This window comes from Galleria mellonella, unplaced genomic scaffold (assembly GCF_026898425.1).
Source record: "Galleria mellonella isolate WM207_F2 unplaced genomic scaffold, CSIRO_AGI_GalMel_v1 utg132, whole genome shotgun sequence".
NCBI lineage: Eukaryota > Metazoa > Arthropoda > Insecta > Lepidoptera > Pyralidae > Galleria > Galleria mellonella.
The window spans coordinates 5,409,649-5,534,700 of NW_026441989.1; the positions used below are offsets into that span (position 1 = coordinate 5,409,649).

At 30.8% G+C, this 125,052-nt stretch overlaps 3 protein-coding genes across 3 annotated transcripts; all 3 read right to left on the reverse strand.

Moving 5' to 3' along the window:
• Window positions 1-492: 492 nt before the first annotated feature.
• Window positions 493-68,844, reverse strand: LOC113518284 (potassium voltage-gated channel subfamily KQT member 1). The gene is made up of 15 exons (XM_052903042.1): window positions 68,377-68,844; window positions 58,028-58,201; window positions 56,804-56,938; window positions 52,307-52,389; window positions 45,748-45,923; window positions 34,878-35,006; window positions 34,494-34,604; window positions 34,218-34,405; window positions 33,441-33,592; window positions 18,604-18,674; window positions 16,295-16,422; window positions 12,608-12,704; window positions 12,219-12,526; window positions 11,771-11,877; window positions 493-9,434 (listed from the first exon to the last, which is right to left on the reverse strand). Exons 1-15 carry the CDS (start codon window positions 68,682-68,684, stop codon window positions 9,190-9,192), a joined length of 2,412 nt encoding a protein of 803 aa, XP_052759002.1. The 5' UTR covers window positions 68,685-68,844; the 3' UTR covers window positions 493-9,189.
• Window positions 68,845-83,546: 14,702 nt separating this feature from the next.
• LOC113518149 (survival of motor neuron-related-splicing factor 30) lies at window positions 83,547-90,684 on the reverse strand. Its single transcript, XM_026902931.3, has 4 exons — window positions 90,491-90,684; window positions 90,144-90,406; window positions 86,255-86,401; window positions 83,547-85,886 (listed from the first exon to the last, which is right to left on the reverse strand). Exons 1-4 carry the CDS (start codon window positions 90,530-90,532, stop codon window positions 85,616-85,618), a joined length of 723 nt encoding a protein of 240 aa, XP_026758732.1. The 5' UTR covers window positions 90,533-90,684; the 3' UTR covers window positions 83,547-85,615.
• A 16,903-nt stretch (window positions 90,685-107,587) lies between these two features.
• On the reverse strand, window positions 107,588-118,307 carry LOC113518104 (solute carrier family 12 member 8). Its single transcript, XM_026902872.3, has 11 exons — window positions 117,974-118,307; window positions 117,396-117,576; window positions 116,948-117,093; window positions 116,571-116,799; window positions 115,915-116,116; window positions 115,240-115,474; window positions 113,548-113,741; window positions 112,902-113,001; window positions 112,653-112,796; window positions 111,630-111,808; window positions 107,588-111,280 (listed from the first exon to the last, which is right to left on the reverse strand). Exons 1-11 carry the CDS (start codon window positions 118,160-118,162, stop codon window positions 111,118-111,120), a joined length of 1,962 nt encoding a protein of 653 aa, XP_026758673.2. The 5' UTR covers window positions 118,163-118,307; the 3' UTR covers window positions 107,588-111,117.
• Between the last annotated feature and the right edge of the window lie 6,745 nt (window positions 118,308-125,052).

Below are 125,052 nucleotides of genomic sequence, written 5' to 3' on the forward strand. Positions count from 1 at the left end.
CTGTGTTTTGGTTTAAAGGTTTTTTTTATGGATGATAATGAAATTGTAACCCCACCCGCGCTATCGGTATACACCGGCGGGGCACCAGTCAAGGATGCATAGGTGAGGATGAAGCAGGTCAGTTAGCCCATCGTGACGAATTCAACAAGAATTGTTCACGATCGTTTCCAGGGGAACCACGTGGAGGTCGACCTGATAGGGCATATAGCTAGCAATGGGGCTATCAAACTCCATTGTTAACAATCTCTTTCCCCCCTGGTTTAAAGGTTAGAATATGATAGGAATAGTACAGTATATGAAAGCATAATACTTTTATTTTCAAGAATGACAACGTATGAGACGTACCACGTGCGTTGCAGTATATTTTATCGTATCTTTGTAACTTTCCATAGGAAATCTATTTTTTTTAATTTGGCAAGAATCCTTAAACCCATTTATGACTAGGCAAATATTATTGAATAACAATTTTAGGTATATAGAAATGAAAATACATTTCAGGCTATTAAATAATGTATTTCTTATTTAAAAACGGTAACAATGTTGATATTGCAATAAAAAAAAACCTCAAAATAATAATATAAAATAATATAAGTACCTAAATTTGGTACAAAGCGTGAACGTTGTCCCAATACCTACAGTTTTAAAAACCAGTAGTGTAATGAGCAATATTAATATTATTTTTTAAATCACTAATAGTAATAGGTAGGTATCTAATATTGGTCAATAATACTATTTTAATGGAGAATTTATCATTTTCAGATATTTTTCAAAATTTACTTATTTTGCCAAAGCTAATGCTTGAAAAAGGTGTTACAATATTATATTATCTACCTCCATTTTTATTACACGTATCTAGATACGTAGATAGGTATCGTGGGTATCTATTGTTCTCACGATAACAAAACGAGTAGAGCATTTGAATATCAAGAAATAGGAATTGAAGAGTGGTTTATTTTGTAGTTATACCCCAAGCCAGCATATGCAAAATATAATGTATTTTATTTTTAAATTAATCAGCCCCGTCCTTGAGATAGGAGAAAGGGAGGGGGATTGGTTGATCGGGCAACATTTTAAAGTATGGGTGATCCATTTCTGCACAGTAAGCTAGTTCGGTAGCTGGTTTGGCTCTTAGCCGCTTCATGTTCCTACCAACACTAACTCTGTATGTGATTGTAAATAAAAAATTGAAAATTTGTTCATAGAGTCGCAAATATCTTTATAATACAATGTTTGCTTTTTTGTATATAGATTAAAAGTAATTTACTTAGGTACATAAATCGATAAAATCAGGGGTCGGAGGCTTTTTCTCTATTCTGCGATAAAATATCAGAAAAGTTACCCACAGGAATATTTACTTATCTATCTATCGAATTTCATGCTAGGTTCAGGTTCAGGTAGCAAGGAAAGGTAGGTTTTTACATCACTTGTTTGTTATTTTTCATCACTCATTTCATACATAGGTATTCGCCAGTTCCGGAGAATTAATAGATAAATAAGGTAACGATATCTACATGAGAATTACCGGAGTACATTTATGTTGTTTATATACATAGGCCTTGTAAATAGGTATGTAAGTATGGGAATGGAGATGAAAATTTTATCGGGGACAATTTGCCCAAATAATTATATTGCTGTAATTCAGTTGCTCTATTAGAAAAACTATTATTAATAACATAATAAATATATAGTATAATGACTAGCAGAAATAGGCATGGGTGTAACAAATATAACAATGTGGCATGGGTTTTAGTGTAGAATTATTATTTCGTCTATGGCTTAAATTTTTAACTGAACTGTCTTTCCACTGTGAGGAACACTTAAGCGGCGAGTAAGGTTAAAATTCATAATTCAAAGTTAAGTTAAAAATTATTTATCTATTTACGTCAAAGCAAATTGATTTATCGGAGCGAGTAACATATGTCACGAAGATATAAGATTTGTACCTGCCTATTAATATAAATATCGGGACGCGTATTAAAGTTAGCTGTTTATTGTATGTATTTCTCGTACCTACATTCATCGTTCAGCATCTTGCTAAAATTTCATCCTTAGTTTGCAACCTTCGCTTCAATGACGAATGAAGGTGTCTTATTCCTAGAATGTGATAAACTTTGTTAAAATCTTTTGCATCATAGCTAGGTTAAGATGCAAAAATTGGTATCATATATAATTCTTGTTAAGCTGTTTAGCATTACATTTGGTAGGAGTTAGTTCGTGTTTATTTGTAATAAGTATTGGTACTTATTTCAGCTTCTTCACGTGTATCTAATTTATATATCTGTATAGGAACTTTTTACACCACGCATACCTAACTTTAAATAAATTCTTCTCATATGTTGCAACAATCCATACAGTAAATAATAAATTATTAATGTAGATATCTATTTAATTAAGGCGAGGTGGCTTGGGAAGTGGATAAACTTTTGTTTTGGCAGGAAAATTTAGTTCTATTTTTCATTAGTGATGACTTATGCTTATGACGTATATAAAATACATAGGTTACCTATTGGTTAGTAATAATGTATTAATTATGAATAACTTTATTGTATAATATATTTTCTTTATTTTTCAGTGAGATTTATTTACTTATTTATGTTAAAAAAAATCTAATACTATTATAATAATGAATGAATTCCATGAATTATGTGTGCTTATTTTTTAAAATTATAACCCTGAAAATGGGTAACTTCATTTTTGTTAAGCAAATCGATCACACTGTGTGTTTTTTATAGTATCTATATACCACAGACATATACTATAGATATTCTGTGGTCAGAAGACGACACAAGTACCTACTTTAAATTTTATGACATCTAATGGTATCATCAGTATTCTACTTGTCTCGATGTTGAACAATTATTTATTCACAGCAAACTTCCTCTTGTCATACACCCTTTTGAAAGTACAATTTGTTATTATGTATTTAACAATTTTTTAAACTATTTTCATCTTTATCATTTATATGAAATAGAATTTAGTCAATTACACTAAATTTACAAGCGACCGATCCTAAAACTATAAGCCAAATCCTTTAGTAATGTGAACAAAACCATATTACACCGACCCCAAATAATAATTGGGATAAGGATAGAAAGATGATGATAATGAATATTTAAAAAAAATATATAAATTGATTATTATTTAAAGCGTGGCATTTACCCAATTCTTATCCTAAGTCGGATGGAGTTGTATGGAACGTGTAGTATTAAAATAATTTAAATTGCTGAACATAATTTTAAGATAAATGAAAAAAAGATACTTATGTTGGGTTCTACTTTATTAGTGTAGCTAATTCGAAATGCTCTAACTGGTTTCAGAGTTTCAATAAAAAAAGAGTAAAGTAAAATTTTGTATTGAGCACCGTAGTAAGTTCTTAGCAAGCAAGATATCGTTAATTTTGAAGGTTGGATGTTATAAAATTATATTATATGTATTATCTACGTATTAAAAATTTAAAAAGGTTAACATAAAAAAATAGGTTTTTGTAGATCTCCACAATTTATTCGACCGATGGTAATACAAAGTTATATATATATTTTGGTCACTGTCCAGATACTAGTTGTTCTTAACAAGTGTGTTTTTACAATGTGGTACGTGGTACTAGACTGTGGGTAGTTGGTAGCCAGTTAATATGCTGAAGGATTTCTTTCTCAATTCTTGTTCATAGAATTTTCCTGTCCTGTCTAAATTGTAACACTATTATGTTGTATTTGATATAACGTCGTTGTTCTTGTACACATTGCAAGTCTGTGTGCGAAAAGCAAAATAATTAATAAAGAAAAATGATCTTAAAACAAATAACTGCATAACAAAGATAAAATATAAATATTTTAACAATGTAATATTTTATGTAATATTTATACATTATATATGATAAAACTTTAAGAATATAATTACCTAAGTAATATTAAAAAAAAGTAACCATGGATTTTTTAGCAGTACGTACAACTAAGAATCTACCCATATATATAACGACAAAAAATTTGTAAACAAAAAATACAAAAGACATGAATGAGGTCGAAAACGACAAAACATTTTGAGTTTCCCATACTAAAACCGCGATCAGCTGTTGAGATAGTATAGGACACTCAAATGTTTTTTGTCGTTTTAGACCTATGTTTTTTTGGTTTGTTGAATGTTTAGTTTCGTTAGCAGAGTACTCCATTGAAAGGATGCTATTTCAATTTTATACTGTAAAGATGTTATATATACGTTATACTTATAAATTTCATGCCACTAGGTAATTTACAAAAGAGATGTTAGAATAAAATTATTTAAATTAAGACGAATTATTGCATGATCGTATATATCATCATTAAAGGATTTACATGGAGTATCTAAGATTCAAATTATGTACCAAATAAGCCATGTATTGAGAGCTTTCAATACTGGAACCGAAACGTAGATAACAGAGTCTGTTTTGCAAATACCTACAATTTTCTGTTTACTAGTTTTTGGGAAAAAGAAGTAAATATAGATGGTTTATTCGTGAATTCGGTTTGGAATATCATGATAGTACTAATGAAGAACATTAGACTTTATATACATACACATGCGCTTCTCGTGTTGAATACTTGTTTAAAGGCTTGTGTGGTAGCATTTTCACGTATTCATATCGTAATGAATATTATATATGGGTAAATGATGATGATTTGTGAAACTAAATATGAGTTTTAGCATTATATAATTTGTATCCACTGGGATCCATCGATAAAAGTTTAGGAATAGGTCTAAACTTAATTGACTAGGTAGGCTTTATATTTATAGTCACTAATATTCTTGACAATAAAAATCTAATAGGCATCAGTAGGTCCCTTTGTAAGGTATTTTATTGAACTGGCTTTAGGAGCCACCTAGTAGTAAAAGTGAGTCTATGCAGTGAGCGGTAATGCAGTTTTTTTATGAGTTTATTCGAAAAATAGATTAATAAGTGGCAGCACATTTATAGCATAGTGTGACATCAAAGTAATGTGGTTTTGGTAATAGTCAGGCCTCGTTATTATAGACATTTAATAAATAATTTAAAAATGTATATTTTTCAATATGACGTAAGTAGGTACTAAGTACGTACAATTATAGACATATTGAAAAATATGCAACAAATCTGATTTTTAATAGCAACATTATTTAGACTTTACATATGTCTGAAGACACATAATTCTCCATACATGAAAACTCATAATTTCTCCTTGGAATTGTAAGTTATTTTTTTAAATATGTTTGCATGTATAAATTGTGTGTAAATAATCGTAATAGTTACAGAACTTAAGGTTACTTAGGTATATACTGCATAAATAAAATATATAAATTGGCAAATGAAGTACAAATAATGTAAATTATATTTATTGTAATAAAATTTCTAAATGACTACGATCTATCTTTTTTCATGATTTTACGATTATCTACACTATCGTGTTAATCTTTAAATGATTGTGAAGGACTTTAAGTATGTCTAACTATAAGAATATTTTTTTTATCCTTATGTCTATATGATTTAGACACATTTGATTAAATAGATAGTCTAGTAGAATAATAGACATATCTATATGTAACAGCTGCGTTTTTATTTTTTTGATCGTTTTGTTTCTAATAAATAAGAGTTTGAGCTAGTTCTGGGGGTTAAAAACCCCAATGTATATGAATCATATAGCATATCTTTCGTATAACCCCCCGATTTAAATGTATAATATTAATTTGTAGGCCCTGAGAGCGAAAACTCTATTAAAATTGGTGGGTTATGCGAAGCAAATCCTATTAAAACTTGTGTAAGGTAGACTTAACGCCTCTGAAGACATGGAATGATAATGCCGTGACATGATTTTATTATTAATTTTAAATTGTAATAAAACTTACATTTATTATATGAACGTCAGGCTAATATTTACCCTGCTTGTATTAAGAAACATGTCCAAAATGTTTAAAATTGGTTCGAGATAAGAATCTTTGTAACTAAAAAGTAAATAAGTATAAGCAATATAAAAAATTAATAAAAAAAAAGTATCACAGAATTCTTTGTGAATAAAATAATTCAGCATTGAGAAATTTAAGGTAAAGTTTCATTGTTAACAGCTTCAGTAATTTAGGTGAGTTAAAATTTGTTGCTTAGACATGTTTAGTTGGCAAATTACTTACCACTTACTAAATTGTTCAATCAGTGTTAACGAGACTTTAACCATAGCTGAATTTTACATAATTATTTCATTGGAATGATATCCATTTATAAAAAAATACACAGCTTTTTAAGATACTACATTTTAAAAAGCTTTGTAATTCTATGAATATAATATAATGTGTATATGTATGAATATACGTTATTTAAAAATGTACATTAAACATGAAACACATTATATGGTATTGTGTACATTTTTGGCAGTACATTTTTAAATATTTATTGCGCAATTTTTGACCTTTTACATTTTTTGGTTATTGCTAGCTGTACCTATAAGCTGTAACTATACTTATTCAAAAAACGTAAAACTTTTATTCTATTGTTTATATTTTGTTGCTGTTCTTAAACGTTTAATTTATGTCACTTTCTTTCAAATAAAATTTAACTCGAAATAAATGATGCACCGCTTAAATACTTAAAATAGACTTATTAGGCTTTTGACGTTTTTACCAATAAGGAGGGTAAGAATATGTTCTATATGCAAGTAAATATGTATCTACAAAGTGAACACGACAGTTCTTATATACTTATTATTATTTCAGGTTTGATTTATTGGACTATTTACAATTTCTTGCTGTAGACGGGCTTAAATTATGTTTTGCCAAGTGATCTGCACGTGCTTAGTGACGCTCAGTACTTGTTATGCTTTTGTGATATAAAGTATGATGCTATATTACATTATCAAATAGATATAGTATTTACTAAGTGAATAACGCACTTTCCTTATCAGAATAATGTTACACGATATTTAAAACTAATCTATTGAGATCACTATTTCTAGCCAGTATTTATGATTGTAAAAAATAGCTACATATGTCCATTGTATTTGATAATGTAATACACTCTCGGTATGTTTATAGCACAAATTGTTAAATCAATAACATTTAGATGAGTCTGTCTCTATTCTTACTTCTTCTTTGTTGGAATACTTCTAGAAAAACGTTATAACTATTTTTTAAACGTCTCATGTTTTGAAAGGTAAAAATTTATAGTAATGTTGTAATTAGTGACTTTTGTAACATAAATTATGATGTTATTAACATTTAATATACTTATTATCGATGACGCATTACCCAATGGTGGGCAGGTTATTTTATGGGACGTTTTTAACACTTGGCAATCCATCTAGATGCATTTGATATAAGAATTCCTGCTTACACGTTTTATTTCCCATAGCAATAAATTGAGAATACTATTGTACCGTTACAACTGTAAATATTTTGTCTTCAGTCATTAATACCACGAGTATATATCTATTTGTAGTACCGAATTCCGTTCGAAATTTTTTAATTAATTGTTATGTATCTGTGAATACAGGTACGTCAGGATTAGAAATTGATATTTATAATATTTTTTGTAATAAAGTAGATGTAAAAAAATTGTTAAGATGTTCTCTGTTGATTTATGGATAAAATATATATATATATATATACATATATATATATATATATATATATATATATATATATATATATATATATATATATATATAAGAAATTTGTCAAATGTAAAATCTGGTGTATATTTTATCAGTAGATAGTTATCTATTGAATGAAAAATATAGAATGTAGAGATCTTTGTTAATTGGAAGATTAGTTTCATAAAAAAGTTATAGATGATAGATCCCCCACTTTTGAAATTCTGAGTGAATTTAACTTAGTCCAACTTAATTTTTTTCTGTTCCCTGGTTACCTGGTACATCATTTATATTTATATGTTTTCTAATTGAAGTAGGTATGAGTTCCAATATCGATGTATTTAGTATGGAACACATATCTGCTACTATCTAGCTTTAATTAGAAAATATTTTTATTATATCGTGTTCACGTAGATAATAAATATTAATACAATATGTACAATATATTAAGTATACTTACAACATTTTAAAAAATCCGAAGCGTCTATGGGTCTATTGATTGTAAAGTTATTTGGTTTTGAATACCTACTTTTATTATATATTGGTAGGTATATTCTACAAAGCAAAAAAATAATTTCTGTAGAGCACAATAGGTATGGTTTTGCTTAAAATAACATTTTGTGCAGAAAATAATTAAGATTTCGATTTATGGATTCCTAATAATTTATTTTATAGGGGACATTTCTAGTTACGTGGTAGAAAAATATCAGTATGTCTATAATAATTCGTTTAGCCTAATTGGATGCTATAAATTCCCCTTACATTTGACAAGCGAGTTTTTAATACTTATTAAGTATAAAGAAGAACTAAAAGTTAAGCGTAATAATTACTCATACTTATAAATTACCTTATCAACCTTCGAGTCTTTGGTCTTTATCTTTTATAAATATAAAACGAGTGGAATTGTTGACACTTAGTATACTAACCACAATAATTACCTACTCGTTGTACGATGGTTTATTGGAGTTGCACAAGACACACTTTAAATTAACCTATCAATCGCACTAGATCTAAGATTGCTCTTTAGATTTTATTGATAAAGCACCTATCTATTCTATGAGAGTGAATAAAATGGCCAAGGATTGTGTCGTATCAAAAGTTTTGTGCTAGGTAACAAACACAATGCTTCGAGAAATAACTCGAATCGCCATTACGAGGCATGAAACGGCATTAGTTTTTGAAATATGCGCTTAACCTATTTCAACTTCAAACTTCCAATATCATTAAGATGCGTGTCTGTATTCATTGATATATTAAAAATGAATATGCGTTTAAATCTTCCTTAGTTCTTCTATTTGTTGGTTATTAGTAGTTATTACGCATTTCATGTGATCATGATTAGTACATAGGTATTATACAGACCATGTGCAGAAAGCAACTGTGCAGATATTACCAAAATATATAATACAACTTGATATTATGTAGGTATTAAAAAAGTACTGAGTTGGTAAATTCAAAACGTCTAAGTATTATTTTGTTGGAAGTTTGAAATTGCATATCTACAAATGTTGTTGGTTTGCTCTAAAGAGCCCTATTCGACTGTGTTCATTGTTGACGCGTTTATGTATAGTTCCACCTAGCAGACACAGGAGTGTATTTCGAATCAGGCATCAGGGTGCAAGAGATGGAGGTCAACGGCGACATCACGCCGCTGTGCGCGCACGAGTCGAGGCGGCGGTTGCGCTGCATCGCCTAGCAGTGCTGCGTCTTCAGCCAGTGAGTCCCCGGAGCCGTAGCGTTCCTCGCCCGCATCTCCCTCGCACCATGATGCGGAACCCGAGCTCGCAGACCGCGAGCCGCCCGCCTCCGCTTCTGTCTCCACGTCCACAGAGCAACTCGCACAAACTTCTGTAAGTAAACGTACGTAATATATACCATACCTAATAAATGGTACGCACTCGTATATGCATATAACGTTTTTTGACATTAGTTAGTGACATTAGTATAAATTATTGTCTGTAAGTATTTGATTAAGTTGACACGAACATAATTATGATTTATTAAAATAATTTGGTTAAATATTTGTTTTATAGAGAATTCATTTACTTCGCTATTCCATCGAGTTAATATTTTCGTGGTACGAGTATTAGGGTATTTGATTACCCACGATAGTCCCGGGAGATAGCATTTATGGCCTTGCCTATTTTACGATGTTGTTTTGTCATAGATACTCTAAGGATTTACCCGAGAAATTACAGTAGATATTACGGAGCATAAAAATAGACTCGTATGTCTACCAACATACGATACGATGTGGTAGGTCTATGTACGTGATTTTGATTTAATATTAGGAAATATTTAAGTATGAATTAAATTATAATTTTGTTATATAATATTATATATTAAAATAGAATGTCCAAATTTAATAAATAAAAAACGAGTATCGTGTTATCAAGAGAAAATTATTATAAGTATTTTGTAGGTAGATGCAGTACTTATTATATTATATAAATTTAACTGATTAAGAAAATCTTTTCAATTAAATATAAACATAAGGAGATTGTAAACAATAAATTTCATGTTTTGTTGTCTACGCTTACAATAGACATAAGTAGTACCTAAATATGCAACAAATGGTGTTAGACATTTTGTCCATTGTAGGACCTATTAAAAATTAATATATGCCATTAAACACTTATATAATTAAAATCTACTATATTTATATCTACGTCACATAAACATGCTGAATTGATGAAAGATGCTGCAAAATAAATAATATGATGTATGTATAAATTATTAAGTATGTACTTATATAAATAACCGATTTTATTCCACATTAAATTCGAAGCACTGAAAATAGATATGTTTAATAAGTATTCTCTGATTTTTGTTATTTTTTGTTACTCTTGTTACATTTCAATACGACAATCTGTCTAGTATAAAAATAAATTTTACTAAAACTTTCATTAATACAGATTCAAAATTTTAAAATAATACTAACTTGTATATGTATACGAAATGACAATTTAATAAAAAAGATAAGAAATACAAATGAGATACAACTAAATTAGAAGAAACTTTCATTAGGTAGGTACATTCATGAAAAAGGATAACAGAGGGGGAGTGGGGAATATAGAGACACTATAATTAAACACATTCCACACATCGAAAGGGGTAGGAGTAGGACTCACTCAGCCGATGGCGGCCAAATACAATGGGGCTCTCCCATGTCGTCGGTCATAGAGAAGTGGACGATGAATAGTCTTCATAAGATGCTGCAATTTTGTAATATTCGCATATTTATACCTATGGCAACGATGTGCAATTGGTTAAATTACAATTTCAATATGAAGCATAATATTGTGATATACACATTAGAAAATAAGTAATAATTGATTAGTAAAAGCATAAAAATGGAGCTAGTACCCAAGTGTAAAAGAATATCTTTAAATAGGATACAGTTTAACAGTTTTATGATTCCTTAAGTTAACCTAGCTATTTGAAGATCAAGACTCGTTCAGTATTATAAAATAAGTACATCGGCTATAAAAAAGATATCTCCATTTGAAAGACTTGAATATCTGATTTCTGTATTTTACGACTGCTAAGAAAAATATAGGAGACGAGGTAATTTAAAACATGGATCCATATATTGCTTGCAATGAAAGTAACTTTAGATTTTATTAAGTTTAATTGTTTTTATTTTTTCGTGACCATTTAAATATACAATAATATATTTTATTAATTAACTAGCTTTGTCCGCAGCTACTTTCATGTGACAGGGATATAATTGATTGACTGAGATAAGAGTCTATTTTTATTTGTTTGTCTTTATTGCAAATATGAAGTATGTGTAGATATTGTATGTAAAACTTCCTTGTACGACAACTCGGTTAACCGTTAAGGCCAAAGGGTAACAAACAAAAAAACAACAAAGGTTTTTTCACACCAATGTATTGGTATACCAAGTTCGCGGAAGGCTATCAAAAAGTAGGGTTCACATATAAGCATCATTCACAACACAGATCTCGCACTATGCAACTTTTAATTCTTTTATACGATTCTTTTTTTTTTCTAGAAATCAAATATTTAGGGATTAGTATCTATATATATTTAACAATAATTTCGTCGTGTGTCGTTTATTCGATACATTATGGAAAACTCAGTATATCCCATGTGATAAATATATGACAGATTGTAACGAGTATTATTAAGAATAGACTTTTTCGTTATTACACACTGACCTGAGCTATCGGTTGCCAAACGTGGAGGCGTATCTTCCCGGTCTGTGGGTACAACTATTACCACTTCATCGTCTCTTGGAGAATCATCGTTTCGACTTGACGACGTTCTGAAAACATGAAATTTTTCCAATAAACCTCTTGAATGTGAGGATAATAATAATTTTTAATTCAAGGTTATATATGGTATTTGCTGATAATAACAATATAAATTATTGTCTGACAATTTAAAATTCAATTTTATATTTAATTAAATAATTATATTTTTTATTACGGAACAGTAAAATAATGATTAGAATAAATAATGTAAAAATACAAAAAAAACTATGTATCAGTTAAGGTTGTTAACCTGAAAGAGATTTGGTAAGATAAAATTTGTAACTTACTTAAATATATAATATATTACAATATATGGACTTACGATATATGGAATTACAATATATGGACTTACTTAACAATAACTTTTTTCCGTATAAATCTAGTTCCTAAATCAGAGTAACCCCTGTTCATAGGCCGTTTATGCGGTAGAGGAGGTGCTGACGCCGGGGCTGGGTGCTCGAATGTCCGGGATACCGGTGAGTTGGGTTCCGAACATTGCTTGTCAGAGAGCGCCGCCGGTCGCACTCGAAGCGCCAGTGCGCCCTCTGCAGACGAACCACCGTTGCCTGCACTAGATCCTCCACATATTTGACGTGTTCCTCGTCTATCTTCTTCATACATTTCTAATAAATGATCCAACTTACTTTCTATGTCATCTACCTAAAAAACACCAAAATAAATTATTACAGACTAGAACAGAATTTCATATAACAATTTTCTATTAAGTAAACTTCAACTCACTTGTCTTTCAATTTTAACTACTCTGGAAGCAAGACTGATTTTAGATGCATATACATCTTTAGCTTTTGATCCTTGTTTCCCAAGTATTTGGTCTAACCTGTAAATTTATAGAACATATATTATGCGTACTTATTTACAATTTGAAATAAAAAAAAATCTAATAACATATTCAAAATGATCATAGTAATATGCTAGTAAATTATAATAAGACATTTCAACAAGTGTTTTACAATCTAAAAAGGTTTTGTCATGTAAATGAAACTAATCTAGGAAAGCACAGTTGCAGTTGCAATATTAATAATGAAGGTGCGTGTTTATTTCTAAAGCACCTAAATAATACAAAAGCATTCTAGAACTTACAAAAACAACACAAGCAATGACTTCCAAAATAAATGCATATTTGTGTTTTAAACAAATATTATTTCAGTTATTACTATTGTGTTAATATTCTGTATTAGTAGGTAATTGTTTGGTTTCTATTATTAATTTTTTATGTCTCTTTACTGGTAGAGATTACTACACCGCATGCTATCATTTAGATCAAATTAAATGTTACTATTTGGATAAGTGAGTATAAAACAATTATAAATTCTACTATTAGGTATAATTTAGTAGTAGAACTTTTTTCAAATAGTACCGTTTAAATTTCTCTACTGTTCTACACAGCAAAAAATACAAAAAAAGGTACTTATTTATAAATCTTATTTTTAAAGGTGTCGTAAGTGTACATTATATTTTAGTATAATAATTATCAATTTAACTTAACCGGAGCGCAGTCAGGCTCGCGTTTGTATCACAGCCGCTCAAGATCAACGGTACCGAATGGTCCCGAAACTAGTTTCGCTTTTTAGACCAATTTACATGTAAGTTAAACCGGTAATTATTACAATAAAATATTAATAAATTGGTTATTTTACAATTAGGTATATTTCTATTTATAATAAGCAGTATGAAATACTGTGTGTTATTTACTTATTACTTAATTATATTATAGTTTTAATGTCTATATTTTATCTGTCTGTCTGTTTGTTACTGTTTCGACATTCTATATAATTTCTTTTAACAAGTAATTAGATTAAGATAAATTCGGGTAGATGCATAGACTATATCTCGTATATAAAAGACTATCTCAGGATATATACCTAATAAATACACATATGCATACATTCTACAATGATAGTTTTAATTATGAAACAATTTAATAAATGGTTCTACACATCAATCTCATTTCTAATATCAATATGAATTTTGTTAAATATTGTAATATTCTATTATTATGTTTAGGTATTAACTATTTCTTGTGGTATATTTAGTATAAAAAAATGTAAGATATAATGTAATATAGATTTTTCAGAGAGTATGTGAGATGAATAAAATGATATAGCAATTTGAAATCCAGAGACACTATACGATACGACGTATGGATTTCGTGAAACTAAACCACTTTCCTCAAAGAAAACAGATCGAAATAAGACAATGATTTTGAATAATTAATTTCATTCGTTTACTAAAATAAGTTTAATTTATTTCAACATTTTCATTGTGGCGTTACAGAAATGTAATGCATTGTTACAAACTTTTCCCTTTACATTTTGTTTATATCTTACAATTTTTTTCGATGAATACTTTGAATAAAAAATGGGGCTTTAAATTTTTTCTTAAGTATTTAAATAAGATTGTCGCTGAATAATTTGAAGTTAAACAGTAAGATTTGAACACAGCTGTTTGTCGTTACTCTTTAGTAATTTAAACTTTCTTAGACTCAAAATTCAGAAGTCACATCTGCTGTGAAAGTGACAAAATGGACAACGATCTTCAAATTGTATTGTATATATATAAATTTTGGACAACAGGATTCTGATAATATTTAATCTTTGATTTGTAGATTTTTGTTGTTTATCTAATCCAGCCTTTCCCAAAGTGGACGATAACGCCCCCTTGTGGGCGCTGCAGGCCTAAAGGGACACCCCGGTAAGAGCCCCAGAAAAAAATGGGGGCATTGTGTAAAGGCTTGGGGGGTGATTTGTAATTTGAAGTAATAGTGGTTTTTAAGTAGATGAAAAAATGGGGGCGCTAAAAATAATTTATTCTCAAAGTGGGCACTAGACAAAATAAGTTTGGGAACCCCTGATTTAATCAATAAAATGTATAATTATTTGACTGTATTTTATTTTGAATAAATACCATAGAATGTATAATGTTCGGGTTGCGTTCCTTAGTGACTATAGGTAAGTATACTCGTACCTAGTTCGTATGCGTCCATGGGGATTGTCAATATTTTTGTTGACATTACGATGTTGGTTAGTTATTATTGATCATACATACAAAGAACATGCGGCTACGGCGCTCATTCTTTTTATGTAAATATTATTACTTAATGTTTGTTATGAACATCGAAATTATTACGTTTAGCGTTTATCAGAAATATTGGCATAATTGATTTTATGATTTTGATTGATTTATTGAGAATATAAGAAATAAATTAGGATTTTGTAATTTATTTCTTATATTCTCGTTTCCTTATTATTTATCATACTTGTTAAATTAGTTTAGAAATAACTTTTCGATGACATAGTATTGCTGATCGAGTTAAGTTTTACCGATAGGTAGTAATAATTGAATTTAACCTATTTAAAATGTACCTATATATAATAAAATTATGACTACAATCTGTAATCATCTTAACATTTAATAACATTATTCGATCTGCTCATATTTCTTTTTGTCGTAATTTGTGTCATAAACTGGACATGTTATATTTTTTGGGTAAGTGGCGTTCTCTCAGTACAATTTGATAATGATTAATTAGTGAATGAAGCTCTAAGTTGTGGCAGAAGGCCTGCGGACGCGGTGCGGGCACAGAGAGCGAGCGCCTTTTTACGAGTACCTCACCTGTATTGCAGGTTCTTGGTTCGGTTTAGCAGATCAGCGTGCCCCGAGGAGTATTGCTCTATCACATCTTTCACGTCGTAAGGTTTCAACGCTTCTCTAAATCTCTTGCGTGCGACAAAATACTTGAGCTACACGGAAATAACAGACAATGGGTGGTTCATCAAAGTGAAGCTATGTATATTAAGTATAAGGTAAAATCTCGATAATTAATTATGGATACTATCGCTTATTTAAGATATTGATTTAGATGACGTCACATGCCAACTGCCAATGAGAATGTCATGAGAAGTTGACGAAAAGGGTTACAATTTTACCTGGCATTACTATAGCTCTTACTACCTAATTCATTATGCACAGGCAATCATGCATATACGATATTATTATTTTACGACACCCAATAACAATAGCTGTACCACCAAGTCCTAAAATGGTTGGGTATAATTAATATTTTTAGAATCACTGTAAATATACATCTGAAATGAAAGTCTATAATTTGTAATTAATAATTCTCTGTAAAGTAATAATTCTCTGAGCGACAATGTCTAGAGTATATGATTAACATTTTGTTTTTCAGTGATATTTGCAGTGAGGTAAATTTTTTTTATTACAAATAGCATTGCACACAAACTAACTACATTAAGGGGATATTAGAACGTTTGCCAAATATTCTACAAATAAGTATTACATTGCAAGACATAGTAGAAACAGTAGACATGAGAAATATAAGAGGTAGATATTAAATTGTAGTGCAAGGTGTAGTTAGGTACAGGAGCGTTCTTGTCAGGCTATCAGTACCTAGTCTGGACGTTTTTCACTCGTCCCAGTAGGTCCACATGGCCCGCGGAATATTGTTCAATAACGTCCTTAACGTCGTATGGCTTTAGAGCTTCCTTAAACTTACGCCGAGCCACAAAATACTTCATCTGTCAGAATTTTACAATATTCTTACTTAAAATTTTCGATATATATATAATTAGGTTATCCTCTAAGGTCATATATAAAAAATTATTAAGTTCGTTCTTAGAATATAGTCTACGTTACAAAAATTAAAATTATTGTAATTTTTGCTAAACGAGTAACGACTTTGAATTTCCTTAGAGAATAACATATAACTGGATATAATTGTGTTGGTAATGTTTATTATTATTTTACAATATATATTTAAAAAATAAATATTATTGCATAGTCTAACTAATAATAAAATTATATATCTATAAAAACACTGAATTTACTATGATTACCTATGAATAAGTACTTGAGTACAACAAATCAGATTATAGCATGCAGTTCTATAAGTACCTACGGGAATAACGGTATGGATTGAATAGGTTTGAACATTGCAAAGAAGCTTAATAATTCAGGGCTCCGCGATGACTACCATTTTTACCTCTCTTATCAATTATGTATCGAAGGGAAGGTATGTATATTACAGGCAAAGATTAAACTAATTTTAAGAATTAATTTTGAGCGAAAATTCTTCTATTAGAAACGTAATGTTCATCTAAATACAAAGGAAATGAATAAATTTTATAAAGAAAAATTTGTTGTAACACATGCAAGTACTAACTAATTAGACACTTTTTAAAATTTCGATGGCGTATTGAAAGGAATCTACGCGCGACGATTCAATTGGTCGAGATGGTTCGAATAAAAAGAAATAGACTCACATATAAAATTTACAATCTCATACAAAATTTAATCTATCCCATTGGTATTTACATGAATTATTTAAATGTTATTTAAAATTATTCTACAGCAAATTAATATAAATATATATATGTATGTATAGCTGATGGCGATTACAATTGTCGGAAACGACAATAACTGTGAATTCATAAAATTCCTGTAGTACAGTACGGTACGATAATTTATTATGGAATAAAATATATAATTATTATTGTTTTTAGTCTTACTTTTTGCAAGGACAAATAAGTTAGTAGTAATAATTATAGGATGTTTAAGATTTTGCTTCGTAAAAAAGCAGCTTCTTTAAAAACCAGGACCAATATGCCCAATATTCGTAAACTCTATCAATTGTAAAATCGATTATTAATATCAGATTTAAGAAAAGTTTCAGTAGAGATATTGTGTAATACACATACACACACAGTCACACAAAAAAATTTAAATAAAGTACATCGTTTTTTGGAAGTCTCTTAAAACGCACAGTCCATTTCTCATGCTTTGACACTTCTGTGGGTCAAGTTATTATGCGATCTTTGTTGACTTTGTCGATTGACAGCTATGTTAAATAATGTGAGCATATTGACTTCGTTACTTTTATAATGTAGATAAGTGTTTTAACAGTTCATCATTTTCCTGTCTTTATCCTATATAATTTTGAATCAAAATTATATGTTTTTCTTTTCCATTAATCTCTATTTGCTCTCGGTTTAATATCACATCCCTTCACGCAGTTCATTTATCTCTTGTAAAGATTTCGTTTATCTTTATAACCACCTACATCCATACATTTCTTAAAATATTCTCTTCGTTTCACGTATCATATGTCTATATGAAGAGAAATGATTACTTTTATACTTTTCTGACATTGATGCTATTTTCAATCGTTGTAGGTGTATTAAGTGGGACTTATTCATTATTGCAATATATACACATACGTGTGTACTTATGTTTTGGTCCTGTAGATTTTGTCATAAATTTTAGCGGTTAGTGGTAGTAATGTAATGTATACTAAAGGAACTGAATATGGTTAATATAGGCTAATATATTATGTAGGTCATTTACTGTTTTGTCAATGATCATAAATGTATGATCATGGATAAAACAATATACGTCCTATAGGACAAGACTAATGGGCCTTGTTCTGTAATGAATATAATGTATTTGGTTATTATGTTTCATATAATTAGAGAAAAAATATTCACAATAGTTTATACAGAGAACATTGAAGTAGGTTTTCATTCATATATATTTTATGAAGCGATGACATAATTTTGTAGATGTTCAATATCAATTGGCCGTTCTCAACGACAGTTGACTCTTGAGTGACTAATGGATTTTTGAAAACAATATATATATTAAAAATTGTAAAAATATTTAATATCAATAAACAGGGTTATTTATTTAAAAAAAAAACATACCTTTCTTATGAATCGAATTGCCGCTTTATGGCGCGGGGTCAGGGTGACACAGCGTGGTTCCTCGTCTTCATCTGCACAAAAAAAATGACATTTCAGAATGCACTGAATAATCTTATTATTTTATATAAAAGTTCTATAGTAGGAATGATTAAGTTTTTGTATGGATTTCCACTATGTGTAATATGATTAAAATACGGATCATCGACATACAATTAATGTACTTGTATTGTATTCATATATAACGAGGTACAACTTTTTTCATCAAAAAAGGTTTAACTATAGTTAAGACAAAAGAATGTTATATTAGTAGTGTGAAATATCGAGAAAATTTATAAACCTAGTCATATTTATAATCAAATTCGGTTAAGCTGTAATGGCTGAACAAAGCCAATAACAGTTAATGCCAAATAAAATCAAAACGTAAATAGATTATACTTGAAAAATTAGATTAGTTATTTTAATGCATAAACTTATAATTCTTAGGCATTTTTAAATGTGCAGTTAAGTGCTAATGCAAAGCATTAAAAATAAGTCTGTTTTTAAAGTAGGTATAATATTTTATTTAAATTTAATTTCCGGTCCCTAAGGTAGGTGTTACAGTACTATCAATCAATGATAATAAAAAACATCAGAATACCACAAACTGACAAAATTATAAATATAAAAGCAAGTACTTCGGTCATGACTATACGTTTCGCGTGCTGCATGTCAGTTCAACCAAATTACAATAATTTTATTGATTTACTGTCACGGTGGCTAATGACGACAAAGGGTGTCAATAGGAGCTTGTTCTATCCTACATTTGAGTAAACGTCAATAATTTCACAGTCTGTAATGGATTTCTTTAATTAAATTATATTTTATATACCTACATTTCTGTTGTTTATTGTTGTTTGGTCATGTTTATTAATTAATACTTTTATACACTATAGATAAAATATTAGTAACTTGTGATTTTTTTGTTTCTTTTTTCAATGTGATTTTTGATTTACACATAATATACCAATAATATACCTAATTGCTATTACATTAGAGCAGATAGGATTTAGTACAGAAATGGAGGTATCTAATAATCGTATTGTATCTAAGTCTAAGAATGATTTGTATCATTAGGACATGCAATGAATACTTCATATGATGAATTAGCTAAATATTCGTTTTTAAAATGAAAATTCACTATTTACAAATAAAGTATATTAAGATATATTTCATTTCCATTTCCATATTATTCCATTTGTATTTCTTTTTGTCTGATTAAAAATGTTGTGCGAAATAGGTCCACTCTTTAAAATTCGTAGTTTATTTGATATAGATGTTATGTCTGAATATCTTATATCTGCCACTAGTTTGAAACACATCAATGGCGATACTGTCAATTTCTAACTGCTTTATTTCTCTTTCGGTGGTTTTTGCCATTTCATACTTTAGCATGTTCGATTTTATTTATGAGTCAGTCTTGTTTATTATAATGTTAGAGGTTGCTGTGTTATCAGAATATCTGACACGTAGTATTCTTTCCAGACTTCAAGAGTTAATTATAAGTACTTGGAAATAGTTACATGCTGTTAGATTTTTCTTTGTGTGTATCGATGACGCGTCATAAGTTTTCTTAAAAGAAAAATTCGACTGCGTTTGCAGTTTTTTACTTTAAATTTTATTGTAATTTTAATACAATTAGAAATTTTGATATCGTCGATACAAAATTTGTAATTGGTCGCATACTGTAAGTTTTCTCCTAATGTTCTTCTTACTTGGCAGTAAAAATAAATTTTATTGTATTATAATATTAATGGTACGAACACGATATTTTCGATTAAAGTTTTACAAGTACTGTAAAGTAAATGGTAACTGTAGTATGTTTATGCCAATTTTAGTTAAAAATCATAATAGGATATTTATTAAGATAAGATACAAGGATACGAGCTGGTGTAGCGACTAGGTAGCACTAATACGAATAGCAATGCAGTGAGCTCAGGGCAATATGTAGTAGACATGTTAAATACAATTTCAAAACTTTCTTCGATTGTTGTTATCTTGAGCTTTTAAAGTAAGCTCATAAATAGTTTATAGTAACATGCTTCAGTATCTATGTATTCTACTTTTAGTTTTTGTTATATTCGTTTTCAGAAGGGTTCATAAACGTATTAGTATACCTATACCTACATTGTATAGTAGGTATTATTAAAAATTTTGACAAATTTCTTAAAGTTTCATAACTTATACCTAAGGTTTACTTTTGGATCGACATTTAATTAATATTAAAAAGATCTGTATCGTTCCTAAAAAAAAAACACCAGAATATGTATCAAGGCTTTCCAATAATACATTTCCACTATAAGTCATTTGCAGATGGTAGTCAAATAAACAATTTCACCTAGCGGATAGTTCATCTAGTATCTATTGTATTTATTCAGCTGTTGCTACACTCAAGTCTTTTTATTTAGTTACAATAATATTTAAATATTCTACTTTTTTTACACTTCTCCTTTGATTATTATCCATTTTCTTTGATAAATGATGTTATTTTTAACAAAAAGGCATTTTAATGATGTTGTTATTAACAATATTTTTAGACTACTTATTTCATTATTTCAATTTATAACAATCCTTTTTTAACTTTAATTTTTGTGAATTAAGAGAAAGCTTTTGTTGTAGTTAAATCGTACTCAAATGTGTTTGCAGTAAAATTTCTACTCGTATGTTTCCGAACACAGAACCAGAGTCCAACCAACAGTAAAAGATATAAGAAAGCAAGATGCGATATCTTCGAATCTCTTCATTGCTGTATTAGAAAATGCTTTCAAATTTATAGACTGAAAATGCTCATCTAATATCATTCATCCTTGAAAAAAATTACGCGCCATAACTGCTACTAGTAATATAGCAAACGGGTATGCTTTAATATATATGGATAAAATAAAAATCATGTCTAACGTCTGACTCACACCTATAGGTTGTGGTTCGGAACACTGCATTAAAAGTTGTTGATAAATTATATATATACTAGAATATATATATATATATATATATATATATATATATATATATATATATATATATATATATATATAGTTCTCTTAGTTCAGGTGTATCAAATTATATTGATAGGTAGCTAAGTACATATTCGTATAAACTTGTCAGGCTGGGTAAGTTTTATTTCGACTGAGAGGTTTGTCAAAGAATCCAACATGGTTGAATGGGGTTTAATAAATTACGCAAAATACGAGTACCTACTTCAAAGTTCGTAAACAAGAGTCTTTAATTAGTGCCTTTTGGTAGTGACGATTTACTTAATTGAAACACTTTTATTTCGAATATTTATAAAGTGTTTTTTCGATGAATGAATTAATTAGTGGCTAATTAATCACGATGATTGCACGAGGACTACACGGAGATCGAGTTGACAGTACTATTGCTAGCAATGCGGAGTGATATCGTTGTTACTAATAATGCCATCTTCTTCTCTAAGAGTTTAATGGGTGAAAATGAAATATTGATCTCGCCTGCGTTTTTGGTACTAGGTGAGGATGAAACAGGTCTGTTGGCCTATCGTGATGAAATTAACAACTTTTTTTTATACCACTGAGGTGGCAAACAAGCATACGGCCCACCTGATGGTAAGTGGTTACCGTAGCCTATGAACGCCTACAATTTTAGAGGTATTGCAGGCGTTAACAACTTATTAACAATGATGATTTCTACAGGGAACCACGAGGAGGTCGACCTCACAGGATATATTGCTAGCAATGGGGGCAGTTAGATCCCATTACTAACAAGCCTTTCCCCATTAGGAGAGTGTTATGTTCGGAAATTTACTGCGTGATAGATTTCAATATAGAAATATCCGCTAAAAATTGACTGACTAATATAGCCCGAAGGATTAATAAGTTGAAGTGGCAATGGGCATATTTTTAATAAATTAAAATACTGTACATGCTTTGAAAGTACCTATACAAATTAAAATAGATTGTTTGACTACGGTGTATGTTGTTTCATAAGAATATCAAAACTTGTCGCTATGTCCTTGTATAATAAGGTAAATAAGGAGCATGTCCCAGTAAACAGTTTTCAAGGCCTCCTTCTCTTGACATAAACGACTATAAATGAAAGGACAACAAACAATGTAACTTGAAGGTCTTTGTTGTTGTTTAATATATAAGAAATTGATAAAAAATCTACTTACCTAATGTTTTGATTGAATGAATTCTATAGTAATAAGTTGTATGTGTTGGAAACAAAACTTAGCAACGCTGTTATTATCAGTGAAAGATTTTTCTTTTTTTTTACACCACTGAGGTGGCAAACAAGCATACGGCTCACCTGATGATAAGCGGTTACCGTAGTGATATGAAAGTGGAGTTCGCATCATCAGATGGTTATCAAGAGATGGAAAATGTGGTGCAGACGCATATGGTATGGATGAGGACTCTGCTTTCATAATGCCAGAACGTAGTGGCTTGGTAATATTTGGTGGCGTAAGGAATCGATTGGATGATAAAAAGAAAATAATTGATAAGTGAGAGTGACTCAGACCAGCAACCTTCACAGTCTAGACAGGCATATGTATGCAGTATCCCAGTCTATGGCTATGTAATCGGAATACTAAAATTCATTAGACCTAGATGGTGGTGGTGGCGCTAAAGAAGAGGCGTTGTCAGAAATTTTTTAAGTATTTAAGAGTGAATGTTTTATTCAACACTAAGTCTAAGAACTGATAAATAGTTCTCAATAGATTTTTTTTTTATATAAATGAGGAATTAACCTATTTCTTTTAAAACATCTAAGATAGGTAATAGATGTTTATTGTAAATATTTTTAAAAATTAAAATTATAAATAGACCATATAATTATAATGGACAACAAAATATTTTGATTTACTAGTTAAGATATAAAGTTATACCTAATTACCGAAGTATAATGTAATTAAGATAAAAAACATTGTCTTCATTCGATATGATGTTGAAGAGGTATTGTAAACTTTAATCGGAAATGAAATCTTATAATCACGAAACATACATACATGTATATGTGTTGGACACGCTCTTGGCTGGTCAGCAAAGAAGGGACAAATGAAACATGAAAATTCACGTTTTTTAAAAAGTATATTTTAATCATATATGACCTAATATTGTATGTACTTGTATTATATAAATAAACTAGAGTATTGAAAAAAAGCACTAGATTTATGTTAAAAAATAATTTTATGTTCTGACATGGGTGTACCCAGTTTGTAGCCCAGGAAACCATGTCAGATTTGTGGTGATTGTAGCGCTTGTTGTACTGCGCGATTTTTTCAAAAATTAATACATAATATATAGTAAGACATACAATTTTCCAGGGAGAGGAGGCAGGTGAGGGCAGCTCCTCCCCCTTCCCACGTTCCGGAATATTGTCCCCTGGGTACCCCTATGAGTTCTGATACGAATTAACATTATTATGTTTTGATTCTGTCTAATTAACTATCTATAGAATAGAAAGCATTTATTGGCTACAAAACAATTTATCAAGAAATACATAACCATAAATACAAAAAAGAAAAAAAACTCCAAAGGATCCTTATTTCAGCATCAAGCCATCAACATCTATAGGTATATTATTAATACATTTTTATTTTTTCAATATCATATCATCAGTATTACATGAGTATTAAGAAAATATTACTTACCTTATTTATATTAAACTTATACATAAGTTTATATTCTGTATATATTGATATATTGTACCTATTAGTTGCCACACTATATCGTAAGTGTGGCAACTAATGTGTTATTAGTGCCCACTATATCGTAAGTGTAGATACTTGAAGTAGGAAAACTAATTAAATAGATACAATGTTTGTTTGCTATCGTAGTATTATAAAAACAATTCTAGATGGTGTGTCAAGATGAAACAGACACCAGTTTTTTCTGAAGGTCTAATATCTTCAAAATGTGGAAACAGCATATATTAACATAGATATTCTCAACTTTATAATTTTATTATATTAATTAGATAAATATACGCCTTTTTACACAATTACAGATTCATACTTTATTTATGGTAATATATTTCATATATGTAAATTAATAGTATAAACTTATTAATACATTATGAAGTCATATTGTTGATTTTAGTATATTTCAAAGCATATTGTTAATTAAAATATTTTGACAAATATATGTAGGGTTGAAAAACACAACACCTTGTTCAATTTAGAAAGTTTTGTATTATAAAGTTTTACATGAGTATAAGCTTCTACCTATCGAGTTTGAAATTAGCTAGGCTAAGTACCCCGTACACCAAGTAGAAACGTGAGTAAATTTAAAAAAGAAAATAAAAGTGATGAAGTTTCAAATATAATTTTGGGATATAGTAATAAGATACATTTGAATTTTAAGATTCTATTTCAGTTTACTTTCGAAGCAAACTTGTCAAGACGTAAACCGGCAATATTACCACAATAAAATATTTTTTGTAATCCTTCAGTCAGAGAATTTTGGAAAAGAATCAGTAGTTAATAATAACTACTAAGATATAAGATTATAACCAAGCTATTTGGCCAGAGCTACAATTATGGTTACATCCACAACAAACAGTAAAATAGTAACATTCTGTTTTATGAATACCTTAAGTCGGTTAATTAGAGTCGGTAATACTTATAAGTAGGAAATACTTATTAGTGTTTATACTGAGAATGGTTACTTACGCTTTAATTTATATCTACAGTATAGATAATGCATAAATTGTATTTGCTACTATCCTAAACACATCAATGATTGCAATACAATTACTCTACCAGCTAAATTAACTACTCATCTATTATACCAATATGAAAATAAATGTATTTATTTGAGAATAATGAGATAGTTGATAAGTAGAATAATCTCGATCTAAAGATATCGAACTAGCTATTAATAAGAGTTATTTTTTACGTACCAATACATTTTGTTTGACGCAAATGCGTTTAAAGTAATATAGTAGTAGGTAGGTACATTATATGGTAGTGGCACTTCTAAATGAAGCAGTAAAAGTATTTAAATGTCGAAATCGACATTTAAAATACTTTAATATTATTTTGTGAAACTAATGTTTATACCTATAGACAGGCAGTGATTGATAGAAATGATTTCTAGTACTTTACAATGACTGAACATTTAGGCACCTTATTTAAAGAGGCTACTCGAAGCGACAGAAAGAGCATTACAACGGACGGACAGGTTTTTTTTTCTAAAACGAAACGACAGCTAATTTTTATAAATTTTGCCTTTTCGAGGCCTCTTCTTACCGTCAGAGATTTTCTTGGAGAGCGCAGTCTCAGCCACCGAGTCCTCGCTGTATGAAGGGTTGATGGGTCGCGATCGCCCTGTGCGCCCGTTCGTCGCGCCTGCCAATCCACACATACGCTAACTTCAACACTGACTCATGCTTTGTCTCACGATTCGTTAAATCCAATACACCTTTAGCATGCTTCTTAAAACTATCTCTGGTCTATTCCGTATATGCGATATTTAGTTATTGATGAATGTGGCATGATAACTTAGGCGTAGATTAAGTATAATGCTATAAACCGATTTTTTAATGAAGCGGAATGGAACTACCTATTAACAATTAATCTTTCAATACTTTGAATTGTAGTATGTATGTAGACATGCTGTCTGATTTAACGTCATAAGTCGTAAAATAAATTCTGGAAATCAATTTGTTTCGGAAGTCACTGTAGTAAGTTATTACATTAATAAAATAGGAAGCTAGATATATGAACTAAATAATCGCTACGTATTGGTATATCAATGATATTATACAAATCTAATAATTATTATTTATAATAGTGACAAATTTCATAGTTATATAAAATATTTGATAATAAACTTTAATCATGAGAATGATTCTACCTATCTGTCAGTGCTTGTCTGCTTGTTGGCAGGTTGTTTTAATGTAAATTCGCGGGTGCGCCAAACTAACTAAAATAATCAATTTTAATTTAAAAATTTTAAAAACTACATTTGATCTATCAAAAATTATATTTTTCACGGAAAATAATATATTTTTACCTTAATAAGCATTTCCTACAGATTTATGTTTCGTAATGTTATTTATAAAGTTAAACGAAATTCATCACTTTATCAGATTAACCTCTTTATAGAATGTCATCTAATGCAAAATGGGTTTGAATTAAGTACTTTGAATAATAAATTTCCAAGATGAAATTTACCGTACCCTACAGCTTATGCTAAGTGAGATTTCTCTTTAATCTTGTTTCATATTACAGGGTTCTTTTATCTACAACACGTAAGAGATTTCTTATATTTTTGCTATTATGCAGGGATGGAAAAAATTACTGACTGATAAATCCTCAATTTGGAGGAGCTTTGTGTATATGTTGTTAATGTTTATTTAATCGGCCAGCGTTTACTTGTTACATTTTATGATTTAGGTAACTGGACTATTTAGTTTAACGTATGTTTTTTAGATTTTTTTTCTTTTGAAAATGATTTTTTTGTGATACTTCAAACAAGCTAATGGCCCACCACATAAGCGTCGCCTATAGACATGAATATTATAGTGAAAACAGAATACACTATGGTATGTGCACTTCATGTGTTGCTATTCCTAATTACGTTAAAACAAATCGTTATGTTATTTAAAAGGTTTTAAATTGCATCAAAGAACCACCTAAATAATGAGGTCAATGCAGCGGTTGCCATTTAATGTCTTAGCAAACTATCGATCGATTTCTTTTCTCTTTCTAGCATACAATGCTTTTCAAGAACATAAGGCTTCATAATTGTATCTATTTATAATAACAGACTCGTTTAATATTTTGCAAACTGAAATAAAAAGTAACAGTTTATAGAAGAAAGTAATGTAGAAAGTTGCGTTGAGATTTTGTTGTAATAGGTATTTATTAAGTTATATTGATAAAAAATAACGTTGTTTTATTATTTATAATATCTCTAGCCTAAAAATTCCGCATGGAAATTTAATAAAACGATCATGCTTTTAATATTTGCAATCTAAGATACTTAATTTTGCTGTTTGTAGTAATGTAAATATATGATATATCTATCTAACTATAGAACAAAAAATATTTATTTCACTGATTGGGAAATTAAAAAAAAATAATGAATAATGTTATGGTGAATAATAATATATTATGATTTGAGAAGATTCGCATGATCTTACTGAAGTGATTGGCAACTGTTTGTCTTCTAATTGCTTTAACTATCAAATCCATTAAATCCTTATCTATTAATTAAAACATTGTATACACAAAAATGTATTTAAACAATTTTTTTTATTTAGACATGCTTCTTAACCCATTTTCCATCTTCACACTCACCATTTAAGCTGTGTGTTATTAAGCGTATTTTGTCAATCAGTCAATGCTATGGAAAATATAGAATTGTCATACCCATAATACTCCTCTATAAAATACCACTCTAAAGAAATAAAGTATTTAGTTTGATTTCTCATCATTTTAACGCCCTAATTTACATTTAACTGCTTACCATCAGGCGGGCCGTATATTTCTTTGCAATGTTAGTGGTATAAAAAATATCGAACAAGATCACTATTTCAAAGGATTGCATTGGTTTCCATTAAAGTTGCTATGGTAATGGTACAGGTAGTTTGTTGTGGTTTATTAACATATTCGTAAAAAAAAATCTTTTTGCCTTTTGGGGAAATGTGAAGTGAAGAAATGGAATTTTAAATTTAAATTTTTAAATTAAATGTTATTTTTAATTTAAAATTCTTCATAGTAGACGCGTTTATTTTTGCAAGCTTTTTTGCTTAATTCTTTGTTAATATGTTTTGATTAGATAAGAGAAAGGTACCTGTTCCAGATAAAATTGTCACGACAAGTATGAATTCATATTTCTTTTTTTTCGACGTGTATTTAAATTCAATTCAATTATTTATTATATTTTAATGTTGTAACAATATAGATCTAAAGAATTAGAGGTGAACCCTGGAAGGGCACAGCAATCATATTAATAAATGTTACATAAAATACATAGCTTCACTTCTATTTATCGTAGTAGCGGATTGGTAGCTTTAGAGTATGTATATTAAAATTAGAAAACATAATTATATTAAAGTCCGTTTCTAAAAATTGTTTTTACCTATCATTTTAACTTATTCTAAACCACCAAGAGCTTGTCGGACATGAAAATAGATAACGTATTTGACAATTTTAAGCATCCAGTATTCTAATACTTATTTCTGATAATTATATACCTATTTTTATTTTTGTAATTCTTAATAGGAGATACAAAATAAAAAATAGGCAAGTGTATTACTTAACGTTTTTCTAATCTAAATTCCCGAAGTTTTAAGGAAAATGAAAGTAATAGAGCTTCTGACCTCTGTTGTGTAGATTTTTGGACGATATATCTCAAGTTCGGTTGCATAATATAAAGTCAAGACATTCAGTTTTATACTTTCTGTGTAACTTTTGGATGTGGTAAAAATCATAATATCCACTAAATATGTTAATCGAAGATTGGTAAGACAATATTTAACAAGTACCTACAAAAACTCGAATTTCAAGTTAATATCAAAACCAGACTTCATATAAACCAGAGTAAGATCAAATTTATATTTACGAATAGAGATGTATAAATATAGATATCCCTAGAGTTTTGTAACCTACATTTGGTATCCAGGACTTGGAATCACTGACAACTACATGAAAGAAGTAACAAAAACATCATAGAACAACATAGTAGATGATAAAATAAGTTTTAAAACATCCAAAAGAAAATATGCTGAAAGAGAAACACCAAAGTTAGTGTATGGGAGATTTATAGGTGTAGACTAATGATGATGATAAACAAAACTTTAAAAAAATGAAATTAAAAATCATAGGGTCTAAAATATTTGATAATAACGCAATTATATTTTTACATGATTTTAGTTAAGTAATAAATCGGTATTATTCGTTTTTCTGATGTGCGAATTACCGCTTTATTCAGAAAATATTTCATGAGGTTATGTTGATTTGGTTTATGAGGTGAGGATTGTCATCAATTTCTTTATAAAAAAAGTTGTATATGTTGTTTTATTATTATAAAATAAAAAATACTTGAATTTAATTTGGAAAAAAGTGGTATTTTAATAATTGTTCTATGACAAAAAGAATAATTAAATTAAGTTCCAATTGACTGAGATATGTATTATATAATATATACCTATCTACATAAAAGAAATATACACACAAATTGAGAATCTACTCTTTTGTGAAGTTAGTTAAAAAGGATCTTGATGGAGAAGTATATGAGTATGGTGTATAACAACTCTATCTATATAGCATTCATATTCATATCTGTCAGCAACATTGGAAACCAGCCAATCCTCGAAAGAGATTTATGTATATTTACGATAGGCTTTACCAATTTTATTTGTATTATAATTGGAGGGCTAAGGGTATCAGAATGATAGAAGAATAAAGACAGAGTCGCAGGGTTATGAACTGATTAGTCGAATGGAAAATGCAGTACTTTGTATTTACTTCTAACTCTTACATTTCTAATCCATTTTAAAACATTCTAAGTGTGAAATTTAAAATGGTCATGTGCTAATATTACTATCATCCTATCCCATGAGGTTATAGTAATAAGCAAATAAAAAGTAGACTGTTCTTAATAGCAAAGAACAATTTCAAATTATATGACAATTGTTCGATTTATTAAGGCATTAAGAAGTAATAAATATTACACTGATGAGACAATGAGAAAAGATGAGAGGTAATAAATATTCATCATCATCACATTAGTCTTTAACTGCCCACTACTGAAAATAAGCCACCCCTTTGGGGGGGGGGGGGGAGGGGAGAGTTGCCAATAGTGCAACTATTTGGCTGGCGGATTGGCAACTTCAGTTAAGGCTTTGGAGATGTTTTAAGAGGGCCGCTGCTGCCTATCCCTCGCTGCTCTACCTAATAAATATTATATATTTTTAAATTGCCCCAATGGAATTTATAGATTTTATAAAACAGTCAAAAAATAATAATAATAAAGTAATATATACGAGGTCTGTCCGGAAAGTTCGTATAAAAGTGTTCTGGAATGCGAGAAAGAGGAGTGGGGAGGCCAGGTAAGCGCAGGACCCCTTCCTTATGTCCCTAACAATGCTTCAGTTCTGGTCTGACCGCCGTGCGGTGCGAACTGGCTTGTCACGCCATCTGTGAAGTTACCTCTTAACGAAACCCCGTCGGCATGGAGCCCGCTTCCGTTGAAGAGCAGCGCGTCGTAATCAAGTTTCTCTCGAAACTCGGCAAGAATGGCCGTGAAATTTTTGCCGATCTCAGAACAGTTTATGGGGATGATGCTGTGAAGGAACCAACCGTCCACAAGTGGCTAAAAAGATTCAGAGAGGGCCGAGAAAGAGTTCGATGTTCGGGGGATTGTCCATCAAGAATTCGTCCCTCCAGGCCAGACAGTTGATGGAAAATTCTACGTCGATGTGCTCAGACGCCTCAAAGCTCGTGTGGCACGAGTTCGTCCAGAATTGGCGCGAGAGGGGCGTTGGATTCTTCACCACGACAATGCCCCTGCCCACACCTCTCTTGTTGTCCGTGAGTTTTTGAGTAAAAATTCCATTACGGTGACCGAACACCCCCTATTCGCCGGATTTGGCCCCGTGTGACTTCTTCTTGTTCCCAAAAACCAAATTGGTACTTCGGGGGCGGCATTTGGGGGACATAAATGAGATAAAAAAAGCTACGACGGGGCAGCTGAGAAACCTACAACCAGAGGACTTTCAAGGAGCCTTCTCACAGTGGAAACGGCGTTGGCACAAGTGCATTATGTCACAGGGGGAGTACTTTGAAGGGGATAAAATTGATTTACCTGAATAATTGTAAAATAAAATTTTTAAAAAACTTTTATACGTACTTTCCGGACAAACCTCGTACATGTAAAAAAAAATTTGCTGAAGGTATATTTTTTATTTTATACAAAATATATATTGTTATTTCGATAAAAAGATACTTCTTAATGTTCAAAACGGTTTAGGAAACTACTACAGTTTAATTTCCTAAATCTTAAAAAGCAACAACAGACAGTTTATTATATTATTTATATTAAAATGATTGTTGTACCTACCTACTATAATAAATAATGATCTAGTCGGCGATTTATATTGCTGTTATTTGAAAAAAACAAATATTTACTTTGTAGTATATGTATAATTTATAACACATTCATAATTAGGACTCTTTAATGTCATTGTCATTATATTTTCTTTCTGGTCTTTTTATTAAATTTAATCGAAGCACGAGGTTCAAGACTTTTGTATACAAAGTTTTCCTGTACTGTGTGCAAGTCATATATTTGAATTGATCTAAAATATGAATTATATTTTACAATATTCCTATTTCATTATAACTATCTGGCATGCATAATAAAAGAATGCAAAGCAGTGTGAAATTATTTATCGTTTGTTTATTAACGTTGTAACTGAAAATAAAATACAAGCTTTATAAAATGAAGCCATTCCAATAATTTGAGTTAGTAGGCAAAGTTATTATTTTTTAATTCACATTGTGAACGGCGCTATTAAACTAAATGAACGTATGTCTTGCAGTCTCTGTAATTTAATATTATATTATTAGGTCTACCTTAGCTGAAATACGCGGAAGCGATCATCGTTAGAAGCCACTTTGTCAATTTTAAGTGAAGCTTCTGATTGCAAAGTTATTATAAATACTTCGCAAGCGAAATGTATTCTACGCGGGTGCACTTTATTTCAAAAAGTGAAAAAATAGAAAGAAGTAGAAGGTAAGTAGGATGTCAGCAATCGTGTCTGGAACTAAGAGACGTAGCTATTATCGCCGGAAGTGGGATATTGTTTCCGGAATCAATGATGCTACGTTCTCAACATACTCGCTTTTCGTGTATTCACATATTTCTGGAAATTTTACTAAAAGAATTAATAAGAAACGCAGCAGAAGTTTATCGACTGTAACTGGTCATGCCATAGTGCCGTCTAAAAGATGAAGAGAATAGAACCTTTAAAGCAGCTTTTCCAACAATGTAGTAGACAACACGCACGGTCCCCGCCTGATGTACGATTATCTACGAAACAGGTTAATAAATGACATCACACTCCATTCTATCAAACGCCTACTTCATTGATATTTGTTTGCACACTGCACAGCATTGTGATAGGAATAGATGTGGAATTTCTTTCTTTTTTTTTAAATATACATTTGTGCTCGTGTCAACGGTCATCGTGTCGAAAATTTTGAATTCGAGTGCATTTAATATTTTGTAATGTTATGTGAATGACATTGATGATATTTCAGTTGATATTTGACCACCAAATTCTGTCGTTTATTTTTGAAAAATTTATCGATCTCGTCTATCGTCTTGATTTTTATTCCTTTCTGTATTCGTAATGTTATTGGAGTGCCATGTTAGCCAAAATATTTCTTAATCGCCTTGGCTCTTCTTTTTTTGTATGATCCGTGTAAAATTTGTTTTATAATTAAATCCAATTCGAATATTAAGGTGACGGTGACTTTGTTGGTCAGTTATTTTAAAATTAAAATTTAATAACAGATTTAGTAGATAACAAAAAATAAATATTAAAAATTCATACATATAAGAATTTTAGTAAAATAAAACTAGATTGAGTAAAATCAATTTGACATGCGATTAAATAGTGATTAAATGTGGCGACGTTTCAATCGCGAGTTATATTTTAGATAGTAAGTAGTTAGGTAGTTATTGTAAAGAATAAATATAAGTAAATATAAATGTAAGTAATGCTGACTATTGCACACTAATGCTGATAAAATTGTTCGTGGGTATCGTGTGCACTTAATGGTTATTAGCTGTTGTTAGTTAGCTTACCGAGGTTTTCAGCACTGGCGTTGACATCGTATCGATGCGCCGGTTTGGAGTGCGGCGCGGGGGAATGTAGCGAGGTGCTCTTGTGTCGGCGAATTGTCGGCAGCCGGGATACAAAAGACGCATTGTTCTTGAACGACGCACTCATCACCCGACTGTCAAATATACATATACTTGTCAGTCGACACGACACTCGCAGCCTTGTTAGGGGTTTTAAAAAATATCTTCATATGTATGCATTTTAGAGATATTGTTGCGCGTGTATTTCAGTGGGTACATATACCAATTACTTTCAGTTTGTTTACTTTGAGACATTTCATATTGTAGTTATTGTTTTTTTTGAGCTTGGCTTATATTAATAGTAGATAGTATGCATGACCGAGCATGAGATGGTATATATGTTATATATATCATGAAAAAGTTGGCAACGAACAACTAAGAGCAAGAAAATCTTTGACTGACAAAAGTCTTTTGCTTTTTGGTCGGTTTGAAGAGTCGGATATGGCAGTGAATTTACAGGATACATGTTAGTCCTTAGGTATAACAATGCATGGGGATATCATGGGCGAAACAGTACATTATGTCATGTCCATGGTACTGCTCATATCTATAGGCGACGATTACCACTATTCATCAGATGGGCCGTTAGCTTGTTTGCCATTCTAAGTTGCATAAAAAAATTGATCTACCTATACAAAAAAAATTAAAAGTCGTTTATATTTTGTCTACCATTTTATTTGTGGCCAGTGTAATAAAATAATCATAATCTTAGATATTTACCTAGTCTGAGGGCTCGGAAGCGGCACTTGATGGATTTTCCATGTAGCCACACTCATGGAATGTTCGTCGGCAGCGTAACACCGCCATAATGCTTGAATGAGAGTAGCTGCTGGCTGGCGTCTCCGTATCATATGCTTTTGACGCTGTTGCTGTTGTACTTTCAAAGCAAATCCAGAACCCAAGATACCCTAGCAAATAATGGATTGTATTACAACCTATTGGATTAAATTAACTGGTTACGTAAAAGGACTGTACTCATATGTAAGTGATTCTCACCGCAGGGAGTGCGAAGAATGATATACCGAGCAAAGCACAAAAAGAAGCGATGAATTTCCCTTGCCAGGTCTGTGGCACCATATCACCATACCCCACAGTGCACAGCGTGATCTGCGGTAAAGACTTATTAGTTATTACTTAACTCTAATATAGAAAGATTCAGATATATTATTATTACTGGAAAGATAATAAATAATGATTCGGTACAATTATAATACTTTGACAATAGTAACAATTGGTCCAATAATTTTAAAAATATAATATTTTTTAATGTAATAGTGATCAGAATAACTGACGCGTATTTTAGTCGAGAAAGCTCGGCTAGTTTTGGAATAATAAGTAGTTATGAAACTTTAAACAATAAAATATTTTAACAATACTTACGACCCCCCACCATAAAGCTTCTGCAAAATTTTTGAATTTTGTGTCTGCCACGTCTTTTTCTGCTAAATATACTAAGAACGATGCAAATATCAGCCCGAGGAATCCTATATATAGTGTTGTGATTAATTCCTGAAAAAAAAAAATCAATTTAAATAGATTTTAAGTACATGTATGTGAAAACGATTTTTTGTACAAATATCTAATATTATTCATAAACCTTGACTATAAAATATTAAATCTCAATGTAACGATTAATATAAATAACAGTAAATATGTTACATAATTTTTATAGTAGATTAGATGAGAATAGGATGGGCTTTTTTTAACGAATGATAATGGAATGGTAACCCCGCCGGCGCTAATGGCTGACGAGGCATCAGTGGGAGATGATAGGTGAGGATGAAGCAGTTCAGTTAGCCCATCGTGATGAATACAATACAATGGAGGAGGACCTAATAGGGCATATTGCTAGGAATGGGGCTGTCAAACTCCATTGCATACAATCTCTTTCCCCCCGAATAGGATGGGCTATACTGATTGATTAGAATAACAAAATAGTTTGACTTTCACGATACCAAATGCTCCGTGAACTCTATATTTCATAATGATGGGATAAGCCGTTAAGAGGTCAAGAGGTACTAACTAAGCTTTCATATCTCTAATGTTATAGTTGTAAATAGTAATGGATTCTTTTTTGATATTTACACTTAAATTTTTGTCCAGCTCTACCCAAAATTAATGTTAATATTGTTACGAAATTTTTGTAACAAACAAAGTTTTGCACTAAAGTAGTAATTTGGTAATATACCAACCTAAATATATAAATAGGTATATGTAAGTCGTGCAAAGATTACTAACAGATTGAACGGAGGGCTATTAAATCGAGATACGCGGAGTTCATACTAAGGGATTTTTCTGCTACATTAGATAAGTTGAATGTAATAAAAGCTGTGATTTATAAAAGTGAATCTTCTTTCTCTTTGATATTGTGAAAATAAAAAGGAAAATAATGCCACCAATTTCCTTAGATAGAACTCATTATAATTAGGTATTTCAATTCGAAGGCAATAAAAAAACAAATTTTTTGCAATGCAATTATGTGAAATATTTGCTACCTGATTCGAAACTGTGTTTTATATATGTTTCTTGTAATCAATAGTGTTTACTCTTGTGTTTATGTCCCATTATTTTTGCCATAGACTAATTTTTAAAATTTTATTGTTAAAAATACAGGTAATTGACGTCCGTTAAAACCTCTCTGGTTTTGCAGGAAGAAAACTCTTACAAATAACTCAGAGTTTAAATAAGTTAAGACTAGGCTCCGAGCAGCGATCTAATAATTTGCTTGAAGATGCCTCGTTTAGAGGTGAAACAAGTGTCGTAAAACGTGCGTGAACAAAATGGCAGTCGGAAATTGATGGCTAATATGGAAGGTTTTGAAACTTCTGTTAGTACTAGTGATAGTCAATCGTCAAGTGTTTGTAATTATACACATACTAATGGTAGCGGATTTATACAAAATAATTGTAATCAAATAACCAGAAATAAAATAAACACAGAAATTTTGGTAGCAAAGAAATAAAAAAAAAATAATGCAATTTATTTTTCTGCTCAATTTTTAATGAATGTATGGATGATGCTCAAGATTTGTCAACATGATAGAATGCAGTAAAGCGAATAATAATAGGTAATTAAAATAATGATCTATACTCAGATTTATATTCTATAATAATATTAATTGTGTTATTCTGAACAAAAATATTGATTGAGTTTGGTCCGGATCTTCAGACAGGTCAACACGACTGATATTCGACTGATATCCTGTTCGATATTTTTATTATAGGTTATTCGAAAATATTATTGTCCTTATATGACAGTCGTAAGAATTGTATTTCATGTATATTCGGTCTGACCTGGAGGTATCATATAACTTTAACCTGTATAATCAGAACAACTGTTAGTATCAAGATATCGAGTCCCACCTTGTTGTATTTGTTGTTGAGTGTATCTACCTACTTGGAAGCCAAAGGAAATTGCGGTCCGCTTTGCTTACTCAGCATGGTTATGCAAGAGCTAAACTTATCGTTCGAACAAGGCTAACGAGGGTCTACTTATTATCGTAAATAAATATTTCATTGCGGTAGAATGGTTGGAATATCATTGAAGAGAAGAAAAGGTCATAAAAAGAAATAAGTATATTGACAAAACCAGTTATTTTGATTTAAAAACCAAACTACTGAATAGATGTTGATTTTTTTTATTTTTCTAATATGAATGAATATCCTTTCAAATAAATAAGTCTGTTTACAAATGGCAAAACTTTTGAGGTAGCAAACATAAAAAATACAACCGAATTGAGAAAATTCTTCTTTTTGTATTGGGTTAAAAAATATGATGCGTTATATGTTGACGTAGGGTGCTTTAAATTGTGCTTTTTATGTTTATACGGAATAAATATATATTTAAAAGATAATCGATTTGTGTTAGTTGTGTTCTAGTGTTTAATAATAAACGTTATTTATTAACACATTATCAAAAAAAGATTAGTTCGATTACTCAGACTAACGTTAGAAAAATGTCACCGGCGAGGCTTGAGGACTAGCCACTCTGTCGTGCAATATATTACACTTATAGTGATAATTGAAGTTATAGTTCATTTATTAGTAAGTTACAATACCTTCTAATGTGCATTAAAAGGTATTGCACTTACTACACTATAGTGTCATAAGTACAAAATAATATTTTGTGATTTATCTACAATAATACTTTTAATTCTATGAGATTTTTCTTATTTAGGTATAAGTTCTCGTATGTACAGAATCCATAAGGTGTCTTTTCTAAGTACTTCTATGTTACAAGGTTAGCCACGTTTTTTGTGTATGGACATGTAGAAATTCCATTTTCTACTTGAGACAAAACCTATGTTAATTTTGGTTTTTGTTTTGTGACTGCTGTATCTAATTTGGGGTATCCTTTAAGTATATTGGGTCGTAGTATTGAGAATAAGACAGATTGAATACTGAGGCGGCGTAGGCTCCTCAATATGCGCAGAAAGATCTATGAGGGAAGTAAAGAGAAGAGGTAAATATTATATTGTATATTTGTATCTATAACGAGTCTATGATGGTGTTCATGTTAATAGATGAAGGTTACCACGTTACCTTAGATCAGACGTCACTTTGTTTGTTTTTCTCCTGAAATAGTATTTTATATATATATATATATATATATATATGTATATGTATATATATATATATATATATATATATATATATATATATATATATACATCAAAACGTTCGTGTTGGCATAAAATCAGAATATATTGTATATTATTTATGAGTAATTACGTCAAGTTAAGTTTAGTTTGTGTTATTAATTAAGGAAAAGATAATGTAATAATAAGTACAGTTTTGTGTACGACATAGGTAAGTACTTATATAGCCAAGTGCCTGATATATATTTTACTGTTTACGCCTTGTTTACGCAACAAACTATTATATTATAATCTATGACGCAACTAGTGTACAGATGTGTAAACAGTAAAATATATTTGTATTATATTGTATATTTACTTTAAAATTAGTATTTAAAACCTAGTTTTTAAACTATGTAAGAGCTAATAATTATGCCTAATCCGGCCTTATACATATATACTCTGATAATTTGTATTTTTTTTAATATCTTTATCTAAGATGGACTACCTATTTAAATTTCTTACCCATATATTAAAATAAATCCTGGTAATTTTTTTTAAATACCTACTAATAGCGTATCATGTTATTTAAATAAGTTTTCTAAGCTTAAGACACCCTTATTCTATTTATTGTAATAGTTCTTAATAAAAATAGAATAAAGGTAGAAAATAGAAGGAAGATTTGTTGGCTCATCAAGAAGAGTTCGCCAAGATAAGTATGGTGGTTTTTTCTTGACTACATTAGTAGTAACTAATAATATAGGAAGTAATTAAGTCAATTAGTCGTTTAATAATTTCTTAATTTCTTCTCTATCTCAATTATATATAGATTGGTCGATAACTGCTCGTCTTTCTTTTAGCACTCACTTATTATTCAGTAAATATATATATACATAATAATTTTATAAACATAATTCTGTAGGTAAATTAGGAGTATATGGAATAAGTATATTGGAATAAAAATTTGGTTTAATCATGTAACTTTTTATAACTTTTTATAAATTTGAAAAACTTATTTAATTTTAAAACATGTTATTAGATAAATTGGAAAACTATGTATTATCTAGTGCAGTCATGGGGAAGAAAGGAGATCGGGTGGCAAACTCTTACCATGCATGCAGTGAAGGGTGACCCTTAGCTAATCAGCGGATGCGGGTGGCTTAGGACCGTTCTTTATGGCGGTCTGTGAGGGAGGTCTATTTAGCAATGGTGTAAGATTGATGATAATAATTGTGTTTATACCTATTGTAGTGCGAGAAAAGCGTTACTTTGACCATGTATAAGAATTATTGACTATACATACATTTCGATAGAGGATTAGACTGTCCATATGACTAGATAGACAATATCTACCTAAAGGAAAAATCAAGCAAGAGACACGTATTGTACGTAGTTCTGAAAATAGATAAAAATTAAGGTATGTATGTTTGAGTATTAAGTTTTCTGTGCCTACCCCGAAAGGGGACTAGCATAAAGATAGATAAATGGATGTATGTAGTAATTATTTATTAATTTATGTTTAGTAATAAATAAATAAAGTATATGTAAATCCGTTAACATTGAACATCTGTTTTATTTAAATTACGGTTTATGCTAAACTCGTACTCGTTGCTTGCGCGCGTAGTTCATATACAAGCTATACTTATAATTAATTCACGTCGTCGGGTAAGGGGGATAGAATCGCCCAAGGACCTCTCCTTAATCTTCGAACCTATTTAATAATTATGAAGTATTAATACAACAGGTTAATTAGTCTCAGATTAGGTGTAAAAGAAATATTAAATAACGACTTTTGTCTATTGCTTCGTGAACGTATAATTCTTAAACTTCCGTGAGGGGACGAAATACGAGTACTAATAAGTGAGTGCTTAAAAACCTAGGATTTCCATTAATTCTTGGTGCTTCTGATTTTACGTTAACTCTATTATACTACTCTAGTAATATTACTATTATTTTATTAAATGAGAAAACAGTCAAATAGTAGTTAATCTAGTGCAATGAGTGATTCGGATGAAATTTTATTAAAATTTTTATGTCATATATTATTTTATCTATTATTAGAAGTTATTTAAATCTATTAATTTTTATAATTTTTAATTTATTATTTTTGACACTCATTAATTACTCTCCTCTAAGTATTTGATTTTAAATCCAGGATAGTGGCGACAGAACAGTGTAGACAGAATAGCGGAACAAGAGCACTACTACAAGTAAGAGATGCTTGTGAGCGTAGGTCTTTACTCTCTTGACACGTACTCTTTTTGAATAAAGTTTTTCAATGTAAAGTGAAAAGGAACCATAATAAAAAATCTTTTTTTTAACTATTCTAAAGACACTAAATAATTATATAATATTAATTGGTTATAATAATACAGATTAGTTGATTAGAATTATTTTGTTTCCGCTACCATCAGAATGCGTGCGCCTGCCAATACTTGAAGATGTATTTTTAAGAGGAGTATTTTTTTTATTAATTAATTTACATATATTGACATTAGTTATAGAGGTAGATTAAAATTGAATGTAGACGTAGTTTAAAATATTTATACTAGTACCCTCTTATTTCTATAAATATAATTTAAATAGGTATTAGCGTGCTTTGTTACTTTATTTTAAATTGACCTTATTTATAAAAATGTCAAAGCTGTCATATAAGTTTATGATGACTTGATTTTAGCTATTGAACTATTTTATTTCTTTTTTGTAACAAACCCCAATTTTTTTTCGAAAAGAGTTGAGATACGCCAAAGCTATGTTGGGGTGAAATATTTCTATCACTAGGCTGACTATAAAAAAACATGAAAGCTGGAAAAATCCAAGATAGCGAACCAATAAAATGGTGTAACTTTTAAATTATCGGTCTGATTGATTTCGTTGAAATGCATATTCGTAGGATACCGCATGTAATTAATCTTCGTATAAAAGTGAAAAAATAACAACAAGATGATACGTGAACGAAAATAAATTTAAAATTTTCGAGACTTTAAAAAATTAGAATTTGTGGCATAGTAGCGGACATGTTAGCAATTTCTAATACTCGAATGGTGTGTCGAAAGGTCAGACTACATGGCAACTCCATAGCTCACATATTTGATTTCTATAGCGCGGTGATGGAACATGATTAATGAAATATTGCGAGCATTAAAAATTTTCCCCAATTTTACTATAATTACGAAGGTATACCTCAACAGATGGAAAATGGTGTTTTTTCTTTCACATTTTTAATCAAAGACTGATGTGACTATGTCTAATATTACACTTAGGTTTTAGAGGAATTTTGTCCAAATTAGCTGATCATATTCATACAGGGGGTGAAGAGTTTTTTCGATATAAGTATTGTTTATGGCTGACTTGATCATTTAAAAAGCAGGTTATACAATTTATTTAACTTATTTCTGGCAACCTTATCCATTTGTCAGCACAAAAGGAGCTTTCCTTCTGGGTATTCTGTGTTATTGTAAAGTATGGTAGGTGATGTAAACTGTAAGCAGAAGCTTTGAACGCTGAAGAATCTATAATGTAAGAAAATGTTTATTTTATATATTCATAAAATATAACTTATTAAATCAGAATAGTATTTTAAATATTGGTATTTTCATATTTATTATAATTTTGTGTTAATATAGTACATAATATGAACTGTTATTTTATCTGTGTTCTTTGTATAAGTATGTAATAATTAATATATTTCAGATTTAATAATTTTATATACATTTTTACGTTTTGAATTTTACGTTATGAATTTATTTTCATAATAATTAATGAATTTATAAAATAAGTGTTAGTCAGTGGCGATACCCTTTTGGAAAGGGCAGTTATGTTTGAAACGTGCAACTGAATGGTATTGTGAAATATTATATCAAGAAAAGCAGAGAATTATCTTTTATCGAAATCCGAAAACGATAACCAATAGTAATTCAGTTGAGTGAGTTTCTCGAACATTACCAACCTATTAATAATTTAGTTTTCTGTTTATACAATTACTAATAATATTCCTTGTGTATAATTTGCTAAAGATGCAATGTTGCTCACCTACGTCTAACCTACATTCACTACGTAGGTACAACTAGGTACGTAAAAGTAGCCTGTAGATATCATAACTCGTATGTATCGATTACTACAAAAATATAGAAATTATTAGGTATATTGAATATACAGTTATAGGGAACTCGACGTATTTCTTGTAGAATGTGATAAAATAGCCAAAATGAATCATTAATGTCCCATAGGTTTTGTTTTTTAATTATTATTTTTATTTTTTCCAAGAGATAACATCTCCCCTTTTAAGGAGAGGAGATGGCAAACTAACCCCCGGCAGAAGCACAGTCGGCCAGGGTTTAGGGTCTCAGGGAGAGAAACCGGCGTACAATGCGGGCAGAATCTAAGAGCACCACTTTTTGCATCTTTCCCGGGAGTGAGCCGCCTCGGAATCCCAATCGTCTGAAATGTTGCTCCAGACTAGTTGGGATAAGACCGTTCACCAACAAAACGATTGGAATGGAACATTGGACGCCACCCCCCACATTTCGGTCACCTCGTGAGTCAAGTCGAGATATTTTCATTTTCTCTCGGTTTCGGCTTTCACGAGGTTCTCGTCATGCGTAATTATTAATATTATTATTTATTTTATTTAATTAGCAAGCAAATACATTCAAAAATTAAGGATTTTTAGTACCACTTAAACCTCTTGGACTTGTGTGTGGCACTTTACATTTTGTTCTCAAATACTAAGTACTGACATTAATATTCTGTTGTTTAAATAAACCCAGATTCTGCATAAATAAAAAAAGAATGGTCATAATTGGACCTACTTTCCACTTATAATGAAAGCTGATGACCTTAACCAAGCTCCGAAAGTCATTAATATTCAAAATTACTAAACAGTTTTAAATCTTAAGCCAAAAAGAAGATAAATCGTTTAAAAATTTTCATGTTAACTTTTCCTCATTTAAATGAGGGAATTATGTATGCAATTTGTTAATTAATAACAAATTGCAATCGGCTTTTAAAAAAATTATAAATGTCAATACAAAATCATGAATGTGTAAATTTTTGAGAATTAAATTAAACAATTTTTCAAATAAATTTTTTTAATCAAGATTTTATATGTCTCTTTCAGTATACTACCTGTTAAGTTCTTTATTTAAAATTCATAGTAAAAAATGGTGAGATATGGTTAATTATTTAAATGATCCAATTAATTTATCATCGACTATATCTATCCAAACATTAAGAATAAAATCTAAATTTGGGTGTGGTCGGTTCAGCCAGGGTCGATCATGCATAGATGCATATGCATAGATAAATGCATAGATAAATGCATAGATAAGTATGCATTTAGAGATCAAATTCAGGTATAACTCGGTGATCTTGCATCATACATTAAAGTAATGGCAAAGACTATTCTCTACCTGCACCAAGTAAAAAATAAATTCATTGTATAGTTGGTGTGTTTATTGTACATTTATCTTTTTGAAGAAATGATATGTGAATTTGTTATTATAGTACATTTTTGACTTGGGCAACAAATCGATATGAAAATTTTGAAACGCTTTTATCTTCTTAAGGTTTAGATTTAAAATTGTTAATTGTTAAAGTATCTGCTTTCAATAAAAGTAGAAAGTAAATCTGTCTAATGGATATTTTTTTAATTATACGTAAAAATAGGGGAATTACATGGGATTGTTAACAAAAAATCGTAAAAACAAATATCTCAAAATTGTTGACTTTTTGTTTTGATACGGGATGTTAAATTCTATTTAAGCTGTTCTATTACGTCTTGCAACGAACGTATTAAGTTCCCAGTAAAACTAGTTTAAAATATGTAGGGTATCTAATTTTATAATTAATTAATTACTTGAGTATTAAATCTTAACTTTGACTTAACTTTTTATTTCAGTTGAAAACTATTTTTAAATATCTATAGTATTTATTTATATAGTTAAAATATATTTCTATTAACTATTTGTAGGCTTATCACATCATGAATGTGTAAGTAATTATTATATGTATATATATTATATTACGTAAAGTGACATATACGAAAATACTTAGTCGATGAATAATTTAAATACCAGCGGCAGACTGGGATGACATTATCCATCGAGGGGACAGACAACAGGCACGGTTCATAATGGAAGCATTAGCTGGGCATTTCTCATTAAATCACGTGCTTTGCAAAATGAGATTGTGCGGAGTTTACAAAAGTCCGGGAAATATATATATATATATATATATATATATATATATATATATATATATATATATATATATATATATATATATATATATATATATATCCTGTTGCAATTATTGTTTTATTGGTACATAATATATAATAGACACACCGAAATGATATCAATGAAATATTTACATAATGTTATATAATCATGCTTATATATTTTGAGACGCCCTTAGGAATGTACCATGAATGAATGAAAACTCTTTACCGTTTCCCTCAAAACATAAAAACGAGTACAATTACATAATAATATGTAGAGAACAAAGCAGCATTACATGGTATACCTTTCATATCTATTTGTATTAAGAATAATCAGTGCATGCTTTGTTATATTCAGGTGTAAAGGATCTGATAGGCTACGGTAACCGCTTACCATCAGGTGAGTCGTATGCTTGTTTGTCATCTCAGTGGTATAAAAAAAATCTGATAGAACGATAACTGATTTATATCCCTTTAGATAAAAATTTACCATAAAGATGTAATACGAAATTTTAATTCGTACTACGAATCGTATAATGACAATGCTATCTATGCTACTTATTACTAATTTTTAATATTAATCTTACGAATATTTAAATGAGTATAATCATTTGGTTTTATTTAATTTTTAACCAACTATATGAGACTGAGAAATAATAGGAAACGCGATAAGGATTACGGAAACAATTAATTACAGCGCTGTTAAAGCTATATGGTGATACACATAGCTAAAGTTATCTTTACGTTAGGGCAGGGTTTCCTTTGTACTGACCTACATGCATATGTAAATACCTCGAAAAACATTCTACTTTCCGTAATATTACTCAAGCAAGACTGTAATTTATCTAGTTTAGGCTAGTGGTTTTATTTCTATCTATTTGTTCCTAATCTATCATGGATTATAAAGATCTGTTCGTAAACATACCCAAGTATATTTTCACTATCAATGTAATATTATTTGTACATAATGTTTTTTTTTATAATATCATTGTATATTGTAAATAAAATGTGGGACATAATATGTATACGCATAGAACTATGTAGTTGTAAATATTACCATCATTCGATTTTACCTATTAAATAGTTACTTTTGGTACGGAGTTTCTTCGTGTTGTCAAATTTGTTAAGTCGGATTGGAACGAAATCGATAGATAAAATAGACACTTTTTATTGTTGGATTCACAAAAATATTTGCGCTTTTTATTATTATAGTAGTAGTAGTTTATTGGACCTGGCAAACATTGATTTGTTCTCTATTTGAGATCTACGGATTCATTTTTCTTATGGGGATAAACACTATTAATTCTACAAGTCAAATAATACACATTACAAAATTTCGTTAAAAACCATTGAGCAGTTTTAAATAAGCGTGGACGAATATCGCACACAAGATTTTTATAATAATTATTATCTTAAATAATATTTAATTTATAATAAAATAAAATTCACGTGACCTGTCGGTGGGCGTAGACGACGGAGCCTAAAAGTTTCCAGGTGCCTCCGCGCCGGTCCATGCGCACCATACGAAGTATCTGGAAGAAGCGCAGTCCTCTTAGCGCTGATGCTGCGAACACCTGCCCAGAAGAGCCCATACCCAGCACCACTAGCGACGCCAGGATCGTTGTAACATCTAACAGAAAAAAAAACATTTGTGTTCTTAAAATTCCTTTGTTGTGCAGGATTCATGAGTGCAAAGATGTCCAACTTAAGTTGGTCTTAAGGGTCCCTACAACCCATATTGATCTAGCAATTTATATTTCACTGATAAAGTAAATCATGGACTTCATTCATTTATCAAGCGACTGCAAAAAAGTAAGACATTAATAATTGAAGGCCAGTTGAATAATTTCGGGAGGTTCATTTTATTGTTCCCAGTTGGGATATCGTGCGGCCATATTTGGCGGTTAGTACGGTCTCGAGCGGGCCGGCTCCCCAGAGACTGGAATGGCGGTCGCACGAAACTATTGCCGCTGGAAGGAGGAAAATGCGAAGGTCACAGCAGATTGGTCGCACCTGAAATAGGGTCACTTCGTCACGGTTTATAGACGGATCGTGACTTTTACTTGGAAATGTTGAGAATGAAAGAACACTTGACGCGTAGTCTACAATATTTTTTGTAGAAAATAGGCCTTTTCATATTTGTTTGGTAGTTTCTTCAATTTTCTCTAGCAATTCTTGTTGTGATACTGAATTTTTGGAGTGAAGGAATTTTGTTACACTGACATTAGGTTAAATAGAAGGCATACAGATAAAAAGGGAAACATTTACATTCACGAGTATGTCTGTTTATTGGACTGGGCATTTTTTATGTATATATTTATAATAAAATAATAAAAGTATCAATATCAGTTTTTAGACCAAGTTTCGTTTAGTTTAAATTAAAATAAAAATCTTTGACGGCCTTGGTAGTATAGCGGTTTGACACATTGTCTCATTTTCCGGCTATTGCAGATTCAATCTCCGCATAATACACACATTTGTATTCATGAATGTGTTTGTTGTATTGATCTGGGTCTTTTATATATAATATAGGTATGTATTTCCAAAAAAGTATTTAAGTATGTTTATTAGTTGTTTAGTATATAATAATATTATATAATCATGGTTATAAGATCTGTTTAGTTTTAAGGACTTGATGACACTGCATAGAAATAGTTTAGGTTATGTAGATTTATATTATTTATTATGGACACTTATGACATGGATTTTTTGGGATAATATGGTGACTATTCATCTCTAGGGGATTTAAAAATCCTGTTATATACGAATCATAATGTGATTTACTTTGTATGACTTGCAAATATAAAGGCACTAATCCGTTAATATTACGCCCTCAATACGAGAGCTTTATTAAACGGCTAGCGATGCAAAGCAAATCCTATTACGATTCATGTAACATGGGCCTTATAAATTTTAGGAGTGAGAGGAAAGGATTGTAAGTTACGGGGACTAGCGGCCCCTTTGCTATCAGTGAATGGTCGCGTGGAGGTCGACCTAATAGGGTATTTGTTTGGTCTATCTCCACGCGAGCCTCCCTGGGGTAATAGTAGCCTGGGTGGGTAATTTTCGATGTATTTGTAACGATGGGTTAACTGACCTGCTTTCATCCTGTCCTATTATATCTCACTGGTGCTTTGTCAGCGTATATCAATAACAGAGGCGGGGTTACCGTTTCATTATTATCCATTAAAAGAAACCTTACGTTATTTATTTTTGTACTTAGATTTGACGGCATATTGAAATTAATACCATGAACACATCATTATTGTAAATCGCGAAATACGCTCACGTGTTGCCATTCTCTTCAGAAGCGAGGATAATGGTGCTATTTGTATATTGCGTTGGCTATTTAATTGCAAAATAGTAATATACGTATTGTTCTTCGCCGGAAAAATAGATATATGTACTATGAAAATTAAAGCAATTATAAACCTACCATTTCTACCTAAATATATGCTACATACCTATGATTTATTATTACCAGATTATAGAATGAGCTTCCTGTCGAGGTTTTTCCAAGAGATTACAGCATAGGATTATTCAAAACAGAGGTAAAGAGGTTTCTGCAGGGTCAGTGACGCGCGCGTAATGCCCAGTATTATTGTGTTCATAGGCTACGGTAAGGTCGCTTAACATCAGGTGGGCCGTAAGCTTGATTGTCACCTCAGCAGTATAAAAACGATATTTTTATATTTTATGTTATCTATCTATCCATTTAAGAGCTGCGCTCTTGTCGGTGGAGCTCTTGCCACTCACTACGATTTATGTTATTATTTTATGTTATAACTATGTATAATTTACAAATAAGTATATCCATTTTGGACTACCTAAAAAAGAAAACTAAAACGTTTTTCGATTATTTCTAATACAAATGTATGGACCAACAATATCCAAAACTCTCCCAAATTTGTTTCCAATCCCTGATTACTTGTTAAGATATACCGCTGTTACAGATGTACGAACAAAGTAGCACCGTAAGGGTCCTTTTGTACAATTTTGGAACGGAAATTGTATGTATTCTATATTAAATTGTAAAACGTAAAAGAGGTTTACGTTTGGGTGTTCTAATTTTGATATTTCCCTTTTTTCATCGACGGTAAAAAGCATTATTATGTTTTAAATTAATTGGGTAAAGGTATATACTCGTATATGTTTAAAAATAAATAGGTATGGGGAAAAAATAAATATTTTTACAAATAATAGCTGTCTATAAAATAAATATTACGTATTTCACTATTGTACATTACCTGAGTAACAAGTAATTTAGATATATTACGGCATAAAATACGTAACTCAAGTATTATTAGACTGCATCTGTCCTATTAAGGTTATCGTTTAGACGCAGAACATCTGTGCCTTTTATTCTTAAGTCCTTAGAGTGTTACGACTATCAAATGTACAGGCATAAAATAAATTTTATATCTATTGGAAAAAAAGAAAATAAAAATTGTTAGATCTGAATGGAAATATCGTTCGTCTTTCAAGTGACGTGATTGATGGACCGTGTTCGGCCGCAGGCATTTTTGGTTGCAAAATATTTGGTTATAATTTCTTTTTCAATGATAATATATTTTATAGACGTTTAAAATAATTATAGAGAATTACCGTTTTGAAATCTAAATTTCAGGCTACTTTATAGATTGCAAAAGCTTCAAGTTATCCAGCGAGCTATGGAGATGGCTGTGCTCGGAATCACTTTGCGTGATAGAATCTGAAATAAGTATATTCGCAGAAGAACTACAGTAACCGATATAGCCCGAAGGATAAGTAAACTGAAGTGGTAGTGGGCTGGTCACATAACTCGAATAACCGACAACCGATGGGGGTAAAAGATTCTTGAGCAACGACCTGGTCCGTACGACCTACCAGTGCAAACGCAGTTTAGGATGACCCCCCCCCCAATAAATGAAGTGATGTGCAGAGAGTCAGCGGATGCAAATGGCTTAGAACTCTTCCTTATGGCAATCTATAGGGGAAGCTTATAATCAGAAGTAAAAAGACAACGGCTGATATGATGATGATGATGTTGATGAATGTATATAATCCAAGATTTGAAGTCCATTCTTACATACTTTTTGGAAAAAAAAAATATATTCTATTATCTCATTACACTTACTTGTAATTGTTTATATTTATAATAAGTTTACTATTGTAATCTTTTGGAGAAAACAATAAAGAGTATTATAAGATAAGAGCCTATCTTACTTAATATTTATTTCTTTCTGGGAGTGAACGCTGATTACGCGAATAGGAAAAGTACCCACTAGACAGATTTTAACCAGGGATAAAACACTAAGGTAGTCTATTGAAGACAATAGTTTGAATCGTTAATAAAACTATCGATATTTTTTATTTGCCTTTGGGCTTTCTGAGACTTATATTGTGTAAAAGGCGGGAGTTGGTTGAACATTCACTTTATAGGTCGTTCCTCGGGGCTTAAAGTGCCTTTAACAGTCACCTCCCGGGCATAACAGTCAGAGAAACTTTAAAGGCCAACAGATCGCTAACAGTGACAAGAGTTTGATTTGAAAAAAGGCTGAAGATGTATCTTAAAAGATCACGAGTATTATTCGTGGCTTTGAAATGCTGATAAAACTATCAGCACATTGAGCATGTCATTGGAGGTTATGGTTTGGGAATTTGAGCATTTTCCTTTCAATTCTTACAAAAAAGAAAACGCGAACCATTTGAATTGTATTTCATGCATAATTATTGTGTATAACCCGGTGGTTCTTCAAAGACTGACATCATCTGCATAAATTATAAACAAATCAAACAATTTAAATAAGTAATATTTATGAACGATAATTTTAGGAAAAATTATTACCTAACATTTTAAATTGCTACTAAAGATGTTAGGTATTCATAAATGATATATTGGTAAATATAACTCTACCATTAAAAATCTATGTATTTTTATATTATATTTGTGAATGGTTCAAATATTTCGTTACCTCTAATAAAAATAAATATAATAGCATTAAATAACTCTAAATGATAAATGTACCTAATTTCAAAATATATAAAATTGTGTTCTCTTCAAATACTCGTATGTTTCTAGGGCTCCATACCGAAATGGTACAAAGGAATCCTTATGGTTTGTCTTTGTCCGTCCGTTCGTACGTCTGTTAAAGCGTTATATCTCAGCATGCTAATGATTGAAAATTTTTAATAGTTTTATATATCATTGGCCCGCATACAATAGAAATAAATGGAAAATATTTTTAATTAAAGAAAATAAAAATATTTGAGTAAGGGACTCTAAAGCGGATGAACAAAATATCAAAAGCGATTTACTTGTCCAAGTGAGGCATCACATTGCATTTGCACATTTTAAAACTGATTTTTAGGGTTTATTTTTATGCTGCGTACCCTAACGCAGTACCTTTCCTCTCCAAAGTTTCTCCCCCCCCTTTCCTCTCCAAAGTTTCTGAAGCGAAGAGTCTGGAATAATTACAGTTTATAATGGTATATGTGAATATTACAGGAAAAATAAATAGATGTTTTTAACTAGTACTGTTTTTGAGAAATTATCAAAAAACCTCCAAAAAGTTACGATTTATATTTATTTATAATAACTAATAGGTGTCAATTTCGTATAAGAAATGCAATAAAGGTCATTTTATATCATATATAAATATATATATGTAAAGCTTTTATATTTTTGTGTACACTTTGGCATGTGAGTTCAACTCACGCTTGACCAGTTTCTTTTTCATAAACGTCTCTAGATAGGAGCATTTTTATTTTCTTTTAATCAAATGTATTTTTTTTTAGAATGTATTACTTTTGACAGAGTTTGATCTATGTAATTTAGTATAGAATAAAAATATTGATCTTAATTCTTTTTTCTTATTTCATATATTTTAATTAAATAAGATAAAAGTTTGTGTGTCAGTCTACGATATGTATGTGATAGTCTAAACAATTACGTACACATACAAACCAATTTAGCCGTTTGAGTGTGATTAGGTAACGACGATTATTTGGATGTATTCGTACTAAATAATCTTTCATACTAGTAAGATTTCCCGGAAGAATAACAATATAAATATTGATTTATGTTATCATACAAAATTAATACGTTTATTAAGTCGCGGAACAGTAGAAGCTCCGTTTTGTTTTGTTTTGTAAATACCTCTATATGTAAGTAGTAATTTATCAGAATTGCGAGTTATATAAGCATAATATGGAGTAGTATAATGTTCCAAACCTACTCGTATTCATAACAATTAACTGAGTTGTAACTCGCACAAATCTGTTATAAACACAGCATTATTTGAATAGATTTGCAAATTGAAATTTAGTAAATTTAATTAATAATGTTTTGTATTAAATGAAAGCCTATTAGTAGCATTCATCGTACCAGGACTTGAAATATTTCGGCGATACAGTTTTAGAGAATATACTTACTTATATAACTAGATTAGAATTTACCCAAACGGAGTATGTGCATAATATATTATACACATATTGTGTTTGGGTAAATTTAGCCAATTTAAGTATTTATAGGTACTCATTTTAAGCAATATTTATTTATTTATATTAAGCACCAAAGGGAGATATTGTACAAAACTTGTTTGCTTAGGTACCTCTGTCCCATTCGTGTTTTTACCGTGAAGCAGTTGTGTTTGCATAGCTGTGTTTCTGGTTTGAAGGGTGGGATATGGCAGTGAATTTATAGGGTACAGAGGAATAACAACTGAATCCTCAGGAATGGCAACGCATGGGGGAGTATCATGGGCGAAACAGTATATTTTGTTATGTTCATGGTAATGCTTATGTCTACAGATGACAGTTACCACTTTCTATCAGGTGGGCTATCAGGTTGTTTGCCATTATAAGTTGCATAAAAACAATTTTTTTGTTTAATTTAATGTCATTCTGTTTGATGTAATTTGTCTTTGAATGCTACATGTAATATAAAAATAAATATGAAGACTGCAAATAGTAATTAGGTATGTAGTAAGTAGTTTATTGTCTATTGAAATATACATATAGATAAAAACTCACCGATTATGCAGAATGGTCGCCTCAAGAATTTGAGGCGACCCATAGAGCCTTGGTACCGTGATCTGCATCCTGATGACCATAATCTGAGAACAAATACAAATATATTAGCTAGATATACTCGTAGGGTAGGTCTGCGTGCCAGTCGAACTACTTAACTCAAAAATTAATAAAATAATTATTATAGGGTTTTACTAACACCAATATATTTTCGTAAACGTAACATCGAAGTTCATGAAGTGTATAATGGGCAACGCTGTATACTCTGTTATGTCCAAGGTACTACTTTCTATAAGGTGAACCGTCAGCTTGTTTGTCACTCTAAGTTACCTAAAAAAAACTTTATACATAGTTACTAAGGTTAAACTTTATGAACTTTTTTTGAAATATTATGAGCATCACGCTTAAAAGGTCAACTTAACGAACATATAGGTATTAATTTCAGATATGGTTGATTTGATTCTGAATTCTTATTCCTAATTCTCTATATCTAATTAATGCCAAAAAAGGTAATATTTTTAGAGCTGATTGAATAATGCGATTATGTCAAACAATATATATATTTTCATAGTTATTTTGGCCAAAAATTGTTTGTTACGATAAACATATATATGTACGTGATGAAAGTTAAAGAAAACAGATATTTAGACTGGGCGGTCGACCGTTTATCACGGTTCGTCGACGGTTCCCATTTGGAGAGAAATAAGCTGTCTGCCTATCACTTTGGCCGCTTTAGGAAGTAAATAAACATGTTTATTTATAAAAACAGAAAGTGGTTCTATACAAATATATTCTTTTTCTTATAAACAGTTCAGTGATAATTTCATCTAATAAGTTCATCTAAGTGTCATCTAATGGGAAGTGACGATAATGAGAGAAAATGGCATTACCATGGTTTGTAAGGACTTTACCTCCAATATGGTAGTGTATGGCTAAAGTAATATGTATAATAGTAAGCTAATAATACACGATTTTACGTGTTATATATAAAAAAAATCTGTTTTGAAATGTACGGTAATACCTCACATTAACTAGTAGTTCCACTTCAAGCTCCTGACACTTTTGCAAAAGAAAATAGAATAAAGATTGTACTACGGATCTTCACTTTTTGAGAAGTCACCATTTTGATTTGAAATCGTCCTTCCAGCGCGTCCTCGACAGTCCTTGATCGACAGTTCCACTTACATTTCCTCTTATAAATACTCTTCGTAAGACCCAACATTTTATTCTTTTGTTGCTTCAAATTGAAAGGAACGAAAGCAAATAAGTTTCTTTCTGTATTACAAGTTAGGATTATGTGTGTGTGTACGTAGATTTTTCTCTGATTCTAACTGAATTACCTTAATCTACAAAATTATTGTTACATTATTACATCGTTACAATTTATCATATTTTCGAATAATTTTTTTTACAGATTTTTATTCAAAACGAAACACTAAAATTTAGACTTCATTGTGATATTATTGTCATAGAAGTTTTGTTGATAGGTAGGTATAAAAAAATATTATCTTTAGCTATTTACTTACAACGAAATTAGCTTTGGATGTTTTCATTTTATTTGTTTAATAACATTAAATTTGATTTAAAAGAAATTATCATTATTTATATAAGTGATTTAATATTTTATTATAATGAATTTTAATATATAATATAATTGTTATAGGTTTACGTTTATGTATCTAAAGTATAATATATAAATATAAGGAAAAATATAAACTTCTAATGGAGAAATCGACGGAAAATGGTGTTCGTAAAAGAGATAAATAATATGTGTGAAAAGGGGTCTCGCGTGAAAGTGACATATAGTGCTTAGTGTAGTATATCCCATGGGACAATAATAGATTTGGGTAACGCTGTATTGTAGATACATTAATTATTTCAGTTGGGGACATTTGTAGAACTATATTTCAATATATTAATAAGTCACTACTATAATTCTAAATAATTGAGTAATGTCAGCATTTTATTTCCGAGAAAGTGATGTATTTTATTAGTATCTGAATAAAAAAGGATATTAATATGTAAAATATAAATATAAGCATTTTTTTAAATGTATAGGTATGGGTACTGTATTTTGCAACTTCGTCCGTGCGAATTCTTTTTTTTTAATCCTTAATATATATGAGATATGAATTAATAATAAACATACAATTAAACACACATACACATATATATATATATATATATATATATATATATATATATATATATATATATATATATATATATAATAAATCTAGCTATATATAAAAACGTTTTACTTCCATATTGATCTCATATAGTTAACATACTGATAATTTTATGGATAAGATAAAAGCGAATCATGAGGTTTAGATTTCGATTAACGAAACGGTTAGTGATTTTAAGTCGATCCTATCAATATTATTAAAAAATATAGTGTAATATTTAAAAATTAAACCGATCAAGTACAAGTTGAATTCACACGCCTAGGGTTCCGAACATAGATAAGTAATAAAAATACCTTTACTTCTTTTCTTATACGAAATAACTACCTAATAGTTATTATTATTAATATTTCTATTTGTTATTTATTAATTTGGGTCCAAAGAAAATAAAATATTTTATAAATTATATTTATTGCAATTTGTGCGGGATAACAATATGTAAAATTATTCTAAATGTTATTTCTATATCATTAGTAATTGCTGGGATATAGGGCAATAGGACAAAGTCGCACTATAAGGCTTGTACCTTTTTGGTTCGGAACCCTAAAAATGAAGTTCAAATTAAGTGATTATAAAATGTTAATAAGAAACATAATTAATTCAATAGAGAAAAATGAATCTTTTGAGAATCGTCTACGCTGGTAGGTAAGCTACATACAAAATATTTTAAGAAATATTAAAAGTACATATGTACTTTACGAGGCTTGACATGAGAATGTATATTGTATATTTTTTTATTTTACGTTATCAGTACAGTCAAAAGAATTATGCGTTAGTTCTTACGCTGTCTATTTATCTTCACGATGTATTTTTATATATCATGTCTAAAATACACATATTTCAATATTTAAATAATATTTACAAACATTTTCATATCATATAAATAATATATATCTACCAGAGGGAGACTTTATACAAAAGTCGATTGCTTAGGTACCTCTGTCCCATTCGTGTTTCTACCGTGAAGCAGTTGTGTTTGTATGACTGTGTTTCGGTTTGAAGGGTGGGATATGGCGTGAATTTACAGGGTACAGAGGAATAACACCTGAGTCCTCAGGAATGGCAACGCATGGGGGGTATCATGGGCGAAACAGTATGTCTCTGTTATGTCCATGGTACTTATGTCTATAGGCGACAGTTACCACTTTCCATCATTGTATAAATCCATTCCAATCCATTGTATAAAAAAATAAATACAAAACTTAAAACATCACCAAAAGACTAACTGCGGTTGCCAACTTGCCTGCCAAGCATGGCAACTACTAGCCTATGTTCAGTAGTAGACAGATAACTGGTTATATGAATAAAAAAATATCTATCAATATAATATGTACGAACAATAAACTTTGCGGATACCTCCAAAATAAATTTAATTGTTATAATAGCCGTGGATAAATTTTCCACAGTCTAAAATTGTAGTGAAGTAAATGTTTAATAAGATCCAATGCCCTGCTTTAAATGGACAGAAAAAGTAAATAAAAGGAAAATAATGGAATGAAAGCCTATTGAAGCGGAGCAATCCGTCTACATTGAGTGACGAATCACTTCACGCGCGGAAAGCTCTCCGAGCTTATCTACGAGTAGGTACCTATGAGTGCGTCAGTCTGTTACTGTGCTAAATTCGTATCTATAATATTAGATTATATAGATATTTTATGTGAATTCATAAGTTATTTATGTAGTATATTGTTCAATTTACAGTTTGGGTACCAAACGGTTAACACTAGGCTCCGAGCAGCGATTTAATAAATTGTCTGAGAATGTCTCGTTTAATGGTGTCAACACGTGTCGAAAAACGTGCGTGAACAAAATGGCAGTCGGAGATTGATGGCTAATACGGAGAATTGTGGAACTTAGTGGTGGATACTCTTAGTGTTGGCAGTCACACAAGTACTAATGGTAGCAGAATTAAAATAATTCTAATTCCACTGGTTGTTTGATTCGAATTATTTTGTTTAATTATATATCACTATATAGACTTCGGTAAAGCATTTCATTACTTAACGATAGTTTCTGTTAAAACACTTTCTCATTGTTTAAATTCCGTTAATAGAAATATTATTTAATCAGACAAGTAGGTATACCTATTGTTGACATATGTATTTCGGAAGATAGCACTAATTTATATAATTTGAAGATATTTTCACTAAGTTGTAATTTTAATTTTAGTACTATAGATAAACCAAGTCAAATTTAATATGGGCGCGTACGCGCGTGCGTGTCTGTGTGTGCGTGTGCGTGCGTGAGTGCGTGTGTGTGTGCGTGTGCAAGTGGGTGCATGTGTGTGTTTTAACATTTAATAATAAATAATCACCTCAGAAAAAACTCGATCGCAAACCAAATAACAACGACGGTCTCCATGTAGAACAAAACGATCCCAGCTTTCGCTTCGTATTCTTCGATAGTGGAGAATACTGACAGCGACAAACACATGAACACCATCAGGAACCTGGACAAAATACACAAACATGTATATCCTTAATTTAACAATCCATTTAAATTCCACTGTTGCAATGGGCCGGGTTTCTTAATTTAAAAGGAGGATATAGTCTACTATTATCATGTTGGCCTCGCTTGATATAGGGTTTTATTTTGTAGGTACATTCTCTTTCATTGATACTTTGTTTCTATACATATATATTCTATTAATTCATTTAAGTGTCTTGCATATTCGTAATAACACTTGATTACGTTAACCGTTTACACGCTGTTATGTCATGACTAAAAAGGAATGTCTAGTTTAACAAATAAATTAGGCACGCAGAATCTCTATGGTGCCGTTCTCTATTATTTACACTATAGCAACAGATTATATACTTATGTAATTAATCAAGAATCGATCGTTAGATATAGGTGCATAAGAAGTTTATTATTTCAACTTTTATATAAAAAAAACCTGCAACATTATTGAAGTACCTATGTTATTATGTATTAAATAAAAATGTTTTTATCCGTATAAATTCCTATGTCTTGACGGTGAAGAATATAATGTTTTACAATTTTCTTTTAAGCAATAAGGAGACAAAGCACATACACCAGTGCAAAAGAAGGGAAACTTGAAATAAAACTTTAAGGTAGTTGTTCATCGTGGTAATGTTACCTAGGTTAATATCCTTTTTCACTGGGGTGTCTAGTCACACAGTCTAGTAATGTGACATGAATACTATTCTCCGTTCCTATAAATTGTTTTGTGGTGACGGTACAAGAATAGAATCTTACCATTCCTTATCAGCCCTATTATATAGTGTGTCGCAAAAGAGAGATTCGTGCAGTGCAAGAGAAAAATACTTGAAATAATATACTATACTAAGTCTTCTGCCCAGTTATTCTTAATATCTTCTTCTTATAGGAAAAGAATTGCCTCGCAGTGGAACGTTAATGAGATGTTGGTTGTGTTACGAGTGCAACTTTTCCATGGTCATTATTTTTATTGGCACAAAATGTTTTGTTATTCTTACTGGAAGTTGATAACTATCATGAAAACAGTGTTGTTTACAAATAGCAAAAGTGGGTTAATGTCTCGGTGGGGAGGACTTACACAATCATATGATACAGGACAGCTTTTACACCCCTGGGTCGTTCAAGGAAGTTGTAGAACTTGGACTGTAGGCGGCGGTATCGCGCGTCGCGTCGCGTGGCGCGGTAGCTGAGTGGCTTTCCGAGCAGCGACATCCGCGGCGTCGCCAGCCGGTCGCCACCACTCTTACTCTCACTGCAACGACCACACGGGAGCGTCTCATACCTTAGATATACAACAAGTTAACAACAGAACAAATTAATACTCGGTAGGTATAATTTTATCCTATTCAAGTTGTTGAAATATGTTTGTGATCTCTAATTCTTGCTATTTTTAATTTTGTCAATTGTTAAAAAATGTGGTGTATTCTGTTTGTAGCCAGAATTTGTAATCTATGTTCGTTAGTTATTGTTTTTAGAATATTGAGAACTAGATGTATGAATAGTAAAAAAAATCCTAATATCATGTGGTTTTATTGTATATTTAGACAATTGTATAGTCTAGATGATGTATCATGTGTACAGTACAGTGAGTATAATAAAATAATAATTAAATGTACCTAATTTAATGTGTACATTATGTCATGTATATTCTATTCATGAAGGAAACTGAGCCCGCCAGAACCTAAATAGATTAGATATCTACTCTATTGCACGACAATTCTCATTCGTGAATGTAAGTAAATAACTAGCAATTCATCTAGTAGAATCGAGTGGATTATTTAGTAAGTGGACTCAATTATTTTAGAGCTACACACATAACTAGTCTATTTTAAAAACATGTAACGTATATAGTTTTTAGTTCATATTTTATTATAGTAACGTTACTGAGAATTATAACGATTTTTGTATTAATGTACCGCCCATACCAAACTATTTGTAGGTACATGTTATTACACGTGGTCATACCTGTATGAAGCAATAATTACTACATAGCATGTTTAGTCGATATAAGCTTAAGTCAACAGTTTGCTTATAAGGGTAATAAATTATGGATGTAAATGTTTTGATTCATCGGCAAGTTTTATTGATTTATACATATAAGGAATGTATTCTCAGAAATGACGAATTCGGTGTTGTAGCAGTTTAACACACAGCCGGACCTACCAATAGTCGAAGGCTCAATTCTCGTTTGCATTGGTTTAGGTATTTTTTGTATATAATAGCATGTATTTATAAAAAAAAAAAAGTATTTCTACCAGTTGTATAGTATTCGTAGTGCTTTGTTTAATTTGGGATTGGTTGGCGTTGTACACAACACCACTGGACGTCCAGTGGTATTTACTATTTATATTATTTACATCGTAGTGACATATTTAAATTTTACTTTATCATATCTTCATCATTTGAGAGTCTGAAAGCAAATGATAGAACAAAAATATCAGACAATAGAATATATAAAAAATGTAACAGTATTATATCTAAGTGCCTTTTGTTATTAAAATAAAAATAGAGTAGATCATAGTGCTTTTATAATTTAGGACGACACTTTAAAAACCCGTAGATGAATAGCTATGCTAAAGTTTGGTCGTCGGAACTGAATCGTGCCTACCAGTAAGCTATTCTGTGTCGGAGATTGTTCCGTTTATGTTGTGTGCGGTTTTCACCAACCACTATTAATGCCTACTTATTTTAATTCTCTTTACAGTTATTAAACTTGAATGTAAATTTCATCGTATATAATAAAACAGGGTATGTAAATGTTTTATACAGAAAGAGAATTAGCTACTAAGTACAGTTAGCTTTTTGTTCTTATTATCTTATTAATTAATATTTTATGATTTTAATTGAAAAATTAAAATTTCTATAAATATTTTATCCTAATTCACTCACACAAAGCGCGAGTTACAGCTAGCCTGTTTATAAAGCGTAACGGAAATTAAACAATAGCATTATAATGCTAATTTATAATTTAGGTACAAATATTGTTGTTGACAGACAGTTTGACGTATAGTTGGCATCTATGAATAATTTGCGCTACGCTTCATTATTTTAGATGCATCACAAATCACGACTAACATTAAGAGATGAATTCTCTAATGTAAAAATAAAAATCAGCAACAGGTAATATATAGCGACATAATTCCATACAGGGTTATACGAAGTTAAGCAAGAAATATAGTTTTAAATTAAGATTCACAACTGTCATGTTACCAGTATTTTTTAATTATAAAGTATTAATATACACTTGGTTGGATAGAAATAGAATTTTAAAGGTATTTAAAAATTGTGGTGTACTAGATACTCATTACCTCTACCTTATTGAATCTATCTATTTATACCTACCTAAAAGGTAAAAATGCATATACCTATGTGGTGATTATGATGCCAATAAAGTTATATCGATCTATAAATGTAACAAATTAATGTATTATTGGTTGTGGAACGAGCTCCCTTTACTGGCATTTTGCCAGAATAATACAACATGGGGGTTCTTCAGGGTCGGCATTTCGCCCTAATACCTTTGGTAGTGCTGTCACACAAAGACAACTGATTTCGCTCTGAATTAAAATTATCACTATCACCATAAATACCTAAACTATCTAACTTTATTCCTTTAGAATACATTTGTATTTTAGACAGCGCTGCAGTCTGATAGTTGTTCTCAGAGTTTTTTACTACTCTACGGTGATGATACTAACCATATGATAACTACCCTCAATAATTAGTCTTATTCAGATTGCCACAGAAAATAGGATAATGTTTTTTCGGATATATATTTAAATCATTAGCGCAACGTATAGCCTAAATGGCTTGATGGAATTCTACTATTACATATGTGAAAGTTTGTAAAGATGTTTGAATGTTTGTTACTAAATCACGCTTAAACGGCTGAATAAATTTAAGTGAAATTTGATACAAAGATACTTTCTATACAAGGTATCTAGTGTAATGGTTAGGCCATTACACTAGATACCTTGTATGAACGCCGGCAAAGCTGGGGAAACTAGTTAGTTGTATGATAAACCAAATTTCATTCAAATTTGTATTTTTACACCAAATAAAAACTTATTATTTATATTTTAGAGACGATTTCGTGACTTTGTCACATTTGCTTGTGTGAATCGTATTGGATTCAAACAATAGACTCAGTGATGCGTGCGAGTCGAGTGTTCGCAATAATATTAGGAAAGAGAACGAAATAGAAAATAATCGTGAGTAGTAAATGTGAGCAATATTATACTTTACTTAGTTTTGTTACAATAAATATATTATATATTATAATACATTTTATTAAGTTGATTATTATTTAAGTACCTTTTATTGAATAATATGCATGAAGCCGATTTCAATTCAGTTGTATTATTTTTTTGTTTGTGTTGTTGTGAAGTATCGGACCTCCATCATTTCTAAACCGTTTTCAATATTTTTTTTTAATCTGAAACGTCATACTTGTAAGTATAATCTTATTGTAGGTAATTAGTCTCATAAAATTTTTATTAAAATCGGTTCAATGATTTAGTTTTAAAATCATAAAAGTCTTTTTTTTGTGAAACATAATTTTAATTATTTATCTGACTGTCTGTTATGATTTCTCAAAGTAACTGTAAAACTGTTATATTTTACCTTACTCTCAATTATTATTATCAAAAATTTGATCTACCCGTGCGAAACAGGCCTGTTTGTTGGTATAGTACTCGTATATAAAGCGTTAGCGATCTGCCAACTGTTGGTTGTATCGTCGATGCTTCATATTACGCGTATACCCAGATAATATTCTCGTTCATACGAGTTTATCCACAAACTAGTTACATTTGAGGTTTTCAAGTACTTTTTTAGTCTTTCTTTTTTCTAAGAAAATCATTCTCACAAACTATTTTATTAGTTTTTCACATAGTAGGTAAACACAGTTTATTTAATTTTGATCTATAACACTCAATCCAATAAGAAGTACACAGAAAGAGACGTGCGAGTAAGATACAATAATTAAGCCACAAAACCGTGCTCAACCACATAAATACACTTTCGTTCACAGACATATCTGTACTAAAATCATGCCAATCATCATTGCCTAAATATTTTTTTTTTACCTTAGTGGTAAAAATAAATATTATTTTACCGGAAGTATAGACTTAGAAATTATTTCTATTAATGGTTTTAAAAAATACAAAAAATTGCATTTTTTAATACCATTTTTTCTTTGTGAACTCATTAAATATTGACATAATGAATTATTGGTTTAATTCTATGACTGTTCGTTTATCCAACAGGCATATAAAATTCAGTAAAAAATGGCAACAATTGCACTTTATAGAAATGTCTTCTGTTTATATCTAATTCGATAGTGTATCATCTACATTCTTTATTAGCTTGTGGACCAATATTAATTGTCGTCCCTATATCCTGGTCGCTGGTCAAATTTACCCGTCTTAATATAAGTAACGTGACTATAATCGATGTATGACCACATCGTAGTTTAATGAATCTGTTTTTACATTATTTATATAATAATAGCTATATTTGAAATAGATAAATTAAAGTGTTCATAGTTAATAATTATGCAGCAATTCAATAGCATCATAAACAAGCTGTTGAATGAGGGTGTAAGGTAAAATGTCTGCCGAAGTTTCGGCCTTAATTATTCTCACGCGATGAATATTATATTATATGTGTATATGTAGCTAGCGGTGAACACTGCCGTTATATTAAGGAGTTAATTTTCGTAGGAATACTTTGCTTTATGGACTGTTTCATTTATAGGTGTACAACGTAGGTGTGCTTTATTTCAATTTTGAAATTGTTCAGATAATAGCTTTTCTGTGATTCATTCGTAAGTAGGTTATTATAACGTTGGCTGCTATTGACAGTTCAATTTCATAACATACCTACATTTGGGACCAAATAGGAATTATTTATTACATGTTTCATTGTTTGTTTTGAGGTTACGTAGAATTCAACGTGTAGACAGCGTAGTGTAACTATATATATACCTGCTTACATACTATGTGGACTCATTTGTGTTAGTTTGAAATATTTTATGTGTAGGATAGTCATATATTAGTTGGTTGTTATGATAGTGATAACAATGAGTATTCGTAATTTATGCGTTCGCGTATTGTTCATTTTCATTGAACTGAAATTCGGAAGTTTGTACAATTATTGCACTTAAATGAAACTTTCTGATAAAGTGGTACGCGAATCTTTCGAATAGTAGATTGTAGGGAGAATTTATTTTACATATCTTTTTCTAAAAGTTTTATGGCAATATAAGTTAATGCAAAATACTTATTATGTAAATTCAATATATATAGCTGGCGTCTGTCTTCTGTTTTAGCAGTTAGTTGTGCCCAATAGCCAGGTCTTTGCCGAACCCTTAAGAGCTTTGATTACGATTTATTGCATTTTTTTATTTCAATGCAAGTAGTATTGAAATATGTCTCGTCATATACACTTGGAGATTTTCCTATTTAGCTACCTATATTTCGACGCAAATGTAGAAGATTGAAACCATTTTACAGCGTTTTCTTATAAGATCTAAGTACTATCAGAAAGTTTTTGCTTGCAAAATTTTGAGTTACTGTAGTGTAAAAATATTTTTCTAACATTGGTTATGATAAATATGCATAATAAAGATTCAGCAACATTTGAGTGTTGAAGATATTTAAATATAAATTAGTACAGTTCGAATTTGAGGTTTAGCTTATTTTGTATAGCATCTGTTGAAAAAAATGTTATATGGTAAGAGATATTCTCAATACTTTTTGTTTAAAATATCCTGATTGCCGTGACAATTCTCAAAGGACAGTATTTTGAAACAATTTCCTTTTATTTTTATTTCATAATACACTGAACATAAATATTTTTAGTAATTTTCTTTTTTATAGATTTTTATTAATTTTTGTCGATTCTGCAGTGCAAGTTAATAAATAAACAATTCTCAAATAATTCATTACTTTCTATAGGTATAACATATAAATAGGTACTCGAATGTAAAAATAAAAACTATGAAAATAATATAACAACTCTAGCAATTATATTTATATAAGTTTACGAAGACTTTTTGAAACGATATATCTATGTTAAATACCAGGATGTGTAATGGTAGTAACTTTAATGGTAGTTATTATTATTAATAAAAAAAAGCGTGGAGTGGCCTCACTAAAAAATATATACTCTATTTAATTTTATCTTATAGGTACTAATTTGCTCCCTGACTGAACATAAAATATATAGAATACCCTACTCTGACCTACAACCATAACTATTATAATCATCTGTGCTAGAACCTCGAAATTTGGGATAACATTATGAAAAGGTTTTTATTACAAAAAAGGGTAAAGGGTTTTTATAAGGAAGCTATATCGTTAGTAAGTTTCTGGCTTTTAAAATAAATTGGTACTAAATCAAGATGAAGATCGATACATACAGGGTAACTTTTAATTTCTTTTATAACTATAATATAATAATATTAAATATATCAATTGTTCTAAAAATAAATCGTTTGCATCACCATTAGGTATACATTTATAATATACCACGCAACGACATTCATCTTGTCATAACTATCTACAACATTTGTAATTAAATCAGCTACAAAAGATGTTAGTATATATTTGATTTATCTTTTGAATTGTAGTTTACATTATCTTATAAACAGAATTGTGTATTAGAAAATTTCAATGTTAGTTTTATCATCTACATAAATAGATGCCTACACCATCGTTGGTACTATGACTATATTATATTTAGATATATCTATTTTACCATCTGCCTATTGGTTTCGACATTTTACTATTTAGGAGGCCATTTATCGTACTGAGAATTTCGTCATATTTATCTGATTGGTAAAGAATCTTTATGAAAGGTATGAACTTTTACTAAAGATACCTGAGCACTAATAATGAGTAACGACATAGTGGAAAAAGTCAGCGAAAAACTCGAATAGAAGCATATCTGTTATACAACTATTGAATCGTTAGGGGACTGAAGGAAGGTCCGTCCTAATTTCAAGGACAGTTAGGAAATACGTTAACGAAAATAGAAACTATATGTCACTGTGATTAGATTTTGGTAAAATTTTGAAAGTATTTCTTATTTGGTAGTCTGCTGTGGCAGGTAGATATTTGTTTGTTATAGTTTACTGATATCTGTTGAAAAGTCAAATAATACCTGAATATTTTATCTTAAATTTAAAAGTGGCTACCTACACATCCTGATATTAATATATGGTATAAACCCAATCTTGAACGAGAAAAAATAAAAAATCGATGTATATTACGTATAAATAAATGTATTCATTATTACGAAATTACTGAACGAATTAAAGTTTGTATTGTTACCAAACTTATAGTATATGGTTATGATGAACAATGGACGTCTACAAGTTTCTACAAACTTAGTAAAGGAGATTTTATTTTACAAATATTTGGGACAGAAGTTTCTTATCGTTATGGAAAAGTAAGATATATTGTACCTGCATTATAAATAGGTTGAAAAAATATCTACCAATGATTTGATCCCGTGGGATTCAAACCCACATTTCCCTGCTGCATCAGTCGGTAAATTATAAATTGACCGACTGATAGTGTTATCTATTTATAATTTAAGATATGAGAATCTAATGCAGGGTTATCAGGCTTACAAGGTCAAGTATCATACCATTAATTGTTTTTCTTAAAACTTGCAGTACTTCCTTAATTTAGTCAAGTAACCAGAAAGATGATTGAATGTATCGGATTATAGGTGTTTTATCCATAAAATGTCGTGGCGTTGCATAGATTTTTTTAAGTCTTAAGATTTAGTAGTTTGCTTTGGTTATCAAAATTCGCTATTAATTGTTATACATAGTTACAATAACTTGGCATTAAACACCTAAGAAAACGTCTTTGTTAATAGATAAACTACAAAACAATATGCTAGTTAAATCAGGGGCTTAAAAGTTTTGCATAAATTCTAATATATCAATTGAGGCTCACGCTTATTTTACATTTCACGCTTCTTGTGTCTTACTTTTCTCTATAGAATAATTAATTCTAAAAAGTTCAGTTTATGTGCTTATTAATTTTACATCAATTGATAACAATAATTTTAGATACATATTATTTTAAATAGGTGCCTACAACGAACTTAATCTCTTTTTCTTTAACTGGAGGAGGTTCTTAATTCAACTATAATATTGATATTATTAGAAAAACACTTATGTTCTTCCTCAAAAATTTTTTATAATCAATATTTGACCGGTTTCACTGTTTAAGCCATTTTCATAAATTAATTTTATACTAGTATTATCTCGTGCAATCAATTAAAGGATGGCTGGAAATTAATAGGAACAAGTGAGTACATGAAAACATATGCCGACATATCGGACATAGTTTTTAATATTGTAAAGTTGCCAAGATAAACTAGTTGTTTTGTTCACTCGAATAATTTATTATTTAATCTATTCCGTCCTATCTCTATTTTATTTAATTTTTTAATAATATCAATATGTGTACAAAATTCCACCAAGTGCCGACAATCAGGATAATCCTTTACAAAAATTTTGAGTGTAGTTTGAGAGATAGCTTCATTGATTTTGTAATGGAAATTTCTATTTCAATGATTTGTTTGCGTTCAGGATTTATTCCCATACTAATTTTGTCACGATTGAAGTCGGGTTTTTTGTGGAACAAAATTTTATTGTAAACCCATTATACCAATTTTATTTGCGTCAGTAAACTGTAGGCGTTTTAAATTAGCTGGACATCAACGTTTTTAGTCTGATGTATTAAACACCTTTAAAATGGAGGAGTTTCTCAATTCGTCTGTTTACCTCTCTTTTTTGTTGTTGTAGTTATTTTAGCAATTGATACAGTTTATTTCCTTGTTAGATTTATTTTCCTTTTGTCAATATAAAACTTTAAACTAATGCACCTAGATATATTTCAAATGTAACGACGTTAGAATGAGTTTTGAATGTCCTATATTATTATAATTTTTATTGAATAAATTAATGATGAAGATTATTTTATGCTTATTATAAATCTAGCTCAAAACATCACTCGACTCGCTTTAGATAAAGAGATTAACACAAGAGAATAGATTTATATATTTTTTAAATAATTTAAATAAATAAATATGTGGGTAAATAAACGTTTGATTTAGTAATTTATTATCTTTACTGGCAGTCAATCTCCTTTTTATACATAGTTTTCAAGATTTATTATAGCTATATATAGAAGTTAGTTTCTTTGGCAAATCATATCGATATAAGGTTCTATTCTAAGTGGTAATTAAGTTTAAAATCTAGCTACTGTAGCAAAGAAATGAAATTAATTAGTTAGGAAAATGGAGAAGGTTATTTTTTTAATAAGATCAAAATAAAAGAAATCATGATCTACTAAGAACTACGAATTAGGTATATAAATAATATTGAATAAATATATTACCTATGACGTATAGCATCTTCATGTACCCGAACACGCCTTGTCGATTTCATTTTCACCTAAACATTTGATGCCAATGAATATATTATATGTTATGTTCATTATAATGACTATTTATTAATGTTTTTATGAAATGGAACGCGCTACATTGATATTTCTTTGTTAATCGAAAAACTGGCTTTTGTTTGGGTTCGGCTCGATAAAAACAAAGAGAGTCCCTTGATACTCTTGCTTATAAATTATGCATGTTTATAAAAGATACGAAAGAGAGTCACGTATTGAGTTGGTATGTGTGTAGAAGGTTGTTGCAACATGACCCAGGTTACTATACAATTTCTTTTCCCTTGGGCTAGGTATAACACAACTACGAGGTCGGCAGTATGAGGGTGGAAAGGTCAAACTTAATAACAACAAATCGAAATGTATATTGGCAGATTTCTACATTTAATTTTATGTTTGTTAGAACAATACAAAAGTAGTATCATTAAAGGAGTATAAAATAAATAAGTTTATTAAGTGAAGGTTTTAGTGATGTGATTGTGTTTAGAATACAAGTTGTGATTGTTGTTTATGCATTGTGAATAGGAAATTGGCATGTTCGCGGCGGCGCACTGGCGCACTGGCGCTAACCGACCGCCGTCATATTTTAATCACGTAATGTAATGCGAAAAATCTGTTCGACCCAACGCTACCTACGTTTAATAGTAAACTATCGATCCAAATTTAGAAGGGTACTTTATACGCTGTTAACTGAATTTTAGGTCGGCATCTATCACTAATTACATGTAGGTATACAAAGACAAAAACACAATGCGATTTCAAAGAGCATGCTTTCGATTTTATTATTTACCAATTTCGTCTATAGAATTGTCCATAAACGACATGTACTGGTCGGTAGGAATATATAACGATGTCGTGCAAAAATCGACACACCAGACTTTACTTACGTACCTTAAAATTCACAGCCAATCTAAACAACTGAAAACTGACATCCATAAATATTTACATTCCGGTAGACGTGGGACGCGTGATCGCGTGCGTTTCTGTATACGAGCCCGAGGAGCGCGAGCTATAGCCGGCGGCGGTGTCGGGGCGGTGGCGGTGGCGGTGGCGGCGCGCGGCGCGGCGGCGAGCACGCGGCACGTGGAGAGCGGCCCCGAAGCGCCGGCATAATACCCGGCACTCATGAGCTCGGCGCGGCTGAGGCGCGGTGCGCGACACGAGGCGCGGGCTGCGAGCGCCGACTGACGTGCCCGCCGCCCGCCGCCGCCACCGCCAACGCCGCCTTTTCCACCGCCGCCCGCCCAACACCATTTACACCCTGCCCCCCGCACTCTTCTAATTCTAATTGTTGGCTACCTCCAACGATTCAGGTCATCGTACCTGCATTTAAATTTTACCCTGAATGAAAAACCTGGTTATAATTTGCATATTTAATACAATATTCGGCTTTCTTTGAAATTAGGTGCTTAGCTCATGAAAAGTATGGCGAAATTCTTAATTTTTTATTTAAAAACTTGGCATTTACTTACCAATTTGTATTTGTAGAGGCATTTTAATGAATTCGTAGCCAATTGCTACGAAAGCGTAATAACCCTACGTCAGGTTCTTATTACTTTCATAAACAAAAGTAGCCAATATCGAACCTTCTTAATTTTGTCTTTTTAATTTTGTATTATCTATCTGTTTGGTCGTAGTATATGTGAACCCAACTTTTAGTACTTAAATTTTATCATAATATTGTAGACAAATATTTATTTATGACAATGGCGACTTTCAAATATCGGGGTCATTTAATTTTTTTTGCCAAATCTACGCACAATTCAAATGTTTGGATAAAAAAACAAATGAAATGACATATTTTCTTGTTTTTTGAGGGGAATTCTAAAAAGAGTTTTAGAATTCCCTTCAAAAGATTACTAAATTAAATTTAGCAAATACAACAATCACATGACAAATCATCACACAGAGAAAACAAGAACAAGTTATTGAAAGAATCTTTTAAAGTACCTACAACAATTCAAGAGACCTTATAAGAGATGGAACCTTAGTCAAACGGAACTATACATCTAAAAATCGGAATTACAAATAATTAAAATGTAAAGGTCCGGGATTCACAATTATTACAACCAATACATTAAAGAGGCTATGAATCCGTTAGATTTTTATCAAGTTTATTTTTATTATGTAGTATTCTAAAATACTATAGTATAATAATAACTATATATATAGGCCCAGTCTATTAGCGCTTGACTACGAATTAGAGGTTTCAAAATTGAATTCAATTCATCATTATTTAAAAATAGTTTGATATTTGCATCGTGCAGGGGCCACATAAAGCTGTCATCTGGAAGGCCATGTCAGAGGCGTTTCTATATGTACAAAGATGGTCTTTTGATTATCAAAGAGCGCTATCGTTACATATGTAAAGAAACTTAGATTTTTTGTGTCCCGTAAGTGTCCCTTATGGTAAACGCGATAAAACAGTTAGCAATTTATCACCATGATGTGTGTGGTGGTCTGGTGAATTGAATATGGCTCGTTAATTCACCTAGAGAGTTTGTTTATGATAAATGTACAGTTAATTTTAAAACAAATTGTATTTATAAGTTTGCATATTGATTGACATTTTTAATTTTATTTTAATATGATGGGTCGACAATGATAAGTCCAATTGATATCTCAGATAATGATGAACTGATGATGTTTATTCAATTAATGACAAATTTTATGTTAAATATGCTAGGTATAGTTCATGCATAACCTGAAGTTTGTCTACAACAGTTCGTCTTTGTGTAACGAATAAATATAAAACTTAGAAATATAGGTATTGTATTATTACCAACAGAACAAAGGGCTATCTTCTTTAAAATAACACACAAAATAATAAAGACATTAGTTCCAACTTTATAAGAGTAAGAACTTAAATTTTTAACTTTATAAATTTAGTAATATATCTAGTAGGTTATGTACCTATATATATATATATATATATATATATATATATATATATATATATATATATATATATATATATTCTTTATTGCACAAAAACATACAGTAACAACAATAAGTTAATAACAATGTTAGCAAAGGCGAACTTATCTCTAAAAGAGATTTCTTCCAGTCAACCTAACGCAGTGGCATAGGAAGTAGTGAGTGAGTGGGCAGTAGTAGTGCAAGACAGAAATTTAAATAAATATTTACATAAATTATAAATAATTATATATATACACACATGCATTCACATATATACATACATACACATACACATATATATACACATACACATACATATACACATACACATACATATACACACATACATACACACGTTAAATACAACATATAAATATCAAATACAAGAGAACACAATGATGACAGTCTTCTAATCATTTTTATATTTAAATTAAATTGGAAAGATAAAATGATTTTAATCTTTTTTTGAAGGAACTGCTAGACGGGCTATTCTGAATATTCACGGGAAGTTTATTCCACAGCTGTACAGCACGATATGCAAATGAGTTACCCATAAAATGGGTTTTACAGCAGGGAAGCTTCAGTACCCTGGACTGGTTCAGACAAAGACGTCTAGGTCTGGAAGGAGGAGGTAATAATTGGAACCGGGAACGAAGGTAGGAAGGAGAATTGGGATTATTAAGGATATTATATAGGACCGCTAGGACATGTGTCTCTCTACTATCTGTAATATATCTACATAATATATGATACGGTAAAAATAATGTAATAAAAGATAAAATATATGGTAAATAATTTAGCCTGACAGAGGGTTTTGGTTTAATTCTTTCATTTGATAGAGCTATTCTAGTCCTCTCGTATACCGCTCTCAACAGACGTGGACAGTTGCCTGTTGGTATTTTTATTAACTTATGATTTTCACCTCGTTTTCATGATAAATAACGTAAATTGAAATAAAACAATTAAATCGCTTCAGTTTAAAATTTAAAACCTCAATATTATTGAGCTTGCTACATGGATTTCTGAAGCAATCTTTTTATACGGTATACTTTGTTTTAATATTCTTTAGTTTGTTAAGATAAAAGAAAAACAATACATACCACTAAGTAGTAGTATCAATACACAAAGATATTAAAATCGTAAAAAGGTCGAATCTCGACTATGAATATTTTATCAAAGAGCTCTTTGTTGCATACCTTCATGCTATAAGTCGAATCTTTGTATCTAGATACCTACTATATATTTACTTAAACTTCAATTACTAAAATTTTTATTTAGTGTGCAATATTTATTTTGAAAAATTAATATTTTAAAAAATATAGCTGTAAGCGATCAAATTAATATTCTATGTATATATTCCATTTATATTTGTTCAAAAATCATGTTTATATTATTAATAATATTTATTAAATCTGACATTTATTTATTTAACCGTTAATAAACTGCTAAACATAAGTCTCCCAATAGATTAATAGAAAGAACGGTTCAGAGCCATCTGAAACTTACAACACATTTGATGTCGTTGTTTCATCTAATGTGAGTTGTCCTACTACACTGCGGTTTGCTAGTGTGGAATCCTCTTTCTAAAACATTTCTTGCAGATCAATCGGAGGTTCTTCGAGCTACACGAATATGATTAATCTACTATCACTTCAGTATATTTATCCTTAGTAATATATGTAATGAATATAATCTCTATAATATTATAAATCTGAAACTGAGTTTGTTTGTTTTAGCGTTTTAACGGTTTAATCAATCACTATAAAATTTGATATAAGTACACGCAATATATGAAATGGAAAAGGACATAGGATGTTTATCTCGGTTACGTAAATTAAGTCATGGTTAAGAGCTAGTAAATTATAAATACCATAATTACAGTGAAAATTATTTCATATACAAAAATGATTCTATTTTCAAATCGGATTGATTTAAAACAAAATTATAACTTCTGTTGTACCACCCCTACCCCTTGCAACCTCTCACCTTTATTCCAGTTAGGTACACTTGACGAAACCTATTGAAAATGTTTTAGCTGTGGCTCAGAGTTACTTTGGCCCTTGGGCTAAGAGTGCGAGACTAATTGTACATTGTACTAATTATACTAGAGGGAGACTTTGTACAAAAGTCAATTGCTTGGGTACCTCTGTCCCATTCGTGTTTCAACCGTAAAGCAGAGGTGTTTGCATGGCTGTTTTTCGGTTTGAAGAGAGGAAAGAATTTAGACCAAAAGCAAAATATGTCTTTTGAGTAATGTAATATAATATTATTATTATGACCTGACTCTATATTTTTATTTTACTTCTAGCAAAACAAAAAGTCTATTGTTCTGTTGTGCATAGTGCATGGTATATCTGTAGCTAACGAGTATGTACCTATTGAATAGGTAGCTATAGAAACTATACCTATAGAAGGATGTGGTAATGCGGAAAGGAAAGTCGCATGGGACTAGCCTACCAAGCCTATTGTTTGCGATACCTTACTAGACATGTACAAGTAAAACATGTTATAGGATTTATCTATCCTTTTGAGCTTTATATTTTACTGTCAACCATTTTTTCCTTGCGTATAGTAAAAGAATTGTTTATAGGAACTTATAAGTAGGTATTGCCTGTAGGTATCGTTTTATAAAATATTTAAATAAAAAAACTTTTGGTAATAATAGAGTCTAGTCTATTATTACCAAAATTAATAATTAATTAATATAAATTGGCATATATCGGTTATTAACATAATAATTTAATTTTAATTTTGTAAATGTTATTTATTCTTCTGAAAGCAAAATCTTTGCAAATAGGTAAGGAAATTTTAAGGTCATGGTCTATGTTCCAAATTCTAATGAAAAAAGTGAGTTTATTTGTTACCTCTTGGTAATTGGTTTTTTGCTTCACCACGGAGTTGATCACTTCAGAAAGTAAAATGTCAATTTCTAAATTAAATGACCTTCGACTCTCGATAAGATTTTGTGGGCTGTATAAAGTTTTTATAATATGACTGTTTACGATTACAAACTATCAAAATTTATTTTATAATCCAATTTGTGTGACTTTATTTTGCTAACTAATCTTAGTTTCAGTACATTTGACTTTGCTTGTCAAGCAGTTTCTGTTTTAGATAACATAATGAATTGTTAATATTACTATTTCAGCTGGTAACTGTCCACTGCTGAACATAAGCCTTCCCCATAATCTCCTTAGTCGTCTCTTACGACATTCACGGGGAAGGAAGGGGCTGCTCATTCTATGCCGGGCCACACACGGCGATAAAATAAAATAATGAATATAATACAATTATACAATATTATTCTGTATTATCACTTTATAAAAAAAATTGCTTTTTGTTACTCATATTTTCATGGTCTGCTCTTCATCAGTGGACACAAAAAAAAGTTAGAAATAAGTAGGGCCGAGCGTTATGTCAAGAGCTCTGGGTTATTTGCCATTAATATAATTTCTGTGGTATTTAATTTCCCTTTTATATATTTAGGAAACGCTTTGCCGACTGTAGAGAATTTTTAGTTTACTTAAGACTGTTTCAAGTATCAGGGTCGTCTTAAGTGTATTCTGCGCTAGGGTATAAAAGCCAGCGGGGTAGACCCTTTAGGATCCCAGTTATTACGCACCTCTTGCACCTCCTGGTTAATATGGGCCTATGAAGTACCTATTTCATTTAAAAAAAAAAAACAAGTAAAAATAAAAAAAAAATATTCACATGTTACATTTATTAGAAGCAACCGCTTGCACTTATGGTTTTTTACTTATGCGTTTAGCTTTATCTACTATTTCCGTAATATTGTTTTATTAACCCATGGCTTTACCCGCATGAATTATTTATATAAATATAGCATCTAGCCTCCGCAGTGCATACATTCTAGGCATACGTACCAATGTTAAGATTTGATACGAGCATAAAGCAATGAATAATAAACTTGATTATTGGGTATCTTCATCAAGGTTAGGCAGTAATTCGCAACAGAACAATAATTGCAGCTTTATAAACTATTAATTAGAATGTTTACTGTTGCCACTGTAGATTCTTTGCAGCTCCAATTCCAATTCGTTTTACAGCCAAATTCTAAAGTTTAGAACACCGCCATAAACTGCGCATTATTTGTGTACTATACGATACATTTTGGGAAATCTGCTTAGGAATTCTATGATTTAGTGTGTCTATTACCACTTCGAAATCACTACTAGTCAAAAGGACGGTCCTTGTTCATATTTGCTGTCTGTCCCATTCGTATTTCAACCGTAAAGCAGTTGTGTTCGCATGGTTCGGTTTGAAGGATATGGCTTGAATTTACAAGGTACAGAAGAATAACACCTGAGTCCTCAGGAATGGCAACGCATGGGGGTATCATAGGTGAAACAGTATACTCTGTTAAGTCCATGGTACTGCTTATATACTGCTCATGTCTATAGGCGACGGTTACCACATTCCATCAGGTGGGCCGTCAGTTTGTTTGCCATTCTAAGTTGTATAAATAAAATTCCTAACTCTTTAAAGCAAGTGAACGGTTTCTGCCGTGGCTATTTGTGGCTTGTTTTCGAACTCTTCGTCGCGATCTATCGGCTAAGATTGAAGTCAAGTTCAAGGTAAAAATGTGCTAGTAGTAAATTCGTCTGCATGGATGCCTCTACAATTCGTGTTTCTGTGCCGCGTATATGTGTCTAGGTAGTATTTCAGTTTGAAAAGTGGTATATCACAGTGACATTATAGAGCATTAGGCATAGTAATTAAGTCACCTCATGATTCACAATACAAAAAGATGGTATTTTTATGTGTTACAATACATTTTATGATATTTATGGTTTTTATGTGTAGGGTGTCAAAAGAGCTTGTGGTTCACCTGATGGTAAACGATTACCGTAGCCCATGAACACTAATAAATAAAAGATATAAATTCTTTTCTTGAAGGTCTCCAAGTCGTATTTATTAGAAAATGCCGCTGTAGATAATTTGTTTCGTATTTTAATAGTACGTAGCAGGAAGTGACGCGTGAAACGTACAGTAGTGGACCGCCATTCATCTACGTAATGTTGATGAAAATTTAATCTGTTTTTACTCGTGCGTTAATGGACATTAGTAGCTGATATTAGATTAGTTCCTCAAAGTACTCCCTGTGACGCAGCTTGTAGAATACTCAAAGACGCAACCTTTCTCTGCATAGACACATTGTATGGATACCTCTGTCCCATTCGTGTTTTAACCGTGAAGCAGTTGTGTTTGTATAGCTGTGTTTCGGTTTGTAGGGTGGGATATGGCGTGAATTTACAGGGTACAGAGGAATAACATCTGAGTCCTCAGGAATGGCAACGCATGGGGGGTATCATGGGCGAAACAGTATACTCTGTTATGTTCATGGTACTGCTCATGTTTATAGGCGACGGTTACCACTTTTCATCAGGTGGGCCGTCAGCTTGTTTGCCATTCTAAGTTGTATAAAAAAAAAGACAGATACTCTATTCCATCGGAAATCGTAGGGTCATCGATGATTTAAGATGTTCTGCATTAGATTCGGTCAAGAGGAAGAAGCTGATATTATGGTGCTCCGGCACAGAAATGAAAACGGTACTCCATGAGAGGCCGAACCTGTGTCTCGTAGAATTGGAGTTGCCTGGCTTGAAGTACTGCGCCACTTTATTGAGCACGCTTTTTACAAGTCAATCGGGCTTTGTTCTTAGATAACTACGTAATTACGCATCATTCGAAATATCGACACCGAGGTTTCCGACGAAAGGGGTAAAATAAGACGGTGTGTTTTCGAAATAAGTTGTCGCAACAAATGGGGACCTTTTAATGATGGTCTAGTTCACTTATAAAGTCATGATTATCACTTTTCATGACATCAACTTATTTCTCAATCTAATTATATAAAAAATAATAGGCGTAACTAAATAAAAAAAAAAAATACATCATTGAGTAACAAACAAAAGCATCTTTAAAAAATTTTACATCTGTAATATAGAAAGATTTCGTTTAAATTTAAAATAGGTATTAAAAAAATATTTCACAATTAACATACCTTTATATCTGTCGTATATAACATAGACACTTTACCCGGGATCCCGAATGTGTATTCGCCAAGAGAGCAATTGGAGATAAATCGTAGAATAATGTAATGTATTTTCATATACATATATATATATATATATATATATATATATATATATATATATATATATATATATATATATATATATATATATATATATATATATATATATATATATATATATATATATATATATATATATTATACAAATTTATGATAATATTATTATTGTTAAAAAAAAAACTCTCCCTGTGATTGAAACGCAGCGGCTCGAGGTAAAATTATTTTTAGTGATATATTAAAGATGTTAAATTCTAAAGAAATTTTTTAATTGAAATAACAAAACTTTTGTGGTGTGTGTAGGTATTTTGAAAGTGTAATAAGAAGAACAAATTTTAGCTAAGTATAAACATTAAGTACTTTAGGGAACTGAAAGGTCAGGTTTCTAATTTGAGGTTTCACAAATAATACGGTGAACAGGAAATATAAATAACTAGCGACCCACCCCGACTTCGCACGGGTGCACACTACATCACATCACATTAGAAACCTCTAAAATTATCAGTGTTCCTCTACTATATTATGCATGTATTATACATATGAACCTTCCTCTTGAAGCACTCTACCTAAAAAAACGCATTAAAATCCATTGCGTAGTTTTAAAGATCTAAGCATACATAGGGACAGACAGACGGGAAGCGACATTGTTTTATACTTTGTAGTGATGAAGTAGGTACGAAACGATGTATACCTTCCAATGGTCGACTCTAAAAGTCCATCTCGAATACCAGTGAGAAAAATCAATTGTATAACATCTGTACCTGCATGGCTGTGTTTTGGTTTGAAAGGTATCTCACATAGCAGTGAAATTACAGGGTACGTAGTCATAATATCTTATACCTTAGGAATGGCAATATATGAGGGGTATCATGGACATCATAGTGTACTCTAAGAGTACAATGTCTGTAGAGCCGTTTATATCTATAAGCGACGATTATTACTTTCCATCAAAGGGCTGTCAGTTTGCCCTTTTAAATGTCATAAAAATATTAATTTTAATAAGATTATTAATTTATTACACAACAGGTGTGAAGCTATGGTGTGAAGGTATTATGAATTATATTTATTGGCAAATGAAGTGATTCAGATATAAGACACAAGAAATATTATTCCAAAATTAAATAACGTAAAACATTAACGTATTTTTTTTTGTAATTTTAATAGATATGTAAACACAGGGAATTTAAAGAAGTCTATACTTATAATAGTATGTAGCGCCATGTAGGTACTCGTAGCTGTAACCTACGATACATCATTAAATGCCATAACTACGATTGTCGATATACTAACAAAAATCGGTTATTACTGTATAGGATCCACTTTAGATTTTTTATACCTAAATATACTGGGAATTGTCCATCTATGAAAGCAGAGACCATTATAAACACGAAAAGCTAATTCTAGCTAATTGTGAGTTTACACCTCTTTATTCACTGTTTACTTTACGTTGGTAAGATGGAGCTAAATGCGAGCGTTTGTGTATTTACCTGTAGTCTTTTATATACTAACATACTTATGTTAGCATTGATAATTTGATCCAGTTTCATGTGAAGTTGAAAATTGTATCAACTGTTAAAAAATAGATATCAGGTACTATTTGAATCGGTTTTAATTCACAGAAATTGAATGAACATAGTGTATATAGGTATTATTGATATACACTGTAAACATTGTGTTATGTTCTTTTATTGTTAAAGGTTCCGTAAGCACACATTATATTTTAATGTACATTACGTTTTGACAAGGCGAAAGTATTGAGAAATACTGGGATCCGCGAAAAATAAGAGACTTTTTTTTTATACAACATAGAATGGCAAACAAGCTGACGGCCCACCTGATGGAAAGTGGTAACCGTCGCCTATATATATGAGCAGTACCATGGACATAACAGAGTATACTGTTACGCCCATGATACCCCCCATGCGTTGCCATTCCTTAGGACTATCTGAGTCCTCTGAGTATCCTGTACCCTGTATATTCACCCCATATCCTACCCTTCAAACCGAAACACAGCCATGCAAACACAACTGCTTCACGGTAGAAACACGAATGGGACAGAGGTACCCAAGCAATGGACTTTTGTACAAAGTCTCCCTCTGGCTATTTAAATAAGTTGCCATCCAAATTTTAATAGAGACCAAGGATGGATACTTTTGAGTGCACACGCGCCACTTCTTGGCGTTTCATTCAGAAGATGTTGAGTTGAATGGCGACACTATGAGCACTGTATGTATACGACGGATTACCAACACAAATAATGGTAATAACACGGCAGATGAAGAGGAAGACACGGAGAGCAGCTGTTCAGAACCGAAGAGTTCCGAATGCCGTCTTTCATATCTGTGACGATGCCGCAAGCGCCTACAACTCGTGTTCGGCGGGCCGAGGCACGCAGTCAGGCTCGTGCTATCGTTACAATCATTCATTTTTTTATACAACTTAAACTGACAAATAAGCTGACTAGCCACCTGATGGAAAGTGGTAGCTGTCGCCTAAAGACATGAGCAGTACCATGGACATATCAGACTATACTGTTTCGTCTATAATACCCCTCATGCGTTGGCATTGCTGAGGACTTTGTACAAAAGTCATTTGTTTGGATACCTCTGTCCCATTTGTGTTTTTCAATAGCGAAGCAGTTGTGTTTGCATGGTAGTGTTTCGGTTTAAAGGATGGGATATGGCAGTGAATTTACAGGGTACAGGGTACCATAGTCCTTAGGAAAGGCAAGGCATAAAAAGTATCTTGAATAGCACAGTAAACTCTGTTATGGCCATGGTACTGTTCATGTCTATAAGCAACGACTACCACTGTTTATTACGTGGTCCATCAGCTTTTTGCCGTTCACAGTTGAATAAAAAACAACAATAAAAATATAGATAAAATATGTCTCTATTTTTTTTTACAAATTTACAAAATACACTGCATTAAAATTAGGTACAGATACAGAGAAAACCATAAGTGAAAGCAAATTCTTTATGGTAATTTCAATAAAGTACTTTAATATGTAGTAGCTGTAGTAAAAAAAACTCTTAGAGATCAAAACACTGGTTTTCAGCTAGAATCTGCACAATGCTTGTGTAATTACAGTGAAGACAATAACAGTAAAGCTGTGTCTTTGAAATGCATAACAAACACGCAAACTAAGCATTGCACACCTACATAGGTACATATATCTTAATATCTATATACATGTAATAAAAATGTAACTGTATTCTTTGTGATATCTATACATAGAAGATATTTAAGAAAAATGAGTCTTAATAAGACCAATAGAAGCCAAAAAAATATTTCGAATTTTTGTCTGTCAGTCTGTACTTGTATATTTGTCCTACGCAAATGCTGAAACTATACTACGTGTTTGCAATACGCTGAAACTACTGCACCAAATTGAATGTGCTTTCACAGTTGTGTTCCAAGGTCTAACTTATATTCTAATGTATGCAGGCCCGTGCTCGCGTTACAGTCGCTTATGACTAAGGGTCACAAATTTATTCCGAAACTAGTCGAGCTTTTTCGATCTAATTACATCTTAGTTAAACCAGTAGTTATTACATTAAAATATAGATTAAATAATTGTCTTAAACTGATTTTAAATTCCGCTTTGAGACATTAGGCTAACGAAAGTTATCTAAGATATCGGATGTAGAACATAGAGAATTTCTTTAATATACAAGACTAGAGGGAAAAATTGTTTGTCAAGTCAACTTCTATGTAGTTCTCCACCAAAATTATCGTAGTTAGTTCCGTGTGAATAAGATAAGATTTTTATGTGGTAATTTTTTTACTACCTCAGTGCAAGCAATATTTATGTTATTCGTCCAGTGCTGTAAGTAGGCACCATTCTTTAATTTTATGCAACCTAAAATGAAAAATAAACTAACGGCTTTCCTGATGGATTATTATCGTTTTATTTATATGGCTAATACCATGAACGCCAGAATACTCTGTGGCACCCATAGTATTCTTTGTGCATCGTAATTCCTGTGGACTAAGATGAGATTGTCAGTATAATTTATAATACAATACACCTTCATCCTCATAATTCGACTTTTGACGTTAAATCACAATTATTTGGTTTTATATCTATAATTTACAATAATATGGCCGTATGGTCCCAGCATAGAATGGACCATTCCTCCTTTTTACGTGGGTGATGTAAGCGGCGACTTATTGTGATGTTTAACAGCGTCTCCCTTAAAATATCACCAAAGCCTTACTGTGGTTGCCAACTCGCTTGTCAAGCATGGCAACAACTGGCAAACACCAGTGGCATAGGCAGTCTATGTGGGAGGCCTATGTTCACTAGTGGAGAGTTTATGGCTGATATGATTCTTAGTTAGTGATTGACTAAGGATAGAAAGCATAAAGCTAAAGGTTTATCTGAAAGTTAATTGTAACTGTACGCATTACGCCAATTAAGGAATGCTATGGTCAAACGATATAATCTGCTATAGGTACTCATGATTATTCAAATCTATTAACATGTTTCACCAGGGGATCCGTTTACTTGTTGGTATGCCTTTATCAACATTAGATACATACATAATAAGTAGATATGCGTTGCATAATACTCGTAAGTACCGACAACAGAGACTACCTATATATTTTACTACCGTGAGTAAGTAAAATATATAGTCTTTGCCGACATTAATGTTTGAGAATCATTATGGCAGTGCCGGTAGAATAACGGTTGGTAGAACGATGGGAAAAAGTATTACAACCTACAATATAATAATGCGAGATTTATAGATGACTAGTCATTGTTGGCTTTATCATAATAATACGTATATTAATTGGCTTTATTTTTATTATAATAAGTCTAATACGACATCTCGTCATAGTCGTAGAATACTGAAGGATCTATATATGTAATATTTGTCAGATCCGTCAGTATTCTACGACTATGACGATCTGTTTGTAGAGAAGGAATGCAACGTTATAAATGCAATTTATGTATAGTAAATCCATAGAAAGAAATTAATCTAGTGTATTTCTTTTTAAAAAAATTCTCTTGTTTATTAAAATGTATTAAGTACGTATTTAGTAACGTTTTAGAAAACTGCAAAGTAGCCAACATATTTTTTTTAATGGACATCTAAATAAGATTAGTTTTACAAACAATGAGTTAAATATGAATGACTGATTTGCTTACATTATTAACATCTATTACGTGTAGATGTATCTACAATTAGATCAGGTATAGCTATGTGTTTCAAGCGATGTTGGTGATAGCCTATAAACGCTATAATGCAATTGGAGAATTTACTGAGTATTTTAGTTGCAACATTTGCAATTATTCAATACACTAGATAATTTTGACATAATACATACATCATGTTGAAATTATATTTAAATTAATATTATAAAGTGGAAAAAATTTATTTTATTCGTTATATTTAACTCAAAAACTACTCGACCGATTTTAAAAATTCTTTAACCATTACAGATTCGCCGAGTAACATAGGATATATATACATACATTTCCAAAAAAATTAGAGACTAGAAATTGGAACAATGTAACCCAAAGTATTAAAATGTTGTCTATATAAGTCATTATTTTACGTGCGCTGCAAAAACTATTAACGATATATAAAATAGTGTTCTATATATAAGTAGTACTCACGTAGTATTATATTAAATTAAAGTATTTAGATCAGAAACTTTATTCATTATTTTTACTAGTAACCCGCCTAGGCTTCGCATGGGTGTATCAATTAAGTATAAATGCTTCTTACGGAATTACACCGGTGCAAAGCTGAGGCGGGTTGCTAGTATAGCAAATAGATATGGGATAGGAAGGTGTTGTTTAGTATAAAAATCAATAATGCAGTTTGAATGGAAATTAAAAATTATATAATAACTAACTGACTAGACAAATATTGTTTTGCCCCTTATCACGTTTATTTTTCTTATCGGGATAAAACTATCTTATCTCTCAAGTTGAAGCAAATATTAGATATATATTTACAAAATTTCATTAAAATTAGCGTGAAGATCATAACAAGGGATTTCATATATTAAAACTAGCTTTTATTTGCAACTTCTTTTATGTGACGGCGATAAATAATTGTCTATGTTCGCCGGTTGAGTCGTTAAGGCGACAAGAGCAATCAAATAAACCCACTATCATATAATACAAGTAAGGATTTATATTGAGTATTTATACAATTGTATCGAAAACAATGCTTTTATCTTACTAATATAATAAAATTGTAACAAGACGACGTCTGTACATGAGATATTTAGGAAGAATTAATATGAGGGGTTAATAAGAGCAATAAAAACTAAGCGATTGTTTTCAATGGTTTTCCTTCTTCTGAAATCCAGGCACACGAGTTAGTGGGTAATTTTTTTTGTATACATTAAGGAGACAAGAAGATATTTTTTATTTATGCAACTTAGAATGGCAACAATTTGACAGCCGACCTAATGGAAAGTGGTAACCGTCGCCTATAGATATAAGCAGTACCATGGACTTAACAGAGTATACTGTTTCGCTCAAGATACCCCACATGTGTTGCCACTCCTGAGGACTCAGGTGTTATTCCTCTGTACCCAGTAAATTGACTGCCATATCCCACATATATAGAAATGTATATATGTACATTACTAATATTATATAATTATTTACACGATCATGCATTTCTAGCAAATAAACCATTTCATGTAACATAATATTGTAACGATTTTGAACATTTGATTTGTTGCTTGTAATGGTAAAACTATAAAAATGTCTATTTAAGCGATTTTTTTAACTATAGAAATAGTAAATTACATTTTCGTCGTATTTATATCAACTGTACGTACAGAACTGTCAAAGTAAATTATTCAGTTTGTATTACATATGTAAAAATTGTATAGCATGATGACAGTCATAGAAAGCACCATGATAGGTATGTACCTATCACGGCGTCACAGTGTGTGAGAAGTACATATTCTTCATGCCATAAATATGAAGTTTTAGTTACCTTCGTATGGAGTAATTTTAGTTACTCTAATTTTCATCGAATATAATAGTCGAGGTTACTCCAATATAAAAGACTTTGTACAAAATTTCTAGTGAAAATGAAACAAATTCATTATTTTTGTATAATTTATTCTACATATTGGTATAATAATCAGTTCAAAACAGTGCCGCAAGCACATCAAAATTTTGACTACATATTATATAATGCTAGCATCAGTTAGATCTTTTAATATGCAGGTACCTAACACATTGCAGTTTATAAAAACCTGAGCACATAAATAGTCAACACATAGCGTATAGCTTTATGTTTGATTGGAGCAAGGTATTGATCCTTGGTTTTATTAAACATATTTATTTATTTATTTATTTATTTATTTGAAAATTTCTCACTACACTTACAGTTTCCCAAAACGTGTAGTGAGCCAAAGTTTTATTTCACAAACTTACAAATTTTGTACAACATTTTAAAAATATACTTCTTTTGTAATTAAATATGTCAATATCTGGCTGCTGAGCAATCAGAGAATTGAGCAGAGAAATAGCCTGATACGTGGGAGCAAACTGAGCAGTACAGGTACGAACCGGCGGTGCCGATAGTAGTCTACAAGCACGCAATCGCATGCAGCGTTGGGGTGCGTACAAAGAACAACGGCTAAGAGTTACAGGATTGTCTATTCCGCCGTTGAGCAACTGATAATAGTGCATCATCAAATTGCACTTTCGCCTTACCTCGAGCGTGTCTAGACCTACCATACCGGATACGAACAGTGATGGGTACAAATAAGGATAGTAGCCGTAAAGTTTACTATATAGAACACGTGCAAATTTCCTCTGAACTCTTTCTATCATTATCTTGTATTTTGTTTCATGAGGGTTCCAAATAATTGATACAGATCCAATATAGATACAGACTCTACTGTCTACGATGTTTATTATCATCGCAAGCTATAGATTATACGCATAGTAATTATAAACTCATAGATATTTCCTATATTAACTTATAACAGTCCTGAGGTTTATACATAGACTTAATAGGGTCGATTCTGAGATACCAATTCTCTTAAAATTTCAATTTGATTTCACAGCAAAATCTTTATTGTAAAGACCAATATTAACTACTTATTTAATAGATTTAAATGAAAATATTATAATTTTAGTTTATAATTGTTGATAAAAAAAAAACAGTAATTTCGCAGGAATATAAAATTAAAATATTAACCTAATACATACAATTTACATATTATACAGTTATTTATACAGTTTGTTATACATACTATATAAATATATTTTCAAATATATTTATATAGTATGTATAATAAAAGGTATGTTTTCTTTTAACAGTAACTTTAGATAAGTAGTGAATGTTAGTTTTGTTTCCATTGTTACTTTCATTATTTCACTATAGTAAAATATAATTACATACATTTCCTCTAGATAAACAGAATGTAGATGTCTCATTTTTAATGCAAACGGTTGGTTCATTTTGTTTTCTACTCGCATACAAATAAGAATCATTTTACCACCACGGTAGAGCTTTAACCTTGCACGACCATTGCACGTTAGAAATGCATATAGACTAAGTACTCAGGTTTGTTTGAAGAATATGGTTAATAGGATAGAAGTGTAAAATAGGGTTTGTTTAAACGACGAAAAAACAACTCTGCGTCAATAAGTTCATAAGTAAGTCAGTTACAAATTACCACAGCCATATATTTATACAAATGCATGGCCTAATCATATACCCACGTCGATGTATATCGATTGGCCCATCAGTGTTGTACCTAGTAAGTTCTAGTAATTTTGAATGAATATATATTCCGCATACATCGGTTGTTTATGGTATGACTGGTTATAAATTTAATATAAAAATATAATAAGAGAATTTTTTATTGGCAAAAGTATTCATAATGACTCAGATGTGATTTATTAAATATTTTTAAATTTAAAACACATGTATATAGATATTGCCCATTTTACACTTCTAACAAAACTTATTCAATATTCATCATATTTCTTTTAAATGGTAATTAATTACTATATTTATATAACATAACTATATCTACAGAAATATTGTTTTTGTTATCCAGGTGACCAATTTTTCATGCTTTTTACATAGAGAATAAACTGAAATTAAAAGGGACCTAATTTAGGAATACTAGATTCTATTAAAACATACAATTATTATCCCCCTTTCTTCCATTTTTCTCCTGGCGTATATTCAGTCATGGGCCTGCCAGATATACCGCAAGTTCCGATACCAACTCTTCCAGTTAGGTTATCGGGTGACGCAAATATACTTTTTGATTTCACTCCAGCTTTTTTGGCAGCTTTAGAATGAAAAGACAGCCATTTGTTCTTCTCACTTTCTCTTTCTTCTTCAATCTGTTTAAATCTTTGTTGTTTCTTTTGTTTTTTCTTCTTTTGATACTCTCTATTGTAACCTTTTCCATGTCTGAAAAAATAAGGTATCATAAGGAAATATATAAAAACATTTAAATATTTATTAGAAATAAAAAAAATAGTATAAAATTAAAAATCCAGTGATAGTATTCATGAAGCTGAACAACTTTGTTCAGAGAATACATATTATATTGGTTGCAAACCTTCATTTAGGTGTAATATAGATAAGGCAGAGTTTGTGTATGTGAGCGATCAGTGCTTTTAAAGAATTTTGTGTTTCATATAATGGATTAATTGGTTTGTGTTTCGACTTTTAACATTTTATAGAATAATGGTTTAGTTTCAAGTTTTAATATTTTGAATTATTATTCAAAATATTAAAACATACAATACATACAAAAAATGAAATTTGCTACTTACTTGCTTTCATCGCCACTTAATGGCCTTTTCAAGGATGACCCCAAAGGTTTCACATCAAGAAGTGAAACCACTTCAAGAGTTGTGTATCCATCAAATTTAACTTTCAAGTTGTCACTATCAACTTCTTCTATTAAGGCTTCATAGTACCTAGAATATAATAAAAAATATGAAAACATTATAATAAAAACTAAAGAAAAAAATAATATAAAAATATTATAATGAAAATTAGTAAACTATGAAGCTTAAGTACACTGTCATCTTACTGATATAATAAAATTGTAATTAAACGATGTCTGTAAATGGGAGATGTTTAAGAAAAATGTATATCAGGGGCCTTAATAAGAGCATTAGAAGCTAAAACAAATATTTTTTAGAAATGTTGTGTCTGTCTGTATGTTTGTACTGGCATCACAAAAATTACCACACCAAATTGGATGTGGATTTGACAGTTATATTCTTGAAGGTCTAATTTAAAATCTGGTGTACATTCTTTCTTGATACATTATCTAGAAGAGGTTTATTTTATTGGTTTTCCTACTTTTAAAATACAAACAAATGAAGTACCAGGCAAAAAACTAGTACTAATATTAAAACTGTGAAAATCTCATCAGATTTGTAAAAAAATTGTCAAATATATTCTTTAGTATTATTTATCCAATATAGTTAAATGTATAGCCTATGTTACCACCACCATCATTAAAATTTGTATATGCGTATTTTAAGAAGACCTGGAATAAGATAATTAATAGCCTGGATATTATTGGATATAAATATTACTATACCTAAGAAGATTTAAATATAAAATCTCCATAATTACTTTTAATGATTAAGAAATCATATATATTATGTGACCTGTTTATTTATTTAAAGTTGGTTAACAATTAAAACATGCTAGAAAACATGGGCTTAACACTAATGGCATTTTGTATTATTATGAGAGATTGATAGAGAAAGTATAAATTTAATGTTGGATTGGGTATATAATAGATAAATAGGTATGAATAATGATCATGAAACTATTATTAAAATATTAAAGTTATATTCCGATACTGTTCGATATCAGAAAAATATTTCCAAATCTGGTAGGGTTGAAATCTATACCTTATATGACATACTGGGCTAATAGTTTTACCAGTTGACTTATGGCTCCACTAGATGCCTGCCTCGAAATAAAAATACACTACTTTTAATACAATACCAACACTCACCATGTTCGTCAGATCGCAAAATGGCCCCAAATAATACCTCGATGAAATATTCATTAAGTGCAAAAAGTAACAAGCGAAGACTGCTGCTTGTAGGGACTGGTCTGTTCAAAACTACTAAAATTGAGATTTCTTTTACATTTCTAGACCAACCAATAATGATCATTTATATTTTTACGAATTTGAAATCCACAATGAAACTATTTGAAAAGAACAAGGTAAACTGATTTTTCTCCATAGAAAATAACATTATAAACCTAGCAATAAAAATAAAAATCTAATAAATATTTCTTGCAGAAATTTCCATTTGAATAAAGATAAAAAAAATATTGTTCAATAACAGCAATTCTTCCTTTCCCTCACTATAAATGAGATTTGTTGAGATTTTACCAGTTCCTCCTATCCTATACATATATAGTGATACAATTAATGATTACTCAAAACATATACCTAGTCTTCTTGCCAGACTAGTATCACATAATCTGTCAATAATACACATGTAATACACATAGGAATGTCCAACATTTAAATAATTCTGAACTGCAAGATAATGAAAATATATGTATTGATATGTTTGTTTGCCGCAAGTCTATAGGTGCTGTTGGAAAGTAATATTACCCGCAACATTATAGATGTCATACTACTGTGATAAAAAAGTAAGGTGAATTTGTTTATAAAATGTAAATTCTTTATTTATTCTTCCAAATTAATTTCATCCCCTTCAAAATAATCCCCGTCTGATAAAACACACTTTTGCCAAAGCTTTTTTTCAGTCCTCAAAACAGTCAGAATAGTATTTTTTTTCAAACATTCTTGGAAATGTGAGCATTATTTTGACAATCTTCTTCGAGATAAATTAAAATTGCCGTACTGGCCAGATACACGCGGGCAGCAGCCGGCAAAATTTGTAAGAAAATCCATATCTGCTGTGTTTTGCAGCTAGATAAATTACTATGTACACTCATATCTGTCCTATAATTTAAAAATGGAACCTTTTACTTCGAAATATGCTTATCAAGGAGGTAACTAATAAAAGGTTTTATTTAAATTTGGAACTGGCTTGCAAATAAAAAGCTATTTATTGAAAAAAAAAAAAAACAAAGGAACATTATGGCGCTTGAAAAATTATTATTGTTCGTTATTCGTCATTGAACTTAAAAAGTAAAATTGTATTTTTGATTTCCGCTCATTGTTTGAGAAAAGTACTATACAAGTCTTGGCCACAACTAGGCATTGATGGACTCACGTATGTGTGCCTCAGCTACGTCACGGCCCACATTTGCACGTTCGTCCATCAATACCTCAGTTGCTGGCCGCTGCAGTAATCTACTATTCCCATATAGCCTCAAGACTGTCTTCGATTCGGTTTTTATCTCCTCAATTGTGTCTAAATAGCATCGCCACATTGGCCTTTTGAGTTTGCTGAATCGCCAGAAGTCACACGGAGCCAAATCAGACGAAAATGGTGGTTGCAGAAGTATATGAGTCCAGTTTTTGGCAAAAAAAAGTCGCAAAGAACCAATGCAGTATGACATGATGCATTATCATGATAAAACAACCAAGGGTTGTTTGCAAGAATAGCTTGACACAAACATGCATAACAATTAAATAATATTCTTTGTTTGGTCCAGCTGAAGGAATTCATAGTGCACCACACCAATCAAAGAAAACTATCAATATGACCTTGATTTTTAATCACACACATCAACGCAATGCTTTTTTCCAAAAAAAAAAAATTAGTCATTGTAGCACTAATAGAGACTTGACGCATTTGAGAAACTAAACATTCTTCAAAATGGTTTGGGCTGAGCCAAATGGTATTCCAACACTATCAGCGAGATCTCTAACTGTCAATCAACGATTTTCAAGCATCAAATTTTAATCAAATCTTTGATTTTTTGGACATGGCCCTTGTTGGTAGAGGTTGATGGTCTTCCAGAGTGTGGTTCGTCTTCAATGTTTTCAGTCAGCTTTAAAACTCATTGCACCACTTACAAACGATTTCTTATGCCATAGATCACCAAAGGTCTTCCGCAAACATAATTTGATGCAAGTTTTATGCTCAACAAAATCAACCATTGTAAAAATAAAAAAATTTAACTTTTGGTTGTTTACTAAAACATGTATAACTTAGAGATAATTAAACCTTTTGACAAACAAACACTTGGCTGTTATAGACAGTCCTATTAACATCTCTACTAGTCTCTCTGATGCTTGGAAGTTTTTTAAATGACAATTTCAGCTTACTTTTTGATCACAGTAGCATATAGCCTAAGATGAATTGGCTCTTGTATAGTAAAAATAGTTTAAAACAATGGTGTATGCTTATATTAGAAATACAAAAATCTACTGATTATAAAGATCGATTCTAGAATTATACCATTATATCACATTACCTACATAACAGTTTTGATTTCTTATCATAGATATAAGTAAATAGACTGATTATTATTAGAATTTCAAATGCCACAATATACTTAAATCACTAACATTACTGACCAAATTCTGTATCACCCGTAAGAACATAATATATATGATTATTATATTTCTAACACTGAAATATATATTTCTATTTAATGCATAATATCTAAGAAGCTCTATAATTATCAACGATTAACTGATACCATGTTTTACATTATAACGCATTTTGCATTTTTTATATAAAGTACTTGTAAGAAACTTACATGCCATCTGCTCTCCACTTAGCCAGACATTTTTCCCCCACTCGCCAGTTTGAATAGGACTTCTCTGCAGTTTCCCCCTCATGTGCAGCCAACAGGGACGCTGTAACGACATCATCATTACTAGAACCATGAATATTAGGCACTTTGGAATCACCGTCTTGAGTTTTAATTAGATCTTGAGTCAACTCAATTACTTCTTCTAAATCCGCTTTTAACTTCAGCAATTCCTCGTTTTGAGCATCTGTGAGTAAGGCAGCTTCCACCTGAAAAAAATACAACGTTGAAAAAGCATAATGTAGAATTGGCGATATCAACTATCCATCCTAGAAAGAAGTTTACTACAGTACCTGTTGCAGCTGAAGTTTATAATTTCGTAAGTCTTCAGCCATAGCTGAAAGTATTATTTAATATCTTTTTAAACTGAATTTCACTTTACAAACAATAAAAAGTAAGACGGATAGAAATTCTCAAAAAAGAAGCAATTTAAGAATTCACAATACAATGACAATGAGACTGACACACAGATTAAAAAGACTATGTCTACAGCACAGACTAGAGAGACTATTATTTGACAGATTGCTTAGAGACACTATATATGTCAGAATGTGAATCGATTTTGAGATGCTATTTCTCTAAGTACATCTCTAAAATTAAAACTTTAATTTGATATAACAGCGAAATTAAAAGGAACGATATGTACTCATTTTCTTATACATTTAAATCACAATTGTTATAATGTTAGTTTACAACAGTTCATTAAATAATTTTCCGAAATTATCAAATTAAGATATTCAGTTAAGAGATATTTAATGAAATAGTGCCTCAGTACAGCTCTAGTGTCAAATTTTCTGGCAAAGAATTTGTTGCTGTGCCAGTCAGTAGTGGTGCGCGTAATCGAATAATATAGTTATTCAAATCTTTAGTAATTACTCATTTTATAATTTGACAGCTTAATTAGTAATATACTAATTTTAGTATTCGAATGACTTTATTAATTAGTAATTATTAATCTAAACCACTAATAATGAAAACAAACCCTATCATTCGCTACATTTCCAATGGTCGTAATGAATAAGGACTGATGACAAAATAAAAATCAGTTAAATAATAATTATATAATATACATAAATATATGGTATTTACTAAATATGCTAAAATGTTAATTATCCAACACGCTTGATCATTAACATAAAAAAAAAAAACATTCTAAGCGATCGGGTCGACTCAGCTACGTTTATACTTACACGTACGTGTAAAACTTTTAATGAATGATTTTACCGATTATTAAAAACGTATACTGATTCAAATTAGTAATCAGACGATATTAGTAGTCAGATTAAATTAATGGTCGAATGAAATTTGTAGTTGGATGACATTAATAGTTGAATGAATAAAATTAATAGTCAAACAATTTTAAAATTAATCAAATAATTCAAATGATTTGCTCAGTCGAATAAGTAGTAGTCGAATTGGTAAAGTCACGCATCGTTATCAGCAGCAATAATACATATTATAGATATAGTATAAGAGAAAATAGGTTTCGACATTTTTTTCATATGAGAGAAAAGGTTGCAGTTTGAATTATTTATGAAGACAAAGCATCGAGTGTCGAAAACGTGTCAATATACTCAGTTTTTCTTTTCTTTTCTTAATGGTAATTGTGTTTTTTTTTTGTGAGAAATTGTTGCAGCGTGTGTAACGTAACTTGAATATTAATAATTATAAAAAGAGAAGAAAAAAATTCTATTCTGTTATAATTTTTTTTATTGATACTCTATTATACATTCATTCAATAATTAAAAAACATTGTATGTCAGACGTGTACTAAACACACAACACATAAAAAAAAAAACTATGCGTTTTGAAGGGAAACCAAAGATAAAAAAAAATACTATCAATACATATAATAAAATCGTAACTGGTCACTGTCTGTATATGGATGATATATAGGAAAAACTATTATGGGAGGGTTGTATGAAACCCAAAACAATATTTTTTAAAATTTTTATCTGTTCGTCTGTACGTTTGTGCACGCTAATCTTTTACGGCTTAATCGATTTGAATGCGGTTTTTGTTAATGCGTTGTGATTGCTCTACTAAACACGTGTTTATTCTATTTCAATCGGTTCATAAATAAAAAAATAATATTAATCTAAAGAATCACATATAAAATGCTATAAAATAACCGATCAGTTAAATTGGCCGTAACTTTTTTTTATTATATGCATGGATTTTCAAAAATTCTGTCTACTCGTGCGAAGCCGGACCAGTCACTAGTTATTAATAAATATAAAATTATCCTAACATGTTGTCATATATAAAAGATTTGTACTCTTCAGCAGAAGCGTAGCGTGCCATGGCGGGGCCCCATCTCAAAAATTGGTTATAGGCCCGTAGGAAGAGTAAAGATTTCACACAAAAGAAAAAAAAAATGCATAAAATTAAAAAAAATATTTATTCATCATAATTATCTATTTCTCACTTTTTCCAAAATTGGTATAAACAATCCAAATTAAATATACACTCCCCTTGCCTTTTTTTCGGCAAATGAAATTATTAAATCATTTATAACTGATGATGACTTTTTGATCATTGAATTTTTTTAGCAATAATTGAATGAGTTCCTTAATGGAATGAATTATTTGAATTTCAGATTTTAAGCATGTTTTTAGAGCCTTTAATTGGTCATAAAGATTAACTGAGATGTCTTTAGCTGACAGTTTTTCCGGAAGCGTTTAATATCTCTTCGTTTGAAGAAGACAGGAGTTTCTCCGGTTGTAATATTTTGAACATACTACTGAGGTCGCAAAGGTTCTGAAATCTTTGTTTAGTTTGAGAAATTAATATATCTAAACAGCAAATCTGAAATTCTCTCATCTTGTGATAACTTATCAAAAAAACGCTTCGTTATCTTTCACCTTTTGTTTTTAGAAACAGTTGTTACTCTCCACTATTTTGCTAAATTTTTGGACTCATTTGATAAACTATTGAATGAATTTTGATTTTTTAATTCGCACAGTCTATTCAAAAGATTACTTAATAAAATATTAGTTTTTTGTAAGTCATTATTTGCATGCTTTAGAAACAGGATCAATGATTTCAAATAGTGAAGAAAAAATGTGATAAGCACTAAGACACCATAACTCTTTAAAATGTTAATTATATTTTACATTTTTCACGTTCATCTTTTTTTTTTTCGAAATTAAATTTAGTTGGTACAAGGTTTCATGATTAATAAATAATTTTCCGCTAATTAAGGGTTATGTTCGTTGAAGACTACCGGGTAGGACATTTTTTAGATGAATCGTCACTTAACATTGCCCAGTGTTGTATACTATTGCCAAAAAAGTATATATTTTATCTAAATTATCGAATAAAGTCGATACTTCACGAACATGTTTCGCAGCATCGTTTAAAACTAAATTTAATGTGTTCGCAGCACAATGAACATAATCGGCATTCGGAGCATGCTTTTTTATTAAGGTTTGTAATCCTCCATAATCACCTGATATAACATTTGCTCCATCGTAACCCTGTCCTCTACATTTAGTCAAATCAATTCCATATTGTTTAATCGTATTTAAAATTTCAGTTTTAAGACCTTCAGCTCTGCAATCGGATAATGCTATAAACCCCAAAAAGGACTTGCAAATTTTTAATTCTTTAGGCACATTATCATCATTTTCTGTATCCGAGATGTATCGAAAAACTACAGAAACTTTGTAAATTTTTTTATAAGTCTTGTGTTGTATCTAGAATTATTGTCGAAAAAAAGCGCGGGAAACGTTTAAAAAAGCGGGAGTGTTTTTTGATCTTCTTTAAATTAATTTTATTTTTAATTATATAAGGATTAGTTTTATTTATATATTGTGTATTAGATTGTATATATAATTGTATATTTTGTAGTAATAGTGTTTGTTGCTGTAAATATTGGTAAGTAAATTACCTATATTAATTAGACATTATGGATCCACCTATAGACCCTGGGGGGACAACCCCCCAGGTGTCTGCAAATATAACTATCCCATTTAATAATAGTTTTGATATATTGGGTGAATCTAGTATGGACACAGATGGTTCTAGCGTTGCAAGTTCTAAACGTAAGCGAGTACGTGGCGAACGTCGCATTTGCAAACATTGCAATAAAAAACGAAGGAGGCACACCAAAGGTCTCGAATCTAAAATTAAAGATAGTGATTGTCAATGTATTGAGGATGAGAATCAAACTCTAGTATCAATACCAGTTGTAAATAATACCGAGTCTGTTAAACCTGCTTCTCCACCCAGTACTTTAAGCAGAACTTTGTACAATGCCGAGGATGTAGCTCCTTATGTCGTTCATGTACAAAAAAATGAAACACATCCTAATGATAACACTACATTACATCCTATTGCATTTGGTCGCTTTTTACACACTAATAAGATAAATAATATAGTGAATGGTAGCCTCAAAAGAATAGGAAGAAACCGTTTATCGCTTTCTTTCTCAAATTTTGAAAATGCAAATGCATTTTTAAATAATAGTCACTTAGAAACACATAATTTTAAGGCATTTATACCTTCTTTCCATGTAACCCGTATGGGAATTGTGAGGGGTATTCCTAAAGATTGGACAGAAGAGGAAGTAATCCAAAATATATCAGTACCTATAGGTTGTGGGAGAATTCTAAAAACCAGAAGAATTAAGAAAAAGACCATTAATGAAGGACAACCAAGTTTTATTAATACTGAAACCATTGTTATTACTTTTGATGGACAAATATTACCAAAAAGAGTATTTATGTTTTACACATCATTAACTGTAGATTTGTACATTTACCCCACTATCCAATGCTATAACTGCTGTAGGTTCGGACATGTCAAGATGCAGTGTCGTTCAAATCCTCGGTGTTATAAATGCAGGCAAAATCATACAGGTGATAAATGTGAAGTAGATGAGGAAAATGTTTCTTGTATCTTGTGTAATGGTTCTTGTTGAAGTATAGTTTATTGTGAACTTTATATAGCAACCCTAACTTTGTTTATGGTATTATAAAAAAAAAAAAAAAAAAAAACTTCTTGTGTGTCAATGACAGAACTGAAAAAGGTTGTTTTTTATTTCTCTTCTCCATCGTTAATAATCCATTTAGTTGACTTGTAATAACATATTTATTTGACGTGTAATAACAATAATAATCATAACAGGTTATGGCCCAGCCTGATTTTCCATTTATATGGTATTGTAATTATTCGTACAAAACTAGAACAATTTCCACAAGTCACAGCCGCCATTTTTTTTTTCCGGTTGAAAGTTTTTTGTTCAGAACTTCTTGAGGTACTTGTCAATAATGTCTGTGCGATTAGATAAAATCACAGTGGACAAGTTGGAGGGTGAAGGTAATTGGATTTCATGGAAATTCGATATCAACTTACAAATAACCCTACATGGAGTTGAGGACCATGTGACCGGTGTAGCGCAACAACCAAAAGATGGAGAAGAACCAAAGTCTTTCAAATTATACCATGAAAAGGAATCAATTGCAAGGTATTTAATAGGTTCAACAGTAGGCAGAGAGCCGAAACAGCACATTTTAACCTGCAAAAGTGCGAAAGAAATGTGGGATACTCTTCATGCTGTGTATGAACAGAAAAATGAAAGAAGACTGGATCTTTTGTACTGCGAGCTATTTACGTATAAAAAGTTACCAGAGGACAGTATAGCTACGCATGTCTCTAAGTTACAAAGACTGTATACTCAATTAAACTTAGAATTGAAAAATGAAGGCAGTACTTTGCCTCAGTCCTTACTTTTAAACAGAATACTGAATACATTGCCTGTTAACTATCTTGAGTTCAAAAATGCATGGAAATCTGTCCCTGCATCGGATAGAAATGTAACCACATTAATGGAACGTCTTCGCTTACATGAGCAAAGATTGAATGAAAGCAAACCTGAAAGTGAAGTCGCTCTAGTTGCAAAGACTGAAAAGCGTATATATAATAAAGGTCCAGTTTGTAATTATTGTAAAAGAAAAGGACATATCAAAAAACATTGTTTTAAATTTAAAAATAAACAAAAATCTGATTCTACAAATGGACATGCTTTTGTTGCACATAGTACCGTGATAACTAAAGAGGACTGGATAATAGATTCTGGTGCGTCACACCATATTACTTCACATAGAGAGTATTTTGCTTCATATGAACAATTTGATAACCCAATTCCAGTTTATCTCGGAGATGGTAGTCAAATGATGGCTGTAGGATTTGGCATCATAGACATAAAAATGTTGGTTAATGGAAAATGGGAGAAAGGTCATTTAAAAGATGCTTGGTTTGTTCCTACCTGTAAACAGAATTTATTCTCTTCAGGGTCAGCTTTAAAAAATAATTTAATTGAAATAGGTGATAAAAATAAAAGAATATTTAAAAATGGCAATAACATAAAAGCAGTTGCAATAAGAAATAAGGGAAATATGTACAGATTGGAGATGAGGGTGATATTACCTGAAAATTATTGTATGCTTAGTAGTCATACGGCAGACTTAAATATCTGGCATGAACGCCTATGTCACCAGAATATTAGACATGTTGAAAAATTCTTAAAACTGAATAATATTCCATTCCAGCCAGCAGAAAAAATTGTTTGCGATGGGTGCATGTTTGGTAAAATGTCTCGCTTGCCTTTTCATACAAGAAATATCAGAGCACAGGTACCAGGACAAATTATTCATGCTGATGTCTGTGGCCCCATTGCTGAAGTATCTGTTGGAGGTAGTAGATATTGTATTGCATTCAAAGACGATTACTCCAAATACAGAAAAGTATATTTTATAAAAGAAAAGACAGCAGTTTCAGAAGTAACAAAGAACTTTATTTTGGAAGCTAAGACAATAGGTCATACAATAAAAGAATTAATAACTGATGGAGGTAAAGAATTTATAAACAAGGAAATGCAAGCCATATTGTCATCATTTGGAATTAATCATCGCATGACCATTCCATATAGCCCACAGCAGAATGGAGCTGCGGAGCGTGAAAACAGAATATTAATGGAAGCAGCTCGGAGTATGCTACATGCAAATAATTTTGATAAGCAGCTATGGGCAGAAGCTGTTAACACTGCTGCATATGTTCTGAATAGGACTGGTCCAACAGGTGTTGATGACTCATCTACACCATACAGTTTATGGTTTGGCAAAAAAGCTGATATAAGTCATCTGAAGATATTTGGCACAAAATGTTTTATTCATGTACCTGACCAAAAGCGCAGAAAGCTAGATAAAAAGGCAATAAAGGGAAACTTAGTTGGATATTGTGGAGACAAAGATGGGTATAGAATATGGACAGAGGACAGAAAGATAGTTTTATCTAGAGATGTTAAATTCCTACCAGAACAAGTATGTGTTGATATTTTTAAACAGGATTTAACAGAGCAGCAGTCTAAACATCAGAAGGAATCTTCGAAAAATCATGATTTTGTGATATCCTTAATTCCTGATGCTGATGAAGTCAACAGCAGCAAAGTTCAGAAAGTGACAAGAGGACATGCATCATCGTCTATGGCCCCAAGGGCTGTCACCGCTGATCCAGCTCAAGCATGTGACCAGGTTCCAAGTTCAGGTAAAGATTTTATACATAATTCATGTGATAGTGATCCTGTGTTCTTAGACTGTGATAATTTATCAGAAAGTGAAAGTGAGTCAGTGATAAATGTGGATCCATTGTGTAGTGGTAACAGTAATGGAAATGTCGAAAGTGAAAATTCTCAACGATATCCATTGCGTAATAGAAAGATAAAGGAGTTTCCAGACTATCATGTGTATATGTGCATGGAATCTGATGATGAATGTTTACATTTTGATGATTTTGATAATTTACCAGCTTGTTGGAAAGATGCTATTAATGCTGAACTTTCATCATTGGATATTAATAATACTTGGTCTATTGTAGATTTACCAAAGGGTGTAACCCCTATAGATAGCAAATGGGTATTTAAAATAAAGAAAGACAGTGACAACAATATTGTCAAATATAAGGCTAGGTTAGTTGCACGTGGGTATAATCAAAGATTTGGTATTGATTATCATGATACATATTCACCAGTTGTTCGTTCTAGTGCACTTAGAATTCTTTTTTCTTTGGCAATTCAGTTTGATTGGTTTATAGACCATTGGGATGTTGTTACTGCTTTTCTTCATGGAACATTAAATGAAGATGTTTTTATGTATATGCCAAAGGGCTTGTTAATTGATAAAGGTAAAAATGATAATGTGCCTAAGGTATGCAAACTAAACAAAGCTATGTATGGACTGAAGCAGGCAGCCTCAAGTTGGAATAAAGAGTTGCATAATGCTTTGATTAATATTGGTTTTAAGCAGTCTGTTCATGAACCATGTATTTATATTCTCAAACAAGATAACCTTTATTTAATTTTAGCAATTTATGTGGATGACATTTTTGCATTTGGTAATAATCAAAAGAAAAAGCATGATATATTTTCTCTACTAGATAGTAAATTTAAATTAAAGAATTTAGGTCCCATAGAACATGCCCTAAGTTTGAGAATAAGAAGAGTAGGTTCAGAATTAATTGTTGATCAGAAAAGGTATATAGAAAATATATTAAGTGTGTATGGAATGCAAGATTGCAAACCTGTAAATTCACCAATTCTACCAGGTTTGAGGATGAGTAAAAGTGACACCGTTGATCCAAAAATTCCATATCAAAATTTAATTGGAAGCTTGATGTATATTGCTCTAAATACCAGACCAGACATATTACATGCAGTTTGTGTATTATCTCAATATAATAATTGTTATACAAAAGAACATTTTGTACAGGTAAAAAGGATTGTAAGGTATCTGAAAGGTACAATTAATTATTGTTTAGTATATAAGAAGTCAAAGAACTTCAGTTTATATGGATATGTTGATGCCGATTGGGCAAATTCAGAAGACAGGAGATCATATTCCGGATTAGTGTTTAAACTTGGTGATAATCTTATTGCCTTTGAAAGTAAAAAGCAAACTTGTGTTTCATTATCATCAACTGAAGCGGAATATGTTGCCCTGGCTCAGGGTGCCAAGGAGGCTATTTTCTTAAAGAATATTATTAAAGAACTATATGTAGAGATGATAGATAAACCTATTATTTTGTATAATGACAACCAGTCATGTCATAAGATAGCTGCTAACAAGGTAAATAGTAATAGGACTAAGCACATAGACATTAAATTTCATTTTATTAGAGAAGCAGTTGAGAGTAACAAAATAGAGATTAAGTATTTGTCTACTCAGTGTATGGTGGCTGATATGTTCACCAAGCCTCTGAGTTCTGTAAAAATAAGTAATTTTATGAAAGATATTTCACTGTATCAGAAATTATAAGTTTATTTTTTGTATTGTGCTGTTTGTGCTTATGGTATTTTTTTTTATGTTTGAAACAAAGTTTGGTTTGAGGGGTAGTGTTGAAGTATAGTTTATTGTGAACTTTATATAGCAACCCTAACTTTGTTTATGGTATTATAAAATAAAAAAAAAAAAAAAACTTCTTGTGTGTCAATGACAGAACTGAAAAAGGTTGTTTTTTATTTCTCTTCTCCATCGTTAATAATCCATTTAGTTGACTTGTAATAACATATTTATTTGACGTGTAATAACAATAATAATCATAACAGTTCTCATTCAGCAATTAGTAAGAAATGTCCTGAATATGCACGTCAGAAAGCCATTAAAGAAACAATGGCCCACAGTTGTGTTTCTTATGCTGAAGCATCAAAATTTCATCCTCCCACTTCTAAACTATATTCAGATGTATTAACATCATCATCTCCGTCCAATAAATCTCATTTTCAATCTTCTTTCCTCAAAGAGAAATCATCATTACCACATATTCAATCATCACATAAAAAAACAGTTACACTTAAACCACGCTCTCCTCAAAAAGCACAACAAGGATATGATCGTTCTGCCCATGAAGCCATAGTTAAGGAATATAATATTCCTGCTCCCTCTAATGGTTGTGCATTATCATCAAATAATATTGACAATAATCAATCCATCTTTGATATTATTCTCATGCTTATTAAAGTGTTATCGCAATCGAAAATGATACAAACAACTTTACCACCGTCCAACGATGCCATTTACAATGTATTTTCTCAATTATTAACTTCTCACAATGGATTACAAAGTCCTAATAATTCAGTGGAACTGTCGTAGCATAACAAACAAGAAATCAGACTTATTTTATTTGATTAATAAATATAATCCTTTTATAATAGCTCTCCAAGAGACTTGGTTAAAGCCAGGATATCCTTTTAGGATTTCAGGCTTTACAAGTCTCCGTGATGATAGAGCTGACGGATATGGCGGTGTTGCCATATTGGTCAAAAACTCCCTTCCTTTTTCTTCTTTTTCGCTTCCTGTATATAGCGGCATTAATGCAGCTGCTATAATTATAAATGGTATCTGTTTTGTTACTTTATATATTCCTGATCCTACATGCCAAATATATTCACAACTAGAACAATTATTTTCAATTTTACCTAAACCTTTTCTCGTAATGGGCGATTTTAATGCTCAACACCAATCGTGGGGCAGTTCTACTTCTAATTTTTATGGTGGAAAACTCCTGACGATAATTGACACTTACAACTTATGTATTATTAACTCAGATGTACCAACACGTAGAACTGCACCGAATGAAGGGTTTAGTGCTCCTGACATTTCAATATGTTCTTCTGATTTAGCTTCTTCACTGTCGTGGTATCCTCATTCCTCTACTTTCGGAAGCGATCACTTTCCCCTCATTCTTTCTTTTCCAATTTCCATTCCCTCAAGTCGAAAGAGTGGTCCTCGGCTTAAATATAATTTATCAAATGTAGACTGGAATATTTACAAACAATATTTAGATAATAAAATATCGGAGTTACCTATTGTTTACCATGGAAATGAACATCAATGTTGTAATGACTTGATGATAAATATGAAGGAGGTTGCTGATTTATTATTTCCTGTTAAAAATAGTGCTTCAGGGAAAATTCCCTCGCCACCTTGGTGGGACAAAGATTGTACGGAAGCAATTAAAAATCGTAAAGAGGCTGAAAAAAATTATAATAATTACATGACACCAGAAAATTTTGAAATTTACACCGCAGTTTCACGTTCTACTCGAAAACTACTGAAAAAAAAGAAATTAGAAGGCTGGAGAAGATTTTGTTCTTCTATCTGTCCAGAAGTTAATTCATCAGTCGTTTGGAATAATATTAAAAGATTCAGATCTGCCTTTAGTGATCATACATCACGTTCTGCACTCGATTTAACTTTAGCGAATAAATTTTTAGATCGTCTTGCTCCTAGTTATGTGCCGGAATGCCTTTACAATATTTCTCTATCCGTCTCTGACGAATTATTCGAACTTGACTCTCCTTTTACTCTAGTAGAACTTAAAGGTGTTCTAGCTTCTATTAAAGACTCTGCACCGGGAGAAGACGGTATACCGTATTCCTTTTTTAAAAATGCTAGCGATGCGACATTAATTTACTTTTTAAATATAATTAATTCCATAATTATTTCGGGAAATATACCTACTTCATGGTGTTATATTTAAATAAAACTTATTTAATTGCAAACATATTTATTAACATCAAGAGAATGAACAAAGGTGAGAAAGCAACCGGAAGATCCGCTAGTACATACATGTTAACTAATGTCATCTGTCAATTAAGATGCGTTCCTTTATACATATTTAAACTAGGTACGTTCATCTTACACCTCCCCCTTCAACTTTAAAACAAAACTTTTACAATCAATTACAAAATAAAAAAACATTTTACAAAATTACATTATAAATTGAGTCTATCTTTAGGTTTTATAATTCTTCCACTGCGAGTGTGACATGCTTTATGAGGGATATTTGATTGGTTACTATTTTCAGATACAATATTTGGCACATTATTACTAACTTTGTCATTTAAAGAATAATCAAAAAAATCTCTCTTAAAACTATGTGTTTTTGTGTTTGACCTCTTAATGTGATGAGAAGTGCGCCTAAAGGGCTTACAATTTTCTCCCCTACTGATCCAATATGATCTAGGTTCTTTAGACTTCTTAATAACTACTCCTTTTTTCCAATAACTATCATGACCTGTCCTATAAGTTACATTTTCTCCTTCCTTAAAATTTGTTTCACCCTTCCTTATAAATCTATCATGAATTTTTTTAGTTATAGATTGTTTCACAGTTAACAATTTATGAATATTTTTCTCTATTTTAGGTTCTAACATGCTTTCTGTAATAGGTACACAAGTTCTCAACTGTCTACTCTGTAATATTTGAGATGGTGATACTTCTAAACTAGATAAAGGTGTACAGTTATAACTTAATAGAAAATCTCTATAATCTACATTATCCTCCCTCGCTTTCTTTAATAGATTTTTAGCAATATTTACTGCCTTTTCTGACATGCCGTTACTTCTAGGATAGTGAGGGCTACTGGTAGTGATACAAATATCTTTAGATTTATAATACTGAATACATTCATAAGATTTAAATGGATTGTTATCTGCTATAATTTCAGTAGGGTAACCAAACCTTGTAAATACTTCCTGAAAAGCATTTATAACAGACTTTGAACTTTTATTTATTATTGGTATAATTTCCAACCAATGTGATAGATAATCCACAACAACAAGGTAGGATTTCCCTCCATACTCCATAATATCAGAACCTACTTTTGAAAATCTTAATTTAGGTATCTTATGCATTAACAATGGTTCATGAGTATTTGCAGATTTAAATTTCTCACAAGTTCTACATTTAGATATAAAGATTTGAATATCCTGAGACAATTTCGGCCAATAAAATAGCTGTCTAGCTTTTTTAATACTTTTACTTATGCCTGGGTGACCAGAATGAACTAAATTTAATACATATAATTGTAAAGATTTAGGAACAATAATTTTGTTAGTATAGAACACTAAACCTGATTCTACATAGATATCCTCTTTAAATTTAAAATATGGTTTACATTCTTTTAACAATTTATTTTCTTCAGGCCATCCTTGATAATAATATTTTATAATTTCAGATAACACTTTATCTTTGCTAGTCTCAGATCTGAACTCAGACTTTCTTTCACTACTCATAGGCAAATGCAATGAAACTGAATGAACCATGTCTAACATTTCATAGTCCTTCTCTGTTGTTTTCATACTACATCTAGATAACATGTCTGCAAAATGAATGTCTTTACCTGGTATATAATTAAGATTTAATCTATAATTTAATAATTTAAGACACAAACGTCTAAGCCTTGGAGATCCTACTTTAGTAATAGGCTTTTTAATAATTGAAATCAATGGTTTGTGATCTGTTTGTACCTGAATATTTTTAGCACCATATATATATTTATGGAATTTTTGTGTACCAAAATAAATAGCTAATAATTCCTTTTCCGTTTGACTATAGTTTAATTCACAATTGTTCATTGTTCTGGATACACAAGCTACTAATCTTAAACAGTTATTGTTATCTTTTTGAAACAAACAACTACCTATTCCATTCTGAGATGCATCACACTGCATTATAATTTCCTTTTTAGAATCAAAAGCACTCAAAGCTGGAGCCTCTGAAACTTTCTTTTTGAGCTCTGAAAAATTTTTATCATGTATTGGTAACCACTGAAATAAAACATCTTTTTTCAATAATTGACATAATGGAGCCATAAGCTCAGCCATTTCTGGTACATATCTTCTAACATAATTGAATGACCCTATAATTCTTCTTAACTCAGCTATATTTCTAGGAGCTTCTAGACTTAATAAAGATTTGACTCTATCCTTGTCCATTTCCATACCCTTTTCACTGAATATTTGTCCTATATATTTAATTTCTTTTAACTTATATTGCAACTTGTCTTTATTAAATTTAGCTTTTATTTGTTTTGCACGTTTAATAACTTCCCTAACAGTTTTATCATGAGCTTCCTCAGTTTCTCCCATAACTAGTAAGTCATCGAACCATGTTATTACATTAGGTATATCGCCAAAGTAATTTTGAATTTGATCTTGAAATACATCAGGTGAATTTGAAAGACCATACGGTAAAACTAAGTATCTATACACTCCAAAAGGTGTCGCAAAACAACATTTCCATGATGCACTTTCTGTTAGTGTCACATGATGAAATCCTTCCGATAAATCAAAAACTGAAAAATACTTTTTACCTTTTACTTTACATGCTATCTCATCTACAGTTAATAATACTTGGGGTTTTCTAATTATTTTTTTATTTAACTCACTGGGATCTAAACACAATCTTATATTTCCATTAGGTTTTTCTACTAAAACTAGCCTATTTATACATGCTTCTGAACTTATCTCTTCAACTTTAGTGATAGCTTTCCTCTTAACTAACCTATTCAATTCACACTTCAAAGGATTATATAATTTATTTGGTATCTTAGGTGCCGCATGACAAATTTGCTCATGTGGTAATGTAGGAATATCCACTGGTTTAGGAAAATTTCCATGACCTTCAAAAATTTCCATATTTTCTTGTATAAACTTAAATTTCTCATCATTACAATTTAAATTTACTGTATTAATTCTTTTAACTAAATTCAATGCAATACAACCTGGTAATCCTAGTAACATTGATTTACAGTCAACTACCATGAAATCTTCATAACATTCAATTGCTTTATATTTACAGTGTAAATTTACCATACCCACTGGTTTAATTGTGGAGCCTTGAAAGGCCTCTAAACTTTGGTTACATTTCCTAAGTTCAATATTACTTCCTAGTGACTTATATATATTTAATGGCATTATACTCACATCTGCCCCGGTATCTAATCTACAGTTTACATACCTGTTCTCAATTAAAATGTTCTCTGTCCAGTGTGTCTTTTTATTACCTTTTACTTTGTTTCTCGTTATACTGCAACAATACAATTTAGAATTAGAGTCACTGTCAGAATTACAATCTACATTTTGTACCTTTTTCTTCACATTACAACTAACTGCAAAGTGATTCTTTAATCCACATTTATGACATCTCTGCCCAAAGGCTGGACACTCCCTCGGACCGTGGTTTCTCTTACAGCGCCTACAATTAAATTTTTCTATATATTTTGTTTTATTTTCTTGATATGCATGCTGCCTTCCTTTATTTTTCTGTTTCCCATTATATACTTCTTTATTTCCTTGATATACTTCCTTTTCCTTCTGTTTTAAACTATTTCTTTTCTTCACTATATCTATTTCTATATTTGGATTCATCTCTTTTGCCTGCTTTTTACTAATTTCACTTGTACGACAAAAGTTGGTTGCCTTCTCAAGTGTTAAATTGTCTATTCTTAGTAGAGATTCCTGTAAGGACTTGTCGTATATGCCTTGCACTATTTTATCTCTTAATATTTGGTCCTCTAATGATTCTTGTCCTTCTACATTTTTATACGAACAATTAGCAAGCAGCTGTTTTAAATCTGTGAGAAAATTATGAAAACTTTCGCCTTCTTTTTGTTTCCTTTCATTAAATTTATATCTTTCAAATACTTGATTTGCTCTTGGACTTACATAATTATTAATAGCTCTTATAACATTTGCATAGACTTGCGATTCTGTTTCCGTAATCGGCAATGTATGTAGCAATCTTGCAGATTCGATTCCCATCATATTACGCAAAAGTGATAATTTTACTTTGTCCTGCGAGTCATCTTTTCCAATGCTCACTAAATAATCCTCGAATGCCTGTATCCATACCTTCCACTCTGAGGCTGCATTAGGCGATCTTATGTCGAAATTTGGAGGCAATTTAACCGATCCTTCCATGATGGCGTCTGCTTGGCTGAAAAACTTCTTTACGATATTTAATACTTGATACAATATCGTTTACACTTTGAATACGATAATTGCAACTTCAACCATGACTACTACTTCGAATACCGCTACGACTGCGCCATGTTATATTTAAATAAAACTTATTTAATTGCAAACATATTTATTAACATCAAGAGAATGAACAAAGGTGAGAAAGCAACCGGAAGATCCGCTAGTACATACATGTTAACTAATGTCATCTGTCAATTAAGATGCGTTCCTTTATACATATTTAAACTAGGTACGTTCATCTTACAAGAGTATCGATGGTATTTCCTTGTAACCAGTTATTATAAGATAGGGATGCATTAATATACTGTTGTGGCTTTTCATGGTCAAGTATAGTTTGGGTAAAATTGCTTCTAATGGAACCATCGTTAACCCATGCAGAGGAGTACGATTTGCTTTGACGATCTGCTAATAACCAACAGAAGCGGCAATACAGTTTGTTTAAAACATTAAAATAATATAACTATGGTCTTGGAATTTTTATGCCTGCCTTATTAATATATGAATAATAGTAGACTGAAACAAGTTGGTTACTTTCTTAATCTTTTGGAAACTGTCCTTGTGGTTTAAATAGAGCCAATTTAAAAAATATTTTTCGTTTGCATTCAGTTGGACTGTCACCAAAATGTCCTCTATCTGATGAAACTGTATTACAATCTTCAGATATCTCAGAATCATCAATTTGGGTTTTTTCTATTTCCGTATAGACATCTGATGAAGAATATGCTATATAAAAATAAAAGTGAATGTTTTGATTAATTCCAAAAATATATGTTAAATAAATTACTATAGTGTTCAAACGTACGCGGTTTGTGTGCGTGTTAGTACAAAATCACTTGCACACAGCTTATGCGTTACACCCGCGTGCGATCTGAACGTGGCGCGTGGCCATAAAAAACGAACAGAACCCGAGCTCGCGTACGTCTAAACATGCAATTTAGGATACGGACTGATAGACAAACAGACAAAAATTGATCCGAAATTTTGAGACGAAAAAAAACGGAACTCTTACTTACCCGTAGTAAGTAAGAGTTCCGTTTTTTTTTTCGTTTTGAGGTACGGAACTTCAAAAACAAAATTCACCCTTCGCTACAGGTAGATAAGATAAATGGGTTGGGTAGTATTTACCTTTGCAATCTAAATCACTCGCAGGAGCTGATGTTTGAAAAATAAAGAAATTTTGGCCACTTTTTTTTATGACCTCCACCCTTTTGTGTTTACTTTTTCTTTTCGTAGCTCCTCTGGGTTAATCTCTTTTCTTTTCACTTATTGTTTTTTTTTTACAAATCGCTACTAATACTACTAAACCAGAAGAACAATTGTTTGTATTTTATTAAAATGTAATGTACAATTAAATAAAAGCCGTCAATAAACACTGCTCTCCGTCCGTGGTTTATCTTCGTATCGTATGTATATCGATTATTGTGGGATTCCCCCATTGAAGTAAATGACTTAAACGGGGAAATCTACTACTGACGGATTTGACAAATATTATATATAAAGATCCGTCAGTATTCTACGACTATGATGATATGTTCATATTGGTTATAAAACAACAAACAAAAATAGGTAGTATCAAATTATTTATTATAAAAATGACCTTATTTATTAAAATAAATAACATTATAAAATTAATAGTTACTGTTTTGCATTATTTAATGGATTTTATTATATACACCTATTAAACAATAATAAATTAATTTTATAAAACAATACTCGATTTTAATTTCAAATATTTATTAGTATAAGATCATCCTAAAAGAAATCAAACAATTATTACCTGTTTTTCAGTTAATAATACATATACAAAATTAAAGTCTAGTCATAGATAAAATTAACGATTTTAATGGTATTTACTAACTTCCACACTTAAGAAGTAAATACTCTTATCAGATGCTGAGTTGCAGAACTATGTTAAACTTTTTGTCAAAATAGTTTTGAAGAATTTTGATTTTCAAAATTTTTGTCCTTAAAGATTCTTAGTTTTACGTATTGCTAATGATTTTACCTTGTATATTGTTTACAATCATAAATTAATTACTCGTTTTGTTTTAAAATGACTAAATGCTTTTTACAATGGTGATGGAGATGCATATTTAGTTAGCTATAGGTAGATTTTACTTTTATTAAAATATAATATGGTAATGATTAATTGCTCAGTATTTTCTACCAATCGAACTTTATTAAAGCAATTGATTAAAAATACCTAATAATATAAATATTTTATTTTCATATCAAAATTAAGCATAATGTCAGAAAATATCATTGACTTGGCATGTATATAAAGGTTTGATATAATGCCATGCCATGATGCATGTAAGCAGTTTGACCAAAGAACAATGCAAGACTTCTATTACAGTTACTTTAAGGCAATATATATTTATTTGACAATAGTAGACTAGTGTTATGTGGAATGGTTTTCCAAATTAGTTAACATACCACTTGTAATACATATATAGTATTTCTTAATTAAAGATTAAAGTAACTCTTACACTTTTATTCATAAAGACGTCAAACCTCTCATAAACCTATTTTAGCTATTGAATTGTTTTGTCTCTTTCTTTTGTATTAAATTCTCCGTTTGAATGAAAGTAACAAAACAGTGTAATAATTAATTTAGGCTTGTAAGTGAAAGAAAGAATGAAAACTCTTTATTGTTGCTTTCAAAGTAGAAGTTTTAGTTTTTAACGAATACGGATAATAGACGATAAAGTAATTCAGCTCTCAGGTATTAGTAGTATTAGGTGTATTCAGTATAAATGAGCCCTGCATGCAAGTTCATGAAACATTTATTATCTTATACAATAACTGTTCTATTCACGAAACTATGTAAATATAAATGCACGCAAATATCACAACTAATGAGTACGTATTGTGTTGCATTCTTTGCAAAATATTTTTATCATCTAATACCTACTAAAAAGTGAGATCGAAATTAAGTGAATAATAATGTTTTAAATTTTAGTATACAATTGTAAAACGCAAGGCGATGTGCATGAACACTTTTATAACTCAATTAGGTCATATTTTATCTGATGATGTCAAAAGGTTTAATCTCAATATGGTCTAAAATTGTTTTAAATAAATTTTAATAAATGTCACTTTCAACATCTTATTTATAAATAAATTAAATAATTCCAATGGTACTAGAATAATAATAGTAATAATAAATGCCATAAAATGGAATCATGTTAGGGTACCTTGTTTTATGAGAAACCAAACAATAATCATCTGGGGACGACTCAGAACATCCGGTTTCTGAGCCAATCTGGAAACGTTAGTTTTCTGAATTGACCTGTTAGAGGATTCAAAGTGAGGGTCTAATTTGTGTAAAGCCACGTACCGTAACCAATTTTATTAAAACATTGCTATGAACTTTTTGGAACTAACTCGGGTTTGGGTGTTGTGCGTTGTGCCATCAGATGTTGTCTGGAGGATAATAACATGGTGTCCTAGCTTGAAAAACGGGTGATTCTGTGGTATTTGTTATTATTATTGTGAAATCTGTTTTATAGTATTATTTCATGTTTGCACTTCCCTTCTCTGTGCACATTACTTCCACTCAATGTGAAATAGAGCATTTGGGGCTAGACTACAATTGTATTCTATATTAAATGGCAGTACTTCAACGTATAGATTAAAAGAAGTATAGAAACCAATGATATTATTATTATAATGTAGGTAAAGTAAGTGTAGCGTATAGCGTGTAGCGCTAATTAGAACCACCGCCCATTAATCACTTTCAAATAACGTTACGTAAATGCTTTCAGTTGTTGAAAATCGCGCTTAAATTCACTTTATAGCTTCAAAAGGCCGTGGTTTTAAAGCGTAAATTCACTAATGATACAAAAAGAGGAAACAGTCCATGATGTCTCATATTACAAATATATAGGCTGAAATTATTAATTTTATCTGTTTTAATCCATTTCTAACAAATATTAACAATTTAAAATAGTAACGTCATAAAAAATGACAGTCGTAGCGCTTTCATAACGCTAAGGACAGATAATACAGCGTCGATAACAGCGGTGCAAATGACAGACACTAGCCATTTTATTTACTCTTACTGTTTCAATCACTATTTAAATAATTTAGTAATGTAGAAAAATGCAAGTGAATGAAATAAACGCTTGCCTATGTGTGCTCTAACCGGAACATTTTTCCGTTTAAAAAAAATTCATTAACAGGTGTTAATTATTTGATTATAGTAAAATTATAGAGCTGCAATCTTCATAATTATTGTAAGTCAAAATTACATGCATTAAAATACACGTATTATTAGTACACACGAAATAAATAAGTAATTAATTTAATATCTTTAGACAGAAATTAAAATAGCTATAATACAATATTATACAAATCATAATTATATTTAATCATAATTTAATGCATTATTTATGATAAGCTTTAGTCAATCAGTCGTCAGTATTTAGCATTCACTGTCTCATTAGATAACAGCTAAATAAAAGTTAAACAATTTCATACCTAATTGCCTTAATTATCTACTCTGTTATTTAAACAATATGTAACGATATTGTGTATTATACAGTACAAAACATACCTATATCTTGTACAGGTCCGTATCATATACACTGTTTGTGTTATGGACAAAATTGTTCTAGATGGAAACAGTTTGTGGTCTTGATTCTACAAATATATATCCTACTACCCTACTAAAATACATTAAAAATTCATAAAAATTGGTCAAGTCGCTTCAGAGGAGTGCGACCACAAACACTGTGACACGTTACGTATTTTATATATAGTGAAACAGACTATAAAAATGATGTAGTCTATAGGATACAGGTATTATACATTGCATGTTCATATATTATTAATAAATTATTAGATAGCCGTGTGGTCCTGGCATGGAATGGGCCATCACTTTCTTTTCTGTAGGTGTCGTAAGAGGTGACTAAGGAAACTAAGTGGTCGAAGGATGGACAGCAGCGTCCCTCTTAAAACATCACCAAAGCCTAATTGCGGTTGCCAACCCGTCTGCCAAGCGTTGCAACTTACTAGCAAACCCCCCCTTATGGAGTAGGCTTATGTTTAGCAGTCAACAGTAAACAGCTGATGTGATGATGATAATTATTAGGACTAACTATCTATATTGACGAGATGAGTTTGCAAGGCGGTAGACTGGTGGTAGCGACGGCGCGATGCGAAGTCCTCGTTATCGTCGTTGAGTCGTTCTTGCTCCAGAGAGATGTTTGCATGTACGGGTGTCACCACAAGTTGCTCGTATTCTAGAGGCCGCTTTCTGTAGAATAACATAGATGGTGGTATGAACATAGTGGTTTTATGAACACAGGATTTTTCATTATTGAATTTTAGAGTTTGTATAGTATTAACAGCTTGTGGAACATAAAAAAAAAACAGCAAAACAATTTATACAAGAATTTCTCACACTGTGTCTCGAAGAATCTATTAACATAATAGTGTGTTTTAAAAGTATGGTATGTCTACACTTTATTAAAATAGCTTATGATAGGAAACTTATTTCAATTGGAAAAATAGAATATGTAATAACAAAAATAAAAAAAAAAAAATGGTAATACATATATTGATAAATGTATCTTGGATAAGGTGAGATATTTTAGATAGCATACCCAATGGCCTGTAAAAATGATATTCGCAGCCAGTAGAAGAAGCGAAATTCTGATGCTCGACCAGGTTTCACGGCAGGGTTTGCTGCTCCGATATATAACCATAGTAACCACAGAATAGACAGGCAACCAAGGGCGTACGCCCAATGCACTAAGAACATTAAGAGAACTTTTATGGCAACCTGAAAATACACAAATTAATATTAAATAATTCTGTTTATATTAATTATGAAGTGATGGTATGACCATCCAGACGTACTTAAGAGACTCGTTTAAGGTAGCGCTGTAATGGAAGTTTAAAAAGAGATAGGTGAGACTTTTGCCCAACAGTGGGACATTATAGGTTGATAATAGAATAGGAGTAATTCCATATTTTTTTTTTATTTTAAACCTTTTTAGTTTTGGGTCTTTTGAGAAGATGTAGATTTTAAAATTTCAAGATCGCAGTGACTCGTTTCCATAATGTATTAATTTTTTTAAGTATTATAAATTAATTTTAAGGACACAGCATCAGTACATATGGACATTCCGCCACATTGTTAATTAATTTAAAAAGGATGGAGTGATATTTTTAAGCGCCTGTGCTAGCGGTATACACTGGCGAGATACTAATGAATGATGACGAGCGAGGATAAAGTTAGGTCAGTTGCTTCATCGTAACACATTCTCTAGGAATTAATTACACTGGTTTCCATGGGGAACTATGTGGTAGGTCAATTATCTTCTTCCCCCCCCCCCACCCCTAGGAGGGAGTAAATAAAACAATAAGATATAAATAAGATATAATTATTATAAATTGAAACAATAAAATTTTATGGTTGTGTTTGTGATTTGCAAGAAAATGAAAATGTTATAGTGGTGCTAACTATCGTCATCTCCAGGTTTCATTATTGTCGCACTTGTAGCGGATCAATTTTTTTATTTCATAATGACATTATTGAGTAAAGTTAGAATTCCTCCGGATTAAAGCATTGTCAATGAACAAATCTTATAGCAAAAAAAGACAATGACTCGTATAAAACTTACCCCAACTAAAGATAGCCACCTATTACATAGGTGCGAATACCAATTCGTGTTTTTCGAATGAACACTGACGCTAGGTCGACGAGCGTCTCCGTTTGACACTCGCCCATTCATTATTGCCGAGTCAGTTGGAGATGGTGTGAAGTCCTTAAAAAAGAAAACAAAAAGATTTGTAATTTAAATCTAAGTTAAAATATGTAGAATTTTTCAATTACATGATTTTATAAAACAATAATAATAATAAGAACTTACGCCAACATTTTTATGTCTAATCCTTTCGGGGAATAATAGGTCTAGATCACTGCCAGTAGCACCATAGACGTGAGTATCACGCTGCATTTGACCTTGGAATCTGAAAATGAGATTAGAACAAGATTTTAGGTGTGTAGGTAAATAATAGAGGTCATAACATATATTAAATGTTTTACTAAAATGTGACAGCAAACAAATATTCTTCTTTTTTACTTAAAAAGGCTTTCATTAATTAATGTCGATAATTTCTATAATTTTTTTTATTCATATTACATAATACAATATGTATTGCCGCTGTCTTAATATTCTTAGGATTCATGTATATTAATTTAATAACTATAATATATTTAATTACTTGTAACACTAACAATGACTGTTACTTTGTTTAGTTCAATTAAGTTCATTGTATATTCGGCTCATACAATTCATCTATAGATAATAATATTTTTGGAGTTAAAATAGTCTGTACAGATTGATAGAAAAAAATTGCTCTAATACTAGACTTGTGTTAGGACCGAAATATAAAACAATTTTTTTTCTAAATGAGAAGCAAATTATCTAAAATAATAAATACTACAGTTTTAATTATAAATCAATTAAAAAGATGATAAATGTTAATGTGATACAATGAGAAAAAAAATCATACCTCATTTCACGTTTGTGTTGCAAATCAAAAGTTTGGGCGAGAGCAAAGTAAGAATAATCTATGCTAGCGTAGGTGATAAGAAAAGGCATGGTGACGATGGGTGCGAGCTTGTTTATATCACCAATAATGATGAAGGTGACCGTAACTATTGCTACTACCACCATTGAATAGATTGGCACCTTGTTGGGCCCTCTCTGTGGAATAATATAGTCTTATAAAAAAAAATTAAATGTATAATAAAGCAAATTTGGTATTACTACCTACTGCAGGATGCTAGTTTTCTTAGTAGTCACATGCCGAGTCTAAGAACTCGAGACATCACGATTATAACAACTTAGACAAGTACTCAAGTAGTTGTACATTTATTCAAGTATTTTATTAGACTTAAATGCTTTTTTAATTGATTTTTGAAATTTAGTTTTACAAAAATATTAAATGTTTTTAATTTAATATTTTTTACGTCAGTAATTAAAGAAAATATTCATAAAATGCTGAAACAGAAACAGAAAAACTCGAAAACACATGAATAATATTCAAGTATGGTAATTACTCGAAACCTGTATCTGTATACGTGTATTAGAGTACTATATATTGAGTACTCGAGTATTTAAGTTTATATTAGGTACTTGAGTCAGCCTATCTCGGCACATCACTACTCTTCAGTTTCCGCCCATAGAAGGAGAATAGTTAGCTAAGTATTACTACACTAACCAGGTAGGTTGGTTATACCAAGTCGTTTCAAGTTTTCCTTTCACTAGAGCAGGAGTTCCTAAACTTAAGATAACGGAATGCTCACCAAATACCTTTTATTTTATGGAACCCCATATCAAATAATTACAAATAAAAAATATTGTAATTTAAATAAGAACAAAAGCTTTTATTAGAAATATTTTAAAAGTATATAGTTTATAGCTTTCGTTAAGTTTTAACGTGAAGAATGAAATTGTTTCACTGTATAAATAATTTTGCGGAATCCTGGTGACTATTTTACGGAACCCCTAGGTTACGCGGAATCTACTTTAGAAATCGTGGCACTAGAGTATTGTGTTTTATTCTCATAGCCCCCTCGTACATACTGAATTATATATTACAATTGGTTACGAACTCAAATTTCACAATATTACAGTAATATATTATTTGAGATCATATTACAATAATTATAGTTTTATTTAATAGAAAATTTCATCTGAAATGGGAATAAAAATTAGTAGAAGTTTCTTTTATTTAGTAACCAATCTTGGCATAAATTTTTTTAGCATAATAATAACAATGTATAAAAAATTTTTGTAATGAATAGATTTTTTTTTGTGTCCATTCATCATTTCAGCCATTAACTGTCCATTGCTGAACACAGGCAGAGGCCTATTGGGGGGTGTTGCCACGCTTGGCATACGTATTGACAATCGCAGGCTTCGGTGATGTTTCAAGAGTGACGCTGTTGCCCATTCCTTGACCATTAAGTACCCTTTGTCGCCTCTTACGACGCCCACGGGAATGTAAAGGGTGACCCATTTTATACCGAAACCACACGGAGTATACAGCGTTTTGATTGATTAGGTACTATTAATAGATATTTTTATATCTATTTAATTCTAAACAATTCATTCGCATATCAAGATACTTTAGTTAATACAAGTTAGTAAGGCTTATACAAAATTTGTTGTAATAATTATATAAATTTATGATATTTACCCCATAACCAAGATTTTCAAGTCCAGGTATCACTTTTTCATTGGCAATGCTCTGCAGAACACGTGGTGTCCCATACATAGCCCCCAGACACGAACTCATGGAGCTTACGTACAATCCCGCAAGTAGTAATACTTTCAACGCAGATATGTCAGCCGTAATAGAGAAGTTTTTCAATAATCCTTCTCGGGTGACTGTTGCTGCTAATGTTATTATAAACATTAGATATAGAAAAGTCCTGAAATAATTATATGTTATAAGTATAAGGGTAATTGCTTTCCACTTCACACAGGCTGATTAGATAAGATTTTAGTGGGGTAAGTGTTAATTAAGTAAGTTAATTTATTTTATACTAAATGAATATGAAACCTTTATTGTATAATAAAGATTTAAAAACACAGCAGGCATAATTAAAAACTTTCTACTGGGTTCAATATTAAGCCTAGCATTACAGATTACATTAAATTTAATAACAAATTTAAAGAAAGAAATTATAACAATCACTAAATAATTGTACACATTTCTATTCCAATTTATATAAATGTTATTTGACAAAAATGTGGAGTATAACTATAAGAAAACGATATTGATAACATGGCCATATATATATTGTTCATATCACTAATTTTACACGTTTATGATTTGCTTAAAGGAAATATAGGTAGATTAGTTCATTACCCAGTGCTGATTGCTGCCAATGAGCCATTTGGTATGTTGATAGAAGGGTTCTTTAGATCGCCACTCATATTGATACCTGCTAATATTCCAGTTATAGTAGGGAAGAATACCCCAAAACATTTGAACCATGTGTAGTTATCCTGATAATTTGACCATGTGTTATTGGCCATAGTTCCACTGAGCCAACCTTTGAATTCCTCACCTGAAAGTAATTTTATTATTAACAAAAAATAGAAAACATGACACCTTGAAAATAGATTATGTGTATGCCATAAAAAGTTTAGAACATTTTGGTTTGTAAGGTAAGACAGAGTACAAACTCTGACATAAGACATAAAAATATGTGGATGCATTATAAAACATTCTATGTTGTATGTATATATATATAATGGGAATATAAATATATAGACATTGCTAAAAAATAAATGAAAGTTAAAAATAATATTATGATGTTAAGTATGAATGTCTCTATCTATGGTAGTACTACAAGATTAAAAAAAACTTGTTCTGTTTGAATTCTAGTTTTATCTTGTCATATTTTTACATATTTGTAAGAGAAGTACAAGTTAATGAATAACACTTAATGTTTTATTTTGTATAGATAGAAAAGTCATAACTATGATGGTAGCACTATTTTATTATTTTATTACACTTACCAGGTAATGTAGTGAATGACCCCACAAAAAAGTCAAGGGCAGCTAATAGTATTATAAGAAGAAGTACAAATTGTAGCTTTATCACCCATTTGACACCAGCTACATTAATAGTGCCAAGTAAAAGAACAGCTGCTACAGCAAAACCACGGGCTGCCCAAGTATTGTCAGTTCCCACAAGGCTTGCCATAGATTCACCAAATCCAAATACATTTAACGCACAACCAACAGCCTGTAATGTATTATATATATATATATATATATATATATATATATATATATATATATATATATATATATATATATATATATATATATATATATATATAGAACTCCACATAATGTAATAGTATGAGTGCAATACAAATAAAAATAATAACCTGTCCAAAACAATAAATCATTCCCAATGCTCCACCCATTCTTGATCCTAATGTATGTGCGAGTAAAAAATATACTCCTCCACTTTCTATTCTGCATCTTTCACATATACCTACTGCTGATAATACTGAGATAAGTGCTACGAAAACTGGAAAGATAAATATATTGTCAATATATATATATTATTTTTAATTAAAACATTTGTATCAATAATACAGTATATAATAAATGGATATATAAACAAGATAAATGTAAATTTTTCTTACAAAAGTTTTGATAAGATTACCATAAAGTTTCATTATTGATAAGTAGTTTTTTATATTTAATTTAGAATCTATGTATTTTGTCTGTTAGTTGCAAATAAGTAATACAAACAAGCAAAACTTATTTCTAAGCAAATAAAAAAAGTTTATGTTTTAAGAAAGAAGAAAATTGTATTTGAAAGTATACCTGTAAAAATTACTATAAAAATAGCATTAACCAGACCAGCTTGTCCCACAATCCATCCCGATCGAAGAAATACAATAACACCAAATATATTAATCAGACATGATGTAAATACTCCATCCCAAGTGCCAAATAGAACAGGTTGGGATATAAAAAAGTTAGATTTCCACCATGGGATATCACCCTGAAAGTTATAAATAAATGTAAATTGCCTTGTTTAAACTTAGAAACTAGTTTAGCAATGCATTAAGTTGGAGTTTTTAATCAAGAGTTTAAATTAAATGTCTAGATAAAACACTAGAAATGGAGGCTCTAATAACAATTCTAATTTTTAATAATTTTAAACTGTACTTTATCCGTTGCAATATGATTTTAGTTACGTATTGGAGTCACTATATTTCTAGAGACTTTTGTATACCATTAATATTTAGTTATATGATGTCATTGGTTGTTTGTGAGGTGCTATTAAGTAGTACTATATTCAAGTTATTTTATTTCTTTATCTAGTTGGTATTGTTGATCAAAGGCTGACGTATTATTTACACATATATATTAATATTGAGGATAAAAAAAGGTTTTACCTGTATATCGGCAAAAATTTCATTTGCTCCAGAAGCTTGATGTCCACCAGTACCATATTGTGATTCATTCCCTAAGTCCACGAAGCCACCTGATTGTCTTCTCATTCGTGCCCTATCAAAACCTGGTTCATCATTCCGAAAACTATCTATATCTAAATCATTTCTCCTGATACGATTACTTTGATCCATTTTCTTTCTTTAGAAAAGCAATTAGTAATTAATAAAGTAGTACATAATCGATATAAGAAATTGTTTAATTATCACAGAATAGAGGCAATAATCACTAAGTTAGAAGATTAACAATAGCCTTACAATCACGAAACCTGAAAATTGAATGCATGATACCATTTCAAATCAACAATACAATGAAAGAAATTACTGTTCATATTGTTGTACAATTATCTATATATGCCTCTATCCAAAATATCGATATCGATGGTTGTTGTAAAAGACCTAGCTATTTCAAATTTTATGAAAAGTATCTATAATAAAATAATTATTTTTGTTTAGTATAATTTATTTTGCTTTAATTTTAATTCTTATTTTTTAACTGATGTGTAATGCAAATTCTTCCTGGAACATTAAACAATAATGCTGTTTATCGCGATGCAATACTTATATTGCATCGCGATAAACAGCATTTGAAAAACAAAACGTATTATCATTTAATAAATATTTATATAATATGCAAACAAATGTAAAGAATAGCCGTATTTGCATAATACTATTAGAAATCATCCCAACTACATATTTATAATATTTTTTTTTAAAGGCAACGAGAAATTGCATATAAATAAAATATTATTAACTAATTAATCATATGTAATTTTAAGTATTATTTATCTTCTTAATATATTATTAATTGTAATTTAATTTCAATTTACATCAATAAATAGTAGAGCCATGGTAAGAACAAAACTAATATATTTTGGTTAATTTTAGAAGTCTATTGAAATTGATAATTTAGGTTAGAAAAACGGCTTCGCTACAACATATATATGAGTAAATTAATTAATTACGCCTTACATGCATACTTTATGTATATTTAACTATACTTTTTTTTTCGATCTGTAATTGCTGTTGGCCGCAGATGGCCTTTACTATTCCATTATCATACATTAAAAAAAAAACTATGCACTAAGTGTCGCTTGGTCTTTTACTTAAGTCACAATTAACATAAATTTATTTATATTTTTATATCATCATCATATTTTTGTATATTACTACGTAAAATATTAAAACACAAATTTAAGTTATTTTTATATATTTTATGGCTAATGTGACATTACGACTAATAGGTATGAGCCAATAACTAAGCAAAAATCTCAAGTCAGTGGGTGTCTACTGGTGGATAGCGTTGCCTAAGCCGGTCTAAGAAGTGACAGCGCGATGATAAAATGCATTTAAAAGAGACTGGTTTGAGGTGGCGCAGAACAGAAGTTTTTGAAGGAGATGGGTTAATAACAGTTTTCTTTTTATAAAAAATTTAAGTAAAGTGTTATTTTTGAAATGGCGTCATAACTCCAATTATCAATGCGCCTATTCAAGATGGTTATGATCTACCATGATGGGACAAAGTTTTTTAATATTGGTTAAGAGAGAGAGAGAGAGGTGACATAGATTCATACAAAAGAAAATATTTTTAGTGATACAGGCTTGTATAATGTAGGTGAACACAGTCTAATATACAAAATAGTTTAAGAGTTAGCACTGTTTTTATATTGATGAAATTGAAAAAAGAATCTATGCAAGCAATTGAAGTATTAACACAAAAAATATATAAAAAATTGTAGAGTTGTATGACTATTTATATATATATTTATAGGTCTTTGCCTAAAGTATCGATATCAATAGGTACTATAATATTTACAACTTTTTTATAGGGTTAATTTATGAGTTTAATTAACTGGTTGCATTGATTTGTACAAAAATTTTTATTAGAAGTGATGTAGACTAGAGACAAATAACCAGCTTCACAGAGTACTTAACAAGGCAGAGTATTCAGATAATGAGTCTAAGATTAAACGTGTTTTTTCATACTTGGACTAGAGTAGATACAGCAAAGTAGGAGTATTTTAGCTGCAAATATTATAAATAATATAAATAAAATAATAATAGTACGCGAATATGTCTTGCATTAGAATATTAGAATTATTCAAATGATATTTTAGAATTAATATTCGAATAGTAAATCAGTGCTATTTGAATATATTCAAATAATTTTATATCCCTATTTTTTATTAACAAATCAAAGAAAGTACACTTAGTAAAATTAATTTGAACTGAACGATTTATTCTTTACAACATTATCAAAGTAACAAACCTAAATAGTCAAATAGAGGCTTTTTATTTTAGAGGCCTATTATTTCTCTAAAGACTGAAATAAACCATATTATTTCAGTCTTTAGAGAAATAATAGGAGACTTACTTAGAGTATAAGTTATTACATTACCTTTTGCTTGATGATATTTTTCCTAGGATTAAATTTCCTCTCCAATTCTAATTGGTTTGGTTGTTGCCTCTTCGCAATTCGGTAAGAAGAGAGATCTGACTAACGATAAAGATTGCAGGGCAAATATGTAGGTTTCATCACAGTCTCAGACTATCGTTCATAGGTACAAGCAGACGAACGTGCCTTCCAGAAATTATTTTTATGCTTTAAACAGGGCCGTGCCTGACGGGCGTTCATTGCGTGCACCGCACGCAGGCGGCCGAAATTAAGAGGCGGCCAAATCGTTACAAGTTGTTTACTGGGCCGATTTCGGTTAACCAAAAACTGATTTTTTCCCGGTTTGATGCCCTGTGTATAATAATAAACATTAAAAATTAAAGTAGTTTTTTTTAATGTTATCCTGGGGGCGGCCATACAGACTGGCACGCAGGCGGCCATATACCCAGGCACGGCCCTGGCTTTAAATGCTAGTTGATATTTTAAATTGCAACTGCTATATCATGAGCAAAAATATTAACAGCCTTGCAAACTGGTCTCATAATTTGTTAAGACTGTATCGAACACTATATTAAAAAGGGGAGGGAGCCAAACTTCGGTTGGTGTCGCCACGGTGGTCCTAACTAGAAAATAAAGTTATGATACACATTAGGTATATCTTTGATATACCGAAAGTGCACATCTTTGAATTGTAATCCCTATGAAATGATTTGACGATACAAGCAAATATCCTTTCAATAAGTGTGAAAGAACATGCACCTACAAAGATATTCTTCACTACGTGTTTTTCAAAGCGAATTTGAGCAAGTTTGGTTTTTGGTGAATTTTTCATGATAAAATAGATATCAGTTAAGTCTAAGAAGGCGCCTCGGCAAAATGAATTTTTAAGTCTAGAGTCTTTTCCTTCATAAATAACCTGAAATCGTGGTAGCGTAGGTTTTATTTTATAGCGTTGATTCTTAACACATGGATATTTTGTTATGCCTAATGTAATTATTCCACCACTTTATCTCTAATAGAGGCTCATTTTCCATAGTTTTCACCATATTGGCGGGTTGGCAGCCGCAGTTAGATTTTGGTAATGTTTTAAGTCGGATACTGCTAGCCATCCCTTGACCATTTAGTTCTCTTAGTCGCTTCTTACGACGGAAGGAACGGACACAATATAACCAGTTATTTTCAGATGTTCATAGTATTTCACAGCTGCACCAAATCCGTTTCAAATAGCCTAAAATCCCGTGGCTGACTTGGTCAGTATATTAAAAAAAATCTTTTTTTGTTAAACTTGGTTAAATGAAAAGCGAGTGAAAATATAATGTTCTAGGTTGTCTGTCAGTTAGTAGCAACCTAGAGTTGCTAGATGGTAATCCTTTCTAGCAACCATTTTTATATGCAACCTTTTGCTGCCGTAAAAAAGATTAAGAAGATTAGTGTAGTTAGTTTTTTTTTAATGGGTGATAATGGTATGGTAACCCCGTCTGCGCTATTAGTATACAATGGCGGGGCACCAGTGATAGATGACTAATGAGGAAAGCAGGCCATTTAGCTTATCCTGACGAATTCTACTAGAATTAGCCACAATGGTTTCCAGGAGGAACCATGCGTGAAGGTCGACCTGATATATATATGTAAGTAGTAAGCTTAGTAATGGGGCTATTTGACCCCCATTACTAACAATCCCTTTCCCCCCAGTGTAGTTAGGTAAGATTAGGGTAACTACACTCATCTTTTTTAAATAAATTTGCACCCTGATTACGCTTTGCATATTTGTGATTGTCGAAAATAGCAATATATTTGCTATTAAACATTTTTAACATGTTTTGTATTACCTAAGTAGATATCTATTAAGCGATTTATGAGTGAAAGTTAGTACTGTCCCTTCAGAATGATTTCTTATGAACTAGCTTCTAGATTTATATTTCGGAATTAATTTAAATCAATGAAATACACTTCTAGTTATTTATATCTACAAGGATAACAAATACCATATTTTTAAATCGACCTTTACGACCACCAACTATGAAAACCGCATCTAATTTGTGCAGTAGTTTTTGTGTATGTTGGAACAAACGTATATTTAGACAAACAAAAATTCAAGTAATATTGTTGTAGCTTCTATCTCTTTTATTAAGATCAATATTTCATCATGATAAGTTAAGGTATCGATGTCAGTTGCCTTAAGCTGTTGCATCTAGTCATTTCTGTTTGGAAGACATTCGAGATCAGAAAAAGCGTGAAGAAACGGTCCAGTAGAAACGCAAAGACATTGCGTTTTTCTGTCACACTTGCCTAAGTACGAATATTATGGTTCCTTACGGGGTCGCTTTTTATATACTTTTGTATTGATACATGCGATATATGCATAATACAATAAATAAAAAAAATCTAAGGATTTTTATTTGTAGTAGGTATTAGTGTGGGTACACTGATATCACAGCTTAAATTTCATGCACATAAAATTCATTCATCGACATAAAATTAGGTGCGCTATGTATATTTAATAACATTGCTATATATTACATAATAATATGATAATTTTGATCTGATGTTGTTAATAGGACGATCTATAAACGTTAGTTTTGAAGAGATGAGAAGTTGGCCTTAAGGATGATGACTAGACCCTATTGTAAACAGTAGTGTATTCAGAGAAACTCTGTTAATGCTACGAGTACAACACAGTTTGGATATTTTGGGATAAGACTTAATAAGGAGTTAGTAGCCATTTGGTTACTATTTGGAGATAGGTTTACAGAAATTTTATTGTGGGGAGTGCTCTGAGGAATTGATTGGATTGCTACCTGCTGCTGATTTTCACCATCGTACAATCAGCCTTAAACTAAAATTTCATCCCAACCGTCTGGACGAGTGGCGGTCTTTCACCGTGCGTTTTTCAAGGCACTTTCTTCCACGCACAACCACTCTTTGGAATCAACTTCCAATTCAGCATCAGTATTTCCGAATCGTTATGACAATATAACCTTCAAGAAAAGAGCATATTCCTTTTTAAAAGGCTGGCAGCACACCTGTGATGCCGTTGGTGTTGTGGGTGATCATGGACGGCGGTAGTCACTTACCATCAGGTGAGCCGCATGCTTGTTTGTCCCCTGTGTTGTAAAAAAAAATGGCGCTTCAGAATCGATCCCAAAATCTATAATATGCCTTCATATATATTTTATAATCGATTTTATAAAACTTAAATTAAAAAAAAAGTTCATCTAGGTTAGACCAAAATTATGTTTATCCAAATTCACCAAATATTTTTTTAACTCGTTTATTAATTATTTGGTGGATAATCTATATTAGATTTGAGTATGAAGTAATTATATATTGGGATTATAAAGATTTAGCAACACATAAAATCTTTTCTCCTACATTCTTCACGACTTTGGAACGCGCTTCCTGATGCCATTAAGAGACTACCGACTAAACAGTCTTTCAAAAAAAGCGTTCACGCTCACTTTTTATCTTTATCCGAGTAGTAAGTGCTTTATATTATTCTCAATTTCGTGTATAAGATATATAGTATATATTGTAAAATTGTATTGTAAAAATCTTTATTGTACATAAGTCAGATTAAATACTAGTAAATGATTTAGTATACAATGGCGGACTTATCCCATAAAGGGATCTCTTACAGTCAACCTTTGAGAAGCTGAAAGAAAACTGTAGAATGTATAAGGGTAATAACCGTACAATTAAAGATAAACTAAATAATACCCAGTAAAAAAAAAATTTGAATATATAACACAATAAAAACAGCTCTATATACCTACATATGTAAATAATAAAAGTAAATTAATAATAATATAACATTAATAAATAAAAACTTATACACATACACATACATATATACACATATACACACATACATATACATATATATATATACATATATATACATACATACACATATATACATACATACACATACATATATACACTCCTACATACACATACATGTATACATAATAAATACATATATTCACAATTGGCTCAATGAAGAGGGATTTTCAAAATAAAATTTTATGATACCTGCTTTAAAAGATTTCAGCGACTGTGCCATCTTTAAGTTATATATCATATATGTGTAAGTATATTTATTATTCATATATATTTATTCGTTTCTATATGTAATTTTATATATGGATAAAACGATAATACACCGACCCCAAGTAATAATTGGGATAAGGGTAGGAAGATGATAATGATATATGTAATTTTAGTATGTATGTATATCAATAATTAGTAGTACCGCATTCGAGTATTCTGACACTTCCCTATGGTTGACTGGGAGAGAATGCTTTTAGCATTAAGTCCGCCATGTACACATATTTGTACTAATGAATAAATAAATAAATAAAAGTTTAATTACAAGCAAAACACCGATAATAAGTACAAAAAAAAATTGTGCCATAGCACTGCAAAATGGCTTATAGCTCAAATGTGAAATATTACTCAGGGAACAAAACACTCATTTTTAGCTATGACTGCGAGACTAAGGCCGAAATTCAAACAAGAAAAAAGTTGTTAAAAAAGTTATATAATACTAGTTTTTAATGATAGTAAGGTAATAGTTTATTATTTATTTTACAGATATTCCAAATTTTAACAAATATTTCTTTATTTACAG

Coding starts and splice junctions, on each gene's coding strand:
- LOC113518149 (XM_026902931.3), bottom strand. CDS start 90,532: ATGGCTGAAGACTTACGAAATTATAAACTTCAGCTGCAACAG. Junction 86,402..90,143: donor AAGTGGAGAGCAGATGGCAT/GTAAGTTTCTTA, acceptor ATTATATTCTAG/GTACTATGAAGCCTTAATAG. Junction 85,887..86,254: donor TTAAGTGGCGATGAAAGCAA/GTAAGTAGCAAA, acceptor TTATTTTTTCAG/ACATGGAAAAGGTTACAATA.
- LOC113518284 (XM_052903042.1), bottom strand. CDS start 68,684: ATGGTGTTGGGCGGGCGGCGGTGGAAAAGGCGGCGTTGGCGGTGGCGG. Junction 58,202..68,376: donor CGTCCCACGTCTACCGGAAT/GTAAATATTTAT, acceptor TGGTCGTTGCAG/TGAGAGTAAGAGTGGTGGCG. Junction 34,605..34,877: donor AAGCTTTATGGTGGGGGGTC/GTAAGTATTGTT, acceptor TCTTTACCGCAG/ATCACGCTGTGCACTGTGGG.
- LOC113518104 (XM_026902872.3), bottom strand. CDS start 118,162: ATGGATCAAAGTAATCGTATCAGGAGAAATGATTTAGATATAGATAGT. Junction 117,577..117,973: donor AAATTTTTGCCGATATACAG/GTAAAACCTTTT, acceptor TATAACTTTCAG/GGTGATATCCCATGGTGGAA. Junction 112,797..112,901: donor TTAGACATAAAAATGTTGGC/GTAAGTTCTTAT, acceptor TTCTTTTTTAAG/GACTTCACACCATCTCCAAC.